The 114,109-nt window shown below is 45.3% G+C and overlaps 10 protein-coding genes and 1 pseudogene across 11 annotated transcripts; 8 read left to right on the forward strand and 3 right to left on the reverse strand.

Moving 5' to 3' along the window:
- Positions 1–3,667: 3,667 nt before the first annotated feature.
- LOC121568128 (olfactory receptor 2AT4-like) lies at positions 3,668–4,642 on the forward strand. The gene has a single exon (XM_041878712.2). The coding sequence runs from the start codon at positions 3,668–3,670 to the stop codon at positions 4,640–4,642; it is 975 nt and encodes a 324-aa protein (XP_041734646.2).
- A 17,209-nt stretch (positions 4,643–21,851) lies between these two features.
- Positions 21,852–22,826, forward strand: LOC121568126 (olfactory receptor 2AT4-like). Its single transcript, XM_045212796.1, has one exon. The coding sequence runs from the start codon at positions 21,852–21,854 to the stop codon at positions 22,824–22,826; it is 975 nt and encodes a 324-aa protein (XP_045068731.1).
- An 8,665-nt stretch (positions 22,827–31,491) lies between these two features.
- On the forward strand, positions 31,492–32,467 carry LOC121568127 (annotated as a pseudogene).
- A 15,074-nt stretch (positions 32,468–47,541) lies between these two features.
- On the forward strand, positions 47,542–48,516 carry LOC123483245 (olfactory receptor 2AT4-like). The gene has a single exon (XM_045212797.1). The coding sequence runs from the start codon at positions 47,542–47,544 to the stop codon at positions 48,514–48,516; it is 975 nt and encodes a 324-aa protein (XP_045068732.1).
- Positions 48,517–55,300: 6,784 nt separating this feature from the next.
- LOC121568129 (olfactory receptor 2AT4-like) lies at positions 55,301–56,251 on the forward strand. Its single transcript, XM_041878713.2, has one exon. It carries the CDS (start codon positions 55,301–55,303, stop codon positions 56,249–56,251), a length of 951 nt encoding a protein of 316 aa, XP_041734647.2.
- An 86-nt stretch (positions 56,252–56,337) lies between these two features.
- Positions 56,338–64,552, reverse strand: LOC121568130 (sarcolipin-like). The gene is made up of 2 exons (XM_045212798.1): positions 64,463–64,552; positions 56,338–56,361 (listed from the first exon to the last, which is right to left on the reverse strand). Exons 1-2 carry the CDS (start codon positions 64,550–64,552, stop codon positions 56,338–56,340), a joined length of 114 nt encoding a protein of 37 aa, XP_045068733.1.
- Positions 64,553–67,202: 2,650 nt separating this feature from the next.
- On the forward strand, positions 67,203–68,153 carry LOC121568131 (olfactory receptor 2AT4-like). Its single transcript, XM_045212799.1, has one exon. The coding sequence runs from the start codon at positions 67,203–67,205 to the stop codon at positions 68,151–68,153; it is 951 nt and encodes a 316-aa protein (XP_045068734.1).
- An 85-nt stretch (positions 68,154–68,238) lies between these two features.
- On the reverse strand, positions 68,239–71,030 carry LOC121568132 (sarcolipin-like). Its single transcript, XM_041878716.1, has 2 exons — positions 70,941–71,030; positions 68,239–68,262 (listed from the first exon to the last, which is right to left on the reverse strand). The coding sequence occupies exons 1-2, from the start codon at positions 71,028–71,030 to the stop codon at positions 68,239–68,241; spliced, it is 114 nt and encodes a 37-aa protein (XP_041734650.1).
- A 2,651-nt stretch (positions 71,031–73,681) lies between these two features.
- Positions 73,682–74,632, forward strand: LOC121568133 (olfactory receptor 2AT4-like). The gene has a single exon (XM_045212800.1). The coding sequence runs from the start codon at positions 73,682–73,684 to the stop codon at positions 74,630–74,632; it is 951 nt and encodes a 316-aa protein (XP_045068735.1).
- Positions 74,633–74,717: 85 nt separating this feature from the next.
- On the reverse strand, positions 74,718–77,431 carry LOC121568134 (sarcolipin-like). The gene is made up of 2 exons (XM_041878717.1): positions 77,342–77,431; positions 74,718–74,741 (listed from the first exon to the last, which is right to left on the reverse strand). The coding sequence occupies exons 1-2, from the start codon at positions 77,429–77,431 to the stop codon at positions 74,718–74,720; spliced, it is 114 nt and encodes a 37-aa protein (XP_041734651.1).
- A 23,407-nt stretch (positions 77,432–100,838) lies between these two features.
- Positions 100,839–110,298, forward strand: alkbh8 (alkB homolog 8, tRNA methyltransferase). 2 transcript variants are annotated; one of them, XM_045212806.1, is made up of 11 exons: positions 100,839–100,970; positions 101,211–101,442; positions 101,591–101,722; positions 102,436–102,531; positions 102,639–102,743; positions 103,027–103,097; positions 104,733–104,839; positions 107,323–107,483; positions 107,577–107,842; positions 109,161–109,310; positions 109,503–110,298. In XM_045212806.1, the coding sequence occupies exons 2-11, from the start codon at positions 101,307–101,309 to the stop codon at positions 110,124–110,126; spliced, it is 1,848 nt and encodes a 615-aa protein (XP_045068741.1). In that variant the 5' UTR covers positions 100,839–100,970; positions 101,211–101,306; the 3' UTR covers positions 110,127–110,298. The 2 variants fall into 2 exon arrangements, with proteins under 2 accessions (XP_045068741.1, XP_045068740.1); XM_045212805.1 differs by lacking the exon at positions 100,839–100,970 and adding an exon at positions 100,999–101,077.
- Positions 110,299–114,109: the final 3,811 nt, after the last annotated feature.

Consider the following 114,109-nt stretch of genomic DNA (forward strand, 5'->3'; position numbering starts at 1 on the left):
AGATTTTTTAAATTACTTTTTAAAGAAAATATTTTTCTCTGAGCCACTGTTTTGGTATAAAATAATGTACTTTAAAAAATAAAAATGTGCATACAATATAGCTCAGTATTTGTATTATTTATTTTATAGAGTAACTTTTGCTTATCTCTATCAAGGGTGCCAATAATTTTGGTCACGACTGTATCAAGTGGAGGAGGAAGGAATGTCCCCACAGGACTACATTTTACATTTTAGTTATTTAGCAGACCCTCTTATCCAGAGCGTCTTACAGTTAGTGAGTGCATACATTTTCATACTTTTTCATACTGGCCTGGACTAGGTCCTATCTTGAGATCTGTACATGGAATTCACCATTGTCATCAATGCAAGACTTTACAGCATGAGAGAGATTGGGTTATCAAATTAGGGATTTGGCCCTCAGTGATTACAGTTCACCCATGAAAGGACGCAGGGTCCAATTCAACCAATTACAGATCAAGGAAAACTGCAGGGCGGGTCACTCAAAATATGTCTGTCTTTATGTGTCTTATAGGCCTTTGAGCCAATCAGCATGTATGCATGTTCTAGTGGGCAGTTTTTACACCTGTTTTTGGATACCAATCAGCATGTATGCATGTTCTAGTGGGCAGTTTTACACCTGTTTTTGGATACCAATCAGCATGTATGCATGTTCTAGTGGGCAGTTTTTGCACCTGTTTTTGGATACCAATCAGCATGTACTGTAGTTGTCTAATGAGAATCATGACGTGGGCTTCCTCAAGTAGCTGACAGAAGCTGATTCACTTTAAGAAAGTAATAATTTCAGAGACATCCAATGCCAGTCTGGTCAGAGTGTCAGGCTGCTTATTTGCCGGTTTGTGGACTGGCTTGGTGAACAATCTGCCATTCTGTGGATCAAATAAACTCCCGTACAGCCTTTGTGAAAATGCCGCCTTAGTAAGAGCAGCATGCGTGAATCCTACATATTATTTCACCGTAGCTTCTACTGTGGCGACTGCTATATTATGGGTTAATTTTGTCCTGATTTTCTTCTCATACATGAAGATAGTTTATATACCTCAGCCCACATACCCACATCCAATTAACATTTACATTTTAGTCATTTAGCAGACGCTATTATCCAGTGCGACATACAGGAGCAATTAGGGTTAAGTGCCTTGTTCAAGGGCACATCAACAGATTTTTCACCTAGTCGGCTTGGGGATTAGAACCAGCGACCTTTCGGTTACTGGCACAACGCTCATAACCACTAAACTACCTGCTACCCCAGCCCTGTCACCCCCATGCCCTAACCCTAAAACCCATTTGCCAATACCCAATTGATACAATCAAGTATTAATACCGATTCACCCATATCCTAGCCCAAAATACCCTATTTGTTACTCATAGACCCCAGTTCCTTTGTCAATACACTTCAATAGGGTGTTGGCATATGGGTTTTAGGGTTAGGGCATGGGGGTGACAGGGCTGTGGTGTGTGGTTAATTGGGTTTAGGTGTGTGGGTATGTGGGCTGAGGTATGTAGATATTGGGGCTAAGGAATGTGGGTTTAATTTTATTATAGGCAGAGCACTGTATGTTCCCATCAGTCACAATTGTGACCGTGAATAAAACATACTTTTTAACTTTTCAATATTTAAAAAAAGCTATATGGATTACATGTTAGGGTTACTAATGGCATACGATTTCCATAGTGGCATGTCTGGGATATTTCTTTGGAACAAATGGGTTAAAAAAGCTAAAAAAAAAAAAAAAAGATTATTTATTTATTAAGATAGCTAACCATATCTGTGTATGTAACTACCTTGCTCTTTTCATTGATAAGTATGATGAAATAACAATGTGTCTTTGAATAATTTGTGTTTGTGTAGATATTTTGCATCATTACATCATGATTTAAATAAATACATGACAAAGAACAAGAGAAAAAACTCAAACACTTTGAGGATAACTTCCTTAGGGAGTAAGGTCAGGTGCATAATTATATCACATGGGTATCAACATTTATTATAAATTGTACACTGCCGTGTCCATGTCAGACATCAGACTTTGGTAAGCCCTGATTTACTACTATGCAGATCTGGAGTTACATGGCATGTCTTGATAGCTCACTTTATGCATCTTCTTAATGTGTTTTTCTGAATATATTTTTAATATGAATGAGATGGAATATGTTCTCTAATCTTCAGATGATAACATTGGATAACTTCAGTTCATGATACAAGACTCCATTGAAAGGCTTATTGTGAGGTGCAACTTTTGTATTGACATTCCACACATTGGGCAAAAATAGATTGCTGAATAACAGTCATTGATTATTTTTGTATTATTCTTTGAATGTCTTCATATCTTGACAGTAATATGTAGTGGGACATATACTGAGTATACCAAACATTAGCAACACCTTCCTAATATTGAGTTTCACCCCCTTTTGCCCTCAGAACAGCCTCAATTCTCTACAAGGTGTAGAAAGCGTTCCACAGGGATGCTGGCCCTTGTTGACTCCAATGCTTCACACAATTGTGTCGAGTTGGATGTCCTTTGGGTATTGGACCATTCTTGATACACACAGGAAACTGTTGAGCGTGAAAATCCTAGCACCGTTGCAGTTTTTGACACAAACCGGTGCGCCTGGCACCTACTACCATACCCCGCTCAAAGGCACTTAAATATTTTGTCTTGCCCATTCACCCTCTGAATGGCACGCATACACAATCCAGTCTCAATTGTCTCAAGGCTTAAACATCCTTCTTTAACCTGTCTCCTCCCCTTCATATACACTGATTGAAGTGGATTTAACAAGTGACATTAATAAGGGATCATAGCTTTCACCTGGATTCACCTGGTCAGTCTACGTCATGGAAAGGGCATGTTTTGTATACTCTGTGTATAATGTGATCAATAATTTTATATCACTTGTAATATCAATAAGATAATGTGATGTTAAAACATACCGGTACGCTAGAAGAAATATGTACATTAACCTATAATGATACATATTGCATTGACGTCCTACTACTTTTCCCTGTAAAAAGTTTAGTGTCAACAAGAAAAAGATTTTACATTTACATTTAAGTCATTTAGCAGACTCTCTTATCCAGAGCGACTTACAAATTGGTCCATTCAACATAAACTTCAACTTAACTTAAGTTAGGGTGGTTAGCCAGTGGGACAACCACCCTAACTTTTTCAATATATATATATATTTTTAAATATTTTATCTAATGATTTTTTAAAAATTATTATAATAATTTTTTTGTTGTTTTTTATGGGGGGTAGAAGGATTACTGTTATAGTATTCCAGGTATTCTTTAAGGAATATACTCAGTTGATATAAAATGTATGAAGTTGTATGAACTTATAATATAATACAACAATTGTGCTACCTAGTTTTTACCTAGTTTTGTTAACTCAACTTGATTTCCTGAGTTGACATACTGTAATTTAAAGATGAAAGGCAACCTGGTAACGTAAGCTAAGTAAAATCAAATTGAGTTGACAAAACTAGGTAAAATAAAATGTGTTACAACTTCATACAACATCACGTTTTAAGTCATCAGTGTAACTCATTTTCAAAATGAAACACAATGTTTTCAGTTGTATTGCCACGAAGGACTCAATAATTAATTAATCCATCATTTCCACAGGTTGTCTAAGAGCCCATCATCATGTCAGCAGTGAATCACAGCTTTGTGACAGAGTTTGTAATTGTTGGGTTCCCTGGACTTCAGCCAGAGTTCTACGGCCTTGCCTCAACTGTATTATTCTTGGTATATTTTGGCACTTTAACAGGAAATGTTGTTATTCTTGTATTGTTGGCAACAGACCGGGATCTCCACAAACCCATGTATTTGATTATTTTAAATCTAGTTGTTTCTGATGTTCTCTTTAGCACCACCACATTACCAAAGATTATTGCCAGGTATTGGTTTGAAGCAGGAGCCATTTCATTCACAGGTTGTTTTGTTCAGATGTATTTAGTGCACTATTTTGGTACTGTAAATTCATACATTCTATTTATAATGGCTTTAGACCGATATGTTTCAATCTGTTTTCCGCTCAAATATCCAATGATTATCCAAAACGCCACTATTCATATTCTCAGTGCCACTGCGTGGATTGTTGCAAAAGCCTGCCCATTGATGATGGTAATCAGAGCCTATCCTCTTCCTTACTGTGATTCAAACAAAATCATGCAGTGCTACTGTGATCATATCGCTATAACAACGCTTGCATGCACTGACAGGGCCCTTTATAGTTTTCCTGCTTTTATCTTTGCCATGCTGGCATTACTGGGACCCCTTGCTTTTATTATATTCTCATATTGCTCTATTATTGTGGCAGTTCTTAAGATTGCGAGCACCCAAGGCCGCCTCAAAACCCTTTCTACCTGCAGTGGTCAGCTGATCATCATTGCCCTGTATTATCTCCCCAGGTGTTTTATTTATCTGTCTAGCAATATCGGCATTAGACTCAGCACTGATTTACGTATTGTTATTATCATGTTGTATAGCCTGCTCCCTCCTATGATCAATCCACTGATATACTGTTTCAAGACAAAAGATATAAAACAAAGCTTAATGAAAAGATTCAAGAAGTCAACTGCTCCAAAACAAGAGAATGTCTTTGCTGTAAGCCAATGATTAAATTATTTTTAATCAGAAATTGAGTTTTGTTATTATGTTTAGAAATACTTGTCCCGACAACAATATTAACTGAGTATCATATCCTGACTTCAAATCCTAAATTGACATATAAGGCCCTAACTCTGTGTAAGAGCAGCGAACACCTTGTTAGATTGACACAGATGTAGCATGTTGTGATGGGTGAGTTGAAGGAGTCAGGCGCAGGAGGGTAAATCACAGAATAACAGGATTTATTCCGGAAAACAGAGTTACGCAGTAAAGCGTCAAAACAGTCCAGTGTGCAAAACAGGCGCACTGGAACCAACAAGGCACACAGGGAAAATAACCCAGCGATACAAAATATACAGTGGCTTGCGAAAGTATTCACCCCCCTTGGCATTTTTCCTATTTTGTTGCCTTACAACCTGGAAATAAAATGGATTTTTGGGGGGTTTGTTTCATTTGATTTACACAACATGCCTACCACTTTGAAGATGCAAAATAATTTTTTGGGTGAAACAAACAAGAAATAAGACAAAAAATACAGAAAACTTGAGCGTGCATAACTATTCATCCCCCATAGTCAATACTTTGTAGAGCCATCTTTTGCAGCATTTACAGCTGCAAGTCTCTTTGGGTATGTCTCTATAAGCTTGGCACATCTAGCCACTGGGATTTTTGCCCATTCTTCAAGGCAAAACTGCTCCAGCTCCTTCAAGTTGGATGGGTTCCGCTGGTGTACAGCAATCTTTAAGTCATACCACAGATTCCCAATTGGATTGAGGTCTAGGCTTTGACTAGGCCATTCCAAGACACTTAAATGTTTCCCCTTAAACCACTCGAGTGTTGCTTTAGCAGTATGCTGAGGGTCATTGTCCTGCTGGAAGGTGAACCTCCGTCCCAGTCTCAAATCTCTGGAAGACTGAAACAGATTTCCCTCAAGAATTTCCCTGTATTTAGCGCCATCCATCATTTGTTCTATTCTGACCAGTTTCCCAGTCCCTGCCGATGAAAAACATCCCCCACAACATGATGCTGCCACCACCATGCTTCACTGTGGGGATGGTGTTCTCGGGGTGATGAGAGGTGTTGGGTTTGTGCCAGACATAGCGTTTTCCTTGATGGCCAAAAAGCTTAATTTTAGTCTTATCTGAACAGAGTACCTTCTTCCATATGTTTGGGGAGTCTCCCACATGGCTTTTGGCGAACACCAAACGTGTTTGCTTATTTTTTTCTTTAAGCAATGGCTTTTTTCTGGCCACTCTTCCATAAAGCCCAGCTCTGTGGAGTTACAGCTTAAAGTGGTCCTATGGACAGATACTCCAATCTCCACTGTGGAGCTTTGCAGCTCCTTCAGTGTTATCTTTGGTCTCTTTGTTGCCTCTCTGATTAATGCCCTCCTTGCCTGGTCTGTGAGTTTTGGTGGGCGGCCCTCTCTTGGCAGGTTTGTTGTGGTGCCATATTTTTCAATTTTTTAATAATGCATTTAATGGCGCTCTGTGGGATGTTCAAAGTTTCAGATATTTTTTTATAACCCAACCCTGATCCTTACTTCTCCACAACTTTGTCCCTGACCTGTTTGGAGAGCTCCTTGGTCTTCATGGTGCCGTTTGCTTGGTGGTGCTTCTTGCTTAGTGGTGTTGCAGACTCTGGGGCATTTCAGAACAGGTGTATATATATTGAGATCATGTGACAGATCATTTGACACTTAGATTGCACACAGGTGGACTTTATTTAACTAATTATGTGACTTCTGAAGGTAATTGGTTGCACCAGATCTTATTTAGGGGTTTCATATCAAAGGGGGTGAATACATCTGCAAGCACCACTTTTTCGTTATTTATTTTTTAGAAGTTTTTGAAAAAAGTTATTTTTTTCATTTCACTTCACCAATTTGGACTATTTTGTGTACGTCCATTACATGAAATCCAAATAAAAATCCATTTAAATTACAGGTTGTAATGCAACAAAATAGGAAAAACGCCAAGGGGGATGAATACTTTTGCAAGGCACTGTACAAGGTAAGAAATAGGTGTCATTCAATGTGAATTCTGAACATGCACTTCTTATGTGATTAAGAGTCCTGCATTACTGAATAGCTGTTAGAAATCAATATTACAACATTTAAACACAAAAAAGCTAAACATACGCTCAATTCTCATTCTCTTACGTTTTTTTCATTTTCAAATCAGAAAAAGTGGTCATGAATTAAATACAGTCAAAACAATGAGAAAACAGTGTACACCAAACAGACAATAATACTATGATAGATGATATTGAATCGTGTTTATCTCTTCATACAGAATCATAATTTGTAATATGTACATAAAGTATCATCATCCTGTTTTATATACTACTCATTGAATGTTTTCATATTTACATTTACATTTTAGTCATTTAGCAGACGCTCTTATCCAGAGCGACTTACAGGAGCAATTAGGGTTAAGTGCCTTGCTTAAGGGCACATCGACAGATTTTTCACCTAGTCGGCTCGGGGATTAGAACCAGCGACCTTTCGGTTACTGGCACAACGCTCTTACCCACTAAGCTACCTGCCGACCCCATATCAACAATCCTGACGCCATCTGGATACTGCATGTACTGTATAGGCACACAGTGAGATGATACAGTAGTATATCTGGACCTCTAAGACATCTACATCATTCCTTTGGATGAGCTCATCCGGAAATCCAATGGCTATCCTCCTCTCTATGATGGCATGGGATATTTATACCTGGTTAGTTCACCTGAGAACTTCCTGTGTAGAGACCCAACAACCAACCCTATCCTTGATATTAAACTGAGATTAGAATACATCCACATAATAATAATTTTCCTAACGTCCAAAACATGAAAATGGATGGATAATGTCCCTAATGAAGAAAGAAAATGCTAGGCTTTCAGTGGTTGCTAAACCAAACTATTCTGAATGATTGCAATATGATGGCACTGAGGGTATTACACATGTTATATTTGACCAGAGCCATGTATTTAGAGAGTTGGGCTCTCTCATAGGCACCAATGAGATAGCAGCTCGTTCTGGCCCGCTTAATCCCCCCCCCCTCAATTCTATATGCATGTGTGGTAATGGATGTGGGTACACAGACCCGCAAGCCACTGTGGCATTTTTTGTGGCTCCCACCCCATCAAAGTTGCCCATCCCTGGAATTGAATGAGGTTTATGAGCATTTACATGACACTTCAAAATTCTATGGCAGCCATGTCAGCGCCTAATTAACATTACATATAAGCAGGAAATATTTAAACAATGCTATGTAAATGAATATCTAGAATTAAAACAATATTCAGAATTCTAAAAGTTGGCCCAATTAAGTGATAATGCCCGAGAAGCTGGTATTTGGAGGATATATTGTCAACATATCCTCCAAACACTGGCTTTGAGGCCATTATCACTTAAATACCCCACCCCCTCGGGCCTTATTGCTTACTTATAAACCGGGTGGTTTGAGCCCTGAATGCTGATTGGCTGAAAGCCGTGGTATATCAGACCGTATACTATGGGTATCACAAAAAAATACCTTTTACTGGTCTAATTATGTTAGTAACCCGTTTTTAATAAGGCACCTCGGGGGGTTGAGGTATATGGCCAATATACCACAGCTAAGGGCTGTATCCAGGCACTCCGCATTGGGTCGTGCATAAGAACAGCCCTTAGCCATAGTATATTGGCCATATACCACACCTCCTCGGGTCTTATTGCTTAATTGTATTGCTCTGAATGTGACTAAATGGAGTGACCAGATGCAGTCATTCTGGGGGCAGGCAGTCAATCCAGTCAGTACTCTCATGTCACTCATTGTCACATTTCATAACTTTTGCGTGGACACTAGGTTGATCATGTGAAAACAAATAAAATATACCTTTATATCATTTAGCAGACACTTTTATCCAAAGCGACTTATTCATGCGTGCATATATGTTAGGAATGGGTGGTCCCGGGAATTGATCCCACTTTCCTAGCGTTACGAGCGCCATAACCTACCAACTGCGCTACGAAGGACCACATTATGGATAACCAGTGCTCTACCTACAGCTCTGAGAGATATATGTCTACCGTTCATAAGCGGTTAATGCTTTTGTGAACGTCAGGCATCTACGCCTACTGGTTGAAAAGTAGTCACTTAATTTTCTAGTTCCCTTAAAACGTCCTCTGATGATTTATTCAAACAAAAACACATTTCAATCAAAAATACTGAGTATAAAACATAAGTAGCTGTCACGTTCGTTAACAGACTGGTCGAACCAAGGCGCAGCGTGATATGCATACATGTTTATTATACCGAATAAACACAACGACAAAACAACAAACTAAACGAAACGTGAAGTCCAAGGTACACAAACAACATACCTCACACGGAACAAGATCCCACAACCCACAGTGCCAATAGGCTGCCTAAGTATGTTCCCCAATCAGAGACAACGAGCGACAGCTGCCTCTGATTGGGAACCACACCGGCCAACATAGATCTAGACATACTAGACTATAAACATAGATCTACACCATATAGAAAATCACACCCTGACTCAACAAATAAGAGTCCCCAGAGTCAGGGCGTGACAGTACCCCCCCACCAAAGGTGCGGACTCCGACCGCACAACCTTTACTTAACAGGGTAGGAGCCGGGTGATCATTCCGCCTCGGAGGCGGATCCGGCTCCGGGCGTGACAACCACCTATTCTCCGCCTCCCTGTTGCGCCCCTGGTCTGGTCTGGACCTCGGCGCGCTGCTTCCCCTCTCCTTCCTCCCACTATACTCCAAGCCCTGTCTGGACCCTGGTGTGGGAGACCCCGAACCTGGAGAGGGGCTGACGTCTGGGTCTGGACTGGAGCCGCTGACCGGAGCTGGACCGGGCACCGGTGGAGTGGACTGCTCAGGCTCCGGACTGGAGCCGCTGACCAGATCTGGACTGGACCCCGGTGGAGCGGACTGCTCTGGCTCCGGACTGGAGCAGCTGAACGGAGCTGGATCAGGCACCGGTGGAATGGGCACGGGCACGGGCCGTGCCGGACTGGGCACACTCACCACTGGTCTGGTGCGAGGAGCAGGCACAGGCCGAACCGGACTAGGATCATGCACCACTGGCTTGGTGCGAGGAGCAGGAACAGCCCGGGCCGGACTGGCGACACGCACCACTGGCTTGGTGCGAGGAGCAGGAACAGGCCGGGCCGGACTGGCGACGCGCACCACTGTCTTGGTGCGAGGAGCAGGAACAGGCCAGGCCGGGCTGGTGACACGCACCACTGGCTTGGTGAGAGGAGCAGGAACAGGCCGGGCCGGGCTGGCGACGCGCACCACTGGCTTGGTGCGAGGAGCGGGAACAGGCCGGGCCGGGCTGGCGACGCGCACCACTGGCTTGGTGCGAGGAGCGGGAACAGGCCGGGCCGGACTGGCGACGCGCACCACTGTCTTGGTGTGAGGAGCAGGAACAGGCCAGGCCGGGCTGGTGACACGCACCACTGGCTTGGTGAGAGGAGCAGGAACAGGCCGGGCCGGGCTGGCGACGCGCACCACTGGCTTGGTGCGAGGAGCAGGAACAGGCCGGGCCGGGCTGGCAACGCGCACCACTGGCTTGGTGCGAGGAGCAGGAACAGGCCGGGCTGGGAACACGCACCGCTGGTTTGGTGCGAGGAGCAGGAACAGGCCGGACCGGGCTGGGAACACGCACCACTGGTTTGGTGCGAGGAGCAGGAACAGGCCATACCGGACTGTGGAGGCGGACTGGAGGTCTGAAGCGGAGAGCTGGCACAACCCGTCCTGGCTGGATGCCTACTTCCGCACAGTATGTGTGAGGCATTAGCACAGGACGCACAGGACTGTGCACGCGCACTGGCGATACAGTACGTAGAACCAGCGCAGGATATGCGGGACCGAGGAGGCGTAATGGAGACCAGCAGCGTTGAGCCGGCACACCCCGTCCTGGCTGGATGCCCATCTTCGCACGGCACGTGCGTGGTGCTAGCACAGGACGTACAGGACTGTGCCGGCACACTGGTGACACAGTACGTAGCTCCGCATAACACGGAGCCTGCCCAGTCACACGCCTCCTCGCGTGAGTACGGGGAGTTGGCTCTGCTCTAACACTAGGCTCCGCCAACCACCCTTTAGCCCCCCAAAAAAATGTATTGGGGCTGTCTCTCGGGCTTCTTCCTCGGCCGGCGCCTTCTGCGTTGCCGCTGCTCCTCTCTATACCGGGCCTCCACTGTCTCCTCCCAAGGACGGCGATCCATCCCGGCCTGAATCTCCTCCCATGTCCAGGATCCCTTTCCTTCCAGGATCTCCTCCCATGTCCAGGCTGTCTGCTCCTGGACACGCTGCTTGGTCCTCATTTGGTGGGATCTTCTGTCACGTTCGTTAACAGACTGGTCGAACCAAGGCGCAGCGTGATATGCGTACATGTTTATTTGGAACGAATAAACAACGACAAAACAACAAACTAAACGAAACGTGAAGTCCAAGGTACACAAACAACATACCTCACACGGAACAAGATCCCACAACCCACAGTGCCAATAGGCTGCCTAAGTATGTTCCCCAATCAGAGACAACGAGCGACAGCTGCCTCTGATTGGGAACCACACCGGCCAACATAGATCTAGACATACTAGACTATAAACATAGATCTACACCATATAGAAAATCACACCCTGACTCAACAAATAAGAGTCCCCAGAGTCAGGGCGTGACAGTACCCCCCCACCAAAGGTGCGGACTCCGACCGCACAACCTTTACTTAACAGGGTAGGAGCCGGGTGATCATTCCGCCTCGGAGGCGGATCCGGCTCCGGGCGTGACAACCACCTATTCTCCGCCTCCCTGTTGCGCCCCTGGTCTGGTCTGGACCTCGGCGCGCTGCTTCCCCTCTCCTTCCTCCCACTATACTCCAAGCCCTGTCTGGACCCTGGTGTGGGAGACCCCGAACCTGGAGAGGGGCTGACGTCTGGGTCTGGACTGGAGCCGCTGACCGGAGCTGGACCGGGCACCGGTGGAGTGGACTGCTCAGGCTCCGGACTGGAGCCGCTGACCAGATCTGGACTGGACCCCGGTGGAGCGGACTGCTCTGGCTCCGGACTGGAGCAGCTGAACGGAGCTGGATCAGGCACCGGTGGAATGGGCACGGGCACGGGCCGTGCCGACTGGGCACACTCACCACTGGTCTGGTGCGAGGAGCAGGCACAGGCCGAACCGGACTAGGATCATGCACCACTGGCTTGGTGCGAGGAGCAGGAACAGCCCGGGCCGGACTGGCGACACGCACCACTGGCTTGGTGCGAGGAGCAGGAACAGGCCGGGCCGGACTGGCGACGCGCACCACTGTCTTGGTGCGAGGAGCAGGAACAGGCCAGGCCGGGCTGGTGACACGCACCACTGGCTTGGTGAGAGGAGCAGGAACAGGCCGGGCCGGGCTGGCGACGCGCACCACTGGCTTGGTGCGAGGAGCGGGAACAGGCCGGGCCGGGCTGGCGACGCGCACCACTGGCTTGGTGCGAGGAGCGGGAACAGGCCGGGCCGGACTGGCGACGCGCACCACTGTCTTGGTGTGAGGAGCAGGAACAGGCCAGGCCGGGCTGGTGACACGCACCACTGGCTTGGTGAGAGGAGCAGGAACAGGCCGGGCCGGGCTGGCGACGCGCACCACTGGCTTGGTGCGAGGAGCAGGAACAGGCCGGGCCGGGCTGGCAACGCGCACCACTGGCTTGGTGCGAGGAGCAGGAACAGGCCGGGCTGGGAACACGCACCGCTGGTTTGGTGCGAGGAGCAGGAACAGGCCGGACCGGGCTGGGAACACGCACCACTGGTTTGGTGCGAGGAGCAGGAACAGGCCATACCGGACTGTGGAGGCGGACTGGAGGTCTGAAGCGGAGAGCTGGCACAACCCGTCCTGGCTGGATGCCTACTTCCGCACAGTATGTGTGAGGCATTAGCACAGGACGCACAGGACTGTGCACGCGCACTGGCGATACAGTACGTAGAACCAGCGCAGGATATGCGGGACCGAGGAGGCGTAATGGAGACCAGCAGCGTTGAGCCGGCACACCCCGTCCTGGCTGGATGCCCATCTTCGCACGGCACGTGCGTGGTGCTAGCACAGGACGTACAGGACTGTGCCGGCACACTGGTGACACAGTACGTAGCTCCGCATAACACGGAGCCTGCCCAGTCACACGCCTCCTCGCGTGAGTACGGGGAGTTGGCTCTGCTCTAACACTAGGCTCCGCCAACCACCCTTTTAGCCCCCCCAAAAAAATGTATTGGGGCTGTCTCTCGGGCTTCTTCCTCGGCCGGCGCCTTCTGCGTTGCCGCTGCTCCTCTCTATACCGGGCCTCCACTGTCTCCTCCCAAGGACGGCGATCCATCCCGGCCTGAATCTCCTCCCATGTCCAGGATCCCTTTCCTTCCAGGATCTCCTCCCATGTCCAGGCTGTCTGCTCCTGGACACGCTGCTTGGTCCTCATTTGGTGGGATCTTCTGTCACGTTCGTTAACAGACTGGTCGAACCAAGGCGCAGCGTGATATGCGTACATGTTTATTTGGAACGAATAAACAACGACAAAACAACAAACTAAACGAAACGTGAAGTCCAAGGTACACAAACAACATACCTCACACGGAACAAGATCCCACAACCCACTAGTGCCAATAGGCTGCCTAAGTATGGTCCCCAATCAGAGACAACGAGCGACAGCTGCCTCTGATTGGGAACCACACCGGCCAACATAGATCTAGACATACTAGACTATAAACATAGATCTACACCATATAGAAAATCACACCCTGACTCAACAAATAAGAGTCCCCAGAGTCAGGGCGTGACAGTAGCTATTGCGTATTAGGGTACATGTGACTGACGTGTTGTGTCATGTTCTTGTAAGACTTAGAGAAGTTTGTTAGTAGTGTATATGATTCTCAGAGGCAACCCCTGTCTTTCAACAACATACAACAAATTAAGTCTTTAAGGATTACTGTGTAATTAGTGTCTATGTTCCCTTGTGTGTGATTAGTGAGGTGTGTGTGTGTGTGTGTACTGTGTGTGTGTGTGTGTGTGTGTACTGTGTGTGTGTGTGTGTGTACTGTGTGTGTGTGTGTGTTCCTGTTTTGCTGTTATGAGTTCAGTATGCATGTGCAAACAATGGTCTTTGGCTTTCTCTCAACAAATTATATTCATACTTTATGCATATATCATATTAACGAAGCTACATTTAGTCTATTTTTGTTTAGCTGAAATGTATTTCTTCTAATGGTGTGTCTTCATTGCAATCACACCACAGACTTTCAACCACTTTTGCCAGGCCCAAGGATTCTCAAATAATATGATTTATATTTTATGTATTAAAGAACTGTGCTAATTACAGAACATTATACTGTAAACTATGAAGTGAAAATAATAATTTCATTCTCTTTTTAATAGAATGTCCTTTCCTTATTTGACCAGGGTCTGACGTTTCATGTTGAAAGATAAGGTAAGCAAATCATGGTGTTGGCCTTTTTCTAGTGTAGCCCATTATGGTTATGAATGGGCTATGAAAGCTGATTGTGAAAGCTCATGCACACTTTCTTGTCTTGGTCTGTTTACACCTCAGAACAGTCGCTGGGGATATTAGCTACTCTATCAAATGATTAATGCTGGAACCCCTGTGGGGTCGTTTAACAGACTGCTGCTGCCTGTTCTTCCTAGGGGATTTATAAACGGTGTACTAATATCATTAGACAAGCTGTGCCTTGGGATTACATCGTACACTTCCCCATTGACCCTTAGCGATCCACTGGCACTGCGCTGTCTGTGACAGGGTGGCTACACTAATGAATAACTTCAACTTGTCCAAACCTACTCACAGAGAATGAAAGGTTGGAGAGAGAGGGGAGCTCAAGGGAATGCAATATTAAAAAGGTAGGAGCCAAAGACATAATCAAATAACATACAGTCACGACCGACATTATTGTCACCCTTGATAAAGATTAGCAAAAATATACTGAGCTATATTGTATGCTCAATTTCTTTCGAAAATTATAGTATTTTATACTAATACAATTGCTCAGATAAAAATTTTTTGTTTAACATGTAATACAAATAAATCTCAAATAGATATGGGTGTCAAAATTATTGGCACCCCTGTTTTCCATACTTTGTGTACTTAGCCTTTTTCTATAATGTTTTATGAGATTGAAGAACACATTGGGAGGGGACCTTTCCTCTTTACAGAATCTTTCCAGATCATTGATCTCCTTCGATCTGCGCTTATGGACTGCCCTCTTCAATTCAAACCACAGGTTTTTAATGGGATTCAAGTTCAGAGATGTTGACGTTGTGGTCAATTAACCATTTATTTGTGGATTTGATGTGTGCTTGGGGTCATTGTCTTGATGGACGATCCACTTGCGGCCGAGTTTCAGCCTCCTGGCAGAGGCAACCAGGTTTTTGGCTCAAATGTCCTGGTACTTGGTAGAGATCATGATGCCGTTGACCTTAACATTGGCCCCAGGACCAGTAGAAACAAAACAGTCCCATTACATCAAAGATCCACCACCATGTTTACAGTAGGTACAAGTTTATTTTCTACATATGCATCCTTCTTTCGAGGCCAAACCCACCACTGGTGTGTTTGGCCTAAGAGCTCTGTTTTCGTCTAATCTGACCATAGCACCTGGTTCCAATCCAAATGGCAATGCTGGAACTCCAGGCATTTACATGTGTTGGTTGTTATCAATAAAGGCTTTTTTTTTATGGCAACCCTTCAAAATAGCCTATTGGTATGGAGGTTGCGTCTAATTGAAGATATGGAGACTTGGTGAACCGAAGATGCGACCAAGTTCTGTAATTCTCCAACTGTGGCACTTGGACTTCTCTTTACCTCCCGAACCATCTTCCTCACGTGCGTGGGGACAAGATACACTTGGGTCCTTTTCCAGGCAAGTTTTCCACTGTCCCAGTAGTCTTAAACTTCTGAATTGTTGCTCTAATAGTGGTAAGCGGTATATTTGTTTTTTAAAGATGTTTTTTTGTACCCATTGCCTGATTTATTACATTTACATTTACATTTTAGTCATTTAGCAGACGCTCTTATCCAGAGCGACTTACAGTTTGTGAATACATATCTTTTTTATACTGGCCCCCGTGGGAATCGAACCCACAACCCTGGCGTTGCAAACGCCATGCTCTATCAACTGAGCTACATCCCTGCCGGCCATTCCCTCCCCTACCCTGGACGACGCTGGGCCAATTGCGCGCCGCCCCATGGGTCTCCCGGTCACGGCCGGCTACGACAGAGCCTGGATTCGAACCAGGATCTCTAGTGGCACAGCTAGCACTGCGATGTAGTGCCTTAGACCACTGCGCCACTCAGGAGACATTTATGAAAGTCAACAACCAAATTCTCTTTTCGTTTGTGAGTTCGTTGCCTTTCCCCATGGCCTATGCTACCCTCCAGTCCCTCGACTTCTTGGCGCTGAAGGAAACATGGATTACCACTGAAAACACTGCTACTCCTACTGCTCTCTCCTCGTCTGACCATGTGCTCTCGCATACCCCGAGAGCATCTGGTCAGCGGGGTGGTGGCACAGGAATCCTCATCTCTCCCAAGTGGACATTCTCTATTTTTCCCCTGACCCATCTGTCTATCTCCTCATTTGAATTCCATGCTGTCACAGTCACTAGCCCATTTAAGCTTAATATCCTTGTCATCTATCGCCCTCCAGGTTCCCTTGGAGAGTTCATCAATGAGCTTGACGCCTTGATAAGTTCCTTTCCTGAGGATGGCTCACCCCTCACAGTTCAGGGGGACTTCAACCTCCCTACGTCTACCTTTGACTCATTTCTCTCTGCCTCCTTCTTTCCACTCCTCTCCTCTTTTGACCTCACCCTCTCACCGTCCCCCCCTACTCACAAGGCAGGCAATACGCTTGACCTCATCTTTACTAGATGCTGTTCTTCTACTAATCTCACTGCAACTCCCCTCCATGTCTCCGACCACTACTTTGTATCCTTTTCTCTCTCGCTCTCCTCCAACACTACTCACTCTGCCCCCTACTCAGATGGTAATGCGCCGTCGCAACCTTCGGCTCTCTCTCTCCCCGCTACTCTCTCCTCTTCCATCCTATCATCTCTTCCCTCTGCTCAATCCTTCTCCCTCCAATCTCCTGATTCTGCCTCCTCAACCCTCCTCTCCTCCCTTTCTGCATCCTTTGACTCTCTATGTCGCCTATCCTCCCGGCCGGCTCGGTCCTCCCCTCCAGCTCCGTGGCTTGATGACTCATTGCAAGCTCACAGAACAGGGCTCCGGGCAGCCGAGCGGAAATGGAGGAAAACTAGACTCCCTGCGGACCTGGCATCTTTTCATTCCCTCCTCTCTACATTTTCTTCATCTGTTTCTGCTGCTAAGGCCACTTTCTACCATTCTAAATTCCAAGCATCTGCCTCTAACCCAAGGAAGCTCTTTGCCCTCTTTACATTTACATTTACATTTACGTCATTTAGCAGACGCTCTTATCCAGAGCGACTTACAAATAGGTGCATTCACCTTATAGCCAGTGGGATAACCACTTTACAATTCTTATTATTATTATTATTTTATTTATTTATTTTATATATTTTTTTTTGGGGGGGGGTGGGTTGGGGTAAGGGGGGTAGAATGATTACTTTATCCTATCCCAGGTATTCCTTAAAGAGGTGGGGTTTCAAATGTCTCCGGAAGTTGGTGAGTGACTCCGCTGTCCTGGCGTCGTGAGGGAGCTTGTTCCACCATTGGGGTGCCAGAGCAGCGAACAGCTTTGACTGGGCTGAGTGGGAACTATGCTTCCGCAGAGGTAGGGGAGCCAGCAGGCCAGAGGTGGATGAACGCAATGCCCTCGTTTGGGTGTAGGGACTGATCAGAGCCTGAAGGTACGGAGGTGCCGTTCCCCTCACAGCTCCGTAGGCAAGCACCATGGTCTTGTAGCAGATGCGAGCTTCAACTGGAAGCCAGTGGAGTGTGCGGAGGAGCGGGGTGACGTGAGAGAACTTGGGAAGGTTGAACACCAGACAGGCTGCGGCATTCTGGATGAGTTGTAGGGGGTTAATGGCACAGGCAGGGAGCCCAGCCAACAGCGAGTTGCAGTAATCCAGACGGGAGATGACAAGTGCCTGGATTAGGACCTGTGCCGCTTCCTGTGTAAGGCAGGGTCGTACTCTCCGAATATTGTAGAGCATGATCCTACAGGATCGGGTCACCGCCTTGATGTTAGCGGAGAACGACAGGGTGTTGTCCAGGGTCACGCCAAGGCTCTTCGCACTCTGGGAGGAGGACACAACGGAGTTGTCAACCGTGATGGCGAGATCATGGAACGGGCAGTCCTTCCCCGGGAGGAAAAGCAGAAATAGAGAAAAAAAAATGAAAAAATAATAAAAATAATAAAAAACAATTTTTACAAATTAAAAATATATATATTCAAAAAAAACAACATTAAATTTAAAAATATATATATAATTGTAAAGTGGTTATCCCACTAGCTATAAGGTGATTGCACCAATTTGTAAGTCGCTCTGGATAAGAGCGTCTGCTAAATGATGTAAATGCAATGTAAATGTGATGGATGACAGATGTATTTTACATTTTTATACCCGAGTAAAACAGGAAGCCATGAAAGGCCAAAATACAGTTACTTAAACTGAGATTAACAATAGAAACGGTATTCTTGATTATATTTTAATGAATTGTTAGGGGTGCCAATAATTTTGACACCCATCTTTTAGAGATTTTTTTAATTACTATTTTTTTGGTATAAAATAATATACTTTTTTTTTTAAATTGCATACAATATAGCTCAGTATTTGTATTATTTATTTTATAAAGTAACTTTTGCTTATCTCTATCAAGGGTGCCAATAATTTTGGTCGCGACTGTATCAAGTGGAGGAGGAAGGAATGTCCCCACAGGACTACATTTTACATTTTAGTCATTTAGCAGACGCTCTTATCCAGAGCGTCATACAGTTAGTGAGTGCATACATTTTCACACTTTTTCATACTGGCCTGGACTAGGTCCTATCTTGAGATCTGTACATGGAATTCACCATTGTCATCAATGCAAGACTTACAGCATGACAGAGATTGGGTTATCAAATTAGGGATTTGGCCCTCAGTGATTACAGTTCACCCATGAAAGGACGCAGGGTCCAATTCAACCAATTACAGATCAAGGAAAACTGCAGGGCGGTTTTGCAGGGTGGTCACTCAAAATATGTCTGTCTTTATGTGTCTTCTAGGCAGGCCTTTGAGCCAATCAGCATGTATGCATGTTCTAGTGGGCAGATTTTGCACCTGTTTTTGGATACCAATCAGCATGTACTGTATTTGTCTAATGAGAATCATGACGTGGGCTTCCTCAAGTAGCTGAGAGAAGCTGGTTCACTTTAAGAAAGTAATAATTTCAGAGACTTCCAATGCCAGTCTGGTCAGAGTCAAAAAGACAAATATTTGTTTGCTTATAATAGCCACTTGGGCAGTAGGCTGCTTATTTGCCGGTTTGTGGACTGGCTTGGTGAACAATCTGCCATTCTGTGGATCAAATAAACTCCCGTACAGCCTTTGTGAATATGCTGCCTTAGTAAGAGCAGCATGCGTGAATCCTACATATTATTTCACCGTAGCTTCTACTGTGGCGACTGCTATATTATGGGTTAATTTTGTCCTGATTTTCTTCTCATACATGAAGATAGTTTATATACCTCAGCCCACATACCCACATCCAATTAACATTTACATTTTAGTAATTTAGCAGACGCTATTATCCAGTGCGACTTACAGGAGCAATTAGGGTTAAGTGCCTTGTTCAAGGGCACATCAACAGATTTTTCACCTAGTCGGCTTGGGGATTAGAACCAGCGACCTTTCGGTTACTGGCACGACGCTCATAACCACTAAACTACCTGCTACCCCAGCCCTGTCACCCCCATGCCCTAACCCTAAAACCCATTTGCCAATACCCAATTGATACAATCAAGTATTAATACCGATTCACCCATATCCTAGCCCAAAATACCCTATTTGTTACTCATAGACCCCAGTTCCTTTGCCAATACACTTCAATAGGGTGTTGGCATATGGGTTTTAGGGTTAGGGCATGGGGGTGACAGGGCTGTGGTGTGTGGTTAATTGGGTTTAGGTGTGTGGGTATGTGGGCTGAGGTATTTAGATATTGGGGCTAAGGAATGTGGGTTTAATTTTATTATAGGCAGAGCACTGTATGTTCCCATCAGTCACAATTGTGACCGTGAATAAAACATACTTTTTAACTTTTCAATATTTTAAAAAAGCTATATGGATTACATGTTAGGGTTACTAATGGCATACGATTTCCATAGTGGCATGTCTGGGATATTTCTTTGGAACAAATGGGTTAAAAAAGCAAAAAAAAAAAAAGATTATTTATTTATTAAGATAGCTAACCATATCTGTGTATGTAACTACCTAAGTCTTTTCATTGATAAGTATGATTAAATAAAAATGTGTCTTTGAATACTTTGTGTTTGTGTAGATATTTTGCATCATTACATCATGATTTAAATAAATACATGACAAAGAACAAGAGAAAAAACTCAAACACTTTGAGGATAACTTCCTTAGGGAGTAAGGTCAGGTGCATAATTATATCACACGGGTATCAACATTTATTATAAATTGTACACTGCCGTGTCCATGTCAGACATCAGACTTTGGTAAGCCCTGATTTACTACTATGCAGATCTGGAGTTACATGGCATGTCTTGATAGCTCACTTTATGCATCTTCTTAATGTGTTTTCTGAATATATTTGTAATATGAATGAGATGGAATATGTTCTCTAATCTTCAGATGATAACATTGGATAACTTCAGTTCATGATACAAGACTCCATTGAAAGGCTTATTGTGAGGTGCAGCTTTTGTATTGACATTCCACACATTGGGCGAAAATAGATTGCTGAATAACAGTCATTGATTATTTTTGTATTATTCTTTGAATGTCTTCATATCTTGACAGTAATATGTAGTGGGACATACACTGAGTATACCAAACATTAGCAACACCTTCCTAATATTGAGTTTCACCCCCTTTTGCCCTCAGAGCAGCCTCAATTCTCTACAAGGTGTCGAAAGCGTTCCACAGGGATGCTGGCCCTTGTTGACTCCAATGCTTCCCACAATTGTGTCGAGTTGGATGTCCTTTGGGTGGTGGACCATTCTTGATACTCACAGAAAACTGTTGAGCGTGAAAATCCTAGCACCGTTGCAGTTTTTGACACAAACCGGTGCGCCTGGCATCTACTACCATACCCCGCTCAAAGGCACTTAAATCATTTGTCTTGCCCATTCACCCTTTGAATGGCACGCATACACAATCCAGTCTCAATTGTCTCAAGGCTTAAACATCCTTCTTTAACCTGTCTCCTCCCCTTCATATACACTGATTGAAGTGGATTTAACAAGTGACATTAATAAGGGATCATAGCTTTCACCTGGATTCACCTGGTCAGTCTACGTCATGGAAAGGGCATGTTTTGTATACTCTGTGTATAATGTGATCAATACTTTTATATCACTTTTAATATCAATAAGATAATGTGATGTTAAAACATACCGGTACGCTAGAAGAGATATGTACATTAACCTATAATGATACATATTGCATTGACGTCCTACTACTTTTCCCTGTAAAAAGTTTAGTGTCAACAAGAAAAAGATTTTACATTTAAGTCATTTAGCAGACTCTCTTATCCAGAGCGACTTACAAATTGGTCCATTCAACATAAAATGGTTTAAAAAAAAGTATTATTATTATTATTATTAATTTTTTTATGGGGGGTAGAAGGATTACTGTTATAGTATTCCAGGTATTCTTTAAGGAATATACTCAGTTGATATAAAATGTATGAAGTTGTATGAACTTATAATATAATACAACAATTGTGCTACCTAGTTTTTACCTAGTTTTGTTAACTCAACTTGATTTCCTGAGTTGACATACAGTAATTTAAAGATGAAAGGCAGCCTGGTAACGTAAGCTAAGTAAAATCAAATTGAGTTGACAAAACTAGGTAAAATAAAATGTGTTACAACTTCATACAACATCACGTTTTAGGTCATCAGTGTAACTCATTTTCAAAATGAAACACAATGTTTTCAGTTGTATTGCAACGAAGGACTCAATAATTCATTAATCCATAATTTCCACAGGTTGTCTAAGAGCCCATCATCATGTCAGCAGGGAATCACAGCTTTGTGACAGAGTTTGTCATCGTTGGGTTCCCTGGACTTCAGCCAGAGTTCTACGGCCTTGCATCAACTGTATTATTCTTGGTATATTTTTGCACTTTAATAGGAAATGTTGTTATTCTTGTATTGTTGGCAACAGACCGGGATCTCCACAAACCCATGTATTTTATTATTTTAAATCTAGTTGTTTCTGATGTTCTCTTTAGCACCACCACATTACCAAAGATTATTGCCAGGTATTGGTTTGAAGCAGGAGACATTTCATTCACAGGTTGTTTTGTTCAGATGTACTTAGTGCACTATTTTGGTACTGTAAATTCATACATTCTATTTATAATGGCTTTAGACCGATATGTTTCAATCTGTTTTCCGCTCAGATATCCAATGATTATCCAAAACACCACTATTCATATTCTCAGTGCCACTGCGTGGATTGTTGCAAAAGCCGGCCCATTGATGATGGTAATAAGGGCCTATCCTCTTCCTTACTGTGATTCAAACAAAATCATGCAGTGCTACTGTGATCATATCGCTATAACAACGCTTGCATGCACTGACAGGGCCCTTTATAGTTTTCCTGCTTTTGTTGTAGCAATGGTGACATTACTGGGACCCCTTGCTTTTATTATATTCTCATATTGCTCTATTATTGTGGCAGTTCTTAAGATTGCGAGCACCCAAGGCCGCCTCAAAACCCTTTCTACCTGCAGTTGTCAGCTGATCATCATTGCCCTGTATTATCTCCCCAGGTGTTTTATTTATCTGTCTAGCAATATCGGCATTAGACTCAGCACTGATTTACGTATTGTTATTATCATGTTGTATAGCCTGCTCCCTCCTATGATCAATCCACTGATATACTGTTTCAAGACAAAAGATGTAAAACAAAGCTTAATGAAAAGATTCAAGAAGTCAACTGCTCCAAAAAAAGAGAATGTCTTTGCTGTAAGCCAATGATTAAATTATTTTTAATCAGAAATGGAGTTTTGTTATTATGTTTAGAAATACTTGTCCCGACAACAATATTAACTGAGTATCATATCCTGACTTCAAATCCTAAATTGACATATAAGGCCCTAACTCTGTGTAAGAGCAGCGAACACCTTGTTAGATTGACACAGATGTAGCATGTTGTGATGGGTGAGTTGAAGGAGTCAGGCGCAGGAGGGTAAATCACAGAATAACAGAGTTACGCAGTAAAGCGTCAAAACAGTCCAGTGTGCAAAACAGGCGCACTGGAACCAACAAGGCACACAGGGAAAATAACCCAGCGATACAAAATATACAGTGGCTTGCGAAAGTATTCACCCCCCTTGGCATTTTTCCTATTTTGTTGCCTTACAACCTGGAAATAAAATGGATTTTTGGGGGGTTTGTTTCATTTGATTTACACAACATGCCTACCACTTTGAAGATGCAAAATAATTTTTTTTGTGAAACAAACAAGAAATAAGACAAAAAATACAGAAAACTTGAGCGTGCATAACTATTCATCCCCCCATAGTCAATACTTTGTAGAGCCATCTTTTGCAGCATTTACAGCTGCAAGTCTCTTTGGGTATGTCTCTATAAGCTTGGCACATCTAGCCACTGGGATTTTTGCCCATTCTTCAAGGCAAAACTGCTCCAGCTCCTTCAAGTTGGATGGGTTCCGCTGGTGTACAGCAATCTTTAAGTCATACCACAGATTCCCAATTGGATTGAGGTCTAGGCTTTGACTAGGCCATTCCAAGACACTTAAATGTTTCCCCTTAAACCACTCGAGTGTTGCTTTAGCAGTATGCTGAGGGTCATTGTCCTGCTGGAAGGTGAACCTCTGTCCCAGTCTCAAATCTCTGGAAGACTGAAACAGATTTCCCTCAAGAATTTCCCTGTATTTAGCGCCATCCATCATTCTTTCTATTCTGACCAGTTTCCCAGTCCCTGCCGATGAAAAACATCCCCACACCATGATGCTGCCACCACCATGCTTCACTGTGGGGATGGTGTTCTCGGGGTGATGAGAGGTGTTGGGTTTGTGCCAGACATAGCGTTTTCCTTGATGGCCAAAAAGCTTAATTTTAGTCTTATCTGACCAGAGTACCTTCTTCCATATGTTTAGCTTTGCACTTGGCCAGTGGCTAGCTTTGCACTTGGCTAGCTAACAGTAGCTGCTAGGGGTAAGTCATAACCTACACTTGTGTTTTGTTTTTTACATATTGATAGCCCGAGTCGCTCAAGGAATTCGGGACATGGGTGACTAGTTAACGTCAGTTTGGCTCTCTCTGTGTGTTCGTGCCGTGAAAGGAGGGGTTCTTCTTTGTCTGAAAGCAATGGCTAGCTAGTTTGCTAACTAATCTAGCTAACTAACTGGCTGAATAAGTTGACGACGGACTCGCTCAAGCTGTCGGGACTAACCCACAACGTTAGACACGGACACGAACGATCTGCTTGTGTGTTGATACACTGGTGGTTGTTGTGGCTGAGTATTGGCGCTAAACCCTGCTGTTGGAGACCGGCATGCTAGCTGGCTGTGGCGTCTTATGACGAGGTGCCCGGATGTTTTTCACGGAATAATACTGCACCTAGTTAGCTAGCTGAATAAACTAGGTTAGTCTATTCCTAGAAAACATTGAACCGCTGTAGTTTACAACAATTATAGTTTCTGAGGTGGAAGTTGGGAGAGTTATATTTGGAAGTTGTGGTGAGGGAGGCCCCGCTCTCTCCTTTCCCAGATGTATAGTCCATTTTATTCCGATCTCCTCTGCATTATTGTAGCCATCTGCTGCAGCCTGTCAACTATGCCTCTGCCTATCCCTGTTCTCTCCTCTCCGCACAGGCTACACAAACGCCTCACACCGCGTGGCTGCTGCCTCTCTAACCTGGTGGCCCCTGCACGCACGACCCACGTGGAGTTCCAGGTCTCAGGCAGCCTCTGGAACTGCCGTTCTGCTGCCAACAAGGCAGACTTCATCCCAGCCTATGCTACCCTCCAGTCCCTCGACTTCTTGGCGCTGACGGAAACATGGATTACCACTGAAAACACTGCTACTCCTGCTGCTCTCTCCTCGTCTGACCATGTGTTCTCGCATACCCCGAGAGCATCTGGTCAGCGGGGTGGTGGCACAGGAATCCTCATCTCTCCTAAGTGGACATTCTCAATTTTTCCCCTGACCCATCTGTCTGTCTCCTCATTTGAATTCCATGCTGTCACAGTCACTAGCCCATTTAAGCTTAATATCCTTGTCATCTATCGCCCTCCAGGTTCCCTTGGAGAGTTCATCAATGAGCTTGACGCCTTGATAAGTTCCTTTCCTGAGGATGGCTCACCCCTCACAGTTCTGGGGGATTTCAACCTCCCTACGTCTACATTTGACTCATTTCTCTCTGCCTCCTTCTTTCCACTCCTCTCCTCTTTTGACCTCACCCTCTCACCGTCCCCCCCCTACTCACAAGGCAGGCAATACGCTTGACCTCATATTTACTAGATGCTGTTCTTCTACTAATCTCACTGCAACTCCCCTCCAAGTCTCCGACCACTACTTTGTATCCTTTTCTCTCTCCCTCTCCTCCAACACTACTCACTCTGCCCCTACACAGATGGTAATGCGCCGTCGCAACCTTCGCTCTCTCTCTCCCGCTACTCTCCCCTCTTCCATCCTATCATCTCTTCCCTCTGCTCAATCCTTCTCCCTCCAATCTCCTGATTCTGCCTCCTCAACCCTCCTCTCCTCCCTTTCCGCATCCTTTGACTCTCTATGTCCCCTATCCTCCCGGCCGGCTCGGTCCTCCCCTCCAGCTCCGTGGCTTGATGACTCATTGCGAGCTCACAGAGCAGAGCTCCGGGCAGCTGAGCGGAAATGGAAGAAAACTAGACTCCCTGCAGACCTGGCATCTTTTCACTCCCTCCTCTCTACATTTTCTTCATCTGTTTCTGCTGCTAAGGCCACTTTCTACCACTTTAAATTCCAAGCATCCGCCTCTAACCCATGGAAGCTCTTTGCCACATTCTCCTCCATGCTGAATACCCCCCTCCCTCTCTGTGGATGACTTCGTCAACCATTATGAAAAGAAGGTTGACGACATCCGATCCTCGTTTGTTAAGTCAAATGACACTGCTGGTCCTGCTCACACTACCCCTACCCTATGCTTTGACTTCTTTCTCCCCTCTCTCTCCAGAATCTTGCGACTTGTGAAGGCAGGCCGCCCAACAACCTGCCCGCTTGACCCTATCCCCTCCTCTCTTCTCCAGACAATCTCCGGTGACCTTCTCCCTTACCTCACCTCGCTGATCAACTCATCCTTGACCGCTGGCTATGTCCCTTCCGTCTCCAAGAGAGCGAGAGTTGCACCCCTTCTCAAAAAACCAACACTCAATCCCTCTGATGTCAACAACTACAGACCAGTATCCCTTCTTTCTTTTCTCTCCAAAACTATTGAGCGTGCCGTCTTTAGCCAACTCTCTTGCTATCTCTTTTAGAATGACCTTCTTGATCCAAACCAGTCAGGTTTCAAGACTGGTCATTCAACTGAGACTGCTCTTCTCTGTGTCACAGAGGCTCTCCGCACTGCTAAAGCTAACTCTCTCTCCTCTGCTCTTGTCCTTCTAGACCTGTCTGCTGCCTTTGATACTGTGAACCATCAGATCCTCCTCTCCACCCTCTCCGAGCTGGTCATCTCCGGCGCGGCTCACTCTTGGATTGCGTCCTACCTGACCGGTCGCTCCTACCAAGTGGCGTGGTGAGAAGCTGTCTCCGCACCACGTGCTCTCACCACTGGTGTCCCCCAGGGCTCAGTTCTAGGCCCTCTCCTATTCTCGCTATACACCAAGTCACTTGGCTCTGTCATATCCTCACATGGCCTCTCCTATCATTGCTACGCAGACGACACACAACTAATCTTCTCCTTTCCCCCTTCTGATAACCAGGTGGCGAATCGCATCTCTGCATGTCTGGCAGACATATCAGTGTGGATGACGGATCACCACCTCAAGCTGAACCTTGGCAAGACGGAGCTGCTCTTCCTCCCGGGGAAGGACTGCCCATTCCATGATCTCGCCATCACGGTTGACAACTCCGTTGTGTCCTCCTCCCAGAGTGCGAAGAGCCTTGGCGTGACCCTGGACAACACCCTGTCGTTCTCCGCTAACATCAAGGTGGTGACCCGATCCTGTAGGATCATGCTCTACAACATTCGGAGAGTACGACCCTGCCTTACACAGGAAGCGGCACAGGTCCTAATCCAGGCACTTAACATCTCCCGTCTGGATTACTGCAACTCGCTGTTGGCTGGGCTCCCTGCCTGTGCCATTAAGCCCCTACGACTCATCCAGAATGCCGCAGCCCGTCTGGTGTTCAACCTTCCCAAGTTCTCTCACGTCACCCCGCTCCTCCGCACACTACACTGGCTTCCAGTTGAAGCTCGCATCTGCTACAAGACCATGGTGCTTGCCTACGGAACTGTGAGGGGAACGGTACCTCCATACCTTCAGGCTCTGATCAGTCCCTACACCCAAACGAGGGCATTGCGTTCATCCACCTCTGGCCTTCTGGCTCCCCTACCTCTGCTGAAGCACAGTTCCCGCTCAGCCCAGTCAAAACTGTTCGCTGCTCTGGCACCCCAATGGTGGAACAAGCTCCCTCACGACGCCAGGACAGCGGAGTCACTCACCACCTTCCGAAGACATTTGAAACCCCACCTCTTTAAGGACCACCTGGGATAGGATAAAGTAATCCTTTAACCCCCCCCCCGTACCCCCGTACCCCACCCCACCCCCAAAACATTTTAATACATTTAAAAAACAATTTTTAAAAAATTATATAAATACATTTTAAAAAAGAAAAGAAAAAAGTAAATAAATAAAAATATAATTGTAAAGTGGTTATCCCACTGGCTATAAGGTGAATGCACCAATTTGTAAGTCGCTCTGGATAAGAGCGTCTGCTAAATGACGTAAATATATTGTAAATGTGATGGATGACAGATGGATTTTACATTTGTTACCTCATTTTTATACCCGAGTGAAACAGGAAGCCATGAAAGGCCAAAATACAGTTACTTAAACTGAGATTAACAATAGAAACGGTATTCTTGATTATATTTTAAAGAATTGTTAGGGGTGCCAATAATTTTGACACCCATCTTTTAGAGATTTTTTAAATTACTTTTTAAAGAAAATATTTTTCTCTGAGCCACTGTTTTGGTATAAAATAATGTACTTAAAAATAAAAATGTGCATACAATATAGCTCAGTATTTGTATTATTTATTTTATAGAGTAACTTTTGCTTATCTCTATCAAGGGTGCCAATAATTTTGGTCGCGACTGTATCAAGTGGAGGAGGAAGGAATGTCCCCACAGGACTACATTTTACATTTTAGTTATTTAGCAGACCCTCTTATCCAGAGCGTCTTACAGTTAGTGAGTGCATACATTTTCATACTTTTTCATACTGGCCTGGACTAGGTCCTATCTTGAGATCTGTACATGGAATTCACCATTGTCATCAATGCAAGACTTTACAGCATGAGAGAGATTGGGTTATCAAATTAGGAATTTGGCCCTCAGTGATTACAGTTCACACATGAAAGGATGCAGGGTCCAATTCAACCAATTACAGATCAAGGAAAACTGCAGGGCGGGTCACTCAAAATATGTCTGTCTTTATGTGACTTATAGGCCTTTGAGCCAATCAGCATGTATGCATGTTCTAGTGGGCAGTTTTTACACCTGTTTTTGGATACCAATCAGCATGTATGCATGTTCTAGTGGGCAGTTTTTACACCTGTTTTTGGATACCAATCAGCATGTATGCATGTTCTAGTGGGCAGTTTTTACACCTGTTTTTGGATACCAATCAGCATGTATGCATGTTCTAGTGGGCAGTTTTTGCACCTGTTTTTGGATACCAATCAGCATGTACTGTAGTTGTCTAATGAGAATCATGACGTGGGCTTCCTCAAGTAGCTGAGAGAAGCTGATTCACTTTAAGAAAGTAATAATTTCAGAGACATCCAATGCCAGTCTGGTCAGAGTGTCAGGCTGCTTATTTGCCGGTTTGTGGACTGGCTTGGTGAACAATCTGCCATTCTGTGGATCAAATAAACTCCCCGTACAGCCTTTGTGAAAATGCCGCCTTAGTAAGAGCAGCATGCGTGAATCCTACATATTATTTCACCGTAGCTTCTACTGTGGCGACTGCTATATTATGGGTTAATTTTGTCCTGATTTTCTTCTCATACATGAAGATAGTTTATATACCTCAGCCCACATACCCACATCCAATTAACATTTACATTTTAGTCATTTAGCAGACGCTATTATCCAGTGCGACATACAGGAGCAATTAGGGTTAAGTGCCTTGTTCAAGGGCACATCAACAGATTTTTCACCTAGTCGGCTTGGGGATTAGAACCAGCGACCTTTCGGTTACTGGCACGACGCTCATAACCACTAAACTACCTGCTACCCCAGCCCTGTCACCCCCATGCCCTAACCCTAAAACCCATTTGCCAATACCCAATTGATACAATCAAGTATTAATACCGATTCACCCATATCCTAGCCCAAAATACCCTATTTGTTACTCATAGACCCCAGTTCCTTTGCCAATACACTTCAATAGGGTGTTGGCATATGGGTTTTAGGGTTAGGGCATGGGGGTGACAGGGCTGTGGTGTGTGGTTAATTGGGTTTAGGTGTGTGGGTATGTGGGCTGAGGTATATAGATATTGGGGCTAAGCAATGTGGGTTTAATTTTATTATAGGCAGAGCACTGTATGTTCCCATCAGTCACAATTGTGACCGTGAATAAAACATACTTTTTAACTTTTCAATATTAAAAAAAAGCTATATGGATTACATGTTAGGGTTACTAATGGCATACGATTTCCATAGTGGCATGTCTGGGATATTTCTTTGGAACAAATGGGTTAAAAAAGCTACAAAAAAAAAAAGATTATTTATTTATTAAGATAGCTTACCATATCTGTGTATGTAACTACCTAGCTCTTTTCATTGATAAGTATGATGAAATAAAAATGTGTCTTTGAATAATTTGTGTTTGTGTAGATATTTTGCATCATTACATCATGATTTAAATAAATACATGACAAAGAACAAGAGAAAAAACTCAAAAACTTTGAGGATAACTTCCTTAGGGAGTAAGGTCAGGTGCATAATTATATCACACGGGTATCAACATTTATTATAAATTGTACACTGCCGTGTCCATGTCAGACATCAGACTTTGGTAAGCCCTGATTTACTACTATGCAGATCTGGAGTTACATGGCATGTCTTGATAGCTCACTTTATGCATCTTCTTAATGTGTTTTTCTGAATATATTTTTAATATGAATGAGATGGAATATGTTCTCTAATCTTCAGATGATAACATTGGATAACTTCAGTTCATGATACAAGACTCCATTGAAAGGCTTATTGTGAGGTGCAACTTTTGTATTGACATTCCACACATTGGGCAAAAATAGATTGCTGAATAACAGTCATTGATTATTTTTGTATTATTCTTTGAATGTCTTCATATCTTGACAGTAATATGTAGTGGGACATATACTGAGTATACCAAACATTAGCAACACCTTCCTAATATTGAGTTTCACCCCCTTTTGCCCTCAGAACAGCCTCAATTCTCTATAAGGTGTAGAAAGCGTTCCACAGGGATGCTGGCCCTTGTTGACTCCAATGCTTCCCACAATTGTGTCGAGTTGGATGTCCTTTGGGTATTGGACCATTCTTGATACACACAGGAAACTGTTGAGCGTGAAAATCCTAGCACCGTTGCAGTTTTTGACACAAACCGGTGCGCCTGGCACCTACTACCATACCCCGCTCAAAGGCACTTAAAACTTTTGTCTTGCCCATTCACCCTCTGAATGGCAAGACAAAAGTTTTAAGTGCCTTTGAGCGGGGTATGGTAGTAGGTGCCAGGCGCACCGGTTTGTGTCAAAAACTGCAACGGTGCTAGGATTTTCACGCTCAACAGTTTCCTAGTGTCAACAAGAAAAAGATTTTACATTTACATTTAAGTCATTTAGCAGACTCTCTTATCCAGAGCGACTTACAAATTGGTCCATTCAACATAAACTTCAACTTAACTTAAGTTAGGGTGGTTAGCCAGTGGGACAACCACCCTAACTTTTTCAATATATATATATATTTTTAAATATTTTATCTAATGATTTTTTAAAAATTATTATAATAATTTTTTTGTTGTTTTTTATGGGGGGTAGAAGGATTACTGTTATAGTATTCCAGGTATTCTTTAAGGAATATACTCAGTTGATATAAAATGTATGAAGTTGTATGAACTTATAATATAATACAACAATTGTGCTACCTAGTTTTTACCTAGTTTTGTTAACTCAACTTGATTTCCTGAGTTGACATACTGTAATTTAAAGATGAAAGGCAACCTGGTAACGTAAGCTAAGTAAAATCAAATTGAGTTGACAAAACTAGGTAAAATAAAATGTGTTACAACTTCATACAACATCACGTTTTAAGTCATCAGTGTAACTCATTTTCAAAATGAAACACAATGTTTTCAGTTGTATTGCCACGAAGGACTCAATAATTAATTAATCCATCATTTCCACAGGTTGTCTAAGAGCCCATCATCATGTCAGCAGTGAATCACAGCTTTGTGACAGAGTTTGTAATTGTTGGGTTCCCTGGACTTCAGCCAGAGTTCTACGGCCTTGCCTCAACTGTATTATTCTTGGTATATTTTGGCACTTTAACAGGAAATGTTGTTATTCTTGTATTGTTGGCAACAGACCGGGATCTCCACAAACCCATGTATTTGATTATTTTAAATCTAGTTGTTTCTGATGTTCTCTTTAGCACCACCACATTACCAAAGATTATTGCCAGGTATTGGTTTTGAAGCAGGAGCCATTTCATTCACAGGTTGTTTGTTCAGATGTATTTAGTGCACTATTTTGGTACTGTAAATTCATACATTCTATTTATAATGGCTTTAGACCGATATGTTTCAATCTGTTTTCCGCTCAAATATCCAATGATTATCCAAAACGCCACTATTCATATTCTCAGTGCCACTGCGTGGGATTGTTGCAAAAGCCTGCCCATTGATGATGGTAATCAGAGCCTATCCTCTTCCTTACTGTGATTCAAACAAAATCATGCAGTGCTACTGTGATCATATCGCTATAACAACGCTTGCATGCACTGACAGGGCCCTTTATAGTTTTCCTGCTTTTATCTTTGCCATGCTGGCATTACTGGGACCCCTTGCTTTTATTATATTCTCATATTGCTCTATTATTGTGGCAGTTCTTAAGATTACGAGCACCCAAGGCCGCCTCAAAACCCTTTCTACCTGCAGTGGTCAGCTGATCATCATTGCCCTGTATTATCTCCCCAGGTGTTTTATTTATCTGTCTAGCAATATCGGCATTAGACTCAGCACTGATTTACGTATTGTTATTATCATGTTGTATAGCCTGCTCCCTCCTATGATCAATCCACTGATATACTGTTTCAAGACAAAAGATATAAAACAAAGCTTAATGAAAAGATTCAAGAAGTCAACTGCTCCAAAACAAGAGAATGTCTTTGCTGTAAGCCAATGATTAAATTATTTTTAATCAGAAATGGAGTTTTGTTATTATGTTTAGAAATACTTGTCCCGACAACAATATTAACTGAGTATCATATCCTGACTTCAAATCCTAAATTGACATATAAGGCCCTAACTCTGTGTAAGAGCAGCGAACACCTTGTTAGATTGACACAGATGTAGCATGTTGTGATGGGTGAGTTGAAGGAGTCAGGCGCAGGAGGGTAAATCACAGAATAACAGGATTTATTCCGGAAAACAGAGTTACGCAGTAAAGCGTCAAAACAGTCCAGTGTGCAAAACAGGCGCACTGGAACCAACAAGGCACACAGGGAAAATAACCCAGCGATACAAAATATACAGTGGCTTGCGAAAGTATTCACCCCCCTTGGCATTTTTCCTATTTTGTTGCCTTACAACCTGGAAATAAAATGGATTTTTGGGGGGTTTGTTTCATTTGATTTACACAACATGCCTACCACTTTGAAGATGCAAAATAATTTTTTGGGTGAAACAAACAAGAAATAAGACAAGAAATACAGAAAACTTGAGCGTGCATAACTATTCATCCCCCCATAGTCAATACTTTGTAGAGCCATCTTTTGCAGCATTTACAGCTGCAAGTCTCTTTGGGTATGTCTCTATAAGCTTGGCACATCTAGCCACTGGGATTTTTGCCCATTCTTCAAGGCAAAACTGCTCCAGCTCCTTCAAGTTGGATGGGTTCCGCTGGTGTACAGCAATCTTTAAGTCATACCACAGATTCCCAATTGGATTGAGGTCTAGGCTTTGACTAGGCCATTCCAAGACACTTAAATGTTTCCCCTTAAACCACTCGAGTGTTGCTTTAGCAGTATGCTGAGGGTCATTGTCCTGCTGGAAGGTGAACCTCCGTCCCAGTCTCAAATCTCTGGAAGACTGAAACAGATTTCCCTCAAGAATTTCCCTGTATTTAGCGCCATCCATCATTCGTTCTATTCTGACCAGTTTCCCAGTCCCTGCCGATGAAAAACATCCCCCACAACATGATGCTGCCACCACCATGCTTCACTGTGGGGATGGTGTTCTCGGGGTGATGAGAGGTGTTGGGTTTGTGCCAGACATAGCGTTTTCCTTGATGGCCAAAAAGCTTAATTTTAGTCTTATCTGAACAGAGTACCTTCTTCCATATGTTTGGGGAGTCTCCCACATGGCTTTTTGGCGAACACCAAACGTGTTTGCTTATTTTTTTCTTTAAGCAATGGCTTTTTTCTGGCCACTCTTCCATAAAGCCCAGCTCTGTGGAGTTACAGCTTAAAGTGGTCCTATGGACAGATACTCCAATCTCCACTGTGGAGCTTTGCAGCTCCTTCAGTGTTATCTTTGGTCTCTTTGTTGCCTCTCTGATTAATGCCCTCCTTGCCTGGTCTGTGAGTTTTGGTGGGCGGCCCTCTCTTGGCAGGTTTGTTGTGGTGCCATATTTTTCAATTTTTTAATAATGCATTTAATGGCGCTCTGTGGGATGTTCAAAGTTTCAGATATTTTTTTATAACCCAACCCTGATCCTTACTTCTCCACAACTTTGTCCCTGACCTGTTTGGAGAGCTCCTTGGTCTTCATGGTGCCGTTTGCTTGGTGGTGCTTCTTGCTTAGTGGTGTTGTAGACTCTGGGGCATTTCAGAACAGGTGTATATATATTGAGATCATGTGACAGATCATTTGACACTTAGATTGCACACAGGTGGACTTTATTTAACTAATTATGTGACTTCTGAAGGTAATTGGTTGCACCAGATCTTATTTAGGGTTTCATATCAAAGGGGGTGAATACATCTGCAAGCACCACTTTTTCGTTATTTATTTTTAGAAGTTTTTGAAAAAAAGTTATTTTTTTCATTTCACTTCACCAATTTGGACTATTTTGTGTACGTCCATTACATGAAATCCAAATAAAAATCCATTTAAATTACAGGTTGTAATGCAACAAAATAGGAAAAACGCCAAGGGGGATGAATACTTTTGCAAGGCACTGTACAAGGTAAGAAATAGGTGTCATTCAATGTGAATTCTGAACATGCACTTCTTATGTGATTAAGAGTCCTGCATTACTGAATAGCTGTTAGAAATCAATATTACAACATTTAAACACAAAAAAGCTAAACATACGCTCAATTCTCATTCTCTTACGTTTTTTTCATTTTCAAATCAGAAAAAGTGGTCATGAATTAAATACAGTCAAAACAATGAGAAAACAGTGTACACCAAACAGACAATAATACTATGATAGATGATATTGAATCGTGTTTATCTCTTCATACAGAATCATAATTTGTAATATGTACATAAAGTATCATCATCCTGTTTTATATACTACTCATTGAATGTTTTCATATTTACATTTACATTTTAGTCATTTAGCAGACGCTCTTATCCAGAGCGACTTACAGGAGCAATTAGGGTTAAGTGCCTTGCTTAAGGGCACATCGACAGATTTTTCACCTAGTCGGCTCGGGGATTAGAACCAGCGACCTTTCGGTTACTGGCACAACGCTCTTACCCACTAAGCTACCTGCCGACCCCATATCAACAATCCTGACGCCATCTGGATACTGCATGTACTGTATAGGCACACAGTGAGATGATACAGTAGTATATCTGGACCTCTAAGACATCTACATCATTCCTTTGGATGAGCTCATCCGGAAATCCAATGGCTATCCTCCTCTCTATGATGGCATGGGATATTTATACCTGGTTAGTTCACCTGAGAACTTCCTGTGTAGAGACCCAACAACCAACCCTATCCTTGATATTAAACTGAGATTAGAATACATCCACATAATAATAATTTTCCTGCCTTCCAAAACATGAAAATGGATGGATATTGTCCCTAATGAAGAAAGAAAATGCTAGGCTTTCAGTGGTTGCTAAACCAAACTATTCTGAATGATTGCAATATGATGGCACTGAGGGTATTACACATGTTATATTTGACCAGAGCCATGTATTTAGAGAGTTGGGCTCTCTCATAGGCACCAATGAGATAGCAGCTCGTTCTGGCCTGCTTAATCCCCCCCCCCCTCAATTCTATATGCATGTGTGGTAATGGATGTGAGTACGCAGACCCACAAGCCACTGTGGCATTTTTTGTGGCTCCCACCCCATCAAAGTTGCCCATCCCTGGAATTGAATGAGGTTTATGAGCATTTACATGACACTTCAAAATTCTATGGCAGCCATGTCAGCGCCTAATTAACATTACATATAAGCAGGAAATATTTAAACAATGCTATGTAAATGAATGTCTAGAATTAAAACAATATTCAGAATTCTAAAAGTTGGCCCAATTAAGTGATAATGCCCGAGAAGCTGGTATTTGGAGGATATATTGTCAACATATCCTCCAAACACCGGCTTTGAGGCCATTATCACTTAAATACCCCACCCCCTCGGGCCTTATTGCTTACTTATAAACCGGGTGGTTTGAGCCCTGAATGCTGATTGGCTGAAAGCCGTGGTATATCAGACCGTGTACTATGGGTATCACAAAAAAATACCTTTTACTGGTCTAATTATGTTAGTAACCCGTTTATAATAAGGCACCTCGGGGGGTTGAGGTATATGGCCATTATACCACGGCTAAGGGCTGTATCCAGGCACTCCGCGTTGGGTCGTGCATAAGAACAGCCCTTAGCCGTAGTATATTGGCCATATACCACACCTCCTCTGGACTTATTGCTTAATTGTATTGCTCTGCATGTGACTAAATGGAGTGACCAGATGCAGTCATTCTGGGGGCAGGCAGTCAATCCAGTCAGTACTCTCATGTCACTCATTGTCACATTTCATGACTTTTGCGTGGACACTAGGTTGATCATGTAAAAACAAATAAAATATACCTTTATATCATTTAGCAGACACTTTTATCCAAAGCGACTTATTCATGCGTGCATATATGTTAGGTATGGGTGGTCCCGGGAATTGATCCCACTTTCCTAGCGTTACGAGCGCCATAACCTACCAACTGCGCTACGAAGGACCACATTATGGATAACCAGTGCTCTACCTACAGCTCTGAGAGGTATATGTCTACCGTTCATAAGCGGTTAATGCTTTTGTGAACGTCAGGCATCTATGCCTACTGGTTGAAAAGTAGTCACTTCATTTTCTAGTTCCTCTGATGATTTATCCAAACAAAAACACATTTCAATCAAAAATACTGAATATAAAACATAAGTAGCTATTGCGTATTAGGGTACATGTGACTGAAGTGTTGTGTCATGTTCTTGTAAGACTTAGAGAAGTTTGTTAGTAGTGTATATGATTCTCAGAGGCAACCCCTGTCTTTCAACAACATACAACAAATTAAGTCTTTAAGGATTACTGTGTAATTAGTGTCTCGCTCATACACTATGTTCCCTTGTGTGTGATTAGTGAGGAGTGTGCGTGTGTGTGTACTGTGTGTGTGTGTGTGTGTGTGTGTGTGTGTGTGTGTGTGTGTGTGTGTGTGTGTACTGTGTGTGTGTGTGTGTGTTTCTGTTTTGCTGTTATGTGTTCACTATGCATGTGCAAACAATGGTCTTTGGCCTTCTCTCAACAAATTATATTCATACTTTATACACATATCATAATAACGAAGCTACATTTTGTCTGTTTTTGTTTAGCTGTAATGTATTTCTTCTAATGGTGTGTCTTCATTGCAATCACACTTTCAACCACTTTTGCCAGGCCCAAGGATTCTCAAATAATAGGATTTATATTTTATGTTATAAATAACTGTGTAGGCCTTTCTAATTGACCTGGCCCGGCTATCCTGGATGGATATTGACCTCATTCCGTCAGTAGAGGATGCCTGGTTGTTCTTTAAAAGTGCTTTCCTCTCCATCTTAAATAAGCAAGCCCCATTCAAAAAATTCAGACCTAAGAACAGATATAGCCCCTGGTTCACCCCAGACTTGACTGCCCTTGACCAGCACAAAAACATCCTGTGGCGTACTGCATTAGCATCGAACAACCCCCGCGATATGCAACTTTTCAGGGAAGTCAGGAACCCATATACACAATCAGTTAGGAAAGCAAAGGCTAGCTTATTCAAACAGAAATTTGCATCCTGTAGCACTAACTCCAAAAAGTTTTGGGACACTGTAAAGTCCATGGAGAATAAGAGCACCTCCTCCCAGCTGCCCACTGCACTGAGGCTAGGAAACACTGTCACCACCGATAAATCTACGTTAATCGAAAATTTCAACAAGCATTTTGCTACGGCTGGCCATGCTTTCCACCTGGCTACCCCTACCCCGGCCACCAGCTCTGCACCCTTCGCTGCAACTTGCCCATGCAAATTCTCGGGCTGACTCCATTCTCTGTGTATATCAATGATGTCTCTCTTGCTGCTGGTGACTCTCAGATCCACCTCTACGCAGACGACACCATTTTGTATACATCTGGCCCTTCATTGGACACTGTGTTAACAAACCTCCAAACGAGCTTCAATGCCATACAACACTCCTTCCGTAGACTCCAACTGCTCTTAAATGCTAGTAAAACTAAATGCATGCTCTTCAATCGAACGCTGCTTGCACCCGCTCGCCCGACTAAAATCACTACCCTCGGCGGGTCTGACTTAGAATATGTGGACAACTACAATTACCTAGGTGTCTGGTTAGACCGTAAACTCTCCTTCCAGACTCACATTAAGCATGTCCAATCCAAAGTTAAATCTAGAATCTGCTTCCTATTTCGCAAAAACAAAGCCTCCTTCACTCATGCTGCCAAACATGCCCTCGTAAAACTGACTGTCCTACCGATCCTTGACTTCGGCGATGTCATTTACAAAATAGCCTTCGCTTTGTCACCAAGCCCCATATACTACCCACCATTGTGACCTGTACGCTCTCGTTGGCTGGCCCTCAATACATATTCGTCGCCAAACCCACTGGCTCCAGGTCATCTATAAATCACTGTTAGGCAAATCCCTGTCTTATCTTAGCTCAATGGTCACCATAGCAACACCCACCCGTAGTATGCGCTCTAGCAGGTATATCTCACTGGTCATTCCCAAAGCCAACACCTCCTTTGGCCGCTATTCCTTCCAGTTCTCTGCTGCCAATGACTGGAACGAACTGCAAAAATCTCTGAAGCTGGAGACTCTTATCTCCCGCATCAGTTGTCAGAGCAGCTTACCGATCACTGCACCTGTACACTGCCCATCTGTAATTAGCCCACCCAACTACCTCATCCCCAGTATCTCTATTTGCACATCATATTCTGCACATCTATCACTCAAGTGTTAATACTAAATTGTAATTATTTTGCACTATGGCCTATTTATTGCCTTACCTCCATAACTTACCATATTTGCACACACTGTATATTGATTTTCTATTGTGTTTTTGACTGTATGTTTTGTTTATCCCATGTGTAACTCTGTGTTGTTGTTGTTTTTATCACACTGTTTTGCTTTATCTTGGCCAGGTCGCAGTTGTAAATGAGAACTTGTTCTCAACTGGCTTACCTGGTTAAATAAAGGTGAAATAAACATGTATTTTTATTTTTATACAGAACATTATACTGTATACTATGAAGTGAAAATAATAATTGCATTCTCTTTTTAATAGAATGTCCTCCTTTCCTTATTTGACCAGCGTCTGACGTTTCATGTTGAAAGATAAGGTAAGCAAATCATGGTGTTGGCCTTTTTCTAGTGTAGCCCATTATGGTTATGAATGGGCTATGAAAGCTGATTGTGAAAGCTCATAGACACTTTCTTGTCTTGGTCTGTTTACACCTCAGAACAGTCGCTGGGGATATTAGCTACTCTATCAAATTATTAATGCTGGAACCCCTGTGGGTTAATGCTGGAACCCCTGCTGCTGCCTGTTCTTCCCAGGGGATTTATAAACGCTTTACTAATATCATTAGACAAGCTGTGCCTTGGGATTACATCGTACACTTCCCCATTGACCCTTAGCGATCCCCTGGCACTGCGCTGTCTGTGACAGGTTGGCTACACTAATGAATAACTTAAACTTGTCCAAACCTACTCACAGAGAATGAAAGGTTGGAGAGAGAGGGGAGCTCAAGGGAATGCAATATTAAAATGGTAGGAGCCAAAGACATAATCAAATAACATACAGTCATGACCGAAATTATTGTCACCCTTGACAAAGATTAGCAAAAATATACTGAGCTATATTGTATGCTCAATTTCTTTCGAAAATTATAGTATTTTATACTAATACAATTGCTCAGAGAAAGATATTTTGTTTAACAAGTAATACAAATACATCTCAAATAGATATGGGTGTCAAAATTATTGGCACCCCTGTTTCTATACTTTGTGTACTTAGCCTTTTTCTATAATGTTTTATGAGATTGAAGAACACATTGGGAGGGGACCTTTCCTCTTTACAGAATCTTTCCAGATCATTGATCTCCTTCGATCTACGCTTATGGACTGCCCTCTTCAATTCAAACCACAGGTTTTTAATGGGATTCAAGTTCAGAGATGTTGACTTTGTGGTCAATTAACCATTTATTTGTGGATTTTGATGTGTGCTTGGGGTCATTGTCTTGCTGGAAGATCCACTTGCGGCCGAGTTTCAGCCTCCTGGCAGAGGCAACCAGGTTTTTGGCTCAAATGTCCTGGTACTTGGTAGAGATCATGATGCCGTTGACCTTAACATTGGCCCCAGGACCAGTAGAAGCAAAACAGTCCCATAACATCAAAGATCCACCACCATGTTTACAGTAGGTACAAGGTTATTTTCTACATATGCATCCTTCTTTCGAGCTCTACATATGCATCCTTCTAAGAGCTCTGTTTTCGTCTAATCTGACCATAGCACCTGGTTCCAATCCAAATAGCAAAGCTGGAACTCCAGGCATTTACATGTGTTGGTTGTTATCAATAAAGGCTTTTTTTTATGGCAACCCTTCAAAATAGCCTATTGGTATGGAGGTTGCGTCTAATTGAAGATATGGAGACTTGGTGAACCGAAGATGCGACCAAGTTCTGTAATTCTCCAACTGTGGCACTTGGACTTCTCTTTGCCTCCCGAAACATCTTCCTCACGTGCGTGGGGACAAGATACACTTGGGTCCTTTTCCAGGAAGTTTTCCACTGTCCCAGTAGTCTTACATTTCTTAATTGTTGATTTATGAAAGTCAACAACCATAATTCTCTTTTCATTTGTGAGTTCGTTGCCTTTCCCCATGGCCTATGCTACCCTCCAGTCCCTCGACTTCTTGGCGCTGACGGAAACATGGATTATCACTGAAAACACTGCTACTCCTACTGCTCTCTCCTCGTCTGACCATGTGTTCTCGCATACCCCGAGAGCATCTGGTCAGCGGGGTGGTGGCACAGGAATCCTCATCTCTCCCAAGTGGACATTCTCTATTTTTCCCCTGACCCATCTGTCTATCTCCTCATTTGAATTCCATGCTGTCACAGTCACTAGCCCATATAAGCTTAATATCCTTGTCATTTATCGCCCTCCAGGTTCCCTTGGAGAGTTCATCAATGAGCTTGACGCCTTGATAAGTTCCTTTCCTGAGGATGGCTCACCCTTCACAGTTCTGGGGGACTTCAACCTCCCTACGTCTACCTTTGACTCATTTCTCTCTGCCTCCTTCTTTCCACTCCTGTCCTCTTTTGACCTCACCCTCTCACCGTCCCCCCCTACTCACAAGGCAGGCAATACGCTTGACCTCATCTTTACTAGATGCTGTTCTTCTACTAATCTCACTGCAACTCCCCTCCATGTCTCCGATCACTACTTTGTATCCTTTTCTCTCTCGCTCTCCTCCAACACTACTCACTCTGCCCCTACTCAGATGGTAATGCGCCGTCGCAACCTTCGCTCTCTCTCTCCCGCTACTCTCTCCTCTTCCATCCTATCATCTCTTCCCTCTTCTCAATCCTTCTCCCTCCAATCTCCTGATTCTGCCTCTTCAACCCTCCTCTCTGCCCTTTCTGCATCCTTTGACTCTCTATGTCCCCTATCCTCCCGGCTGGCTCGGTCCTCCCCTCCAGCTCCATGGCTTGATGACTCATTGTGAGCTCACAGAACAGGGCTCCGGGCAGCCGAGCGGAAATGGAGGAAAACTAGACTCCCTGTGGACCTGGCATCTTTTCACTCCCTCCTCTCTACATTTTCTTCATCTGTTTCTGCTGCTAAGGCCACTTTCTACCACTCTAAATTCCAAGCATCTGCCTCTAGCCCTAGGAAGCTCTTTGCCACTTTCTCCTTCCTGCTGAATCCTCCTCCCCCCCTCCTCCCTCTCTGTGACTGAATTTGTCAACCATTTTGAAAAGAAAGTAGACGACATCCGATCCTCGTTTGTTAAGTCAAATGACACTGCTGGTCCTGCTCACACTGCCCTACCCTATGCTTTGACTTCTTTCTCCCCTCTCTCTCCAGATGAAATCTTGCGACTTGTGACGGCCGGCCGCCCAACAACCTGCCCGCTTGACCCTATCCCCTCCTCTCTTCTCCAGACCATCTCCAGTGACCTTCTCCCTTACCTCACCTCGCTGATCAACTCATCCTTGACTGCTGGCTATGTCCCTTCCGTCTTCAAGAGAGCGAGAGTTGCACCCCCTTCTCAAAAATCCAACACTCAATCCCTCTGATGTCAACAACTACAGACCAGTATCCCTTCTTTCTCTCCAAAACTATTGAGCGTGCCGTCTTTAGCCAACTCTCTTGCTATCTCTCTCAGAATGACCTTCTTGATCCAAACCAGTCAGGTTTCAAGACTGGTCATTCAACTGAGACTGCTCTTCTCTGTGTCACGGAGGCTCTCCGCACTGCTAAAAGCTAACTCTCTCTCCTCTGCTCTTGTCCTTCTAGACCTGTCTGCTGCCTTTGATACTGTGAACCATCAGATCCTCCTCTCCACCCTCTCCGAGCTGGGCATCTCCTGCGCGGCTCACTCTTGGATTGCGTCCTACCTGACCGGTCGCTCCTACCAAGTGGCGTGGTGAGAAGCTGTCTCCGCACCACGTGCTCTCACCACTGGTGTCCCCCAGGGCTCAGTTCTAGGCCCTCTCCTATTCTCGCTATACACCAAGTCACTTGGCTCTGTCATATCCTCACATGGCCTCTCCTATCATTGCTACGCAGACGACACACAACTAATCTTCTCCTTTCCCCCTTCCCTGATAACCAGGTGGCGAATCGCATCTCTGCATGTCTGGCAGACATATCAGTGTGGATGACGGATCACCACCTCAAGCTGAACCTTGGCAAGACGGAGCTGCTCTTCCTCCCGGGGAAGGACTGCCCATTCCATGATCTCGCCATCACGGTTGACAACTCCGTTGTGTCTTCCTCCCAGAGTGCGAAGAGCCTTGGCGTGACCCTGGACAACACCCTGTCGTTCTCCGCTAACATCAAGGTGGTGACCCGATCCTGTAGGATCATGCTCTACAACATTCGGAGAGTACGACCCTGCCTTACACAGGAAGCGGCACAGGTCCTAATCCAGGCACTTAACATCTCCCGTCTGGATTACTGCAACTCGCTGTTGGCTGGGCTCCCTGCCTGTGCCATTAAACCCCTACGACTCATCCAGAATGCCGCAGCCCGTCTGGTGTTCAACCTTCCCAAGTTCTCTCACGTCACCCCGCTCCTCCGCACACTACACTGGCTTCCAGTTGAAGCTCGCATCTGCTACAAGACCATGGTGCTTGCCTACGGAGCTGTGAGGGGAACGGCACCTCCATACCTTCAGGCTCTGATCAGTCCCTACACCCAAACGAGGGCATTGTGTTCATCCACCTCTGGCCTGCTGGCTCCCCTACCTCTGCTGAAGCACAGTTCCCGCTCAGCCCAGTCAAAACTGTTCGCTGCTCTGGCACCCCAATGGTGGAACAAGCTCCCTCACGACTCAGGACAGCGGAGTCACTCACCACCTTCCGAAGACATTTGAAACCCCACCTCTTTAAGGAACACCTGGGATAGGATAAAGTAATACTTTAACCCCCCCCCCGTACCCCACCCCACCCCCAAAACATTTTAATACATTTAAAAAACTATTTTAAAAAAATTATATAAATACATTTTAAAAAAGAAAAGAAAAAAGTAAATAAATAAAAATATAATTGTAAAGTGGTTATCCCACTGGCTATAAGGTGAATGCACCAATTTGTAAGTCGCTCTGGATAAGAGCGTCTGCTAAATGACGTAAATATATTGTAAATGTGATGGATGACAGATGGATTTTACATTTGTTACCTCATTTTTATACCCGAGTGAAACAGGAAGCCATGAAAGGCCAAAATACAGTTACTTAAACTGAGATTAACAATAGAAACGGTATTCTTGATTATATTTTAAAGAATTGTTAGGGGTGCCAATAATTTTGACACCCATCTTTTAGAGATTTTTTAAATTACTTTTTAAAGAAAATATTTTTCTCTGAGCCACTGTTTTGGTATAAAATAATGTACTTTAAAAAATAAAAATGTGCATACAATATAGCTCAGTATTTGTATTATTTATTTTATAGAGTAACTTTTGCTTATCTCTATCAAGGGTGCCAATAATTTTGGTCGCGACTGTATCAAGTGGAGGAGGAAGGAATGTCCCCACAGGACTACATTTTACATTTTAGTTATTTAGCAGACCCTCTTATCCAGAGCGTCTTACAGTTAGTGAGTGCATACATTTTCATACTTTTTCATACTGGCCTGGACTAGGTCCTATCTTGAGATCTGTACATGGAATTCACCATTGTCATCAATGCAAGACTTTACAGCATGAGAGAGATTGGGTTATCAAATTAGGGATTTGGCCCTCAGTGATTACAGTTCACCCATGAAAGGACGCAGGGTCCAATTCAACCAATTACAGATCAAGGAAAACTGCAGGGCGGGTCACTCAAAATATGTCTGTCTTTATGTGTCTTATAGGCCTTTGAGCCAATCAGCATGTATGCATGTTCTAGTGGGCAGTTTTTACACCTGTTTTTGGATACCAATCAGCATGTATGCATGTTCTAGTGGGCAGTTTTTACACCTGTTTTTGGATACCAATCAGCATGTATGCATGTTCTAGTGGGCAGTTTTTACACCTGTTTTTGGATACCAATCAGCATGTATGCATGTTCTAGTGGGCAGTTTTTGCACCTGTTTTTGGATACCAATCAGCATGTACTGTAGTTGTCTAATGAGAATCATGACGTGGGCTTCCTCAAGTAGCTGAGAGAAGCTGATTCACTTTAAGAAAGTAATAATTTCAGAGACATCCAATGCCAGTCTGGTCAGAGTGTCAGGCTGCTTATTTGCCGGTTTGTGGACTGGCTTGGTGAACAATCTGCCATTCTGTGGATCAAATAAACTCCCGTACAGCCTTTGTGAAAATGCCGCCTTAGTAAGAGCAGCATGCGTGAATCCTACATATTATTTCACCGTAGCTTCTACTGTGGCGACTGCTATATTATGGGTTAATTTTGTCCTGATTTTCTTCTCATACATGAAGATAGTTTATATACCTCAGCCCACATACCCACATCCAATTAACATTTACATTTTAGTCATTTAGAAGACGCTATTATCCAGTGCGACATACAGGAGCAATTAGGGTTAAGTGCCTTGTTCAAGGGGCACATCAACAGATTTTTCACCTAGTCGGCTCGGGGATTAGAACCAGCGACCTTTCGGTTACTGGCACAACGCTCATAACCACTAAACTACCTGCTACCCCAGCCCTGTCACCCCCATGCCCTAACCCTAAAACCCATTTGCCAATACCCAATTGATACAATCAAGTATTAATACCGATTCACCCATATCCTAGCCCAAAATACCCTATTTGTTACTCATAGACCCCAGTTCCTTTGCCAATACACTTCAATAGGGTGTTGGCATATGGGTTTTAGGGTTAGGGCATGGGGGTGACAGGGCTGTGGTGTGTGGTTAATTGGGTTTAGGTGTGTGGGTATGTGGGCTGAGGTATATAGATATTGGGGCTAAGCAATGTGGGTTTAATTTTATTATAGGCAGAGCACTGTATGTTCCCATCAGTCACAATTGTGACCGTGAATAAAACATACTTTTAACTTTTCAATATTAAAAAAAAGCTATATGGATTACATGTTAGGGTTACTAATGGCATACGATTTCCATAGTGGCATGTCTGGGATATTTCTTTGGAACAAATGGGTTAAAAAAGCTAAAAAAAAAAAAAAAGATTATTTATTTATTAAGATAGCTAACCATATCTGTGTATGTAACTACCTTGCTCTTTTCATTGATAAGTATGATGAAATAACAATGTGTCTTTGAATAATTTGTGTTTGTGTAGATATTTTGCATCATTACATCATGATTTAAATAAATACATGACAAAGAACAAGAGAAAAAACTCAAACACTTTGAGGATAACTTCCTTAGGGAGTAAGGTCAGGTGTATAATTATATCACACGGGTATCAACATTTATTATAAATTGTACACTGCCGTGTCCATGTCAGACATCAGACTTTGGTAAGCCCTGATTTACTACTATGCAGATCTGGAGTTACATGGCATGTCTTGATAGCTCACTTTATGCATCTTCTTAATGTGTTTTTCTGAATATATTTTTAATATGAATGAGATGGAATATGTTCTCTAATCTTCAGATGATAACATTGGATAACTTCAGTCCATGATACAAGACTCCATTGAAAGGCTTATTGTGAGGTGCAGCTTTTGTATTGACATTCCACACATTGGGCAAAAATAGATTGCTGAATAACAGTCATTGATTATTTTTGTATTATTCTTTGAATGTCTTCATATCTTGACAGTAATATGTAGTGGGACATACACTGAGTATACCAAACATTAGCAACACCTTCCTAATATTGAGTTTCACCCCCTTTTGCCCTCAGAACAGCCTCAATTCTCTATAAGGTGTAGAAAGCGTTCCACAGGGATGCTGGCCCTTGTTGACTCCAATGCTTCCCACAATTGTGTCGAGTTGGATGTCCTTTGGGTATTGGACCATTCTTGATACACACAGGAAACTGTTGAGCGTGAAAATCCTAGCACCGTTGCAGTTTTTGACACAAACCGGTGCGCCTGGCACCTACTACCATACCCCGCTCAAAGGCACTTAAAACTTTTGTCTTGCCCATTCACCCTCTGAATGGCACGCATACACAATCCAGTCTCAATTGTCTCAAGGCTTAAACATCCTTCTTTAACCTGTCTCCTCCCCTTCATCTACACTGATTGAGTGGATTTAACAAGTGACATTAATAAGGGATCATAGCTTTCACCTGGATTCACCTGGTCAGTCTACGTCATGGAAAGGGCATGTTTTGTATACTCTGTGTATAATGTGATCAATAATTTTATATCACTTGTAATATCAATAAGATAATGTGATGTTAAAACATACTGGTACGCTAGAAGAGATATGTACATTAACCTATAATGATACATATTGCATTGACGTCCTACTACTTTTCCCTGTAAAAAGTTTAGTGTCAACAAGAAAAAGATTTTACATTTACATTTAAGTCATTTAGCAGACTCTCTTATCCAGAGCGACTTACAAATTGGTCCATTCAACATAAACTTCAACTTAACTTAAGTTAGGGTGGTTAGCCAGTGGGACAACCACCCTAACTTTTTCAATATATATATATTTTTTAAAATATTTTATCTAATGATTTTTTAAAATTATTATAATAATTTTTTTTTTGTTTTTTATGGGGGGTAGAAGGATTACTGTTATAGTATTCCAGGTATTCTTTAAGGAATATACTCAGTTGATATAAAATGTATGAAGTTGTATGAACTTATAATATAATACAACCATTGTGCTACCTAGTTTTTACCTAGTTTTGTTAACTCAACTTGATTTCCTGAGTTGACATACTGTAATTTAAAGATGAAAGGCAGCCTGGTAACGTAAGCTAAGTAAAATCAAATTGAGTTGACAAAACTAGGTAAAATAAAATGTGTTACAACTTCATACAACATCACGTTTTAAGTCATCAGTGTAACTCATTTTCAAAATGAAACACAATGTTTTCAGTTGTATTGCCACGAAGGACTCAATAATTCATTAATCCATAATTTCCACAGGTTGTCTAAGAGCCCATCATCATGTCAGCAGGGAATCACAGCTTTGTGACAGAGTTTGTAATTGTTGGGTTCCCTGGACTTCAGCCAGAGTTCTACGGCCTTGCATCAACTGTATTATTCTTGGTATATTTTGGCACTTTAACAGGAAATGTTGTTATTCTTGTATTGTTGGCAACAGACCGGGATCTCCACAAACCCATGTATTTGATTATTTTAAATCTAGTTGTTTCTGATGTTCTCTTTAGCACCACCACATTACCAAAGATTATTGCCAGGTATTGGTTTGAAGCAGGAGCCATTTCATTCACAGGTTGTTTTGTTCAGATGTACTTAGTGCACTATTTTGGTACTGTAAATTCATACATTCTATTTATAATGGCTTTAGACCGATATGTTTCAATCTGTTTTCCGCTCAAATATCCAATGATTATCCAAAACACCACTATTCATATTCTCAGTGCCACTGCGTGGATTGTTGCGAAAGCCTGTCCATTGATGATGGTAATCAGGGCCTATCCTCTTCCTTACTGTGATTCAAACAAAATCATGCAGTGCTACTGTGATCATATCGCTATAACAACGCTTGCATGCACTGACAGGGCCCTTTATAGTTTTCCTGCTTTTATCTTTGCCATGCTGGCATTACTGGGACCCCTTGCTTTTATTATATTCTCATATTGCTCTATTATTGTGGCAGTTCTTAAGATTGCGAGCACCCAAGGCCGCCTCAAAACCCTTTCTACCTGCAGTGGTCAGCTGATCATCATTGCCCTGTATTATCTCCCCAGGTGTTTTATTTATCTGTCTAGCAATATCGGCATTAGACTCAGCACTGATTTACGTATTGTTATTATCATGTTGTATAGCCTGCTCCCTCCTATGATCAATCCACTGATATACTGTTTCAAGACAAAAGATATAAAACAAAGCTTAATGAAAAGATTCAAGAAGTCAACTGCTCCAAAAAAAGAGAATGTCTTTGCTTTAAGCCAATGATTAAATTATTTTTAATCAGAAATGGAGTTTTGTTATTATGTTTAGAAATACTTGTCCCGACAACAATATTAACTGAGTATCATATCCTGACTTCAAATCCTAAATTGACATATAAGGCCCTAACTCTGTGTAAGAGCAGCGAACACCTTGTTAGATTGACACAGATGTAGCATGTTGTGATGGGTGAGTTGAAGGAGTCAGGCGCAGGAGGGTAAATCACAGAATAACAGGATTTATTCCGGAAAACAGAGTTACGCAGTAAAGCGTCAAAACAGTCCAGTGTGCAAAACAGGCGCACTGGAACCAACAAGGCACACAGGGAAAACAACCCTGCGATACAAAATACAAGGAGCTCCACCGAGCTTCACTCTCCTCACAATAAACAATCACACACAAAGACAAGGGGGCAGAGGGAACACTTATGTAATGAACAAGACAAAAGCAATGGAATGATGAAATGAGGAGCGGCAGTGGCTAGAAGGCCGGTGACGATGAACGCCGAAGCATACCCGAACAAGGAGAGGTGGCAGCTTCGGAGTGTCACAGTGCGACGGTGAAATGCGGTAGGCGAAGTCAAACGCAGGACACAGAGCTTACTGGAAATGTACTTTACTCGAAAGTAACCAGAGTAGAAAAACAATCTCCAACACAAGGAGGATAAACAACCCGCACACGAAACACTGCCGATGACGAATACAATAACACACAACACACAATGAACGACAGAGGGTTAAATAGGGAATACAATACAACATAATGGGGAACAGGTGTACACAATCAGGACAAAACAAGTCAAACACCGAAACATAGATCGGTGGCAGCTAGTAATCCGGGGACGACGAACGCCGAAGCCTGCCCGAGCAAGGAGGAGGAGCAGCCTCGGCTAATTCGGTGACAGTACCCCCCCCTTGACGCGCGGCTCCAGCCGTGCGCCGACCCCGGCCTCGGGGACGGCCAGGAGGACGCGGAGCAGGGCGAGTTGGATGACTCCAGTGGAAGTCCCTCAACATGGAGGGATCTAGAATGTCCCTCCTGGGGACCCAGCACCTTTCCTCCGGACCGTACCCCTCCCACTCCACGAGATACTGCAGGCCCCCCGTCCGACGCCTCGAATCCAAGATGGAACGGACTGAGCACGCCGGAGCCCCCTCGATGTCCAACGGGGGCGGAGGAGTCTCTCGTACCTCACTCTCCTGGAGTGGACCAGCCACCACCGGCCTGAGGAGAGACACATGGAACGAGGGATTAATGCGATAATTAATGGGCAGTTGTAACCTATAACATACCTCGTTCAATCTCCTCAGGACTTTAAAGGGCCCCACAAACCACCGACCCAGCTTCCGGCAGGGCAGGCGAAGGGGCAGGTTTCGGGTCGAGAGCCAGACCCGGTCTCCCGGTGCATACACCGGAGCCTCACTGCGGTGGCGATCGGTGTTCGCATTTTGCCGCCTGATGGCCCGCTGCAGGCGTACATGGGCAGTGTTCCAGGTCTCTTCCGAGCGCCGAAACCACTCGTCCACCGCAGGGGCTTCGGTCTGGCTCTGATGCCAAGGTGCCAGAACCGGCTGATAACCTAACACACACTGGAAAGGCGTAAGGTTAGTGGACGAATGGCGGAGGGAGTTTTGGGCCATCTCTGCCCAGGGAATATATCCCGACCACTCCTCTTGCCGGTCCTGGCAATATGACCTCAGAAACCTACCCACATCCTGGTTAACTCTCTCAACCTGCCCATTACTCTCGGGGTGAAAACCTGAGGTAAGGCTAATCGAGACCCCCAGACGTTCCATAAATGCCCTCCAGACTCTAGAGGTGAACTGGGGACCCCGATCAGACACTATATCCTCAGGCACCCCATAGTGCCATAAGGCGTGTATAAACAGGGCCTCAGCAGTTTGTAGGGCAGTAGGGAGACCTGGCAGGGGAATGAGACGGCAGGCTTTAGAAAACCGATCCACAACGACCAAGATCGTAGTGTTCCCCTGGGAGGGGGGAAGGTCGTGACAAAATCAACCGATAGGTGAGACCACGGCCGTTGTGGAACGGGTAGGGGTTGTAACTTCCCCCTGGGCAGGTGTCTAGGTGCCTTACACTGGGCACACACCGAGCAGGAGGAAACATAAACCCTCACGTCCTTAGCTAAGGTTGGCCACCAGTACTTCTCACTAAGGCAGTGCACTGTCCGACCAATACCCGGATGACCAGAGGAGGGTGACGTGTGAGCCCAGTATATCAAACGATCGCGAACCTCGAGCGGCACGTACCTCCGACCCTCTGGACACTTTGGAGGAGTAGGGTCGGAACGTAACGCCGCTCGATTTCCGCATCCACCTCCCACACCACCGGTGCCACTAAACAAGACTCCGGGAGTATGGGAGTGGGCTCAATGGACCTCTCCTCTGTGTCATATAGTCGGGACAGGGCGTCTGCCTTAGCGTTCTGGGACCCTGGTCTATAGGTGAGCTTAAATACAAAGCGGGAAAGAAACATTGACCACCTTGCCTGGCAAGGATTCAGCCTCCTCGCTGCCCGGATGTACTCCAGGTTACGATGGTCAGTCAGAATGAGAAAAGGGTGTTTAGCCCCCTCAAGCCAATGTCTCCACACTTTCAGGGCTTGAACCAAAGCCAGCAGCTCCCTATCCCCCACGTCATAATTGCGCTCTGCCGGACTGAGCTTCTTAGAATAGAAAGCACAGGGGCGGAGTTTAGGTGGCGTACCCGAGCGCTGAGACAGCACAGCGCCGATCCCAGCCTCAGAAGCGTCCACCTCCACCTGGAATGCCAAAGAGGGATCCGGATGCGCCAGCACCGGAGCCGAGGTAAACAGGTCCTTCAGACGTTTAAACGCCCTGTCCGCCTCAGCTGACCACTGCAGGCACACCGGACCCCCCTTTAGCAGAGAGGTGATGGGAGCTGCTACCTGTCCAAAGCCCCGGATAAACCTCTGGTAGTAATTGGCAAAACCCAAGAAGCGCTGCACCTCCTTTACCGTGGTGGGAGTCTGCCAATTACGCACGGCAGAAACGCGGTCAATCTCCATCTCTACCCCTGACGCGGACAACCGATGTCCCAGGAAGGAGATGGACTCCTGGAAGAACAGACATTTCTCCGCCTTCGCATACAGGTCATTCTCCAACAGTCTACCAAGCACTTGACGCACCAGGGACACATGCTCGGCTCGTGTAGCGGAGTATATTAGAATGTCATCAATATATACCACAACACCCTGTCCATGCAAGTCCCGGAAAATCTCGTCCACAAATGATTGGAAGACTGAAGGAGCATTCATTAACCCGTATGGCATGACGAGGTACTCATAGTGACCCGAGGTGGTACTGAATGCTGTCTTACACTCATCTCCCTCCCTAATGCGCACCAGGTTGTACGCGCTCCTGAGATCAATTTCCGTGAAGAATCGCGCCCCGTGTAATGACTCCGTCATACTAGCAATCAGAGGGAGAGGATAGCTGTATTTGATGGTGATCTGATTTAGACCACGGTAATCAATAAACGGGCGTAAAGCCCCATCCTTCTTCTTCACAAAAAAGAAACTTGAGGACGCAGGGGAAGTAGACGGCCGTATGTAACCCAGTCTCAAAGATTCGGTGACGTAGGTCTCCATAGCGGCCGTCTCCTCCTGGGACAGAGGATACACGTGACTACGTGGAAGCGCAGCGCCTACCTGGAGGTCTATCGCACAATCCCCCTGTCCGATGAGGTGGTAATTGAGTCGCCTTCTTCTTACTGAAGGCGAGAGCCAAATCGGCATACTCAGGTGGAATGTGCAAGGTGGGAACTTGGTTCGGGCTCTCCACCGTCATTGCCCCTACGGAAATGCCTACACACCGCCCAGTACACTGATCAGACCATCCCTGGAGAGCTCTCTGCTGCCATGAAATGTTGGGGTCATGAGATGTTAACCAGGGAAGCCCCAACACCACGGGAAACGCAGGAGAATCAATCAAATACAAACGTACTATCTCCTCATGACCCTCCTGCGTTTTCATCCGGAGAGGCGCCGTGACCTCCCTAATCAATCCTGACCCCAACGGGCGGCTATCTAGGGCATGAATGGGGAAGGGCACATCAACAGGTACGATAGGAATCCCTAACTTATAGGTGAACTGGCGATCGATAAAATTCCCAGCTGCGCCTGAATCTACTAGCGCCTTATGCTGGGAGTGAGGAGAAACCTCGGGAAACACCACTTTAATACACATATGATCAGCAGAGAGCTCTGGGTGAGTTGGGTGAGTTGGGTGCCTACTCACCTGGAATGACTCATCAGTGCGTCGCCCACTGCCTAGATTCCTAGGAGACCCTCCCCAGCACCGACCAGCAGTGTGTCCTCTGCGGCCACAGTTGGTGCAGGGGACAGCCTCCCTCCGGGTCTCCCTCCTGGTCTCCCTAGCACCAGCACCCCCGAGCTTCATAGGGGTCGGCTCGGAAGTGCTGGGGGATGGAATGGACGGCCCCGAATCCGGACGTCCGCGGGTAGCCAACAGGGTATCCAGGCGAAACGACATGTCCACCAGTTGATCAAAGCTGAGGTTGGTGTCCCTGCAGGCCAATTCCCGACGCACGTCCTCCCTCAGGCTGCATCTGTAGTGGTCGATGAGGGCCCTCTCATTCCATCCCGTGTTGGCAGCTAGCGTCCGGAAGTCCAGCGCGAACTCCTGCGCGCTCCTCCTCCCCTGTCTAAGGTGGAATAGACGCTCACCCGCCGCTTTACCCTCTGGGGGATGATTGAATACTGAAGGAGCATTCATTAACCCGTATGGCTGACCGTAGCGGCATCTATCCCACCCCATTCGGTGTTGGCCCACTCCAGCGCCTTGCCGGACAGACAGGAGATGAGGGCGGACACGCTCTCGTATCCCGAGGGCGCCGGGTGAATGGTTGCTAGGTAGAGTTCAACCTGGAGTAGGAAACCCTGACACCCGGCCGCGGTGCCATCATAAGCCCTCGGGAGCGAGAGCCGAATCCCACTGGACTCCGGAGATGGAACGATGGCTGATGGTGGTGGTATCGTAGGAGGAGGTGTGGGCAAACCTCCACTCTCCCATCGCCTCAAGGTGTCCATCACTCCTTGCATGGTGGTGCCCAGGTGCTGGATCATGGCCTCTTGGTGGATTACGCGCTCCTCCAGTGATCCCCTTGGCACCGCCGATCCTGCTGACTCCATGAAGTTGTGTTATTCTGTCAGAATGCGACGGTGAAATGCGGTAGGCGAAGTCAAACTCAGGACACAGAGCTTACTGGAAACGTACTTTACTCGAAAGTAACCAGAGTAAAAAAACAATCTCCACATAAGGAGGATAAACAACCCGCACACGAAACACTGCCGATGACGAATACAATAACACACAACACACAATGAACGACAGAGGGTTAAATAGGGGATACAATACAACATAATGGGGAACAGGTGTACACAATCAGGACACAACAAGTCAAACACCGAAACATAGATCGGTGGCAGCTAGTACTCCGGGGACGACGAACGCAGAAGCCTGCCCGAGCAAGGAGGAGGAGCAGCCTCGGCTGATTCCGTGACACGGAGGGAGTCGTGACACATGTAGTGTTTGTTGTTGTACAAAGAGCAATATATATTTAGTTATTTTAAACCTGGTTGTTTCTGATATTCTCTTTAGTACCACCACATTACCAAAGAGTATTGCCAGGTATAGCCAATGATTACATTTGTTTTGAATCAGAGGATTTTTTGTTATATTCAGCATTCCCTACAACAATATCAACTGAGTACCAAATCCTACCTTGAAATCCAAAACTGACATACAGTACAAGGAAGGCCATGATTCTGTGTAACCTGCTCAGTAGGGAACACATTTAGTTTGATTGACACAGACACAGCATGTAGGGTTTATTGTTGTAGAAAGAGTATTGTGTTAACTCACTGGGTAGTTTTCCCCTTGTGGCTATGCCCTCTACAGAACGTGTCAACGTCATCATAAATGATTCAGTCACTAAATAGATAAATTGTGAGCATAAAGGTCATTGGTGAAGAGCTTCTCAGGAAGTGTCTTGATACTTACATTTTAGTTTACTGTAATCGAGGTAAGGACATTTTTCCAACAGCATTGATTTGATGTTTTGTGTATCAAACTGTGATAACATGGATGATCAGTGATAGTGGTACTTAGTTTCTCATTTGCTTTGACAGCACCTTATTTTAATGTCTGCTTTTAAACTGCTTACACACATTATTGCTTTGTTAGTTTACTACTACATTTAGTAAATCCATGCATAAAGCCTGTTGTTCATGATTAGTGTAGCTTTCCAGGTCCTGGTTAAACATTATGTAAGACAATACATTCACATGGATTTAATCATATCAATGAACAAATAACACATTACAATTTTCAAAGTTTTACTGATGTTCATTTACAAACAAAAATAATACATTTATATATATTATTATGATTGTTGACATGGTAAAACAATTCCGTCTGTGAGCTGTAATAATTATTGGTAAATGCACAATGGGCCAAATCCTTACTTGAAATCTGCATGCATAACAACATTTCTTTGTTCAAATCTTCAACTGACAATATGCATCATTTACATCAAAGTCACACGTGCATACGTCAATTTAGGATTTGACACTAGAGTATATGAGCAATATTCCGTTTGATTTGATATGACAAAAACCTGATGAAAACACTTTAAAAACACTGCTCTAGGTTGTAATGATGGATAATTTACTATAACATAAATGTTCATTACTTTCCAGAGTGTTGGTTCTAAGAGAACATATGGTCATGTCAGCAGGGAATCACAGCTTTGTGACAGAGTTTGTCATCGTTGGGTTCCCTGGACTTCAGCCAGAGTTCTACGGCCTTGTCTCAACTGTATTATTCTTGGTTTATTGTTGCATTTTAATAGGAAATGTTGTTGTTCTTATCTTGTTTGCAACTCATAACGTTCTCCATAAACCCATGTATTTTATCATTTTGAATCTGGTTGTGTCTGACATACTATTCAGCACCACCACTTTACCAAAGATTATTGCCAGGTATTGGTTTCAGGCGGGAGCAATTTCTTTCTTTGGTTGTTTTTTTCAAATGTACTTAGTGCACTATTTTGGATCCGTAACTAGCTTTCTCCTATTGATAATGGCTTTAGACCGATATGTGTCAATCTGTTACCCACTCAGATACCCAATGGTTATCAACAACTCCACCATTCATATATTCAATGCCACTGCATGGGTGCTTGCACACCCTCCCTCTCTTGCTATGGTAACCAGGGCCTATCATCTTCCTTACTGTGACTCAAACACAATCATGCAGTGCTACTGTGATCATGTTTCCATAACAACGCTTGCATGCACTGACAGGGCCCCTTATGGTTTATCTGCTTTTGTTGTAGCAATGGTGGTATTACTGGGACCCCTTGCTTTTATTATATTCTCATATTGCTCTATTATTATGGCAGTTCTTAAGATTACGAGCACCCAAGGCCGCCTCAAAACCCTTTCTACCTGCAGTGGTCAGCTGATCATCATTGCCCTGTATTATCTCCCCAGATGTTTTATTTATCTGTCTAGCAATATCGGCATTAGATTCAGCACTGATTTACGTATTGTTATTATCATGTTGTATAGCCTGCTCCCTCCTATGATCAATCCACTGATATACTGTCTAAGAACTGAGGAAATAAAACAGATCTTGGTCAAGCGATTTAGAAAAACACAAGTGCGCGTTCAATAAGAGAGAATAGGACTAATATTAATTTTGTGTTCGATCAAATAAAAATACTATACTGTGTATGTGAACATGTGTGTTTTATAAGTGTTTCATTGCTGATTTCTATGGCCTAACTGTGAGCATAAAGACAAGGTGTTTAGCCTCCAAAACAAAAGGCTTGTTTGTTGTTGTTTCATCATCACACAATTAACAGTTAGTCCAACTGAAGTTCTCTTAGAAAAAAAAGGTGCTACCTAGAACCTAAATGGTTCTTCGACTGTCCCAATAGGACAACCCTTTGAAGACCCCTTTTGGGTTCCATGTAGGACACTTTCCACAGAGGGTTCTACATGGAAGCCAAAATGGTTCTACGTGGAACCCTAAAGGGTTCTATCTGAAACCAAAAAAGGGGTTCTCCTATGGGGACAGCCGAAAAAACCTTTTGGAACCGTTTTTTCTAAGAATGTACAGTACCAGTCAAAAGAATGGACACACCTACTCATTCAAGGGGTTTTTCTTAATTTTTATTATTTTTTACATTGTAGAATAATAGTGAAGACATCAAAACTATGAAATAACACATGTAGAATAATAATAATAATAATATGCCATTTAGCAGACGCTTTTATCCAAAGCGACTCACAGTCATGCGTGCATACATTTTTCGTGTATGGGTGGTCCCGGGGATCGAACCCACTACCTTGGCATTACAAGCGCCGTGCTCTACCAGCTAAGCTACAGATAATCATGTAGTAACCAAAAAAAAGTGTTAAACAAATCAAAATATATTTGAGATTTGAGATTCTTCAAATAGCCACCCTTTGCCTTGATGACAGCTTTGCACACTCTTGGCATTCTCTCAACCAGCTTCACCTGGAATGCTTTTCCAACAGTCTTGAAGGAGTTCCCACATATGCTGAGCACTTGTTGGCTGCTTTTCCTTCACTCTGCCGTCCGACTCATCCCAAACCATCTCAATTTGGTTGAGGTCGGGGATTGTGGAGGCCAGGTCATCTGATGCAGCACTCCATCACTCTCCTTCTTGGTAAAATAACCCTTACACAGCCTGGAGGTGTGTTGGGTCTTGTCCTGTTGAAAAACAAATGATAGTCCCACTAAGCCCAAACCAGATGCGATGTCATATCGCTGCAGAATGCTGTGGTAGCCATGCTGGTTAAGTGTGCCTTGAATTCTATATAAATCACAGACAGTGTCACCAGCAAAGCACCCCACCCCATAACATCTCCTCCTCCATGCCTTACGGTGGGAAGTACACATGCGGAGATCATCCATTCACCCACACCACGTCTCACAAAGACACAGCGGTTTGAACCAAAAATCTCCAATTTGGACTCCAGACCAAAGGATACATTTCCACCAGTCTAATTTCCATTGCTCGTGTTTCTTGGCCTAAGCAGGTCTCTTCTTCTTATTGGTGTCCTTTAGTAGTGGTTTCTTTGCAGCAATTCGACCATGAAGGCCTGATTCACACAGTCCCCTCTGAACAGTTGATGTTGAGATGTGTCTATTACTTGAACTCTGTGAAGCTTTTATTTGGGCTGCAATTCCTGAGGCTGGTAACTCTAATGAACTTATCCTCTGCAGCAGAGGAAATTCTGGGTCTTCCATTCCTGTGGCGGTCCTCATGAGAGCCAGTTTCATCATAGCGCTTGATGGTTTTTGCAACTGCACTTGAAGAAACTTTCAAAGTTCTTGAAATGTTCTGTATTGACTGACCTTCATGTCTCAAAGTAATGATGGACTGTCATAATATGGACATGGTCTTTTACCAAATAGGGCTATCTTCTGTATACCCCCCTACCTTGTCACAACACAACTGATTGGCTCAAACGCATTAAAAAGGATAGAAATTCCACAAATTAACATTTAAAAAGGCACACTTGTTAATTGAAATGCATTCCAGGTGACTACCTCATGAAGCTGGTTGAGAGAATGCCAAGAGTGTGCAAAGCTGTCATCAAGGCAAAGGGTGGCTATTTGAGGATTCACACATATAACATATATTTTGATTTGTTTAACACTTTTTTGGTTACTACATGAATCCATATGTGTTATTTAATAGTTTTGATGTCTTCACTATTATTATACAATGTCAAAAATAGTACAAATAAATAAAAACCCTTGAATGAGTAGGTGTGTGCAAACTTTTGACTGGTTTTGTAGGTAGGGTGTGTACTCTGCTTACTTTCATGATTTGTGTGCACATGTATCATTTAAAACATAATGTTGGATGCATCAAACAACAGAAAACATATAGGGTACAATAATAGTTATTTTATTGTAGAACGTGTAAACAGAATGCTTGCCAACTCATCTCTAACACAACAGTACCTCTACGAGGCAGGAGTGAGGAACTGCGTGTATATATTTCAATTTCATTTATTCACTTAATTTGTCAGGGACCATGTGCAACATCTATGTTGCAGAATGAAGATAATATAAGATGTACTGTACTTTATTGTCCGTTAACTTTATTGTCCGTTAGTTAACTTTATTGTCCGTTAACTTTATTGTCCATTAATGGAAATATGTATTTATGCTCACACCCTAACCCCCCCGAGACAAACACACACCCGAGAGACTGGAAGCAATGGTTCAGACGCATGGATCAGCCGCAGAGCAATTGTAGGGGTTAAGTGCCTTGCTCAAGGGCACAACGGCAGGCGATGGAGTCTAGGATGATGTCAGCAACACTCCGGTTGTGTCACGAGTTACAAAGCCAGAACCCAGAAGCAGACCAGGACAAGGTAAGTGAAACGAAGGTGAGTGTTTATTTACAAAGTCAAGAGTGATGCTGAATAATCCAGGGAACAGAGCGGGCGGCGTTGATTAGTTGTTGGGGGTGCAGTGGTTGATCCAATCATGGCTCGGCAGCCGCCGACCACCAGGCAGAGGTTGGATGAAGGTTCCGGACGAGTGACTGCAGATGGAACAAAACGGAGGTAAGTAAACAACAAACCAACAAGGTGCAAAACAACAAAACTAACGCTAGAAGCTCTAAGACTGATACTCTGGTAAACCTACTGTTCATGGCTAACGATCCGGCAGGGAATGGATGTTAGGCCAGAGCCTAAGAAGGGTGATGATCAGGACCAGGTGTGCAGATTGCTGATGGGATGCAGGTGCGGAAATCAAGAGAGCTCCCCGGAGCGTTCCAGAACCCTCGGGAAACTGGAGATCACGAGCAGAAAAACTAGTCCACAGACAGGACCCGACTCAGACTGCCGGGATCGTTACAGTACCCCCTCCGCTAACGCCACCGGGCGGACTCCCGGAGCGCCAGGATGGAGGCGGTAGAAGTCACGGATGAGGTCAGCATCTAGGATCTGTCGCCGCGGAATCCAACTCCTCTCTTCAGGACCATACCCCTCCCAGTCCACGAGATACTGGAAACCCCGGCCCCGCCGTCTGGAATCCATGATGCGTCGCACCGTGTAGGCAGGACCACCTCCGATCATCCGAGGAGGAGGAGGAGGAGGCGGAGGAGGCAACAGAGGACTGAGGAAAACAGGCTTGAGGCAGGAGACATGAAAGGTGGGATGGACTCTGAGCGTCCTCGGGAGTTTGAGTCGAACTGCCACCGGATTGATCACCTTCTCCACCACAAACGGACCAATGAACCCCGTAACAACTTCCTAGACTCAGTCCGTAAAGGAAGATCCCGTGTGGCCAACCAGACCCTATCTCCGATGGTATAGGTGGGAGCGGGGATCCGGCGACGATTCGCCTGGAGCTGATACCGGTCCGAAACTCTAAGGAGTGCCTTTCTGGCCCGATGCCAGGTCCGGTGGCAACGACGAATATGGGCCTGAACAGAAGGCACTGAGAGCTCCTTCTCCTGAGAAGGGAACAAGGGAGGTTGGTAGCCATACAGGCACTGGAAGGGAGACATCCCAGTGGCAGATGTAGGGAGAGTATTGTGGGCATACTCAACCCAAGGCAACTGAGAGACCCAGGAGGTGGGGTTGGAAGAGGCCAGGCAGCGTAGCGTGGATTCCATCTTCTGGTTGGCTCTCTCCGCCTGACCATTAGATTGGGGGTGAAAACCAGATGTGAGACTGACTGTAGCTCCAATGGCCAAACAGAAGGACTTCCAGACAGCAGAGGTAAACTGAGGGCCACGGTCGGAAACGATATCACTGGGCAAACCGTGGACCCTGAAAACCTCCCTAACCAGGATCTCGGACGTCTCCGAGGCAGAGGGAAGCTTGGCAATTGGCACAAAGTGGGCGAACTTGCTGAATCTGTCCACGATAGTCAGAACGACCGTGTTCCCCTCAGAAGCGGGCAACCCAGTGACAAAGTCCAGGGCCAGATGCGACCATGGTCGGCCGGGGAATAGGAAGGGGGTGAAGTAGTCCAGAGCTGGGCCGATTGGTACTCTTATTCTGCGCACACACTGGACAGGCAGCAACATAACCCCGAGTATCCTCGGCCATGGCAGGCCACCAAAAAGCGTCTGCGAAGAAACGCCATCGTCCGAGCCACGCCAGGGTGACAAGCCATCTTGCTGGCGTGGGACCATTTGAGGACCGCAGGGACGAACCGACTCAGGCACAAACAACCGACCCGGGTGGACCGTTACCGGGACCGGGCTGCGTCCGAAGGGCCGCCATCACCTCCTCCTCAATCTTCCACCTAACAGCTCCCACGACGCAGTTCGGGGGAGAATTGTCTCGGTCTTGGACCCACTCTCCTCCGTCTTGGAGAACATCCGAGACAAGGCGTCCGCCTTGCCGTTCTTAGATCCAGGTCGGAACGTCAGGGAAAATTGAATCGTCCGAAAAACAACGACCACCTGGCCTGGACGGGAGTTGAGACGTCTAGCCGATTGCACGTAAGCAAGATTCTTGTGGTCAGTCCAGACAATAAACGGTTGCTCCGCCCCCTCCAACCAGTGCCGCCACTCCTCCAAGGCAAGTTTCACCGCGAGAAGCTCCCGGTTACCCACATCGTAATTCCTCTCCGCAGGCGGGCGACGAGAGTAGTAGGCGCAGGGATGGAGTTTACTGTCCGTGGAGCATCGCTGCGACAGGATGGCGCCAACTCCCACATCAGACGCGTCCACTTCAACGACGAACTGACGGGCCGTGTCCGGTTGAGAGAGAATCGGTGCGTTGGTGAATCGCCTCTTCAAATCCAGAAACGCTCGATCCGCCTCCGGATTCCACTTGAAGCTCCTGATACTGGAAGTCAAGGCAGTTAACGGAGCGGCCACACGGCTGTAATCCCGGATGAATCTGCGGTAGAAATTCGCAAACCCCAAAAATCTCTGGAGCTGCAATCTCGTACCGGGCTGGGCCCATTCCAGAACCGCTCTAACCTTCTCCTGGTCCATCCTAATCTCCCCCCTGGAGATGATGTACCCGAGAAAGGATGTCGTGTGGGCGTGAAACTCGCACTTCTCGGCCTTCACGAACAGGCGATTCTCCAACAATCGCTGCAGAACCTGCCGGACATGCTGGACGTGGTCGGAAGGTTCCTTCGAGAAGATCAGAATGTCATCCAGGTAAACAAACACAAAGAGACCGATCATATCTCTCAGGGCGTCGTTCACCATACTCTGGAATACCGCTGGAGCATTGGTCAGTCCAAACGGCATCACCTGATACTCGAGTGACCCATCGGTGTATTGAAACCCGTCAACCACTCGTCTCCCTCTCTGATCCGGACCATGTGATACGCATTGCGTAGGTCTAGCTTAGTGAACACCGTAGCACCCTGTAAGGAGTCGAAGGCAGAACTCATCAAGGGCAGGGGATACTTGTTCTTGACCGTGATGTCATTCAACCCCCGATAATCAATACACGGTCGAAGAGAGCCATCCTTCTTACCCACAAAGAAGAATCCTGCCCCCAGGGGTGATGACGAGGACCGAACGAGACCAGCAGCTAGGGACTCCTTGATGTAGGTCTCCAAAGCCTCACGTTCAGGGCGGGAGATACTGTATAACGTTCCCTTGGGGTAGACAGCTCCAGGGAACAGGTTGATGGCACAATCATATGGTCGGTGGGGAGGAAGTGACAGAGCCTTCTGCTTACTGAACACTTCCCCCAAATCGTGATATGTCTCGGGAACCAGGGACAAATCTGGGGGTTTAGCCTCAATCACCTGACTGGGAACCGAATGGGGACAGGCAGTCTTGAGACAGTTAGCATGACAATCAAGGCTCCAACTCGTTACCTTGCCCGTCACCCAATCGAACGTGGGATTGTTCCTTCAGCCAGGGGTATCCAAGGACCAGAGGAACATGGGAAGACGGCAGAATGAAGAATGAAATCATCTCCGAATGATTCCCCGACAACAGTAGCTTAACCGGTTCAGTCCTCATCGTGATACGTGCCAGACTACTGCCGTTCAGAGTGGTCGCTTCAATGGCTTCCGGCAATTGCTCCTTGGAAAGCCCCAGCTGTTCCACCAACTTCGGCATCAAGAAAGCTTCCATCGGCACCTGAATCGATAAAGCGTTAATCGCTAAGCTCTGATTCCTGTTCACAAGGGTAGCCGGGAAACGGGGTCTGACAGAGGTATTGAGAGGTCGAAACTGGCTCGCTAAAAGTCCTCCCAACTTTAGCGAGCCGCGCAGTTTGACGACCGCCGGGAACAGGTGGCGAGGTAATGTCCCGAACCACCACAGTAGAGGCAACAGTTCGTCCTACGTCTGAGTTGGCGTTCCTCCTTGGTTAACCCGTGCCGCCCTACTTGCATTGGTTCAGAATCGGGAGACAGGACCTCTCCACTAATCCTGTGTGGTGGACGATGATCGACGTATTCTGGTCCAATCCCCGACCCGACTGGAACCTGAGAAGCTGATCGATTGGACGGACCCCATTGCTTCTCCCTCCTTCGCTCACGGACTCGATTATCCACCCGAATAGACAAGGCTACCAAGCTGTCCAGGTCACTAGGCTCCGGATAGGAGATCAACTCATCCTTGAGCTGCTCCGACAGACCCTGGTAAAAGGCCGCTTGCAGAGACTCCTCATTCCACCCACTCTCCACAGCCAACGTCTTGAACTCGATCACGAAGTCGGCCACGCTGCGAGTTCCTTGGTGAAGCGAAAACAGGCGCCTAGCTGCGTCCCTCCCTCGGACGGAATGGTCGAAGAGCTTCCTCATCTCGGCCGTGAACCCCTGGTATGAAGCCATGCAGGGGTCTTGTCGTTCCCAAACGGCTGAAGCCCACTCCAGCGCTCGACCACGCAGCAACTCAATCACAAAGGCTATCCTAGCCTTGTCTGTGGCATAAGAGTAGGGCTGTAGATCGAACACTAACCCACACTGCATAAGGAAAGAACGGCATCCTCCCAGCTCCCCCTCATATTTATCCGGCGTCGGAACCTTGGGCTCACGGAAGGACACAGCTCCAGACGCGGCAGGCGAGATGGGTGAAACCGGTAGTGGATCCTCCACCGGAAACTTGCGCTGGTTCTGGACCTCCGTCAGACCGGTAGAAAGGTTCCGAACTGCCAACGCGATCTCCTGTAGCTCCGTGCTATGATGGCCCAACATCTTCTCCTGATGGGTAATGGCATGGCGAACAGAGTCCAGGTCCGCTGGGTTCATTACTGGCCGGATCGTTCTGTCACGAGTTACAAAGCCAGAACCCAGAAGCAGACCAGGACAAGGTAAGTGAAACGAAGGTGAGTGTTTATTTACAAAGTCAAGAGTGATGCTGAATAATCCAGGGAACAGAGCGGGCGGCGTTGATTAGTTGTTGGGGGGTGCAGTGGTTGATCCAATCGTGGCTCGGCAGCCCCGACCACCAGGCAGAGGTTGGATGAAGGTTCCGGACGAGTGACTGCAGATGGAACAAAACGGAGGTAAGTAAACAACAAACCAACAAGGTGCAAAACAACAAAACTAACGCTAGAAGCTCTAAGACTGATACTCTGGTAAACCTACTGTTCATGGCTAACGATCCGGCAGGGAATGGATGTTAGGCCAGAGCCTAAGAAGGGTGATGATCAGGACCAGGTGTGCAGATTGCTGATGGGATGCAGGTGCGGAAATCAAGAGAGCTCCCCGGAGCGTTCCAGAACCCTCGGGAAACTGGAGATCACGAGCAGAAAAACTAGTCCACAGACAGGACCCGACTCAGACTGCCGGGATCGTTACAGGTTGCCGGCTTACGCCACACCAGATTTTCTCGTCTGATCCAGGATTCGAACCTTCATCTCTCTCCTCCTGTATCTGTCCCCTGGTGGTTCAGGCCTGGTAGGTCTTGACCAGGATCCACATGAGAAGCACAGTGATTAAGACTACTGTGAAGTTCAGAAACAGCTCCTGCACAGACCGGTCCATTCTGCCCTGAGAGGGGTGGCAGGAGAGGAGAAGAAGAATAGGAGAGTGTCGAGACAGAAAGGATGAGGGTCCTTACACCTTGGTTGGGAGGGCAGGTCACTCTGTCAGGGAGGCCAAAGTCTCTGAAGGTGAAATCTGAAAGTGGGGGAAGAGGTTGACCTTGAATTTTCTGGTGACAAATTAAAACTGTATCCCATTGCTCTGAAAAAAAGCCTGGTCTGAAAACAACACCTTGCTCCAGGGACGGATTGGAACCAGAAAACGGCCAGGGCATTTTACGCCCATTCTTTCTCTTGAGGCCACCATTATTAGCCGAATAATGAACATTTTGTGCAAACCTAGAATTTAGACAGGCCCACTAGGCTTAAGGTGGACTAGCCCATTTGGAATTTTGGCCAGAAATGCCCTATGACCAGTCTGTCCCTACCTTGCTCCTTCCTCTAGCTCCTACCATTTCTGTAGCAGGTTGGCATTTATTGTCATGAATCTTGCCCTGAAGGCAGCTCTGAAGAGTGGTCAGTAGCTGGCATAGCCACAAAGTCATAAAATCTGATTTTAAGCCAAACCCTAACCTTACAGCCAGGTCATCCATGATACAAGTCAGTATTCGACGTCCATCCATGTCCGAGGACATAGAGAGATGATGTGGAAACCATCCACTAGGGGCAACAGTGAGCGCTGTTACCTTCAAGTGGGTTTCGGTTTTGCTAGAGTGATGTGGATGGTGGATGGCAAACGGGTGTAAGCATCTGCTTCTAATTCCAAAGGTTGCAAGTTTGAATCCATTGATAGAAAGTTGTTTTTGATGTAAAAAAATGTAGCCTATCCCAAACCCTTACATTAATCATTTGGAGTTAATGCCTAACCTTAGGATTTCGGAAATAACATCTAAATTTAACCCTAACCTTAAAAATTCTGAGTTAAAGTCTAAACTCAACCTTAAACATTTCGAAATGTGACGTTTGGAGCAACTTCGAAATTTGACGTTTGAGAAACATGGATGAATGTCTAATTCTGACGTGAGACTGTGAGAGCTAGATTAACCATAACGCTAACCTTAACCACACCGCTAACCCTAATGTCTAACCCTAACCTGAAATTAAGACCAAAAAGTTCATTTTTGTTTTCATTAATATTTAAAATAGAGCCAATTTTGACTTTGCAGCTGGCCCATCTAGTGGAAATCACTCAGTTCTGCCTCCACCCGCACACGAAACACTGCCGATGACGAATACAATAACACACAACACACAATGAACGACAGAGGGTTAAATAGGGAATACAATACAACATAATGGGGAACAGGTGTACACAATCAGGACACAACAAGTCAAACACCGAAACATAGATCGGTGGCAGCTAGTACTCCGGGGACGACGAACGCCGAAGCCTGCCCGAGCAAGGAGGAGGAGCAGCATCGGCTGATTCCGTGACACGGAGGGAGTCATGACACATGTAGTGTTTGTTGTTGTACAAAGAGCAATATATATTTAGTTATTTTAAACCTGGTTGTTTCTGATATTCTCTTTAGTACCAAAGAGTATTGCCAGGTATAGCCAATGATTACATTTGTTTTGAATCAGAGGATTTTTTGTTACATTCAGCATTCCCTACAACAATATCAACTGAGTACCAAATCCTACCTTGAAATCCAAAACTGACATACAGTACAAGGAAGGCCATGATTCTGTGTAACCTGCTCAGTAGGGAACACAATTAGTTTGATTGACACAGACACAGCATGTAGGGTTTATTGTTGTAGAAAGAGTATTGTGTTAACTCACTGGGTAGTTTTCCCCTTGTGGCTTTGCCCTCTACAGAACGTGTCAACGTCATCATAAATGATTCAGTCACTAAATAGATAAATTGTGAGCATAAAGATCATTGGTGAAGAGCTTCTCAGGAAGTGTCTTGATACTTACATTTTAGTTTACTGTAATCGAGGTAAGGACATTTTTCCAACAGCATTGATTTGATGTTTTGTGTATCAAACTGTGATAACATGGATGATCAGTGATAGTGGTACTTAGTTTCTCATTTGATTTGACAGCACCTTATTTTAATGTCTGCTTTTTAAACTGCTTACACACATTATTGCTTTGTTAGTTTACTACTACATTTAGTAAATCCATGCATAAAGCCTGTTGTTCATGATTAGTGTAGCTTTCCAGGTCCTGGTTAAACATTATGTAAGACAATACATTCACATGGATTTAATCATATCAATGAACAAATAACACATTACAATTTTCAAAGTTTTACTGATGTTCATTTACAAACAAAAATAATACATTTATACATATTATTATGATTGTTGACATGGTAAAACAATTCCGTCTGTGAGCTGTAATAATTATTGGTAAATGCACAATGGGCCAAATCCTTACTTGAAATCTGCATGCATAACAACATTTCTTTGTTCAAATCTTCAACTGACAATATGCATGATTTAAATGAAAGTCACACGTGCATACGTCAATTTAGGATTTGACACTAGAGTACATGAGCAATATTCCGTTTGATTTGATATGACAAAAAACCTGATGAAAACACTTTAAATACACTGCTCTAGGTTGTAATGATGGATAATTTACTATAACATAAATGTTCATTACTTTCCAGAGTGTTGGTTCTAAGAGAACATATGGTCATGTCAGCAGGGAATCACAGCTTTGTGACAGAGTTTGTCATCGTTGGGTTCCCTGGACTTCAGCCAGAGTTCTACGGCCTTGTCTCAACTGTATTATTCTTGGTTTATTGTTGCATTTTAATAGGAAATGTTGTTGTTCTTATCTTGTTTGCAACTCATAACGTTCTCCATAAACCCATGTATTTTATCATTTTGAATCTGGTTGTGTCTGACATACTATTCAGCACCACCACTTTACCAAAGATTATTGCCAGGTATTGGTTTCAGGCGGGAGCAATTTCTTTCTTTGGTTGTTTTTTTCAAATGTACTTAGTGCACTATTTTGGATCCGTAACTAGCTTTCTCCTATTGATAATGGCTTTAGACCGATATGTGTCAATCTGTTACCCACTCAGATACCCAATGGTTATCAACAACTCCACCATTCATATATTCAATGTCACTGCGTGGGTGCTTGCACACCCTCCCTCTCTTGCTATGGTAACCAGGGCCTATCATCTTCCTTACTGTGACTCAAACACAATCATGCAGTGCTACTGTGATCATGTTTCCATAACAACGCTTGCATGCACTGACAGGGCCCCTTATGGTTTATCTGCTTTTGTTGTAGCAATGCTGGCATTACTGGGACCCCTTGCTTTTATTATATTCTCATATTGCTCTATTATTGTGGCAGTTCTTAAGATTGCGAGCACCCAAGGCCGCCTCAAAACCCTTTCTACCTGCAGTGGTCAGCTGATCATCATTGCCCTGTATTATCTCCCCAGATGTTTTATTTATCTGTCTAGCAATATCGGCATTAGATTCAGCACTGATTTACGTATTGTTATTATCATGTTGTATAGCCTGCTCCCTCCTATGATCAATCCACTGATATACTGTCTAAGAACTGAGGAAATAAAACAGATCTTGGTCAAGCGATTTAGAAAAACACAAGTGCGCGTTCAATAAGAGAGAATAGGACTAATATTATTTTGTGTTCGATCAAATAAAAATACTATACTGTGTATGTGAACATGTGTGTTTTATAAGTGTTTCATTGCTGATTTCTATGGCCTAACTGGGAGCATAAAGACAAGGTGTTTAGCCTCCAAAACAAAAGGCTTGTTTGTTGTTGTTTCATCATCACACAATTAACAGTTAGTCCAACTGAAGTTCTCTTACAAAAAAAAGGTGCTACCTAGAACCTAAATGGTTCTTCGACTGTCCCAATAGGACAACCCTTTGAAGACCCCTTTTGGGTTCCATGTAGGACACTTTCCACAGAGGGTTCTACATGGAAGCCAAAATGGTTCTACGTGGAACCCTAAAGGGTTCTATCTGAAACCAAAAAGGGGTTCTCCTATGGGGACAGCCGAAAAAACCTTTTGGAACCGTTTTTTCTAAGAATGTACAGTACCAGTCAAAAGAATGGACACACCTACTCATTCAAGGGTTTTTCTTAATTTTTATTATTTTTTACATTGTAGAATAATAGTGAAGACATCAAAACTATGAAATAACACATGTAGAATAATAATAATAATAATATGCCATTTAGCAGACGCTTTTATCCAAAGCGACTCACAGTCATGCGTGCATACATTTTTCGTGTATGGGTGGTCCCGGGGATCGAACCCACTACCTTGGCATTACAAGCGCCGTGCTCTACCAGCTAAGCTACAGATAATCATGTAGTAACCAAAAAAAAGTGTTAAACAAATCAAAATATATTTGAGATTTGAGATTCTTCAAATAGCCACCCTTTGCCTTGATGACAGCTTTGCACACTCTTGGCATTCTCTCAACCAGCTTCACCTGGAATGCTTTTCCAACAGTCTTGAAGGAGTTCCCACATATGCTGAGCACTTGTTGGCTGCTTTTCCTTCACTCTGCCGTCCGACTCATCCCAAACCATCTCAATTTGGTTGAGGTCGGGGATTGTGGAGGCCAGGTCATCTGATGCAGCACTCCATCACTCTCCTTCTTGGTAAAATAACCCTTACACAGCCTGGAGGTGTGTTGGGTCATTGTCCTGTTGAAAAACAAATGATAGTCCCACTAAGCCCAAACCAGATGCGATGTCATATCGCTGCAGAATGCTGTGGTAGCCATGCTGGTTAAGTGTGCCTTGAATTCTATATAAATCACAGACAGTGTCACCAGCAAAGCACCCCACCCCATAACATCTCCTCCTCCATGCCTTACGGTGGGAAGTACACATGCGGAGATCATCCATTCACCCACACCACGTCTCACAAAGACACAGCGGTTTGAACCAAAAATCTCCAATTTGGACTCCAGACCAAAGGATACATTTCCACCAGTCTAATTTCCATTGCTCGTGTTTCTTGGCCTAAGCAGGTCTCTTCTTCTTATTGGTGTCCTTTAGTAGTGGTTTCTTTGCAGCAATTCGACCATGAAGGCCTGATTCACACAGTCCCCTCTGAACAGTTGATGTTGAGATGTGTCTATTACTTGAACTCTGTGAAGCTTTTATTTGGGCTGCAATTCCTGAGGCTGGTAACTCTAATGAACTTATCCTCTGCAGCAGAGGAAATTCTGGGTCTTCCATTCCTGTGGCGGTCCTCATGAGAGCCAGTTTCATCATAGCGCTTGATGGTTTTTGCAACTGCACTTGAAGAAACTTTCAAAGTTCTTGAAATGTTCTGTATTGACTGACCTTCATGTCTCAAAGTAATGATGGACTGTCATAATATGGACATGGTCTTTTACCAAATAGGGCTATCTTCTGTATACCCCCCTACCTTGTCACAACACAACTGATTGGCTCAAACGCATTAAAAAGGATAGAAATTCCACAAATTAACATTTAAAAAGGCACACTTGTTAATTGAAATGCATTCCAGGTGACTACCTCATGAAGCTGGTTGAGAGAATGCCAAGAGTGTGCAAAGCTGTCATCAAGGCAAAGGGTGGCTATTTGAGGATTCACACATATAACATATATTTTGATTTGTTTAACACTTTTTTGGTTACTACATGAATCCATATGTGTTATTTAATAGTTTTGATGTCTTCACTATTATTATACAATGTCAAAAATAGTACAAATAAATAAAAACCCTTGAATGAGTAGGTGTGTGCAAACTTTTGACTGGTTTTGTAGGTAGGGTGTGTACTCTGCTTACTTTCATGATTTGTGTGCACATGTATCATTTAAAACATAATGTTGGATGCATCAAACAACAGAAAACATATAGGGTACAATAATAGTTATTTTATTGTAGAACGTGTAAACAGAATGCTTGCCAACTCATCTCTAACACAACAGTACCTCTACGAGGCAGGAGTGAGGAACTGCGTGTATATATTTCAATTTCATTTATTCACTTAATTTGTCAGGGACCATGTGCAACATCTATGTTGCAGAATGAAGATAATATAAGATGTACTGTACTTTATTGTCCGTTAACTTTATTGTCCGTTAGTTAACTTTATTGTCCGTTAACTTTATTGTCCATTAATGGAAATATGTATTTATGCTCACACCCTAACCCCCCCGAGACAAACACACACCCGAGAGACTGGAAGCAATGGTTCAGACGCATGGATCAGCCGCAGAGCAATTGTAGGGGTTAAGTGCCTTGCTCAAGGGCACAACGGCAGGCGATGGAGTCTAGGATGATGTCAGCAACACTCCGGTTGCCGGCTTACGCCACACCAGATTTTCTCGTCTGATCCAGGATTCGAACCTTCATCTCTCTCCTCCTGTATCTGTCCCCTGGTGGTTCAGGCCTGGTAGGTCTTGACCAGGATCCACATGAGAAGCACAGTGATTAAGACTACTGTGAAGTTCAGAAACAGCTCCTGCACAGACCGGTCCATTCTGCCCTGAGAGGGGTGGCAGGAGAGGAGAAGAAGAATAGGAGAGTGTCGAGACAGAAAGGATGAGGGTCCTTACACCTTGGTTGGGAGGGCAGGTCACTCTGTCAGGGAGGCCAAAGTCTCTGAAGGTGAAATCTGAAAGTGGGGGAAGAGGTTGACCTTGAATTTTCTGGTGACAAATTAAAACTGTATCCCATTGCTCTGAAAAAAAGCCTGGTCTGAAAACAACACCTTGCTCCAGGGACGGATTGGAACCAGAAAACGGCCAGGGCATTTTACGCCCATTCTTTCTCTTGAGGCCACCATTATTAGCCGAATAATGAACATTTTGTGCAAACCTAGAATTTAGACAGGCCCACTAGGCTTAAGGTGGACTAGCCCATTTGGAATTTTGGCCAGAAATGCCCTATGACCAGTCTGTCCCTACCTTGCTCCTTCCTCTAGCTCCTACCATTTCTGTAGCAGGTTGGCATTTATTGTCATGAATCTTGCCCTGAAGGCAGCTCTGAAGAGTGGTCAGTAGCTGGCATAGCCACAAAGTCATAAAATCTGATTTTAAGCCAAACCCTAACCTTACAGCCAGGTCATCCATGATACAAGTCAGTATTCGACGTCCATCCATGTCCGAGGACATAGAGAGATGATGTGGAAACCATCCACTAGGGGGCAACAGTGAGCGCTGTTACCTTCAAGTGGGTTTCGGTTTTGCTAGAGTGATGTGGATGGTGGATGGCAAACGGGTGTAAGCATCTGCTTCTAATTCCAAAGGTTGCAAGTTTGAATCCATTGATAGAAAGTTGTTTTTGATGTAAAAAAATGTAGCCTATCCCAAACCCTTACATTAATCATTTGGAGTTAATGCCTAACCTTAGGATTTCAGAAATAACATCTAAATTTAACCCTAACCTTAAAAATTCTGAGTTAAAGTCTAAACTCAACCTTAAACATTTCGAAATGTGACGTTTGGAGCAACTTCGAAATTTGACGTTTGAGAAACATGGATGAATGTCTAATTCTGACGTGAGACTGTGAGAGCTAGATTAACCATAACGCTAACCTTAACCACACCGCTAACCCTAATGTCTAACCCTAACCTGAAATTAAGACCAAAAAGTTCATTTTTGTTTTCATTAATATTTAAAATAGAGCCAATTTTGACTTTGCAGCTGGCCCATCTAGTGGAAATCACTCAGTTCTGCCTCCACCCGCACTACGAAACACTGCCGATGACCGAATACAATAACACACAACACACAATGAACGACAGAGGGTTAAATAGGGAATACAATACAACATAATGGGGAACAGGTGTACACAATCAGGACACAACAAGTCAAACACCGAAACATAGATCGGTGGCAGCTAGTACTCCGGGGACGACGAACGCCGAAGCCTGCCCGAGCAAGGAGGAGGAGCAGCATCGGCTGATTCCGTGACACGGAGGGAGTCATGACACATGTAGTGTTTGTTGTTGTACAAAGAGCAATATATATTTAGTTATTTTAAACCTGGTTGTTTCTGATATTCTCTTTAGTACCAAAGAGTATTGCCAGGTATAGCCAATGATTACATTTGTTTTGAATCAGAGGATTTTTTGTTACATTCAGCATTCCCTACAACAATATCAACTGAGTACCAAATCCTACCTTGAAATCCAAAACTGACATACAGTACAAGGAAGGCCATGATTCTGTGTAACCTGCTCAGTAGGGAACACAATTAGTTTGATTGACACAGACACAGCATGTAGGGTTTATTGTTGTAGAAAGAGTATTGTGTTAACTCACTGGGTAGTTTTCCCCTTGTGGCTTTGCCCTCTACAGAACGTGTCAACGTCATCATAAATGATTCAGTCACTAAATAGATAAATTGTGAGCATAAAGATCATTGGTGAAGAGCTTCTCAGGAAGTGTCTTGATACTTACATTTTAGTTTACTGTAATCGAGGTAAGGACATTTTTCCAACAGCATTGATTTGATGTTTTGTGTATCAAACTGTGATAACATGGATGATCAGTGATAGTGGTACTTAGTTTCTCATTTGATTTGACAGCACCTTATTTTAATGTCTGCTTTTAAACTGCTTACACACATTATTGCTTTGTTAGTTTACTACTACATTTAGTAAATCCATGCATAAAGCCTGTTGTTCATGATTAGTGTAGCTTTCCAGGTCCTGGTTAAACATTATGTAAGACAATACATTCACATGGATTTAATCATATCAATGAACAAATAACACATTACAATTTTCAAAGTTTTACTGATGTTCATTTACAAACAAAAATAATACATTTATACATATTATTATGATTGTTGACATGGTAAAACAATTCCGTCTGTGAGCTGTAATAATTATTGGTAAATGCACAATGGGCCAAATCCTTACTTGAAATCTGCATGCATAACAACATTTCTTTGTTCAAATCTTCAACTGACAATATGCATGATTTAAATGAAAGTCACACGTGCATACGTCAATTTAGGATTTGACACTAGAGTACATGAGCAATATTCCGTTTGATTTGATATGACAAAAACCTGATGAAAACACTTTAAATACACTGCTCTAGGTTGTAATGATGGATAATTTACTATAACATAAATGTTCATTACTTTCCAGAGTGTTGGTTCTAAGAGAACATATGGTCATGTCAGCAGGGAATCACAGCTTTGTGACAGAGTTTGTCATCGTTGGGTTCCCTGGACTTCAGCCAGAGTTCTACGGCCTTGTCTCAACTGTATTATTCTTGGTTTATTGTTGCATTTTAATAGGAAATGTTGTTGTTCTTATCTTGTTTGCAACTCATAACGTTCTCCATAAACCCATGTATTTTATCATTTTGAATCTGGTTGTGTCTGACATACTATTCAGCACCACCACTTTACCAAAGATTATTGCCAGGTATTGGTTTCAGGCGGGAGCAATTTCTTTCTTTGGTTGTTTTTTTCAAATGTACTTAGTGCACTATTTTGGATCCGTAACTAGCTTTCTCCTATTGATAATGGCTTTAGACCGATATGTGTCAATCTGTTACCCACTCAGATACCCAATGGTTATCAACAACTCCACCATTCATATATTCAATGTCACTGCGTGGGTGCTTGCACACCCTCCCTCTCTTGCTATGGTAACCAGGGCCTATCATCTTCCTTACTGTGACTCAAACACAATCATGCAGTGCTACTGTGATCATGTTTCCATAACAACGCTTGCATGCACTGACAGGGCCCCTTATGGTTTATCTGCTTTTGTTGTAGCAATGGTGGTATTACTGGGACCCCTTGCTTTTATTATATTCTCATATTGCTCTATTATTATGGCAGTTCTTAAGATTGCGAGCACCCAAGGCCGCCTCAAAACCCTTTCTACCTGCAGTGGTCAGCTGATCATCATTGCCCTGTATTATCTCCCCAGATGTTTTATTTATCTGTCTAGCAATATCGGCATTAGATTCAGCACTGATTTACGTATTGTTATTATCATGTTGTATAGCCTGCTCCCTCCTATGATCAATCCACTGATATACTGTCTAAGAACTGAGGAAATAAAACAGATCTTGGTCAAGCGATTTAGAAAAACACAAGTGCGCGTTCAATAAGAGAGAATAGGACTAATATTATTTTGTGTTCGATCAAATAAAAATACTATACTGTGTATGTGAACATGTGTGTTTTATAAGTGTTTCATTGCTGATTTCTATGGCCTAACTGGGAGCATAAAGACAAGGGGTTTAACCTCCAAAACAAAAGGCTTGTTTGTTGTTGTTTCATCATCACACAATTAACAGTTAGTCCAACTGAAGTTCTCTTTGAAAAAAAGGTGCTACCTAGAACCTAAATGGTTCTTCGACTGTCCCAATAGGACAACCCTTTGAAGACCCCTTTTGGGTTCCATGTAGGACACTTTCCACAGAGGGTTCTACATGGATGCCAAAATGGTTCTACGTGGAACCCTAAAGGGTTCTATCTGAAACCAAAAAGGGGTTCTCCTATGGGGACAGCCGAAAAAACCTTTTGGAACCCTTTTTTCTAAGAATGTACAGTACCAGTCAAAAGATTGGACACACCTACTCATTCAAGGGTTTTTCTTAATTTTTACTATTTTTTACATTGTAGAATAATAGTGAAGACATCAAAACTACGAAATAACACATGTGGAATCATGTAGTAACCAAAAAAAAGTGTTAAACAAATCAAAATATATTTTAGATTTGAGATTCTTCAAATAGCCACCCTTTGCCTTGATGACAGCTTTGCGCACTCTTGGCATTCTCTCAACCAGCTTCACCTGGAATGCTTTTCCAACAGTCTTGAAGGAGTTCCCACATATGCTGAGCACTTGTTGGCTGCTTTTCCTTCACTCTGCCGTCCGACTCATCCCAAACCATCTCAATTTGGTTGAGGTCGGGGATTGTGGAGGCCAGGTCATCTGATGCAGCACTCCATCACTCTCCTTCTTGGTAAAATAACCCTTACACAGCCTGGAGGTGTGTTGGGTCATTGTCCTGTTGAAAAACAAATGATAGTCCCACTAAGCCCAAACCAGATGCGATGTCATATCGCTGCAGAATGCTGTGGTAGCCATGCTGGTTAAGTGTGCCTTGAATTCTATTTAAATCACAGACAGTGTCACCAGCAAAGCACCCCACCCCATAACACCTCCTCCTCCATGCCTTACGGTGGGAAGTACACATGCGGAGATCATCCATTCACCCACACCGCGTCTCACAAATACACAGCGGTTTGAACCAAAAATCTCAAATTTGGACTCCAGACCAAAGGATACATTTCCACCAGTCTAATTTCCATTGCTCGTGTTTCTTGGCCCAAGCAAGTCTCTTCTTCTTATTGGTGTCCTTTAGTAGTGGTTTCTTTGCAGCAATTCGACCATGAAGGCCTGATTCACACAGTCCCCTCTGAACAGTTGATGTTGAGATGTGTCTATTACTTGAACTCTGTGAAGCATTTATTTGGGCTGCAATTCCTGAGGCTGGTAACTCTAATGAACTTATCCTCTGCAGCAGAGGAAATTCTGGGTCTTCCATTCCTGTGGCGGTCCTCATGAGAGCCAGTTTCATCATAGCGCTTGATGGTTTTTGCGACTGCACTTGAAGAAACGTTCAAAGTTCTTGAAATGTTCTGTATTGACTGACCTTCATGTCTTAAAGTAATGATGGACTGTCATTTCTCTTTGCTTTTGAGCTGTTCTTGCCATAATATGGACTTGGTCTTTTACCAAATAGGGCTATCTTCTGTATACCCCCCTACCTTGTCACAACACAACTGATTGGCTCAAATGCATTAAAAAGGATAGAAATTCCACAAATTAACATTTAAAAAGGCACACTTGTTAATTGAAATGCATTCCAGGTGACTACCTCATGAAGCTGGTTGAGAGAATGCCAAGAGTGTGCAAAGCTGTCATCAAGGCAAAGGGTGGCTATTTGAGGATTCACACATATAACATATATTTTGATTTGTTTAACACTTTTTTGGTTACTACATGAATCCATATGTGTTATTTAATAGTTTTGATGTCTTCACTATTATTATACAATGTCAAAAATAGTACAAATAAATAAAAACCCTTGAATGAGTAGGTGTGTTCAAACTTTTGACTGGTTGTGTAGGTAGGGTGTGTACTCTGCTTCCTTTCATGATTTGTGTGCACATGTATCATTTAAAACATAATGTTGGATGCATCAAACAACAGAAAACATATTGGGTACAATAATAGTTATTTTATTGTAGAACGTGTAAACAGAATGCTTGCCAACTCATCTCTAACACAACAGTACCTCTACGAGGCAGGAGTGAGGAACTGCATGTATATATTTCAATTTCATTTAATTCACTTAATTTGTCAGGGACCATGTGCAACATCTATGTTACAGAATGAAGATAATATAAGATGTACTGTACTTTATTGTCCGTTAACTTTATTGTCCGTTAGTTAACTTTATTGTCCATTAACTTTATTGTCCATTAACTTTATTGTCCATTAACTTTATTGTCCGTTAACTTTATTGTCCATTAATGGAAATATGTATTTATGCTCACACCCTAACCCCCCCGAGACAAACACACACCCGAGAGACTGGAAGCAATGGGTCAGACGCATGGATCAGCCGCAGAGCAATTGTAGGGGTTAAGTGCCTTGCTCAAGGGCACAACGGCAGGCGATGGAATCTAGGATGATGTCAGCAACACTCCGGTTGCCGGCTTACGCCACACCAGATTTTCTCGTCTGATCCAGGATTCGAACCTTCATCTCTCTCCTCCTGTATCTGTCCCCTGGTGGTTCAGGCCTGGTAGGTCTTGACCAGGATCCACATGAGCAGCACAGTGATTAAGACTACTGTGAAGTTCAGAAACAGCTCCTGCACAGACCGGTCCATTCTGCCCTGAGAGGGGTGGCAGGAGAGGAGAAGAAGAATAGGAGAGTGTCGAGACAGAAAGGATGAGGGTCCTTACACATTGGTTGGGAGGGCAGGTCACTCTGTCAGGGAGGCCAAAGTCTCTGAAGGTGAAATCTGAAAGTGGGGGAAGAGGTTGACCTTGAATTTTCTGGTGACAAATTAAAACTGTATCCCATTGCTCTGAAAAAAAGCCTGGTCTGAAAACAACACCTTGCTCCAGGGACGGATTGGAACCAGAAAACGGCCAGGCCTTTTTACGCCCATTCTTTCTCTTGAGGCCACCATTATTAGCCGAATAATGAACATTTTGTGCAAACCTAGAATTTAGACAGGCCCACTAGGCTTAAGGTGGACTAGCCCATTTGGAATTTTGGCCAGAAATGCCCTATGACCAGTCTGTCCCTACCTTGCTCCTTCCTCTAGCTCCTACCATTTCTGTAGCAGGTTGGCATTTATTGTCATGAATCTTGCCCTGAAGGCAGCTCTGCAGAGTGGTCAGAAGCTGGCATAGCCACAAAGTCATAAAATCTGATTTTAAACCTAACCCTAACCTTACAGCCAGGTCATCCATGATACAAGTCAGTATTCGACGTCCATCCATGTCTGAGGACATAGAGAGATGATGTGGAAACCATCCACTAGGGGCAACAGTGAGCACTGTTGCCTTCAAGTAGGTTTCGGTTTTGCTAGAGTGTTGTGGACGGTGGATGGTGGATGGCAAACGGGTGTAAGCATCTGCTTCTAATTCCAAAGGTTGCAAGTTTGAGTCCTTTGATAGAAAGTTTTTTTTTTATGTCAATTTTTTTTAATGCCTAAACTTAGGATTTCGGAATTAACGTCTAAATTTAACCCTAACCTTAAAGATTCTGAGTGAAAGTCTAAATTTAACCTTAAAACATTTCGAAATATGACGTTTGGAACAACTTTGAAATTTGACATTTGAGAAACATGGATTAATGTGTAAATGTGACGTGAGACTGTGAGAGCTGGATTAACCATAACGCTAACCTTAACCACACCGCTAACCCTAATGTCTAACCCTAACCTGAAATTAAGACCAAAAAGTTCAATATTTAAAATAGAGCCAATTTTGACTTTTCAGCTGGACCATCTAGTGGAAATCACTCAGTTCTGCCTCCAGGGCAAGATTAATGATAATAAACATCAACCTGCCTTTCTGTATTTGCAGATACATAGAAGAGTAAGTAACTTGACAGACACTTCCCTATCTACAGTGTGTCTATCTAGACAGTATAAAATATCAGCCCTTGGGCATTTACCTGGCTGGGTCTGGTGGTGGGTGTGACAGGTAGAGGTCCTTTGTAGTCCTGTGGTCCTGTGGTCGGGGTCTCAGAGTTGTCATCTGTCTTCTACAGTCCTGAGGGCCAGGGTCCACACCTAAAGTAACCCACTGCCAATCGACCGCCCACGGTTCAGATATAGTTTGTGGATGTTTGGGCCGTGGGGTGGGGCCGAACCCTCTGGAGCCTGACAATGGAATCTGACATGCGCGCACACGCGGACACTCACACACACCTCCTCTGCTGATGAGGGCAGGATCCAGGGGATGGGGGGGGACAAGTGTTATTTATAAAAGCCCATTGTCTGAGCTGGATTACAGTAGTTCTAAATACAATACTCATTATTTGAATAATAAAAATTACAGATGAAGTGTGCTAGGAAAATATGCATCTCATGCTTTGGCTGGGATATGGATTCATCTCACACAATAACCAATGGCTGGGTTATGGATTCACCACACATAGTAACCAATCTCTGGGTTATGGATTCATCTCACTGTATTAAACCAATAGCTGGAGTATGGATTCACCTCACACAATAACCAATGGTTGTAACTATGACTCCCTGTATCCTTTTAGTGGGCCACATGGGCAGCCGATCCACTGCAAACATGCCACACACAATTATGCCATACAGAGTGTCCTTGTTTCCATTGGGTATGTTGAGTGTGATAGAAGGAGTCAGGCGCAGGAGGAGAATCACGGAATGCAGAGTTTATTCCGTCGTACACAAATAGCTCTGGATAGCGACAAACGAAACAGGCACAGGGGAAAATCTACCCTGGCAATACAAGGTAACGGTAGTTCCAACAATAACAGGCACAGGGGAAATATCTACCCCGGCAATAACAAGGTACGAGTAGCTCCACCGAGCTACACAACTCTCACGAATAAACAATCACCCACAAGGACAAGGGGGGCAGAGGGAACACTTATACACGGGCTAATGAGGGGATAAGAACCAGGTGTGTGTGATTGACAAGACAAGACAAATGGAATGATGAATAATGGAGCGGCAGTGGCTAGTAAGCCGGTGACAACGAACGCCGAAGCCTGCCCGAACAAGGAGGAGAGGCAGCCTCGGCGGAAGTTGACAGTACCCCCCTTGACGCGCAGCTCCAACAGCGCGCCGACCCCGGCCTCGGGGACGGCCAGGAGGACGCGGAGCAGGGCGAGCCGGATGGTGACGGTGGAAATCCCGTAACATGGAGGGATCAAGGATATCCCTCATTGGGACCCAGCACCGTTCCTCCGGACCGTACCCCGCCCACTCCACGAGGTACTGAAGGCCCCCCACCCGATGCCTCGAATCCAGGATGGAACGGACAGAGTACGCTGGGGCCCCCTCGATGTCCAGAGGAGGTGGAGGAACCTCCCACACCTCAGACTCCTGGAGCGGACCAACCACCACCGGCTTGAGGAGAGACACATGAAACGAGGGGTTAATACGGTAATCAGGGGGAAGTAATAACTTATAAGTGACCTCGTTGATTCTCCTCAGGACTTTGAACAGCCCCACAAACCGCGGGCTCAGCTTCCGGCAGGGCAGGCGGAGGGGCAGATTCCGGGTCGAGAGCCAGACCCGATCCCCTGGTACGAAGATCGGGGCCTCACTGCGGTGATGGTCAGCGTTGGCCTTTTGACGACGCACGGCGCACTGGAGGTGAACGTGGGCAGCGTCCCACGTCTCCTCCGCACGCCGAAACCAGTCATCCACCGCAGGAGCCTCGGTCTGGCTCTGGTGCCACGGTGCCAGAACCAGTTGGTAACCTAAAACACATTGGAATGGTGTTAGGTTAGTAGAGGAGTGGCGGAGAGAGTTATGGGCATATTCCGAGCATGGCAAGAACAACGACCACTCCCCCGGCCAGTCCTGGCAGTAGGACCGCAGGAACCTACCCACATCCTGATTTACCCGTTACACCTGTCCATTTGACTCGGGGTGGAACCCAGAGGTCAGGCTGACCGAGACCCCCAGACGTTCCATGAACGCCTTCCAAACCTTGGACGTGAACTGGGGACCTCGGTCAGACACTATATCCTCTGGTACCCCGTAGTGCCGGAAGACGTGAGTAAACAGGGCCTCCGCAGTCTGCAGGGCCGTGGGGAGACCGGGCAGAGGAAGGAGGTGGCAGGACTTGGAAAAGCGGTCCACAACGACCAGGATGGTGGTGTTACCTTGGGAGAGGGGAAGATCAGTCAAGAAATCAACACTAAGGTGAGACCATGGTCGTTTTGGAACTGGTAAAGGTTGTAACTTACCTGCTGGGAGGTGCCTAGGTGCCTTACTCTGGGCGCACACCGAGCAGGAGGAGATGTACAATGTACTTACTAACTGTAAGTCGCTCTGGATAAGAGCGTCTGCTAAATGACTAAAATGTAAATGTAAATGTAATGTACACCCTCACGTCCTTAGCCAAGGTAAGCAACCAGTACTTTCCGATAAGGCAGCGCACTGTACGACCGATGCCTGGGTGACCAGAGGAGGGTGACGTGTGTGCCCAGAAGATCATACGATCACAGATAAGAGCAGGCACGTACTGCAGCCCAGCTGGACACTGAGGTGGAGATGGATCTGTGCGTAATGCCTGCTCTATATCCGCATCCATCGCCCACACTACCGGCGCCACAATGCAGGAGGCAGGGAGTATGGGGGTGTTGTCTCTGGGCCTCTCCTCTGTGTCATACAGCCGGGACAGTGCGTCTGCCTTCTCGTTCTTCGTACCCAGAATGTATGAAAGTGTCAAATCAAAGCGAGTGAAGAATAGGGCCCACCTGGCCTGGCAAGGATTCAGCCTCCTCGCTGCCCGGATGTACTCCAGGTTACGGTGGTCCGTCCAGACGAGGAAAGAGTGTTTCGCCCCTTCGAGCCAATGCCTCCACACGGTCAAAGCTTGGACAACAGCCAACAGCTCCCGATCACCAACGTCCTGGTTCTGCTCCGCCGGGCTGAGCTTCTTAGAGAAGAAGGCACAGGGGCGGAGCTTGGGTGGCGTGCCCGAGCGTTGGCAAAGGACAGCGCCTATCCCAACCTCGGACGCATCCACCTCCACTACGAACGGTAGTGATACATCGGGGTGGGCCAGTACCGGTGCTGAGGTGAACAGACCCCGCAGTTTGCTGAAGGCCAGGTCAGCCTCAGCAGACCAGCGGAGCCGGGACGACCCACCCTTCAACAGGGATGTAATGGGAGCTGCGACCTAGCCAAAGCCCCGGATAAACCTCTGATTGTAGTTGGCAAAGCCAAGGAAGCGCTGCACCTCCTTAACCATGGTTGGAGTCTGCCAATTAAGCACGGCTGCAATGCGATCTCCCTCCATCTCCACACCTGAGGTGGTAATGCGGTATGCGAGGAAGGAGACGGACTGCTGGAAAAACATACACTTCTCTGCCTTGGCATAAAGGTCATTTTCCAGCACTTTGCGAACCAGGGACACATGCTCGGCGCGCGTAGCGGAATACACCAGGATGTCATCGATGTAGACCACCACACCGCGACCAAGCATGTCCCGAAACACCTTGTTCACAAAGGAATGGAAGACGGATGGAGCATTCATCAAACCGTAGGGTATCACCAGGTATTCATAATACCCCGTGGTTGTGCTGAATGCTGTATTCCACTCATCCCCCTCCGGAACACGCACCAGGTTGTACACACTCCTGAGATCTAGTTTAGTGAAGAAGCGCGCCCCATGCAATGACTCAATCACTGAAGGAATGCGGGGGAGAGGATAACAAAATCTTATAGTCTCCTTGTTCAGTGATCGATAATCAATGCACGGGCGCAGACCGCCAACTTTCTTCTTCACAAAGAAGAAAGAAAGTGCAGGGACCTATATACCCCTGGCCCAGGGACTCGGTGACGTATGTTTCCATAGCCACAGTTTCAGCCTGCGACAGGGGGTACAAATGACTCCTGGGAGGTACAGCGTCTACCCAAAGGTTTATTGCGCAATCCCCCGCCCGATGAGGTGGTAATTTAGTCGCCTGCGTCTTTGAAAACGCATGCGCCAGATTGAGGTATTCGGGGGGAATGTGCATGGTGGAGGTACCGTCTGGACTTTCCACCGTGGTTGCACCACCGGAAATACCTAGACACCTACCCTGACACTCTCGCGACCGTGAGAACCCTCTGCGGCCATGAGAAGGTGGGCTTGTGGAGTGCTAGCCAAGGGATACTTAATACCACAGGGAAAGAGGAGACTCAATAATTGAAAAAGTAACCTGCTCACAATGGGTCTCCTGGGTGATCATGGTGACTGGTACAGTAACTTCCTTAACAAACCCAGACCCTAATGGTCGACCATCAAGTGCTCTGATGGGGAGTGGAATGGATAGGGGAACCAATGAAATGCATTGACGGCGTGAGAATGCCCTGTCCATAAAGATCTCAGCTGCACCTGAATTGACTAGCGCCTTACACTGGGGAACTACCATGTGATCGGGAAAGTAGAGTAGGGTACAGTGTAGGTAGGGTCAGGTAGGGTACAGTGTGCAGCAGAGGGCTCTGAACGAGTGTGCGTGTTCGATACCTGGGGTGATGCGAGAGTGCCCTGCCTGCCGCCTCCAGGCCCAAAAGAGCGTTGACTACGACGTGTGTTGTACTGTCCCTTCGTGCACCAGAGTGGCACTGTCGCTGTCGTCCTCCGCTCTCTCGGACGGCGGCTCCACCCAGCTCCATCAGCTCGGGATCCGAGTCGTCCGGGGTGGAAACGGGCAGACCCCTACCAGGACGTCCTCTGGCTGCCAGCAGGTAGTCCAAACGGATGCCCATGTCCACCAGTTTCGAAAAAGACAACACGGTGTCCCGGTAGGCTAGCTCCCGTCTGACGTCCTCCCGCAGATGGCACCGGAAATGGTCGATCAGGGCCTGCTCGTTCCACCCGGACCCCGCTGCCAGATTCAGAAACTCCAACATGAAGTCCTGCGTGGTCCTCGTCCCCTGCCTCAGGTGGACCAGCCGCTCGCCCGCCTCTCGACCCTCGGGCGGGTGTTCGAAGACCGCCCGAAAGAGGCAAGCAAACTCCCCGTAGTCCTCCAACGCGGCTCCTCCTTTGTTCCAAACCGTGTGGCCCACTCCAGGGCTTTCCCAGAGAGGCAGGAAACGAGGACGGACACCTTCTCCCGCTCCGATGGCGGCGGCCTGATGCTGGAGACCGTCGCTGCCCCTGTCACTGGGAGAAACAGAGGGCCAGGTTGACAGAGAGGGATGGAGGGATTAAGGCTATACAAACGCCTCACACCGTGTGGCTGCTGCCTCTCTAACCTGGTGGTTCCTGCACGCACGACCCACGTGGAGTTCCAGGTCTCCGGCAGCCTCTGGAACTGCCGTTCTGCGGCCAACAAGGCAGAGTTCATCTCAGCCTATGCTACCCTCCAGTCCCTCGACTTCTTGGCGCTGACGGAGACATGGATTACCACTGAAAACACTGCTACTCCTACTGCTCTCTCCTCGTCTGACCATGTGTTCTCGCATACCCCAAGAGCATCTGGTCAGCGGGGTGGTGGCACAGGAATCCTCATCTCTCCCAAGTGGACATTCTCTCTTTTTCCCCTGACCCATCTGTCTATCTCCTCATTTGAATTCCATGCTCTCACAGTCACTAGCCCATTCAAGCTTAACATCCTTGTCATTTATCGCCCTCCAGGTTCCCTTGGAGAGTTCATCAATGAGCTTGACGCCTTGATAAGTTCTTTCCTGATGATGGCTCACCCCTCACAGTCCTGGGTGACTTTAACCTCCCTACGTCTACCTTTGACTCATTTCTCTCTTCCTCCTTCTTTCCACTCCTCTCCTCTTTTGACCTCACCCTCTCACCGTCCCCCCCTACACACAAGGCAGGCAATACGCTTGACCTCATCTTTACTAGATGCTGTTTTTCTACTAATCTCACTGCAACTCCCCTCCATGTCTCCGACCACTACTTTGTATCCTTTTCTCTCTCGCTCTCCTCCAACACTACTCACTCTGCCTCTACTCAGATGGTAATGCGCCGTCGCAACCTTCGCTCTCTCTCTCCCGCTACTCTCTCCTCTTCCATCCTATAATCTCTTCCCTCTGCTCAAACCTTCTCCCTCCAATCTCCTGATTCTGCCTCCTCAACCCTCCTCTCCTCCCTTTCTGCATCCTTTGACTCTCTATGTCCCCTATCCTCCCGGCCGGCTCGGTCCTCCCGTCCTGCTCCGTGGCTTGACGACTCATTGCGAGCTCACAGAACAGGGCTCCGGGCAGCCGAGCGGAAATGGAGGAAAACTAGACTCCCTGCGGACCTGGCATCTTTTCACTCCCTCCTCTCTACATTTTATTCATCTCTTTCTGCTGCTAAAGCCACTTTCTACCATTCTAAATTCCAAGCATCTGCCTCTAACCCAAGGAAGCTCTTTGCCATCTTCTCCTCCCTGCTGAATCCTCCTCCCCCTCCCCCCCCTCCCTCTCTGTGGATGACTTCGTCAACCATTTTGAAAAGAAGATTGACGACATCCGATCCTCGTTTGTTAAGTCAAATGACACTGCTGGTCCTGCTCACACTGCCCTACCCTATGCTTTGCCTTCTTTCTCCCCTCTCTCTCCAGATGAAATCTTGCGACTTGTGACGGCCGGCCGCCCAACAACCTGCCCGCTTGACCCTATCCCCTCCTCTCTTCTCCAAACCATCTCCGGTGACCTTCTCCCTTACCTGACCTCGCTCATCAACTCATCCTTGACCGCTGGCTATGTCCCTTCCGTCTCCAAGAGAGCGAGAGTTGCACCCCTTCTCAAAAATCCAACACTCGATCCCTCTGATGTCAATAACTATAGACCAGTATCCCTTCTTTCTTTTCTCTCCAAAACTCTTGAGCGTGCCGTCTTTAGCCAACTCTCTTGCTATCTCTCTCAGAATGACCTTCTTGATCCAAACCAGTCAGGTTTCAAGACTGGTCATTCAACTGAGACTGCTCTTCTCTGTGTCACGGATGCTCTCCGCACTGCTAAAGCTAACTCTCTCTCCTCTGCTCTTGTCCTTCTAGACCTGTCTGCTGCCTTTCATACTGTGAACCATCAGATCCTCCTCTCCACCCTCTCCGAGTTGGGCATCTCCGGCGCGGCTCACTCTTGGATTGCGTCCTACCTGACCGGTCGCTCCTACCAAGTGGCGTGGCGAGAATCTGTCTCCGCACCACATGCTCTCACCACTGGTGTCCCCCAGGGCTCAGTTCTAGGCCCTCTCCTATTCTCGCTATACACCAAGTCACTTGGCTCTGTCATATCCTCACATGGCCTCTCCTATCATTGCTACGCAGACGACACACAACTAATCTTCTCCTTTCCCCCTTCTGATAACCAGGTGGCGAATCGCATCTCTGCATGTCTGGCAGACATATCAGTGTGGATGACGGATCACCACCTCAAGCTGAACCTCGGCAAGACAGAGCTGCTCTTCCTCCCGGGGAAGGACTGCCCATTCCATGATCTCGTCATCACGGTTGACAACTCCGTTGTGTCCTCCTCCCAGAGTGCGAAGAGCCTTGGCGTGACCCTGGACAACACCCTGTCGTTCTCCGCTAACATCAAGGCGGTGACCCGATCCTGTAGGTTCATGCTCTACAACGTTCGGAGAGTACAACCCTGCCTTACACAGGAAGCGGCACAGGTCCTAATCCAGGCACTTGTCATCTCGTCTGGATTACTGCAACTCGCTGTTGGCTGGGCTCCCTGCCTATGCCATTAAACCTCTACAACTCATCCAGAATGCCGCAGCCCGTCTGGTGTTCAACCTTCCCAAGTTCTCTCACGTCACCCCGCTCCTCCGCACACTCCTCTGGCTTCCAGTTGAAGCTCGCAGCTGTTACAAGACCATGGTGCTTGCCTACGGAGCTGTGAGGGGAACGGCACCTCCGTACCTTCAGGCTCTGATCAGTCCCTACACCCAAACGAGGGCATTGCGTTCATCCACCTCTGGCCTGCTGGCCCCCCTACCTCTGCGGAAGCACAGTTCCCGCTCAGCCCAGTCAAAACTGTTCGCTGCTCTGGCACCCCAATGGTGGAACAAGCTCCCTCACGACGCCAGGACAGCGGAGTCACTCACCACCTTCCGGACACACTTGAAACCCCACCTCTTTAAGGAATACCTGGGATAGGATAAAGTAATCCTTCTACCCCCCCTTACCCCACCCCAAAGAAGAAAAAAACAAATTATTGTAAAGTGGTTATCCCACTGGCTATAAGGTGAATGCACCAATTTGTAAGTCGCTCTGGATGAGAGTGTCTGCTAAATGACGTAAATGTAAATGTAAATGTTGTAGGAGGAATCCTTGGCAGAGTGCCGCCGTCCCGTCGAACGCCCGTGGTCGGGATATCTGGATCCCTCCGGGTGCTGGGGTGTAGGTGGCTGGATCCGGTTGGCCAGCTGGTCTCGACAGATCGGGTCCTCTCCTCTCCAGGCGTTGGACGACCTGTAGAACCCGATCCATCACTTCCCCCAAGCTGGCCAGCATCGTGGAATGCTCCTGGACCCGTGCCACGATTCCAGGCATGCGCTCTTCTCCCACTGACTATAGCGGGTGGGTGATTCTGTGATGAGTGTGATAGAAGGAGTCAGGCGCAGGAGGAGAATCACCAAATGCAGAGTTTATTCCGTCGTACACAAATAGCGCTGGATAGTGACAAACGAAACAGGCACAGGGGGAAATCTACCCTGGCAATACAAGGTAACGATAGCTCCAACAATAACAGGCACAGGGGAAATATCTAACCCGGCAATAACAAGGTACGAGTAGCTCCACCGAGCTACACTACTCTCACGAATAAACAATCACCCACAAGGACAAGGGGGGAAGAGGGAACACTTATACACGGACTAATGAGGGAATAAGAAGCAGGTGTGTGTGATTGACAAGACAATACAAATGGAATGATGAATAATGGAGCGGCAGTGGCTAGTAAGCCGGTGACGACGAACGCCGAAGCCTGCCCGAACAAGGAGGAGAGGCAGCCTCGGCGGAAGTCGTGACATTGGGTCATTTATTCCAACCCCCTAAAGCTATGTAAGCAGACACAAAACATTGCAGTGAAGGGCAATGTAATTTTCTTGGTCCCTCTGTAGCATACATGACTGGTGCTCATGAGCGTAGCGCTTCAAGCAGGTGGGTCATTCCACGAAATGAGTGCCTTTTGCGTCCATTTGATCCTTTAAGTAGAAATTGCGCTGAAATATTGCATTTTAAAAGCCTGTTATATTAAATTAAGCGGCCTTTAAAATATACCATCTTGTAATTCAATAAATCTGATTTTTTATATGAATTAAGACTTGCATTTCTGAAGATTATTAATTATTAGTGATTCAAATCCTGTACCTCATTTTAACGTCAACCCTGTTACATAAACTGAACTCTCATTAATAATATGGTGAAATTATTCCTTAAAAAAAAAAAAAATCCAAAGAGACATTGAACATCTGATAGGCAAATCATAGTTTAAAAGCAGGTGAACTGGTTTTACTCTTTTTGAACATTTTCTGGTGTTTTGTGGTGGAAAACTGAGCGGGTCGAGTATAACACGTCAATCCTGTTACCCATAAATAAACAGGCTAGAGGTGTATTAACAATTTAAATTTTTTTGGTGAAGCTTGTTTTCAATTGCCCCTATCCTGTTGCACACAACAAGCTTCCATTCCCCCTGTCACGGGGGGATTTATGGCTGATTTAAGATGAAGTCGTCAACTCTGTTACGGTCAACCTTGTTACTTTATTAGCCATTTAATAGGCACTTACTATAGTCATTTTTTTATCAACCGCTTTATTAAGTTGAACATGTGCTCTTTAGTTCAAATTTAAGTTTTATTGTCACATGCACAAGTACAGTGACATGTATAACTTGCAAGCTCTTTATGACAGAATGTTAAAATTAGGTTAAATAAACTATTTAAATTCACTACTCAAAAGGCAATTAATTGGTGGAACAACCCAGTTGATATAAGGTTGTTATGGATGTTTAGTAGTGCTGCGATTGAGCAACATTTGCACACTGACTTTGATAGTGACTTATCATGTACGTTGTTGTGCTTTGGTGATTGGTTTGCCTTCTAAGTGTTACAGTACTTTGGTTAATAATGAAAGAACATTAGTTTATCTCACACACTGTCATGGAGTATTCCTTTCAGAAACAACAACAGTTTTTGCAATAACTGACAGGCTAACTTGTGACAGGTCACAACAGCTAACCTCACAGCTAGCCACACATTCGACAGCTGCTTAAGGAGAGTGTTGTTATCACAAATCTGCTGCTAAACCTGCCCTCAGGTCAATCCATAAATGCACGCAACACGCCTGCATGCACACACTGCATGTAGACAGGTACGCATACACACACACACACACACACACACACACACACACACACACACACACACACACACACACACAAACTGGGGTCACAGCAGGACCGCTGTGAGAGTTTTTCCTGTGTGTGTGCTCTCATTCCAGGATTCCATAGGCATTCCAAGATAATTAATATAATCCAGGGGACTGTCTCCTACGGGAATGACGGAGCCCTTGCATCTGTGTCCCGCTGCCGCCACCGACAGCACTGATGGAGTTTTCTGGGAAATATCAACATGGAGTGATGCTATTGGACCAGGAGGAAAACATAAACACATTATTACACTATGTAAACATTCTTATTGATTGTGTAATCTGTACTTTGACCATGTGTTGGGACCCAGGTGACCAACCTGTTGGTGACCCATGTATTGGGACCTTGGCTCTTCTATCCTTGTGGGACCTAAAATCCAAGGATAGAAGAACAAGGAAAGTTCTCCCTAGTGGGGACATTTCCCACATCCCCATGAGGTCAAAGGTTATTTTAAGGTAAGTGGTTTAGGGATAGGGTTACAATGATGGTTAGGGTTAGAATTAGGGTTAGGGTAAGGGGTTAGGGGTTAGGTTTAGGGTTAGTGTTACGGGTTAAGGTTAAGGTTGTGGTTATGGTTAGGGGTTAGGGAAAAAAAATGTTTTAATGTAAAATAAATATTTGGTCCCCACGTGTGTGTGTGTGTGTGTGCGTGTGTGTGTGTTTGTGTGTGTGTTTGTGTGTGTGTGTGTGTGTGTGCGCGCGCGCGTGCATGCGTGTGTGTGTGTGTACACATGCATGCGTGTGTGTGTGTGTTTGTGTGTGTGTGATAACAAAGCCCTCACCTGTCCTCAGACATCTCGCTAATCAGTGACTCATATCTGTGTTGGCCAGGGGGAACCCTCCGTTATGGAAACAGTCTGGCCAACCAAACAACAGCTGAGTTATGTAACACTGCTGGTGCCCTACCAAATCACAACAAATCAATCCAATTTAATTTGTGTACAGAGCTTTTACAAATGCATTTATCCCAAACAACAGATCCCAGACCCAATCCCTCAAAGAGCAAGTAGCAATACCAAAACACACACACTAAACTGGAGTTTTGACCTCATATTGTTGGCACTTATGCACACTACACACCCATGACCTCTTTAGAACGCCTGGAATGGAGGTCGGAGACTGTTGACATCCCCATGTCTCATCATGGAATGGAGGTCGGAGCCTGTTGACATCCCCATGTCTCATCAATTTGGGGGTTATGCTGTTTTCTCTATTTTGGACTCCTCTTAAAGCCATATGCAGCTGTCAGAGGTGCAGAGCCAAGTGAACCTCAGACACACACTCACACACACACACATCTGAATCTGTTTAAATTTACTCCTGAGAGAGGGGGCCTGAGAGAGAGAGAGAGAGAGAGAGAGAGAGAGAGAGAGAGAGAGAGAGAGAGAGAGAGAGAGAGAGAGAGAGAGAGAGAGAGAGAGAGAGAGAGAGAGAGAGAGAGAGACTGTAGGCCTCACTCACCTCTTAAAAAGAATAATCTATGACTCCTGTGCTATTGTTAAATTTGGAGACCAGATGAAATCTCATGTTACTTTAAATCCACTAGTCAGTCCAGTGATGACACTGGACAGTGGAAGATCCGTCCATATCCTGTTCCCCATATTACTCTGTAGATGGTGATGGAACGGAACAAAAGTATCCCAGCTAGCATATAACGTTTTGAGAACCATATGTTTATTACAATGATTTGTAGAAACCCTGGATGACTGACAGGGGGCGCTGTATTGAAGCACGCGCAGCCATCTTGGTACTCCTCCTCAGGTGTTAAATTTTTTTGGGAAGCTATGGAAATGCAGTTATTAATGTCTATAGTTATTTTGCATGCAACCTTCCCACAATTTTCTGTTGCAGGATAGTTGCTTGGCTTTGGAACATTCTCAGCACATTTAAGAAACAAAAAAGGATATACACTACCGTTCAAAAGTTTGGGGTCACTTGGAAATGTCCTTGTTTTCCATGAAAACATACATGAATTGAGTTTGAATAGGAAATATAGCAAAATGCATAGGAAATGTAGTCATTGACAAGGTTAGAAATAATGATTTTTAATTGAAATAATAATTGTGTCCTTCAAACTTCGCTTTCGTCAAATAATCCTCCATTTGCAACAATTACAGCCTTGCAGACCTTTGGCATTCTAGTTGTCAATTTCTTGAGGTAATCTGAAGAGATTTCACTCCATGCTTCCTGAAGCACCTCCCACAAGCTGGATTGGCTTGATGGGCAGTTCTTACGTACCATACGGTCAAGCTGCTCCCACAACAGCTCAATAGAGTTGAGATCCGGTGACTGTGCTGGCCATTCCATTATAGACAGAATACCAGCTGACTGCTTCTTCCCTAAATAGTTATTGCATAGTTTGGAGCTGTGCTTTGGGTCATTGTCCTGTTGTAGGAAATTGGCTCCAATCAAGCGCCGTCCACAGGGTATGGCATGGCGTTGCATTGCAAAATGGAGTGATAGCCTTCCTTCTTCAAAATCCCTTTTACCCTGTACAAGTCTCCCACTTTACCACCACCAAAGCACCCCCAGACCATCACATTGCCTCCACCATGCTTGACAGATGGCATCAAGCACTCCTCCAGCATCTTTTCATTTGGTCTGCGTCTCACAAATGTTCTTCTTTGTGATCCGAACACCTCAAACATCGATTCATCTGTCCATAACACCTTTTCCAATCTTCATCTGTCCAGTGTCTGTGTTCTTTTGCCCATCTTAACCTTTTCTTTTTATTGGCCAGTCTGAGATATGGCTTTTTCTTAGCAACTCTGCCTAGAAGGTCAGCATCCTGGAATCACCTCTTCACTGTTGACGTTGCGACTGGTGTTTTGCTGTACTATATAATGAAGCTGCCAGTTGAGGACCTGTGAGGCGTCTGTTTCTCAAACTAGACACTCTAATGTATTTGTCCTCTTGCTCAGTTGTGCAACGGGGCCTCCCACTCCTCTTTCTATTCTGGTTAGAGCCAGTTTGCGCTGTTCTGTGAAGGGAGTAGTACACAGCGTTGTACGAGATCTTCAGTTTCTTGGCAATTTCTAGCATGGAATAGCCTTCATTTCTCAGAACAAGAATAGACTTTCACGTTTCATAAGAAAGTTATTTGTTTCTGGCCATTTTGATTCTGTAATCGAACCCACAATTGCTGATGCTCCAGATACTCAACTAGTCTCAAGAAGGCCAGTTTTATTGCTTCTTTAATCAGCACAACGGTTTTCTAATGTCACAGATTCTGCCGAGGCTGCTCCTCCTCCTTGCTCAGGCAGGCTTCGGCGTTCGTCGTCCCCGGAGTACTAGCTGCTGCCGATCGATGTTTCGGTGTTTGTCTTGTTTAGTCTTGAGTGTTTACACCTGTTCGCTATTATGTTTGATTGTAGTCCCTATATTTACCCCTGTCTCTCGTTTGGTAAATTGTGTGTTATTGTTTTGTTTCCCGTAAGGTCGGCTTTGCTGTTTCGTATGCATGTATTTGTTTCCTCCCTGTTAGGAGGTTTTGTTTTGTATGTTTTTTTACTGGTTAGTAAAGTACGTCTGCCAGTAGCTCTGTGTCCTGCGCTTGACTTCGCTCACCGCATACACGTCGCCATTGACAGAATAACACACCACACATGGAGTCAGCAGGATCGGCGGTGCCAACGGGATCACTGGAGGAGCGCGTTATCCAACAAGCGGCCATGATCCAAGATCTTGGCACCGCCATGGAAGGGGTGATGAACACCTTGAGGCGAAGGGAAAGAGGAGGTTTGCCCACACCTCCTCCAACGATACCATCACCATCAGCCATACCCATCGTTTCACCTCCGGAGTCCAGTGGGATTCGGCTCTCGCTCCAGAGGGCTTATGATGGCACCGCGGCCGGGTGTCAGGGTTTCCTGCTCCAAGTGGAACTCTACCTGGCAACCATACACCAGGCGCCCTCAGGATACGAGAGCGTTTCCGCCCTCATCTCCTGTCTGTCCGGCAAGGCACTGGAGTGGGCCAACGCCGAGTGGAGGGGAATAGACGCCGCTACAGTCAGCTCTGCGGAGTTCTTCCGCCACTTCAGGACGGTTTTCGATCATCCCCCAGAGGGGAAAGCGGCGGGTGAGCGTCTGTTCCACCTCAGACAGGGGAAGAGGAGCGCGCAGGAGTTCGCACTGGACTTCCGGACTCTGGCTGCCAATGCGGGATGGAATGAGAGGGCCCTCATCGACCACTACAGGTGCAGCCTAAGGGAGGACGTTCACCGAGAGTTGGCCTGCAGGGACACCAACCTAAGTTTCGATCAGCTGGTGGACATGTCGATTCGCCTAGATACCCTGTTGGCTACCCGCGGACGTCCGGAGTTGGGGCCGTCCATTCCATCCCCCAGCACCTCCGAGCCGAGCCCTATGGAGCTCGGGGGCGCTGGTGCTAGAGAGAAGAGGAGAGAGACCAGGAGAGAGGCCGTCCCCTGCACCAACTGTGGCCCCAGAGGACACACTGCGGGTCGGTGCTGGGGAGGGTCTCCTAGGGATCGAGGCAGTGGGCCACGCACTGATGAGTCATTACAGGTGAGTAAGCACCCAACTCACCCAGAGCTCTCTGTGGTACATATGTGTATTAAAGTTGTGTTTCCCGAGGTTTCTTCTCACTCCCAGCATAAGGCGCTAGTCGATTCAGGCGCAGCTGGGAATTTTATTGATCGCTGTTTCTCGTATAAGTTAGGGATTCCTCTTATACCAGTTGATGTGCCCTTCCCCATCCATGCCCTAGACAGCCGCCCTTTGGGTTCGGAATTGATTAGGGAGGTCACTGCGCCACTTAAGATGAAGACGCAGGGGGGTCATGAGGAGATTATACAGTTGTATTTGATTGACTCTCCTGCGTTTCCCGTGGTGTTGGGGCTTCCCTGGTTAACATCTCATGACCCCAACATTTCATGGCAACAGAGGGCTCTCAAGGGATGGTCTGATCAGTGTGTCGGGCGGTGTATAGGTGTTTCCGTAGGGGCAATGACGGTGGAAAGTCCGAACCAAATGCCCACAATGCACATTCCTCCTGAGTATGCAGATTTGGCACTCGCCTTCTGTAAGAAGAAGGCGACTCAATTACCACCTCATAGACAGGGGGATTGTGCGATAGACCTCCAGGTAGGCGCTGCACTTCCTCGTAGTCATGTGTATCCTCTGTCTCAGGAGGAGACGGCAGCTATGGAGACATACGTCACAGAATCTCTGAGACAGGGATACATACGGCCGTCCACTTCCCCGGCGTCCTCGAGTTTCTTTTTTGTGAAGAAGAAGGATGGGGGTTTACGCCCGTGTATTGATTACCGTGGTCTCAATCAGATTACCATTAAATACAGCTATCCTCTCCCTCTGATTGCTAGTATGACGGAGTCATTACACGGGGCGCGATTCTTCACAAAATTGGATCTCAGGAGCGCTTACAACCTGGTGCGCATTAGGGAAGGAGATGAATGGAAGACATCATTCAGTACCACCTCGGGTCACTATGAGTATCTCGTCATGCCATACGGTTTAATGAATGCTCCTTCAGTCTTCCAATCATTTGTGGACGAGATTTTCCGGGATTTGCATGGACAGGGTGTATATTGATGACATTCTAATATACTCCGCTACACGAGCCGAGCATGTGTCCCTGGTGCGTCGGGTGCTGGGTAGACTGTTGGAGCATGACCTGTATGTGAAGGCGGAGAAATGCCTGTTTTTCCAGGAGTCCATCTCCTTCCTGGGACATCGGTTGTCCGCGTCAGGGGTGGAGATGGAGATTGACCGCGTTTCAGCCGTGCGTAATTGGCAGACTCCCACCACGGTTAAGGAGGTGCAGCGGTTTTGGGGTTTTGCCAATTACTACCGCAGGTTTATCCGGGGTTTTGGACAGGTAGCAGCTCCCATCACCTCCCTGCTAAAGGGGGGCCCGGTGCGTTTGCAGTGGTCGGCTGAGGCGGACAGGGCGTTTAGACATCTGAAGGACCTGTTCACCTCGGTTCCGGTGCTGGCACATCCGGACCCCTCTTTGGCATTCCAAGTTGAGGTGGATGCGTAGGAGGCGGGGATCGGTGCTATACTGTCTCAGTGCTCGGGCACGCCTCCAAAACTCTGCCCCTGTGCTTTTTATTCCAAGAAGCTCAGTCCGGTGGAACGCAATTATGACGTGGGGGACAGGGAGCTGCTAGCGGTGGTTCAAGCCCTGAAGGTGTGGAGGCATTGGCTTGAGGGGGCTAAACACCCTTTCCTCATTCTGACTGACCATCGTAACCTGGAGTACATCCGGGCAGCGAGGAGACTGAACCCTCGTCAGGCTAGGTGGGCCATGTTTCTTGCCCGGTTTGTATTTAAGCTCACATATATACCAGGGTCACAGAACGCTAAGGCAGACGCCCTGTCCCGGCGATATGACACAGAGGAGAGGTCCATTGAGCCCACTCCCATACTTCCGGAGTCTTGTCTAGTGGCACCGGTGGTGTGGGAGGTCGATGCGGAAATCGAGCGGGTGTTACGTACCGACCCTACTCCCCCAGAGTGTACAGAGGGGCGGAGGTACGTGCCGCACGAGGTCCGTGATCGACTGATATATTGGGCTCACACGTCACCCTCCTCTGGTCATCCGGGTATTGGTCGAACGGTGCACTGCCTTAGCGGGAAGTACTGGTGGCCCACCTTGGCTAAGGACATGAGGGTTTACGTTTCTTCCTGCTCGGTGTGCGCTCAGTGTAAGGCGCCTAGACACCTGCCCAGAGGGAAGTCACAACCTCTACCCGTTCCACAACGGCCGTGGTCTCACCTATCGGTGGATTTTGTCACGGACCTTCCCCCCTCCCAGGGGAATACCACGATCTTGGATCGGTTTTCTAAGGCCTGCCGTCTCATTCCGATGCCAGGTCTCCCTACAGCCCTATAAACGGCCGACGCCCTGTTTACTCACGTCTTCCGGCACTACGGGGTGCCTGAGGATATAGTGTCTGATCGGGGTCCCCAGTTCACCTCTAGAGTCTGGAGGGCATTTATGGAACATTTGGGGGTCTCGATTAGCCTTACCTCTGGTTTTCACCCTGAGAGTAATGGGCAGGTGGAGAGAGTAAACCAGGATGTGGGTAGGTTTCTGAGGTCCTATTGCCAGGACCGGCAGGAGGAGTGGTCGGGTTATATCCCCTGGGCAGAGATAGCCCAAAACTCACTTCGCCACTCCTCCACTAATCTTATGCCTTTTCAATGTGTGTTGGGTTATCAGCCGGTCCTGGCACCCTGGCATCAGAGCCAGATCGAGGCTCCTGCGGTGGATGAGTGGTTTCGGCGCTCGGAGGAAACATGGAACGCTGCGCATGTCCATCTGCAGCGGGCTATCAGAAGGCAAAAGGCGAGCGCCGATCGCCACCGCAGTGAGGGTCCGGTTTATGCACCGGGAGATCGGGTCTGGCTCTCGACCCGAAACCTGCCCCTTCGCCTGCCCTGTTGGAAGCTGGGTCGGCGGTTTTTGGGGCCATTTAAAGTCCTGAGGAGATTGAACGAGGTATGTTATAGGTTACAACTGCCCGTAATTTACCACATTAACCCCTCGTTCCATTTGTCTTTCCTCAGGCCGGTGGTAGCTGGTCCACTCCAGGAGAATGAGATACGAGAGGCTCCTCCGCCCCCACTAGACATCGAAGGGGCTCCGGCGTACTCAGTCCGTTCCATCGTGGATTCGAGGCGTCGGATGGGGGGTCTGCAGTATCTCGTGGAGTGGGAGGGGTACGGTCTGGAGGAACGGTGCTGGGTCCCTAGGAGGGACATCCTAGATCCCTCCCTGGTGAGGGATTTCCACCGGAGTCATCCGACTCGCCCTGCTCCGCGTCCTCCTGGCCGTCCCCGAGACCGGGGTCGGCGCACGGCTTGAGCCGTGCGTCAAGGGGGGGTACTGTCAAGGATTCTGCCGAGGCTGCTCCTCCTCCTTGCTCGGGCAGGCTTCGGCGTTCGTCGTCCCCGGAGTACTAGCTGCTGCCGATCGATGTTTCGGTGTTTGTCTTGTTTAGTCTTGAGTGTTTACACCTGTTCGCTATTATGTTTGATTGTAGTCCCTATATTTACCCCTGTCTTTTGTTTGGTAAATTGTGTGTTATTGTTTTGTTTCCCATAAGGTCGGCATTGCTGTTTCGTATGCGTGTATTTGTTTCCTCCCTGTTAGGAGGTTTTGTTTTGTATGTTATTTTACTGGTTAGTAAAGTACGTCTGCCAGTAGCTCTGTGTCCTGCGCTTGACTTCGCTCACCGCATACACGTCGCCATTGACATCTAATGATCAATTAGCCTTTTAAAATGATAAACTTGGATTAGCAAATACAACGTGCCATTGGGACACAGGACTGATGGTTGCTGATAATGGGACTCTGTACACCTATGTAGATATTCCATAAAAAATCAGCCGTTTCCAGCTGCAATAGCCATTTACAACATTAAATCAAATCAAATCAAATCAAATTGTATTGGTCACATGCGCCGAATACAACAGGTGCAGACATTACAGTGAAATGCTTATTTACAGCCCTTAACCAACAGTGCATTTATTTTTTACAAAAAAAGTAAAAATAAAACAACAACAAAAAAAGTGTTGAGAAAAAAAAGAGCAGAAGTAAAATAAAATAACAGTAGGGAGGCTATATATACAGGGGGGTACCGTTGCAGAGTCAATGTGCGGGGGCACCGGCTAGTTGAGGTAGTTGAGGTAATATGTACATGTGGGTAGAGTTAAAGTGACTATGCATAAATAATTAACAGAGTAGCAGCAGCGTAAAAAGGATGGGGTGGGGGGCAGTGCAAATAGTCCGGGTAGCCATGATTAGCTGTTCAGGAGTCTTATGGCTTGGGGGTAGAAGCTGTTGAGAAGTCTTTTGGACCTAGACTTGGCACTCCGGTACTGCTTGCCGTGCGGTAGCAGAGAGAACAGTCTATGACTAGGGTGGCTGGAGTCTTTGACAATTTTGAGGGCCTTCCTCTGACACCGCCTGGTATAGAGGTCCTGGATGGCAGGAAGCTTGGCCCCAGTGATGTACTGGGCCGTACGCACTACCCTCTGTAGTGCCTTGCGGTCGGAGGCCAAGCAGTTGCCATACCAGGCGGTGATGCAACCAGTCAGGATGCTCTCGATGGTGCAGCTGTAGAATTTTTTTGAGGATCTGAGGACCCATGCCAAATCTTTTCAGTCTCCTGAGGGGGAATAGGCTTTGTCGTGCCCTCTTCACGACTGTCTTGGTGTGTTTGGACCATGATAGTTCGTTGGTGATGTGGACACCAAGGAACTTGAAGCTCTCAACCTGTTCCACTACAGCCCCGTCGATGAGAATGGGGGCGTGCTCAGTCCTCTTTTTTTTCCTGTAGTCCACAATCATCTCCTTTGTCTTGGTCACATTGAGGGAGAGGTTGTTGTCCTGGCACCACACGGCCAGGTCTCTGACCTCCTCCCTATAGGCTGTCTCATCGTTGTCGGTGATCAGGCCTACCACTGTTGTGTCGTCAGAAAACTTAATGATGGTGTTGGAGTCGTGCCTGGCCATGCAGTCATGGGTGAACAGAGAGTACAGGAGGGGACTGAGCACGCACCCCTGAGGGGCCCCCGTGTTGAGGATCAGTGTGGCAGATGTGTTGTTACCTACCCTTACCACCTGGGGGCGGCCCATCAGGAAGTCCAGGATCCAGTTGCAGAGGGAGGTGTTTAGTCCCAGGATCCTTAGCTTAGTGATGAGCTTAGAGGGCACTATGGTGTTGAATGCTGAGCTGTAGTCAATGAATAGCATTCTCACGTAGGTGTTCCTCTTGTCCAGGTGGGAAAGGGCAGTGTGGAGTGCAATAGAGATTGCATCATCTGTGGATCTGTTGGGGCGGTATGCAAATTGGAGTGGGTCTAGGGTTTCTGGGATAATGCTGTTGATGTGAGCCATGACCAGCCTTTCAAAGCACTTCATGGCTACAGACGTCAGTGCTACGGGTCGGTAGTCATTTAGGCAGGTTATCTTAGAGTCCTTTGGCACGGGGACTATGGTGGTCTGCTTGAAACATGTTGGTATTACAGACTCAGTCAGGGACATGTTGAAAATGTCAGTGAAGACACTTGCCAGTTGGTCAGCACATGCTCGGAGTACACGTCCTGGTAATCCGTCTGGCCCTGCGGCCTTGTGAATGTTGACCTGCTTAAAAGTCTTACTCACATCGGCTACGGAGAGCGTGATCACATAGTCATCCGGAACAGCTGGTGCTCTCATGCATGCTTCAGTGTTGCTTGCCTCGAAGCGAGCATAGAAGTGGTTTAGCTCGTCTGGTAGGCTTGTGTCACTGGGCAGCTCGCGGCTGTGCTTCCCTTTGTAGTCTGTAATCGTTTTCAAGCCCTGCCACATCCAACGAGCGTCAGAGCCAGTGTAGTACGATTCAATCTTAGTCCTGTATTGACTCTTTGCCTGTTTGATGGTTCAATGTCTACACTGTATTTCTGATCAATTTGATGTTATTTTAATGGACAAAAAAATTGCTTTTCTTTCCAAAGCAAGGAAATGTCTAAGTGACCCCAAACTTTTGAACGGTAGTGTATATATATTTTATTACTTTAACAGAAGTTTTCCTAAAAGTTCAAACACGGTCACATTCAATTTAATTTTGTTCTAGGAACGTTTTCCAACTGGTTTGACATTGGGAATGTTCTCAAATAGTTCAGAGAACGTTAAGAAACAACGTTAAGAAACAATGTTTCGTACAGGTTTCCTCATGGTTCTATTTAGTCATGTTCTCTAATTGTTCTGAGAACATTAAGAAAACTTTCCATAAAAGCCACAAGAAAACTTTAGTATAGTTCAGAGAATGTTCTAAGAATGTTATTTTAAAACATCTACATTCCGTTCTCAGCATCAACCAAACTCTCTCTAGCCTCTGTCTTGTTTAGTGTGTTGTGTCTGTGTGTGTTGGCCGTGCCTACTTATTGGCCACACCTGATCTTAAGGAGTGTTTGTTTCCTTTGAAATGGGGTCTGTTTGAATAGACTAAAATGAACAGCTTTGTATTCTTAAAAAAATATGGCATGCTATCTCTGTCCTGGAGGCACGGTGGACTAATTCCATAGATAGAGAACCGAAGGTTATGAATTCAAATCTCACTGATGCCATGTCACAATAAAAAAATGAATGTGTTTGTAAGATGAATGCCTAAGGAAATTAATTTCCATGGGTCCTATTGTGTTCAAAAAAGCTAGCAGTGTTATTAAAGGTCTTGACATTCAGGTGAACGTTTTAATAAAGAAGTTATACAAAAAAATCAAAATAACTTATAATTTCCGTTCTCAGAACATTAATAAAATATCCCAGGAAACTTTCAGGGACCATAGTAAAACGTTATCAGAACCTCCCTGCAACCGATAAATTAACGTTCCAAGAACAGGCGAAACACGCGACCCACGTGACTACACATCAAATCAAGAATTTAGAGCGAGGCTGGTGTTAGCAAGACTAACACCAGATTGCTATAACATATGATGTGATTAGCTGATCTGTAAAATACCTATCCAGGGGTTGTAAGATCTGGCATGCATCCGCAACGTCTGAGCAGGGGAACACGACCATATGAGGCGCATTCCTCTGCCCAGGTGTTGCTGACGCATACCAGATGTTACAACGCCTGGACAGGTATTTTACGTAATTCCGGAAACATTTCTCACGTCTGTGTTGCAGTGGGGACGTATTTAGTAGTTGCACCATGGAGCCCTACTCAGAAAACGTGAAAACTGTCAGGAGAAATAAAGAGGAGAAGAAACTTCTCCGAAAGCAAATCAAAGCCAGTCATACTTTACTGAAGCATGAGGGCATAAGCACAGTAACACAGCCCACCAAGGTAATAACTGCAGTCTTTGTTTTGCGGGAGAGTAAGCTAGTTTACGTGTTAGCTACTGTACCTAGCACCAGTAGCTAGCCGCTAGACGGAGCAAGAACAACACATCTGTAAGTTAAGAAAGTAGACTGAACACGAATACAATAGCTATATACTGTGCAATCTGACTAGGTAGCTGTCTGAGAAAATAACACAGGCACGGTCTAGGACTGTAATGCTAGCTATATTGCTGTTTCTCTGCAGAGCCTGGTGGTGGCTAACGGTGGGTTAGGTAACGGTGTGAGCCGTGAGCAGCTCCAGGACGTGCTGGGAGAGGTCGGCGAAGTGGAGACCCTGGTTATGCCCCCACACAAACCCTACGCCCTAGTGACCTACAGGTCAGAGGTCAGCGCCCAGAGAGGACACGCCCTCAACGGACGACAGCTGCAGTGTGGGGACCAGATTGTCACACTGTACCTGAGCTATGTCATTACAGGTAAATAGGTGTGTGTGTGTGTGTGTGTGTGTGTGTGTGCACGCGCAGTGTGGGGGTCACCATAGTTGAGTCAGTCAGATCTGAAAGAAAAATGGTGTGTGTGTTATGCTCCCTGTAGTAAGTTGTGTTTGTGGATGTTTCCCTGCAGTGGACAGTGGGTTGGGGGGGGGTGTGGACCTCCCCCCAGGGTTGGTGCTGGTTGAAGAGTTTGTCTCTCCGGAGGAAGAGGCTCTCCTGCTGGACGCTATAGACTGGACGTCCCACGATGAGGATGTCACTGGTACTTTAAATATGCATTATTCCTTGTGATCCATCAGTCAACCAATCAACTAGTCACGAAATGTGGCGATGTCTTCAAATGACGTAGACAACGCTGCGCACATTTTATATAGAAAGATCCTAAACGTCCCTTATCTGTCACGAATGTTGAATAAAATTATATTTAAATTTACTCTGCCGATTGACTGTGGTGTTGGTCACTCAGCTGGTCGAAATTTGAGACAGAATATCCACAGGAAGGTATTATTAAACTGACTTCAAAACACGGGTCTATGTGTGGCAATTAAAAAATATGTTTGCTCATAATTGAAGGCACGTGCACAGGATGGAAGTACACAGACACAAACCATGCATACTAACCGAAATCTTCCAGGTGTTTACATGGTTTTGCGCCTGTGAGGACCATTTCCAGAATCAAACACTGTCACACAGCATGTAGCCTAGCAGTTGAGAGCGTTGGGCCAGTAACCGAAAGGTCGCTGGTTTGAGTCCCCGAGCCGACTAGGTAAAAAATCAGTCTGTGCCCTTGAGCAAGGCACTTAACCCTAATTGCTCATGTATGTCTCTTTGGATAAGAGCATCTGCTAAATGACAAAAACAATTCCAGACGGTTTATTACAAATTCACCGTCTGGTCCCCAGGCAACCAATCGACCAACTGTCAGTGCCTGTGCAGGTTTCAGCCACTGGGTAATGATTGTTGTTTGTCTTCCAGTGCAGAAAGCCCTGAAGCACAGGAGAGTGAAGCATTATGGTTACGAGTTTCGCTATGACAACAACAATGTGGACAAAGACAAACCGTTACCTGGAGGTTTGTGTCTGTCATATGATCATCATAATAGTGTATGGTGTTACAGTGTATGGAATATACTCAGTGGTTCCCTTGCTATACATTGATGTTTGTGGTCTTGTTCCCAGGTCTTCCCCAGGTGTGTGTCCCTGTGCTGGAGAGGTGTGTGAGGGACAGACACACAGACATCATGCCAGACCAGCTGACTGTGAACCAGTACCAGTCTGGACAAGGTGAGTCTAATTAAATCACATCCAGCAGCTGTAGTACTCGCCTTGACCACACAGGTGCAGCGTGCTCTGCAGTCATAAGGTAGAGGACAATGAAGGTAGTGTCAATGCTGCTGTAGAATCAGACTGTAAAGTGTGTGGAACTGGAAATGAACACAATCCTCATGTCAGTTATTCAGAGGTTATTTCTAGACCCTTATACTGGTTGGTGTTTGGATAACATGTTAATAGTGCTGGTGTTTAAAGGCATACCATTGAGCTTATGGTTTATTTGTGTTGCTGTTAGGTATTCCTCCTCATGTGGACACTCACTCTGCCTTTGAAGACCTCATCCTCTCCCTAAGCCTGGGTGCTAAGGTACATTTTCGATCTGTTTTCATTTCCTCACAGAATATTAAGTCTATACTCTGTCCCCATCCTCTCTCTTTCCCCACCCTTTCTCTGTCTCGTGGTCTCTCTCTCTCTCTCGCTCTGTCTCTCTCTCGCTCTGTCTCTCTCTCTCGCTCTCTCTCTCGCTTCCACTGCAGTGAAAAAGCTTTTCAGAGTTTCTGTGAGCGTGTTAATGTAACAGCCTAATTGAGAGGATTGGGAAGTGTGAGTTTGCACGTGTGTGTATAAAGGTTTTGCAGTCTAATGGAGGGTTAGTTATGTTTAAGACCTTTCTCTGCTGGAGAGGCCCTCACAATTATGTTTAGTATCCCAGAAGACGCACACACACAAACAAGTACACACACACAAACTACCGTGGAGAGTTACGTTTCATAGACTGAGTTGATGATGCGTGTCTTTGAAGACTGTTTCTTTTTGTTAATGGTGAATTAATGAAATAAATACAAAGACAGATGTAGGAAAGAGAGAGAGGTCCCAATGTTCCATATGTCTGTGTGAAGTTGTTCCCTGTCACAGCTACAAGACTGTCAGTACATGACTGGTTGACGGGAGGGGGCAGCATTTACTGCGACATGCTGACAGGGAGGCTGCTTTAGATGGGACGGGGTAGAGGGGGGCGGCTTTAGATGCGACACCTCATCTGTTCCTCTGTGCCTGCAGTGCAGGGGTGCCATTAGCAACAGCCTCTCTTACGACACAAGATCAATTACAGACAGACAGAGTGCACCGTGCTGCATCTACGTGTCTGTGACATAATAATAAGTAACTTCTCGATGTGGAAAGGACGTTTTATACCCAGACTGATAGGAGAGAAGTGAACTGCCCTGATGTTATAGTGAAGTTGACAGCCTTGACTGAGAGTTAATTTGATATAATATAAAACATATCCTTGTCTCTGAAGCTGTGGTGAAGTTGGCAGTGTTGAGTGGATCGGTTGTGATACTGTAATAGGTCTTTGTGATGAAGTGTCTTGAGGGACGTCTATGTTTTGTAAGTTGTAATGAAGCAGTAGTCTTGAGTGGTTGGCAATGTATTTGTTTGTTCAGTAAAAAATAAATAGGCAGTTGTAAGTGATAGTTGTAGGCTTCTACTGCGTTATTATTTCTGACGTTGTAGTGCAGTAGGTTATCTGGACTGACAGGTTAAGCCTACTTGAGGATATCTTTGTTTCCTCTGCAGTAATCATTTAACAGGAAGTCGTCAGGCAAAGGTAATGAATCAGTTAACATTGAGCTGTGTTCCTATTCAATTGGTGAGCGTGTGCGCTTGCGTGTGTGATTAATTGCTGAGGGTTGTAGCGTAGAGAACCTGTCTGGTTCTGGATTGATTTGGTCACAGCCGAGCGGCTCCATTGATAGGGTGATACTCCCCAGAGGATCTGAGAGGAAGAAGAGAGCCCAGATCGTGTGTGTGTGTGTGTGTGTGAGCATGTAGATGTCTATATCAGTAAAGCCTGTGATTTGATGGTGTAGAACGTTGTGATCTTTTCCTGCTTTGTAACACACCGGTTCAGCAGTGTCTGAAATTCCATTATATCCTGTCACTCTCCTCAGTCTCTCCATCTCTCTGTCTCCCTCTCGCTCCATTTCTCTCTCATTGCAGACGGTGATGGATTTCCGTCATCCTGAAGGCCGCTCGGTTGCCGTAGTGTTGCCAGGGCGCAGTCTCCTGGTGATGAAGGGAGAGAGCAGATACCTATGGACGCACGGGTAAGAGAGAGATGGGGAGAGAGAGAGATGGAGAGAGAGAGCAGAGACCTATGGACCCATGGGTAAGAGAGAGAGATGGGGAGAGAGAGAGAGCAGAGACCTATGGACCCACGGGTAAGAGAGAGAGATGGGGAGGGAGCGAGAGAGGGAGAGACAAAGATGGAGCGAGAGATGGAGAGGGGGAGGGAGAGGGAGATGGAGCGAGAGAGATGGGGAATGAGAGAGAGAGCTGATACCTATGGACTCACTGGTAAGAGAGATGGAGAGAAAGAGTGGGGGGAAAGGAAGAGGGTGAGACTAGTGAGTGTAGGGATAGTTCAACCAAATTACAAAATGACATCGGTTTCCTTACACTGTTAGCAGTCTAGGGACAAGGTATGACAACAATCCATGCTTTAGGTTCAAAACATCCAAAAGTATCTCAAATATATTATGAAGCTCAACAGTCACATATATACAGTGAGGGAAAAAGGTATTTGATCCCCTGCTGATTTTGTACGTTTGCCCACTGACAAAGAAATGATCAGTCTATAATTTTAATGGTAGGTTTATTTGAACAGTGAGTGACAGAATAACAACAAAAAAATCCAGAAAAACACATGTCAAAAATGTTATAAATTGATTTTCATTTTAATGAGGGAAATAAGTATTTGAACCCTCTGCAAAACATGACTTAGTACTTGGTGGCAAAACCCTTGTTGGCAATCACAGAGGTCAGACGTTTCTTGTAGTTGGCCACGAGGTTTGCACACATCTCAGGAGGGATTTTGTTCCACTCCTCTTTGCAGATCTTCTCCAAGTCATTAAGGTTTCGAGGCTGACGTTTGGCAACTCGAACCTTCAGCTCCCTCCACAGATTTTCTATGGGATTAAGGTCTGGAGACTGGCTAGGCCACTCCAGGACCTTAATGTGCTTCTTCTTGAGCCACTCTTTTGTTGCCTTGGCCGTGTGTTTTGGGTCATTGCCATGCTGGAATACCCATCCACGACCCATTTTCAATGCCCCTGCTGAGGGAAGGAGGTTCTCACCCAAGATTTGACGGTACATGGCCCCATCCATCGTCCCTTTGATGCGGTGAAGTTGTCCTGTCCCCTTAGCAGAGAAACACCCCCAAAGCATAATGTTTCCACCACCATGTTTGACGGTGGGGATGGTGTTCTTGGGGTCATAGGCAGCATTCCACCTCTTCCAAACACGGCGAGTTGAGTTGATGCCAAAGAGCTCGATTTTGGTCTCATCTGACCACAACACTTTCACCCAGTTCTCCTCTGAATCATTCAGAAGTTCACTGGCAAACTTCAGACGGCCCTGTATATGTGCTTTCTTGAGCAGGGGGACCTTGCGGGCGCTGCAGGATTTCAGTCTTTCACGGCGTAGTGTGTTACCAATTGTTTTCTTGGTGACTATGGTCCCAGCTGCCTTGAGATCATTGACAAGATCCTCCCGTGTAGTTCTGGGCTGATTCCTCACCGTTCTCATGATCATTGCAACTCCACAAGGTGAGATCTTGCATGGAGCCCCAGGCCGAGGGAGATTGACAGTTATTTTGTGTTTCTTCCATTTGCGAATAATCGCACCAACTGTTGTCACCTTCTCACTAAACTGCTTGGCGATGGTCTTGTAGCCCATTCCAGCCTTGTGTAGGTCAACAATCTTGTCCCTGACATCCTTGGAGAGCTCTTTGGTCTTGGCCATGGTGGAGAGTTTGGAATCTGATTGATTGATTGCTTCTGTGGACAGGTGTCTTTTATACAGGTAACAAACTGAGATTAGGAGCACTCCCTTTAAGAGGGAGCCAGAAATCTTTCTGATTGAGAGGGGGTCAAATACTTATTTCCCTCATTAAAATGCAAATCAATTTATAACATTTTTGACATGCGTTTTTCTGGATTTTGTTGTTGTTATTCTGTCTCTCACTGTTCAAATAAACCTACCATTAAAATTATAGACTGATAATTTCTTTGTCAGTGGGCAAACGTACAACATCAGCAGGGGATCAAATACTGTTTTCCCTCACTGTAGGATTTGAACATGATGCGCGAAAAATGCTAATATTGAATCAATTTCTTGAGTAGGATTTGTGCCATAAATGCTAAAATGTTAGTATGTGTAAACAGTGCCATGGACACTAAACCAAAGCATGGATTGATGTCATACCTTGTCAATAGACTGCTTACAGGGTAAGGAAACCAATATGTCATTTTGTCATTTGGGTGAACTACCCCTTTACATTTGACATTTTAGTCATTTAGCAGACGCTCTTATCCAGAGCGACTTACAGTTAGTGAGTGCATACATTATTTTTATTTTTCATACTGGCCCCCTGTGGGAATCGAACCCACAACCCTGGCGTTGCAAGCACCATGCTCTACCAACATCCCTGCCGGCCATTCCCTCCCCTACCCTGGACGACGCTGGGCCAATTGTGCGCCGCCCCAAATGACTATTTGGGTGAACTATCCCGTTTTCTGTGGTTTTCCAGGATAACCCCCAGGAAGTTTGACGTGGTGCCAGCCTGTGACCCAGAATCCCCTGCTGCAGTGACCTCTGACCTCAGTAACCATAGTAACCTCACCCTAAGTAGGAGGGGCACCAGGACCTCTCTCACCTTCCGTAAGGTGCGCCGCACACCATGTGACTGCGGTGAGCTCCTTGATTTGTTAAAAGCAGATGGGATTGATGTGTCTCTGTGTTTACCTTTACCTGTGCTGATCCGTTTGTCTCTCCTCTGAGCAGGGTACCCCTCGGCCTGTGACAGCCAGCAGCCTACTGCCCCTCCCTCGCCCCCCTCCCTCCCTCGCAGCCAGACTGACGCTAGCCGTCTAGAGGAGGAGTTTGTGCACCGTGTGTACGAGGAGATCGCTGGTCACTTCAGCAGCACTCGACACTCCCCCTGGCCACGCGTGTGTGACTTCCTGTCTTCCCTAGAACCAGGAAGCATTCTCGCTGATGTGGGCTGTGGGAACGGAAAGTACCTGGGCGTCAACCCGGAAGTGATTGCGGTGAGGGAGTCTGTGAGGGTAGTTTATAAATACTAGCATCTTTTAACACTATCTATGGAAGAGAGAGTGTCCTGTTTATTGACCCTATTGTTCCCTCTCGTCTCTCAATTCAATTAGCCTACCATACAAGTTTTCAAACTTTTCTACTCTTTTACAGTTATAAACGCTACACAATTTTTGTGAAAATGTCTTATATGTTTAAAAACATACATTTCCTGTATCTGGGTACTCAGTCTAGGCGTTAGATATACCATTTAAGCTTTCAAAGTCTCCAAAACAATCTCTACACAATGTTTACAGATTATGGAAGCCAGATGAGAAAAAAAAAACTTTTGAATGCTACACTATATTTGTTACATTTTTGGTTAAAATAGATTATTCATCTTGATTAAAACATGCATTTTCCTCTATCTGGGTACTCAGACAATGCTTTAGATATACCATTTAAACTTTCAAAGACTCCAAAACAATCTCTACATGATGTTCCCATCTTAGCGAAGCCTTGTGAATGCTACTCTACTTTAGTGTAAATGGATTAGGCTACCTGCAGAGACTCTTCAACCCCTCAGCCATTCTAATAGTGATAACTTCACTACTTTAAATTGAATGCAAATGTTGACCATTGTGTGTCTGTCTCTGTGTATGAGCAAGAGTGAACGTGTGTTTTTTTGGCGAGTGTGTGTGTGTGTGTTTGTGTGACTCACGCATGATAAGACAGAATATATGAAATTCTCTTCCAGTCTTGCCCCAGACCCCTCCTTATAGGCTAGAGCGTATGACTCATGAAGAAGCTTAATTACATTTCTCCCCCGAACAGGAGTTTTATTCAAAAGATTATTACTGCTATCAATTTCCTTCACTCTCTCCTACTCCGCTGTGAGTTATTGCAGCTGGCTGCTCCGGCTGTAATTTGTCCACTGCTGGTTTTCATTATGTGGAGTATGTTGGGTGACTTTGATAAGGATGTAAAGGTCTTAATTATTCTCTCGATGAGGCGTTTGTAAAGGCAGGCCAGTAATGGGGTTGGCTGGGGTCATGCAGGAGCTTTATGGTCAGGAGTTGTGTCCATTCCTCTCACTATTTAATGTCAAAACTGGAAAAGGAGTAATTACTAATCAGGAAGTTTAGATTAAAATGGAAGTGTGTGCGTGCGTGTTATGGGCTATATGGACTAATAAAGTTATGTGTGTTTTGTATCTCCTATTTGTAGGTGGGCTGGGTGGATTAATAAAGTTGTGTGTGTTTGTATCTCCTATTTGTCGGTGGGCTGGGTGGATTAATAAAGTTGTGTGTGTTTGTATCTCCTTCCTGTGTGTAGGTGGGGTGTGACCGTAGCAGTGCTCTGGTCCAGATCTGCTCTGAAAGAGGCTTCCAGGCCTTTGTGTCAGATGCCCTCAATGTACCTCTACGCAGTGATGCCTGTGATGCCTGCATCTCTATTGCAGTCATACACCACCTCTCCACACAGGTCACACACAGACCGACACAGACGCTTTCCATTTTAGTGATTTTAATTCAACTTGATTTAGTGATTTAATTAATCTGTATCTCACATTGAGATTGTCTTTCGTTATCAAGCTGTCAGTGGTCATGAACTGAAAAGATCTTATTTCATGTTTAATCAAGTGTAGTTGTTTATCTGAGTTGTTTGTGTGTGTAGGAGCGGAGGCAGGCTGTGGTTGAGGAGCTTGCTCGACTACTGAGGCCTGGAGGACGGGCTCTGATCTATGTGTGGGCTGTGGAACAGGAATACAACAAGCAGAAGTCCAAATACCTCAAAGAGACCAGACAACATGGTCCTACAGACGACTCCACGGACCACAACAACCAGGAGTCAAAGAGTCTTACAGGCAATGCCACAGACGCCTACAACACAGCACAGGATACTTCAGGTATATCCATGGGCTGCACCAAAGTCCACCGTGAGACAGAGAGTCCAGCAAAACTGAGCGTTCACACCAACCGCACTGCCTTCAACTCCCAAGACCTGCTGGTGCCCTGGCACCTCAAGGGTGGAGGGGGAGGAGGGTGTAACCAGAGGAGGGGAGGGGATGAGCAGGGGGGACGAGGCTCCAAAAAGACTTTAAACCCTCCCACTGAAGCCCAGGCCCCTGCCCCTGCCCTCAACGCTTCTCCCAGCCCAGTGTTTCACCGCTACTACCATGTGTTCCAGAAGGGGGAGCTGGAGGAGCTGTGTGTCAGGGTCAGAGGGGTGACCGTACAGAGCAGCTACCACGACCAGGGGAACTGGTGTGTCATACTGGAGAAGACTGGAGACAGATAAACAAACACTATCAAGATTTTAGTAAATGAGCTCCTAAACTGATAAACATTGAATTCGGAAATAAATTAGCTTTTCGCCTCATCAGATAAAGACGAGACAATTATACGAGCCAATGATGCGTTTTGTTATCTCTGATTATTGTAAATAATAAAGATTGAAAAACAAAATGCCCTTCAAATTAATGAGGAAAGTGCCTGTTTGATTTTCTCCACTCCAACTTGATGTATTTCGTTTTAAGTGTTAGAAAAAGCCCCAGGTTGTTGAATGGGAATGTTAACCTTGAAAGATTTGTGTCGTTGTAACAGCTGAATAGTTCACTTTAAAATCAAAGTTTTCATACCTCCGTTAGACTCAAGACCACTTTGGTGGTCTGGAAACTTTAGTTTTGGGGTAAACTATTCCTTTAAATCCCCTTCATTGCCAAGCTGAGTCACCTTAAGGTCTGGTATATTTACTGCCGTGTGTTCTGCTATTGCCACCGTTGCTTCCCAATGCCAGACTAATTCATCTCAATGAGAGTGGGGTACCAGACAATCACAGAGAGAGGGGCCCCAAATGTCCAGCTCATCATAAACATGGTCCCGTGTGGCTCAGTTGGTAGAGCATCGCACTTGGAACGCCAGGGTAGTGGGTTCGATTCCCAAGGGGGGACCAGTACGAATCAAAATATATGCACTCACTACTGTAAGTCGCTCTGGATAAGAGCATCTGCTAAAATGACGTAAAAAAAACAGTGCTCCTCTCTCTCTCTCCATCTGTCTCCTCTCCGTCTGTCCTCTTTCTGCTGTAAACTGGGATCATGGTGGTCACTACACTGCCTCTGTCAGTTTTCCTCTCTGTCCCCTCCCTCCCTTTCCCATCCTCCTCTGTCTTGCTCCTTCTCTCCCTCCCCCTATCTGCTACTGCATGGTCCCTGAGCAGCCTGAGTATCAGTATTCAAGACCACATTTGTACTGACAGGGAGTCTGGCTGTCTGTAGACCGCACCTGAAATGGACATACACACCGAACACACTCACACACTAATCTTAATTAGATAAGGTCCAACAGACGAGTTAAATAGCTGAATGGATCTCGGGGTACCGGGGTCTTGCAGTGACGATGCCGTATCTCAAAGCAGCCCCGTGATAATTGGGAAATGGCTCCCGGTAAATTACCTCCGCGGCTGTCTGAGTCCACTGGGACTGAACCGCCAGTTACGTAGTTAAAAGGAGGAGGAGGCTGGAGTCTACCGTGCCTGGTGATCTGGCTATCGATTGTTGTGCTGCTGTTGTCTGGCTGGCTGCAGTTAGGCATATGACATTTTCAGAAAATTAAAGGTGGCTAGATGTCTGCCTGCCCCCTGTGTATTGATCAAATGGATAGAAGGTCTAATGCATTTTAAATCTATTTACTGAGGAGGTAACATCAAGACAACATCATTGCAATACATTCCTATTCATTATAGGCCATTTTGCATTACTTATTATGGTGAACGCCTTAGCCTTGACATAGGCAGGCCTATACTGTACAATCTCCTCTCCTTTAGCTTACTCAGCATAACACGCTGGGGCTACCACAGAACTATACTGAACAAAAATATAAATGCAACATGTTAAGTGTTGGTTTCATGAGCAGAAATAAAAGATCCCATAAATTTGCCATTTGTGCACAAATTTGTTTACATTCCTGTTAGTGAGCATTTTTGCTTTGCCAAGATAATCCATCCAACTGACAGGTGTGGCATATCAAGAAGCTGATAAAACAGCATTATCATTACAGGTGCACCTTGTGCTGGGGACAATAACAGGCCACTCAAAAATGTGCAGTTTTGTCACACAACACAATGCCACAGAGGTCTCAAGTTTTGAGGGAGCATGAAATTAGCATATTAACTGCAGGAATGTCCACCAGAGCTGTTGCCAGAGAATTTAATGTTAATTTCTCTACCATAAGCCGCCTCCAATGTCATTTTTGAGAATTTGTCAGTATGTCCAACCGGCCTCACAACCGCAGACCACGTTTAACCACGCCAGCCCAGGACCTCCACATCAGGCTTCTTAACCTGCAGGATTGTCTGAGACCAGCCAGCTGATGAAACTGTGGGTTTGCACAACTGAAGAATTTCTGCACAAACTGTCAGAAACCGTTTCAGGGAAGCTCAACTGCATGGTTGTCGTCCTCACCAGGGTCTTGACCTGACTGCAGTTCGGCGTCGTAACCGACTACAATAGGCAAATGCTCACCTTCGATGGCCACTGGCACGCTGGAGAAGTGTGCTCTTCACGGATGAATCCCGGTTTCAACTTTGTGTGGGCGAGTGGTTTGCTGATGTCAGCGTTGTGAACAGAGTGCCCCATGGTGGTGATGGGGTTATGGTATGGGCATGCATAAACTACGGACAACGAACACAGTTGTATTTTATCGATGGCAATGCACAGAGATACTGTGACGAGATCCTGAGGCCCATTGTCGTGCCATTCATCCACCGCCATCACCTCAATTTTCAGCATGATAATTCACGGCCCCATGTTGCAAGGATCTGTACAGAATTCCTGGAAGCTGAAAATGTCCCAGTTTTTCCATGGCCTGCATACTCAGCAGACATGTCACCCATTGAGCATGTTTGGGATGCTCTGGATCGATGTGTACGACAGCGTGTTCCAGTTCCCGCCAATATCCAGCAACTTCGTACATCCATTGAGGAGTGGGACAACAGGCCACAATCAACAGCCTGATCAACTCTATGCGAAGGAGATGTGTCTCGCTTCATGAGACACATGTCATGATACTGACTGGTTTTCTGATCCACGCCCCTACCTTATTTTTAAGGTAGTTGTGACCAACAGATGCATATCTGTATTCCCAGTCATGTGAAATTGATAGATTATGGCCTAATGAATTTATTTCAATTGACTGATGCTTATATGAACTGTAACTCAGTAAACTCTTTGAAATTGTTGCATGTTGTGTTTATATTTTTGTTCAGTGTACAATGATATTCTAGTTCTATGGGAGCTATTTCTCAAGTAGTGTTCTGCAGACATACAGTGAGATTGAGAACAGATAACTTGCAATGAAGGCCTAAAGGAGAGGGGCTTGAACCTTGCAGTTATTGGATGAGTGCACTACCCTACCACCTGTACAATAATATTCCAGGTAAGCCAGGTTGGTTTGATATGTTTGATCACACGTTCACAATTTACATTTACATTTTAGTCATTTAGCAGATGCTCTTATCCAGAGCGATTTACAGTTAGTGAGGGCATACATTAGGCTGAAACATAACAATGTGGAAAAAGTCAAAGGGTCTGAACACTCTCCGAATGCACTGTATGTGAGTGGGTGTTCGTGTGTAGAGTCAGTATAAATGTATTTGCATATTATGTGTGAGTGAGAAGATGGAGTGAGTGCATGTGTGAGTATGTAGGGCCCTGTGAGTGTGAATAGAGACAGCGCAAAACAAAAAATCAATAAATATACAAGGTTAACTCAGTCCGTGTAGCTATTTTGTCATTGGGTCTGGACTGCGAGGGTCCACTGCTGACGACCCAATCTACATCCATCATCCAAAACAAACAGGGCAGGCAGGGGTATTGAAGGTATGCAACTTACATTTTCTGTTATATAAATAAAATACATTTTTAGCAAAGATTGGCCTACGTTTGTATCTTTACAGAAAACATGTTGCGATTGGAGCTCTGGATTTGCAATGAAGCATTTTTAAATCAGAAATAGCAGAGATGTGCTTTGGAAATAGCAACTTGGATGAGCTAAATATGACGATATTTCCCATATAGCCTCCTACTGAATATAGTGCAAATGTATGCTTAGATAAGTCATCTTCATGTGAAGAAGCACAATGATTATCGGCGCCTGAACAGATGTTGACCAGATACTGGAGTGGCCGCTCTAACAATGAAAATAAATGTCTCAAAATTGGAAGGAAGTCAGGAGGCAAGATCAGGTGGGACATTTCATTTGAGTCTGATTTAGCCCATTTTC

This window comes from Coregonus clupeaformis, unplaced genomic scaffold, assembly GCF_020615455.1.
Source record: "Coregonus clupeaformis isolate EN_2021a unplaced genomic scaffold, ASM2061545v1 scaf0052, whole genome shotgun sequence".
Classification (NCBI taxonomy): domain Eukaryota; kingdom Metazoa; phylum Chordata; class Actinopteri; order Salmoniformes; family Salmonidae; genus Coregonus; species Coregonus clupeaformis.

What these genes read in the sequence shown, in the direction of transcription:
- LOC121568131 (XM_045212799.1), top strand. Translation starts at nt 67,203, where the DNA reads ATGTCAGCAGGGAATCACAGCTTTGTGACAGAGTTTGTCATCGTTGGG.
- LOC123483245 (XM_045212797.1), top strand. Translation starts at nt 47,542, where the DNA reads ATGTCAGCAGGGAATCACAGCTTTGTGACAGAGTTTGTAATTGTTGGG.
- LOC121568130 (XM_045212798.1), bottom strand. Translation starts at nt 64,552, where the DNA reads ATGGACCGGTCTGTGCAGGAGCTGTTTCTGAACTTCACAGTAGTCTTA. An exon ending in TCCTGGTCAAGACCTACCAG is followed by an intron (nt 56,362 to 64,462) that starts GCCTGAACCACC and finishes TTATGCTCACAG; the next exon opens with TTAGGCCATAGAAATCAGCA.
- LOC121568132 (XM_041878716.1), bottom strand. Translation starts at nt 71,030, where the DNA reads ATGGACCGGTCTGTGCAGGAGCTGTTTCTGAACTTCACAGTAGTCTTA. An exon ending in TCCTGGTCAAGACCTACCAG is followed by an intron (nt 68,263 to 70,940) that starts GCCTGAACCACC and finishes TTATGCTCCCAG; the next exon opens with TTAGGCCATAGAAATCAGCA.
- LOC121568133 (XM_045212800.1), top strand. Translation starts at nt 73,682, where the DNA reads ATGTCAGCAGGGAATCACAGCTTTGTGACAGAGTTTGTCATCGTTGGG.
- alkbh8 (XM_045212806.1), top strand. Translation starts at nt 101,307, where the DNA reads ATGCCCCCACACAAACCCTACGCCCTAGTGACCTACAGGTCAGAGGTC. An exon ending in CCCTAAGCCTGGGTGCTAAG is followed by an intron (nt 103,098 to 104,732) that starts GTACATTTTCGA and finishes CTCTCATTGCAG; the next exon opens with ACGGTGATGGATTTCCGTCA. An exon ending in AGATACCTATGGACGCACGG is followed by an intron (nt 104,840 to 107,322) that starts GTAAGAGAGAGA and finishes GTGGTTTTCCAG; the next exon opens with GATAACCCCCAGGAAGTTTG.
- LOC121568126 (XM_045212796.1), top strand. Translation starts at nt 21,852, where the DNA reads ATGTCAGCAGGGAATCACAGCTTTGTGACAGAGTTTGTCATCGTTGGG.
- LOC121568129 (XM_041878713.2), top strand. Translation starts at nt 55,301, where the DNA reads ATGTCAGCAGGGAATCACAGCTTTGTGACAGAGTTTGTCATCGTTGGG.
- LOC121568128 (XM_041878712.2), top strand. Translation starts at nt 3,668, where the DNA reads ATGTCAGCAGTGAATCACAGCTTTGTGACAGAGTTTGTAATTGTTGGG.
- LOC121568134 (XM_041878717.1), bottom strand. Translation starts at nt 77,431, where the DNA reads ATGGACCGGTCTGTGCAGGAGCTGTTTCTGAACTTCACAGTAGTCTTA. An exon ending in TCCTGGTCAAGACCTACCAG is followed by an intron (nt 74,742 to 77,341) that starts GCCTGAACCACC and finishes TTATGCTCCCAG; the next exon opens with TTAGGCCATAGAAATCAGCA.